The sequence below is a fragment of the Coptis chinensis genome, chromosome 2 (genome assembly GCF_015680905.1).
Source record: "Coptis chinensis isolate HL-2020 chromosome 2, ASM1568090v1, whole genome shotgun sequence".
NCBI classification, from domain to species: Eukaryota; Viridiplantae; Streptophyta; class Magnoliopsida; order Ranunculales; family Ranunculaceae; genus Coptis; species Coptis chinensis.
In genome coordinates this window covers 73252976-73396424 of record NC_141457.1, presented here as the reverse complement: position 1 = coordinate 73396424, position 143449 = coordinate 73252976, and the positions used below count along the sequence as shown (strand labels likewise).

The window sequence follows — 143449 nt, the reverse complement described above, 5'->3', positions numbered from 1 at the left end:
GTTATGGGTATGTTTTGAGAGATCACAAAGGGAAATTGGTTGCTGCAGGAACAAGCACAAGCTGGTCATCCAGTGCAGAAGAATCAGAATGTCGAGGATTTCTCAAAGCCCTTAGTTAGTGCTCCAACAACCACTCCATAAAGCTTCAAGTGGAGATGGATGTGAAAGATGCAGTCAAATTTCTGGAAAAAAAACAACCAATCTAACTTGGACAGCACAAATGATATTGTCGGATGTAGCAAGACTTTTTGAACTTTTCTATTCTATAGATATTAAGTATGTACATATAAGACTCTAAATGGTTTAGGTAAGAAGTCAGATAATGGGTGGAAACCCGAGACCTTAAAAGAGGTTGTTGAGGCTGTGAATCAACGATTGAATATGTCAATCGTGAGTGAGAATGTACGTTCTCAGCTGAAAACAATGAAGAAAGATTACCTCACTGCCAAGGCGGTTGTCAAGGCTAGTGGTTTTGGTTTTTCGTACAACCAACAAACCAAAGGTGTAGATGCTGATCATGTGGCATGGGAACAGTATTGCAAGGTAATATATTTTACTATCTTATAACTCTAAATTACTACGTATTATTATTATATCTTGTAAGCAATTGCTTATTTTTATAGGCCCATCCTACAACAAGACCCCTACGAAAGAAGATGTTTCCTCATTTTGAGGAAGCTTATGTCGTATTTGGGAGTGATGTGTCAACTGGGGAAGGGGGCAATGGTGGACACGACAATGAGGAAGTAGTGATTCTAGATGAAGAAGTTGGAGATGAAGGGGCTTATAATATGGAAGAAGAGCCAAGTCAGCCTCCAAGTCCACATCCTAATGCAAATGATGGTGATAGTTCACAAGGTGGTGAAAGTTTTGTAGTTGGTTGTACCTCACAAGCTGGGAGTCATCGCATTACTACCCCTCCTTTAGTGAAGCGCAAGAGGTCTCGTCTTGGCCTTGAGGCCATGCCTCCACCCCCAGATTTCAAGGAGTTGATGGAGGCAGTGCATCAACTAACTAGTGCTTTCAATCCCATTGAGCCTACCACCTTGTTACTTGATGCTTTAGAAGCACTTCCTAACATGGAACCAGATATCATGTTGAGGGCCTTTGATTTATTGGGAGAGAATGAACAGTTGTTGAAGGTCTTTTTGGGGATCAGTAATCCTCAATTTCAATATGCATGGCTTATGAGAAAGCTTCAGCAGTAAGGGAACTAGATCGAGCAGTAGAATGTAGGACTTGAACTTGTGTCTTTTGGATATTATAATGATATTTTGAATTAGAATTCGCTGTATGTATGAATGCATGCGTGTCTTTTATATAGTAGAACTTGGTATAGATTAACGTTGGTTATTTTCACTCGTTTCAAAATATGCTTAGCAGAAGGACTCTACTAATTTTCACGAGTTGAGGATAGGTTTCTACTAGCTCACTAGGAAAAATCTTCTGACACATGGATCGAGTGATAGTGCTTTTAGCACAAGAACTGGGAATCATGTTAGTTGAGTTAAAAGCAAAGATAGTAAACTTACGACTGAGTAGTTGGTTTTTTGAATTAGTATATTTTTTAGTAGTTGGGTTTACGACTGAGGTTTAAGGTTTTATATAAGCCTTGGATGTATATTTATTGGATTTTCAGGTTATGATAGGATGTGTGCATATGAAATGTTGAAAATACAAAGGAGACTCTGCCGATTTTTTTTTAGAATGTGATGTTTTATAGTTGGTTTTAGTAAATAGAATATAGTTGGTTAGTCCATATCACATCTCAAATTTTGAATATAGTGTGTAGTGTATGAGTGTTTGAATTAGAACTTGGTATATGTATGAATGTATTATGTATGTGGCTTTTGGATACTATAACTTGGTATTTTATCCGTTCATTTAGTAAAAAGTTATTTAATAGAATGTTGTTATACATGTGTTTTTGTTTTAATGTTTAAATTTAATTATTATATGATTTTGTGTGTGTGCAGGCTGTGTGAGTGTAGGTGAGTGCTCAGTGTGTGAGTGGTCTGTGTGTGTGTGTGCTACTGGTGTGTGTGTGTGTGTGTGCATGTGTTGGTGTGTTCAGGTGCTTAATGTGTGCATTCATTTGCTTAATTTGTTTAGTAGGCATGTTATGAAAAAGTATGTCAGAAGTTAGACCATAAGTTAACGTGCGATATCGACTATTCTGTTTGTTTTCGCAAGGACTAGAGTACTAAACTAAAGTAGAGAAAGGAAAATCAACCAAACAAACAGAGTGAATTGTTAGTAGAAGATTGAAACATTTCCCTTTGTTGGTTCACACTTCCAAGAGTTGTTTATATTTGACAGAGATAGGTCGAAATACATATTTGACAGTGGATAGATGATGCTAAGCAAATTTTTTACAAAACATGTTGTACGTGTGTGTGTGAGTCTTTTGTCTTGGGAAAGCTTTGGGTCTAGCTACTGTTAAACTCTATTATGAGTGGAGTGACATGTGGTGGGACTGGCTTGTGTTCAAGAATGAATCAAAGCTTTGGACATGCTTTTGTTAAATACATATATATGTTTAGTTTCAAATTTAACATTAGATTTGTGTTACAGATATGGGGAGGTATTTTTGCTATGTAGTCCTCGAAGGCAAAACTCGTGGAGTTTACATAGATTGGGAAGATTGTAAAACTCAAGTAAATGGCTACAAAGATGCAAAGTTCTATGGATGCCAGTCCATAGAAGAAGCTGAAGAAAATTTGGCCGCTCACCTTAGGCGTAGAATGTCTACCACTACATCTATTCTAAGTAGGTGCATTCTACCCGTCAGCGCTTGAACTTGTACGTCAATTGGGGATGTACATGTATATTCAAGGATTAAAACTATGAAGAGGGATTACATAGCTATCAAATAACTTATTGAGACTACTGAGTTTGGTTTTTCATACGACCAAGAAACCAAGTATATTGAAGCTGATCGTCAAGCATGGGATGCGTATTTCAGGGTAAGTTATTTGCCTATTGTAACACCCCATTTTTTTTAGTAACGCTGTAAATTTATTTGTTACATGTGATTAAGTTGGGAGTTCAATAGTTTACATTGGGAGATGGTTTATAGTGTAAAAGCTTATCAATTTTGTGTGGGTCATTTAATTGGAGCTTTTGATTGAATTGGACATTGTCATTTCCTGATTTCTTGTCTTTTTCTTGTTGTAAATATATAGTGGATTAAGATGAAAAGACTTCAAAACAGTTTCGTATTATAAATTTGGATGTCTTTGTTTGGGGTCTCATGTATGGATTTTAATATAAGAGGCTTCATCTTGGTAAATGTTCGGATTCACTTTATTGCTTGAGGAATTTTATGCTTGGATGTTGTGGAGACTGTTTTGTGCTCTAGAGTTCCGAGGTGAGCTCTAGATACGCTCTCTTACTAAAATGGGACAATTATATCATAACGAGGCATAAGAGTTACTTAGCTGTTCCGACATTCGTTGAGACGGTTAAGTAGTTAGGTTGAGCAATGAGATATATATTGTTATGATTTCCAGGTTATGACAGGATTTAAATTTATAAAATGTTGAAAATACAGAGGAGACTCTATCGAAATTTTTGTAGGATTTTTATGTCCTTGTATAGTTTGGCTTTTGCTTAGTTGGCCCATATCATGTCTTGAGTTTCGTAATGATTGTAGATGCCATGTGTCTTTGGTATTCAGGCATTAAGAAATTTGGGGCGTGACACCTATCTTGTTACAAATTATTACTAGAAGTTATATATCCATAGCGTGCTTATAAGAAATTGTTTATTGTTATATGCATATCCCGCAGCGAAGCACCTAAAAGGGAGGATGTTCCCTCATTTTGCCGAAGCTTGTGTAATTTTTGGGAACAACTTTTCACATCTTACTGTCAACATTGGTGAAAGCTTTGGGCAAGTTGTTGGTGACACTTCACAAGCTGAGAGTGTTCTTGGTGATACACAAGTTGAGAGTGGTGAAACACATTAAGCACCTGAACACACCAACACACGCACACACACACACACACACACACACACACACCAGTAGCACACACACACTGAGCACTCACCTACACTCACACAGCCTGCATACACACAAAATCATATAATAATTGAATTTAAACATTAAAACAAAAACACATGTATAACAACATTCTATTAAATAACTTTACTAAATGAACGGATAAAATACCAAGTTCTAGTATCCAAAAGCCACATACATAATACATTCATACATATACCAAGTTCTAATTCAAACATTCATACACTACACACTATATTCAAAATTTGAGATGTGATATGGACTAACCAACTATATTCTATTTACTAAAACCAACTATAAAACATCACATTCTAAACAAAAATTGGCAGAGTCTCTTTTGTATTTTCAACATTTCATATGCACACATCCTATCATAACCTGAAAATCTAATAAATATACATCCAAGGCTTATATAAAACCTTAAACCTCAGTCGTAAACCCAACTACTAAAAAATATACTAATTCAAAAAACCAACTACTCAGTCGTAAGTTTACTATCTTTGCTCCTAACTCAACTAACATGATTCCCAGTTCTTGTGCTAAAAGCACTGTCACTCGATCCATGTGTCAGAAGAGTTTTCCTAGTGAGCTAGTAGAAACCTATCCTCAACTCGTGAAAATTAGTAGAGTCTACCCTCCTGCTAAGCATATTTTGAAACGAGTGAAAATAACCAACGTTAATCTATACCAAGTTCTACTATATAAAACACATGCATGCATTCATACATATATATAGCGATTTCTAATTCAAAATATCATTCTAATATCCAAAAGACATAAGTTCAAGTCCTACATTCTACTGCTCGATCTAGTTCCCTTACTGCTGAAGCTTTCTCCTAAGCCATGCATACTGAAATTGAGGATTACTGATCCCCAAAAAGACCTTCAACAACTGCTCATTCTCTCCCAATAAATCAAAGGCCCTCAACATGATATCTGGTTCCATGTTAGGAAGTGCTTCTAAAGCATCAAGTAACAAGGTGGTAGGCTCAACGGGATTGAAGGCACTAGTTAGTTGATGCACTGCCTCCGTCAGCTCCTTGAAATATGGGGGTGGAGGCATGGCCTTAAGGCCAAGACGAGACCTCTTGCGCTTCACTAAAGGAGGGGTAGTAATGCGATGACTCCCAGCTTGTGAGGTACAACCAACTACAAAGCTTTCACCACCTTGTGAACTATCACCATCATTTGCATTAGGATGTGGACTTGGAGGCTGACTTGGCTCTTCTTCTATATTATAAGCACCTTCATCTCCAACTTCTTCATCTAGAATCACTACTTCCTCATTGTCGTGTCCAGCATTACCCCCTTCCCCAGTTGCCACATCACTCCTAAATACGACACAAGCTTTCTCCAAATGAGGAAACATCTTCTTTCGTAGGGACCTTGTTGTAGGATGGGCCTATAAAAATAAGCAATTGCTTACAAGATATAATAATAATACGTAGTAATTTAGAGTTACAAGATAGTAAAATATATTACCTTCCAATATTCTTCCCATGCCACATGATCAGCATCTACACCTTTGGTTTGTTAGTTGTACGAAAAACCAAAACCACTAGCCTCGACAACCGCCTTGGCAGCGAGGTAATCTTTCTTCATTGTTTTCAGCTGAGAACGTACATTCTCACTCACGATTGACATATTCAATCGTTGATTCATAGCCTCAGCAACCTCTTTTAAGGTCTCGGGTTTCCACCCATTATCCGACTTCTTACCTAAACCATTTAGAGTCTTTTCTAACAAGAGTACAAGACCTCAATTAAAATCTCATCCATTGAGGGATACCAACGGATTTGCTTCTGCCTCGGAACAGGTGGTTTGGTCACCTCATACTCAGTAACAACACGCTTACCCTTGGATGAGTGGCTCGCCTGCCTATTCATAACTGTTGGAAGAATCATTACAATACAAACAAAAAAATCCACTAAAAAGTAATATCAAATTCATTAATAACTAACAACCTCTAATAAATATTCATTAAACAAAATCATAGATAACCATTCAATTTTATCCAATACAAACCATAATTAATACAAGCACCAATTCACTAATAAAAATTCACATTAAAAAGACAACGTAAACCATTATAAAACATATTAAAACACCATCACATATTTAATGTGGTCCCATGGTATCTTGTCACATCATTAAAGTCAGAGCATCTTTCCAATTTGTCCAACCGTGGGCAGGTACCATATCAATTTGAACTTGTTGGTCTTCATTACCATTAGTGTCATCCTCATTAATGCCCGCATCCCCATTTTCCTCATCCGAGCTCAATTCTTCGTCGGTTAACGTACTATCTGGGTTTTCCTCCCTCAAGAAGTTATGGATAGCACAACATGCAAGGATTACTTTCGTGTGTACACTCGTATCATAATAAGGAGCATGCCTAAGATATGCAAAGCATTTCTTCAACAACCTGATTGTTCTCTCAGCAACCATACGCAATGACGAATGCCTAAAATTATACAACTCTTTGTAATTTTGAGCATCCTCTGTGCCTATGTCACGGAGATGATATCATGTGCCACGAAAAGGTGTGTGAGAAATCCCGGGACTAATGCGAAACCAGCATCCGCAAGATAGTACTTCGATCCTAGGACGGTGTCATGTTAAGTTTAGTATATGACATTTTCATGTGCTAAGATAGATTGCAATTATAAACCTTGACATACCAGTGGGTAGAGTAAGTTTGTGCCCAGAGCGAGATACGACACTCCTCAAGACTTGACCATCATGGGCAGAACCCTCCCATCCAGCAAGTATATAAGTAAACTTCATGTCAAACGTACAGGCAACCAACACATTTTGGTTGACGACACCCTTCCTATTACGATATCTACCCTGATCTTCCACATCTACTTTGGTAGCAATGTGAGTACCATCAATAGCACCCACAACATCCTAAAACCAAAAACGTTTGTTAACGACAATTTTATAAGTCAAAAGTTTAATACGATGGACATCAACATACATCTATATCTCTCTAACTTGAAAATACTGATGCCATTATTTTGTTTCCGAGCATTGTTTAGGAGAGTTTGCAGCGGTAGCATTATTGACCACTTCTATATATAACATCAAAACCACTTGCAATACCACATGGAAATAACGATGAACTGTTTCACATGAGTGGAAGAATTGCAACTCAATATTTCGTTATTGCATGTCATGCCCGATTGTGTACAAGAAATACGCGACTTGCTCCTCGACTGACAGATACCGACTGTCATTTAGACCAAGTCAACGCAAACGAAGGCAGAAGCGACAAAACATTTCTCTATTCATCCTCAACATGTTATGACAATAGCGGTCATTGTCCATATAAAACCTCCTCAACACAACACTCCGTTGCATATCCATATTCCTACACGGAGCCCTAGGTATGGGTATAGGTATAACTCTAACAACCCTACGCCTAGTCATATATATCTTATACCACCAATCATAGTATGCCATCATAGCTTGAGCAATAATAACAACCACCAAAGTCACGATTGCCCTACGCTCACGTGTAGTTCTCCTCATTCTACACAAACTCATAAAGTGTAATAATAAGTAATAACTAAAATATTCACAAAGTCAAGATACAAATATATATGTTCATAATCAATATAATCCACAAAGTATATATATATATATATATATATATATATATATATATATATATATATATATATATATATATATAGCCCCGCTCCTAGACGGACGTCCGTTTATGGACTTTACTTAAAAACTGAAATTTCAAAATATAATCTCGTGAAGGGTTTTCTCAAAACTCTCTCCCTCTCTCCTATTCTCTCTCCAAACATAGAGCACTAGGTGTTTTTGTTACAATCTGCCTTAATCTGATTTGGGTTTGTTTTGTTTGTTTGGTCTAGTGCCTAGGGGTTCTTGTTACAATCTGAGGTTCTCCAATGGAGATCTTGAACCAGCTAGATGTAGAAGAACAGATGGGAAGAAATGGCGGTGTTCAAGAGATGTTGCGTCTGAACAGAAATAATGTGAGCGACACATGCACCGACGCCGCCCTCGTTCAAGAAACCCTGTGGAACTACAAACTGAGATCAACAATAGCAATATCACTAGCTCTATTCCACCTACAAAACTCTCAGCAAAAACCACTTCTCATCAACTTAGATCTCCAAGACCCTATCCTCAGCCTTCACTGTTTCTTTCAAAACCTGATCTCAAGGGCATTCCTTTTGAAACAATGGCCACAGTTAGACCTTACAAAGATTCCAGGTTACATTAAAGTTTATATTTCTGCTTTCTTGTGTATTAATCTTGTGTAGTTTTGGTAATTTTTACATTTGGGTTTTCTTTTTTGTTATTGTTGTTGCAGGTGCATGGACTGGATGCTCAAAGGAAAAAATGTTTCTATTCCAAACAAGGATTTGTGAAAGATGATGCAAGCAAAAGGGAATTCGAGTACAAACACCACCTTTCCACAGCATTATCAAGAGAACAACAACTTGAGCTCATATACAGATTTTAGCTCCAGCTTTGGGGAATTGGAATCCCAGCCTCAAAGCGATCCGTGTTGCTTGTTTCTCAACCCTGAATTAGAATCTTATAGTCCTAATGAGAGACAAATGTCGAGACAGTTCATAGATGCTACAGGGACCAACAAATCCTCTTTTGATGATAGTGGCAAACTCTCACCATCAACTCTTTCGTTGTCAATGTCAGGTGATAATGGAGTTGGGGAGGACACTGATCAGATTCAAATGGGCCTTGGTATTACTGATTCTGAATTTGATAATAGTGGGGGAAGAAAATCTCAGCCATTATGTTGGATGACACCAGTTTCATGGATGACTTCGGCACCTGGTGGACCATTAGGCGAAGTCTTATAGTCAAGAACAACTGTTTCACAAGTGGGATCCAAATAAGCTCTTTGTAGTAACATCTGTATTAACGATAGCAAGAACTTCAGTAGCAGCAGGGCTCTTAATCTGATGACTGATGATTGGGAAGGGAGCAGGGATACTAGTCCCCAAGCAACAACACTTTCATCACCTTCTGGTGTCTTGCACAAGACAATTACTTCACCATCAGACATCAGCGGTGGCAACTGTCCCACATACAAGGCTGTAGCTAGAATAGAGATTGCCCTTCAATGGATGAACCATAACAAATGAGTATCTTGAGCATTCATAATTATGCTAGCAACATCTTGCCAGATCAAGTTATGCAAATTGTGGATCCAATGCTTCTGTCCGAAGAAGATCAAACAACAAATGAGACTAGCTAATAGCACCAAAAATCAGAGTGGGAAAAGAGCTAGACTTATGGAGTGCCTGACTAACATAATTATAGTCGGGTTTCATGTTCACTAGAAACACCATCAGAACGAATGGAAGATGTCAACAAGGAATTAGACTTGATAAGAGACACATATCTAGGTACTCGCATTCTTGAAGAAGAAAGGGGATGATTCAAAGGTGCAATCATGTCTTCTATAATAACAACTACGAAAGTGCAATAATAATAATAATAATTACTTCTTTTGTTCTGGTAACTGTTATTCGGATCTTTGACTCTTTTAGTACACATATTGATACTGCAATCTTGAATGAAGTCTCAAAGTTACAATTGCATTTGATCAAGTTACATTAGTTCATGCGTCCAATAACCAAATCTAGTTCGGAGCAATAAGTGTTCGCATTCAGGAATGATCAGATAACTCAACAATGTATTCTGTTGGTTTCTGGTATTTATTAATGTAGACAACGAGAGAACAAAGTAGATAATAATCCCACATTTACACCTGGACTCTCCAAGGATGATGACTAACAGAGATGATAGATCCACCTGATTTCGATGACAAGGTAAAGAGTTTAGTCGGCTAGAAGACATTGCAATTTTTAGGCACATGGGTGAGACATTCAAAACCCTTCTGTGGCATCATTAAACAATTGGAAAACAATTAAGGCACCGTATGAAACTACATTAATATAAATGTTGAAAAAGAGGGGAGTCTGGGGGTGGTGGTTGTTGTTTAAGCATACTACATCAGATAGTAATAGATCTTGCAAATTACATGGACATGCTAACAAAGATTCAAGCACATTCAAATTTGATAATGACTTCACAGGTCCATTGGTTATACTTTCTGCAAACAAACTGCAGAACAAGCACAAGACACACACCGTCCCAACTCAGCAGAAGAAAACATATGCCATTTAACAAATTAAGAATAAATAACAGTACGATTGTAAGAATACCAACGCCATGAAAGTTTCTGTTCAATTATTCATTTCTACCTAGGAAAGTATCACATTTCAACCATGATAGACCATGGATTTAGCATGAACTAACCAAGTTAATAACTATTCCAATCCAACTTCCATAACACTTCTCGTGCACCCCAGTCTACCAAACACAGGTGCAGACGCGTCTGGGTATTTCATTGAATCTCAAATTTGAGTCTTGTATCCCTTGGACACGGGTTTGAGAAGACGAAGATCTTCTCAAGATATTCATTGTTGAATCCACCTACATGCTGCAAGTAAGAGCATATAGCTCTCACGCCCTCGATGCAATCAATTCATCCTATCAAGTTACAACCCCGATGAACATCTCCACTTCTCAATCACATGATGTCATTAGCAAGATCACTATAGAGTAACTTTGCACCACTTGCAATTTTCACTCACGCAAAGCATTCCACAGAGCCCATGCTACACAAATTATGCCTCTGGCGGCCAGTAGATAAGAGTCCAAAATCTGACGGATTGCCTTACTGCTTCCATTTTCTTTTCTAAGACTAAAAAACACACATCCCAGTTACATGAGCTACTAGCAAAGACCAACCAGATAATACATATATAAGATATCTAACACCATCCAGTTTAATGCCAAACTCAATCAAGGACTTCTCTTTACACCCCAAAAAATAAATAAACCCTTCTACAAGTTTATACTATCAGAAACAATACAATTATGAGGCATTAGCTAGCTTGCATCTCCCCTATGAGGCATTAACTCCTCTCCAACTACAACAGAATCCTTCATTAATTGTAAATAGAAAAATATCAGGTCTTGCATAGTATTAAACAATAACGAAATTAATTACCATGAAATAACTGTACCTTCCAATCTTGGAAGTCAAACCTAAAGACAAAATGGTTGTAAGAAACAGTTTTTGAGGTTACTTCATTTGCAGAAGGAGCATTCTTTGGGGATAAATTATAGGAATCTGCAGTAATCGTCGAAAGCAACCAAAAACTAGGAGATAAATTCTGAAACAATCATTTGTTTTTCTCCTTCTCCACATGACTTTCTTTTTGTTTCTCTTCAATCTCTCCACCATTCTTCACACGTGAATTTGCAACCACGTTTTTAATCGGAATTTTAGGATGAGAAATAGAGAAAAGAAAAACCCCCATGAGAGGGAGAGTAGATAGAGGGAGACATGTCACTCTATGTTTATGTTTGGAGAGAGAATAGGAGAGAGAGAGTGAGTGAGAGAGTTTTGAGGATCCGACTTCAAAACCGTTCGTGAGATTATATTTTGAAATTTCGGTTTTTAAGTAAAGTCCGTAAACAGACGTCCGTCTAAGAGCAGGGCTATATATATATATAATGACTAACAATTCTACATAACATAAATATGTTCATAATCAATTATACTTCCATTAATAACTCTCGACAGTCCAAAAGAAGTCATAAGTTATCAAAATAACTCTCTACATAAAATAAACATGTTCAGATTAATGATACTAATATGTTAATTAGTTACCAAAACAGCTATTCATAACAAATTTATTCACAAAATGTACAAATTGATCATGCTTCACGATAGACAGACATGAGATATTTTTTTCATCCTTTTTCTTCTTGGAATTAACAAAAATATTTTTTGGGAAAAACTTACATATTTTTAGAGCATGTACATATAAAAGCTTAAAGTGAATATATGCACACCTAGCAGGTTCATTGCCTCATTGGCAACATGTAACTGATATCAGAACTTAACCACAATTGTTTATGATGTGATGTAAGGACACTGACTGCAATGGTAAGACAATATTAAAAAATATCTACAATATATAAATACATAGCAATTAGACAAGATCAGGCCACTGAAGCCAACATAGGATATAAAATGCAAGCTCAAAGAAGTAGAGTAACCACTAACTCCCATACAAGCAGCATCCACAGTTTTGCACACCCTAACATCAACCAAATCCCCATGTCATTAAAAACTGCACTGGCAATCTGCTCCCCCAACATCGAAAGTGGGTGAATACAAACAAAGTACACTAAACATTTGATAAAGCCCAAACACACCATTCACATCCTAACCCCTTCATCCAAAAAAAATCCAAAAAAATGTAACTTAAACAATAGAATAAGCATGGTTTCCTTTTCCAGTACCCTATGCGTTAACAAGCCTGACTTCCACAATCCTGATTGGCCCTCATTCCTTCTTTTACACACACAAAAATTGCAAGTTGGTCAATATTTTTTACATCTCAATTATTAATTTGCTAATCTTAAATAGTATATGCAAGGTTTATTACTAGACTGACTTATACATTGTGGGTTTGGTGGGTGGGTAAAGGTCTGCCTAACTACTAAAAGCCTTGAATTCACCTACAAAGGTGAGCTTCATGAATGACACTTTATTTGGAAAGACGACAACTATTTGAAATTATTTCAGATTACTAGGTCAATTAGAACAGTGTCTCAAAATATCCAACCCGGCCTCAATAACTCCAGTCTTGAATTTGGGTCTGAACCTTGTCATCTCGAATTTACCATTCAACTGCTAGTCCAAAGACCCAATATTTCTAGCTCTAAATTTCACCGAGTTAATGGCATCAATTTAGACTGAATGCTATTTCAATAAAGGACTTGACAGAGAATATTGCTTTCATCATTAGCGGAAAAAAAGAGAGAATATTGCTTCCATACATACACTTGTAGAGCATGTACAAGAAAAAGAGAGAATATACAAACATGTTTAATGAGATGAGCAGATTTCTCCTCCTCTTGCAGGAACTGTCTGCGCTTGAGAGAGAGAGAGTGTGTATTTGAGAAAGCGATTGTGATTTGCCAAAGTCAGGGTCAAAGCGAGAAAATTTTGGTCATTTTCCTCCGGCAAATAATATCCAACTCCCACATGGATATATTTATATTTTTCCCGCATGAAGCCAGAAAATATGGTCACGTGCTTGATTTGCAGGCAAATGTTTTTTCTTTTAGCCGGACCGTATTTAGCAACAAACAGCTGCAAATGGGCTATTAAACGAGAAAATATTGATTTGCCAGCAAGCAGGCCCTTAGGCTTCTAGAAATCCACAATCAAATAACTGGACACTCATCCCTCAAAACTTTGAGGTGGACTACCAGTTTTTATTTCCCAGTATTAGTTGTCAAATAGCTCCATTATGGCTGAAAGTCTGAAACATAGCCTGAAGCATGATGATATAACAGCTGTTTTATTAGAGCAGTCTCCCTTTCTCCCAGCACAACTCAATGGGTCATCGACCATTGCCGAAATGTGCAAGACCACTTTAGCAGAGTCCCCCATTGCTTGGCTAAAGTGAACAACTTACTACTAGACCAAGTCACTTTTCTAGGTAAAAGACTTGAGTACAGTAATTGGCAGATTTGGATTTGTTATGCAAATGCTGAGGAACTGAATTATTGATTGGAGAATTTGAAAAAGATTGCTCATAATTATAAATTAGAAACACCATCTAAAATTTGTTTAGCAAAGTGTAAGGAAACTCGATGATTTAACCATATTCAGGAAGTTATGCAGATTGTTAAGAGCCAACCTTCTGAGAAGTGAACGGCAAGTTCATGTGCTTGAAAAATAATGGATATATATTGAGGACTCCCAATGTCCTCAACTCCTCATCACCATATTTGCAAAGTTATTTTTGGTGAACTTGATTGATTAAATTCATAAACTCACTGGTGATGAAATCGTCATTCTTGGATTTCTAACGAATAAACAAGAACAAGTCCTTCCGTCCCATAAATCTCCAGAATCAAGGAATCAGCAAATAGGACAAATTAAATGTTAACGCCTTGTGCTCGATGCCTCGATCTGAGTAAGAGTGCTCATTTCACACAAATAAAAACAAGGATCTTTTAGTATTACTCCTCTACTAGATGAGCCAAATAGGATTTACCCTAACTAGATGAAGAAATTAGGGTCTACCCCCTGAATACACACAAAAAAAAAAGTCAACTTAGATTGACCGTATTTTTTTTGTGTGTACTTAGAGAGGAGACTCTAACTTCTCCATCTAGTTGGGAGAAATCCCAATTAGCTCATCTAGTAGGGGAGTAATACTAGTTAACCCTAAAAACAATGCACTGATGCACACGAGTGATAATCACTGTGGCACCTGGGTCAACTCCCACTTTTAACTTTTTGATACCTCTCCCTCTCCCTCAGTATTTAAGTATGAAATGCTTGTACTTTCTGATTAAAGCAGAAAGAAGCAATAATCAAATGTGAAATTTGTAATATATTTGCCATATTAGACAAAGACTAGTTAGTTTTTTGTCTAGTATTACTGTATTAGACTAGTATCGTCACCTGTCTTGGTCTCTATGTTTGGGAAAGCTCATTGTGGTGTACAGTGTACTACTCACAAGGTGGGTCTTAAACATCTCTCCAGGCCAGTTTCATAAACACTAAAACACACCACTACTTTCTTTGTTCGATGACAAAGGGAAAAATTGTATTCCAAATTTCCAATGACAGGAGATAAGTTATGTGCATAAAAAGATCTTCCAAACTGAATCTTACAACAGCAGATAAGTTAGAGGCAGAAGAGAATGACCACCACTTTCAGAATGCGCTATGAACAGAACCATAGTGACTTCGGTCGGTCATTATCCATGTGCTGGTAATCCACGATTACCGGTATTGAGGTGAATCAGTTGCCATTTCAATGTTCCTGGCTGAATCTGTAAGGGCTTATACGAATGAAATGAGAATGTTCACCAAAATGGATTGTTCCTTAGGCTGCCAAAAGGCCAAAATAATGGACAACCTTATTGACCATGTAGAAAGAGTACAGTATATGATTTGTATGAGCCTGATAAAGTGTAGTAATTGCAATATGCTTCTTGATTCCTTGAATTAGAAATCATTATAAATTTACTTATCCATGAAAATTGAGAAGGAACACATAGAAGAGGCAAGAAAACTCTTCATCCACAAACTATACAAAGAAAACTGATGTATACAGCTTGTCAAGGGACCTAGTCATGCTTCATGCGTACAGACAAGAAGACATCAGAACAAAAGAAAACCTTTAGCAGAAACTATATTTTTATTTTACTTCTTAATGTGTAAAGTTTAATTAGCTTTTGTTAAAGCAAGTTGATACATCAACCTTAGAAAAATTAGTATCTAAATTGATTTTAAAAAGGTCCCAGTGATGCATATAGTTCACAATTAATCATACAGAAACAAAAGTCTGAGAGCGACGTTCACAAAGAATCTTTATCATCAATTGGTGTTTAAAAATGATGATTTCATTGAAATTTGTCTTTAATAAGGTCTACTTTTGTATGGTTAACCAATCTAAAATGCGCGTAAGATACTTTAATCTGTACTTTTAACTGAATTATATCTTTTAACTGAATCTGTGCGTAAGACTTGAACATACTATGGTAGGGTAGGGTGTGAACAATTCTTCAAGACGACATACGGCAATTGACTTGTACAAACAGCGTGTGTACTAATTCTGCTGGATATATTTACTTCAAAAGCTAAACTTGTTTCATTCTCCCTTCAACTTTCACTGTACGTTACCTTGTTGTTTCGGTCTTTCAGAGTTTATATTATTTTGAATATACTGCAACTTTAAACATTAAACATAAAAGTCCATAGGTAGTCAGAAACAAGATAGAACTCCAAGTCTACCGGCCTACTTCCAGTTTTCATTTCGAGCACGATTTTCTGGAAGTTAAGGCAACAAATAATTATTTACCAATATTCTCCCATTTTCAAAGCAGTTCTCCTACAACCATACAGATACATGGGTGACGCATTCCTCTGAGACACAAATTTAAGAACTGAAGAATGTAGCTTGAATAACCTACCATAGGTATCGTTAATCTGAAGAACCGACCTAATTCTTTAGCAACAGGGATGAACTACTGATGAAGTATATGGATTATGGATGATGTTAACAGATTTCATGTCTCAAGACAAATGTCCATATATAGTATTATAGCCAACTGCACTTCCTAAAACTGAATCTCCCTATTTTCCTTTTTTCTTCAAATTATACTGGAAGCAGTTCTGGCAAGCTACTTGAAGACAATAATAACTTCAACTGCAAACTTTTATGGTCAAAGGGATACTATGTTCATACTAGACCTAAATTTTAAAAGTAGTGACAAGGTGAATTCTTCAACAAGTGCAATTCAAACAATTACGTAGAAGTCCTAGAACAATTGAAAGCATAGGTTGAACCAGTTGAAGTGTTTTGAAGTCAAGAAGACTTAATTTTAAGTCAAGAAGACTTAATTTTAACAGAAAGCAAAACTTGGTCTTCATCAACAATAACTGAAACCAACAATAAAATAGAAAAGTGGCCAAGAGTTTCAGAGAAACTTTCAAAGAGGAAAAGGGAAAGGAAATCTGTGACCAATATGAAAGCAAAAGACATAAATTAGTAAACTACAGAGTATTGAAGCAGGATGAATACCACTAAATACTAGCTGCAGTTTTTATGCACTTTTATAGTTTCTCTTTTATCTATTATCTGATAAATCAGCTAATTCTCAATTCATAAGAGAAGAGAGGTGAGAGTCTGAGAGACAATCCTGGCATAATGACGTGGGAAACATGGTACTGGAAACAACAATGCGCCCTTATAATAAGCAGGATTGAAGGCACTTTTATGGTCATAGCAAAATAGAAACCAGACGTTGCTCTTCAAGTACCTCATGATACTAATTGAATGTAGGAAATTCTATACAAAGAAAGAAAATGGAATGTGCAACTAGATTTTAAGGAAGTTCTTGTCGCTCAAAGGCAACAGAAATGCCAGCGGAACCCACAGATTCAACAAAACACATCTTTTATAAGCAGAATTCTTAAATAAAAATATCTTCTTTCTCCAAAAAATGGTGATCAGAGTGTGTTTAAGGAAAAGTCTTCCACGATATATTTCGTGAAATCAACCTCATTCCTAACCAATATAGGACTCCCACTGCAAAGGGGTATCTACTCCATCTTTACTGTACCAAGTAAATGAAATGAAAGTATAATAGAGTTACAAAGGTCAGTCTTTACATAGGAAGCAGTTATATATGTACTAGTAGCAAGAGTTGACAGCAAGAAAGGTAATTCCTTATTGTGACTTGTATCCGATGCAGCTGAGATAGCAGTGCCTTACAGTAGCAGCAAATGGTATGACAAGTAAAATGGCTTCAAGCAATATACATTTAGTTCACAGGAGTGATTTAGTCTACTGAAAGGATCTTGTAATCAGTTCGATCACCTTAGTAATTAAAACCGAAAAGTTTACAAATGGGTGATTACTAACGAAGTAAGAAACTAAAAATAACTAGAAAGTGTAACAATGAAGAACAGAATAGAGAGCTCAAAACTATTTCCTTGTTAAGCAAATGGGAGTGAACATAAAGTTTCATGGTGTACAGTCATGTTTGGAGTGGAACAAGATCAGTTCTCAACTCCCTTTCACAAAACAAACACCATCACATTACATGCAAATAGATACTTGTGAACTATATATGTACAGATTCCCGAGCAGTAAACAACACATACAAAAAACTAAAAAAAAGCATCGTTAACTCGTGTTACACTTGTTCTGTCTTTCCACATAATGGAGAAACAAAAGCAGGATGGTTCTTAAAAGGATCCAAGTTCAAAGTAGACAAACCTTGGATGCTCTTCAGATTCCCCTTTGCTCCATGAGCAATGAGATACAACGCCACCTTTGTGTGCCCAGCTTCTACTGCACAATGCAGTGGTGTATACCCCAAATTATCAACAAGATCAACTTGAGCTCCATGACTAAGCAAGGCCTTCACACTTTCAATCCGACCTTTGAATGCAGCTCGGTGAAGAGGAGTCCAACAATTTTGATCTCTCCCATTCACCTTCGCCCCTTGAGCTATACAACTCTTTATCGCATTCACATCATCCAGACTCGCCGCTCTATGTAAAACATCCCCCAAGTGAAGCAAATCAAGTAAATGTGATTCCTCCTTCCCATTCTCAACAGCAACCATATAAGGCGTCTTCCCATCTTTATTAATTGCATATTTAGAATACAAACAACACTCCAACAAAAACTCCACACACTCAACATGTCCTTCAGCCGCCGCATAATGAAGTGGAGTCGATCCATTATAATCAACACAATCAAGATCCCCATTCATCTCAGCACAAAACCTTAACGCCCCGACATTCCCATTAACCGCCGATACATGGATTGGCGTCCTACCAACCGAATCAACTGAATTAACTAACTTGACGGAATCTCCATTTTCACACAAAACCTCCAATAAATCAATTCTATTCATTTCCGCAGCATTATGCAAAAACAAGTCACCCCAATCATCCACACGACAACCCGAATCAATTAAAACCTTAACAACATCAATATTAGCTGAATTAACCGCAAACGATAACATTGACCGCCCATCGGAATCCCTCTCATTAACATCACCCCCTGCATCAATCAAAGCAGAAACAAAACTAGAACATCCACTAACAACAGCACTCCTCAATAAACTACTAATTTCCAGCTGGGTACATCCATAAATAGCTTTAGAAACAAGAAAACTAATTTCAAGAGTCTTAAATTGTCTAGAACAATTAGGAGAGAGAAGAAACTCAACAACATGGACACCAACAAACGTTATAGGAATAGTAGCATCTTTAAATATATGTGGTCCAGGTCTAGTAAACAAACGTTTGAGATCTTCTTGATGAGCTTTACCAGTTGGAAGCATGGAAGTACGGACAAGAAGTGAGGTAGAGGGGTGACAAAGAGGGGGATGCTCAGAAGGTTGAGATAACTGGACATAGAAAAGGGAAGAAGAAAGAGGTGGGAGTAGGGAGTATGGTTGAGTGAAAGTGAAGAGAGATGGGCTTGTTGTAGTTAGAGAAACTGCAACTGACATGGTGTGCATTAGATTTGTTAGTTTTATGCTTGCTGTGCAAGGTTTGTTTCTTTTGAAGTGGATTTGGAGTTCTTGGACATCTACCGTGACTAGTCTGTCCATTGATGGATACGATGAAAGGAATGAGATAGGGAGCAGTTGGTGAGGGAGGAAGAAGAGGGAAATGAGGATGGGGGGTAGTTGGTGTGTGTGGTTATGGACTTCTTCTTTGTGTTATTCAATATAGAAGGAGAGTGTGACTTTTTAAGGCGAGTCTAGGGAGAAAACGTGAAGGAAAGTTTAGGAGTCTACTCTTTTTTGGAAGGATATTCCGAACGACGTGACCAAGAAGCACTATTTAAAAATGTGGACGGTGACTCAAAAAGGTTAATCCGGAAAAATACGTGTGGTTAACGAGGCCTCTATTGTTAGTCTAAAATTCAGCATTCAACAATAAAAGCAACTTTTGGTTAACTGTCTTTGAAACCGAGTAGAGGCAAAATATGATGATTGGAATTAAGTAATGTGGTGTCAACGACGGGGTTTGACAAAATTCTTTACCTGATACGGAATATCTTAGATTATTACGAGGATGCATACCTACGTACGATTCGGAGAATATACCTAGGAATAGTAGAAGAACAAACCTAAGAAAGATTTAAAGTGAACGAACGATTAAGAGTGAACTCATATTACAGTTTAGCACTTTAACTTTTAATCTAAATACAAGGATCCAGTACCATACCAAGCTGTAAACTCCTCTAACCCTTTGGCAGGTCCGAACTTTTGTTTCTTGCAATACTTAATTGTTAACGAGTATGCGAACCGTACTATGCATTGGTGTTTTTTCAAAATTTTAAACTGTCGCTCTAACATCTCTATTATAGTATGATTTTTTGAATTCTAATTATAATCTAAAAAATAATATAAAAATATTAGGAGGGGTTGAATATAATTTGAGTGACGTGAATGAGATTTTCTAAATTATTTTAAATAATATAAAACTAATTCTAATTTCAATAAAGTGAGAGAGTTTTTGGTAAATTGTTTAAAAAGGGGGGAGCTGATTAGAATAATTAAGGGAGGTGGTTCTAAAATCATAAAATAGAGAGATTACAAATACACAGTTCAGTTGAGAAATTTTCCTCCTAAAGATCCGGCTATCATATAGTGTAGAGATATTGAACTAAAAAAGTAAAAAACAAAACAATGATTTAGGTGACTAGATGGACCTTAGTCACCAGATCGTTAAGCGGGAGGGGCGGGGCGCAAGTGAATCAAACTAAAAATTACAAGGATGAAAACAAAAATGAAGCATAAATCAATATGCCCATCCAAGTAACGCTGATGAATACCAACTTTCAGATCCACCCAATCTCTAAAAAAAACAACTACGTTCTGCACTTCCACCTGAATCCAAACCGGACTTCCATGCACTCCACCGCAACACGATACCGACACCCTTGTTTCGACCAAATATGATCAAAACACTAAGTGGTGACGAAAGAGACGAAGAACGTAGAAAAGTAGTTAGAAAAGTGATGGTGATTGGGAGAATGATGAGACCGCACCTTTCTTTCGGTTTCCCTCACGCACTCCAAATTATCAATGGGATCAAGTCTCAAGAACGTAGTTCTGAATGAAAAATAGTTTGACATTTATATAGGTAGAATAGAGTCCTTGTAGCTCGCTAATCTTGTAGCTTGAGTAATTGTGATATACTATAACTTTCAACCGATAATTATCTCTTTGATAAAAAACGAATCACGGACATAAATCAACGTTACATTAGTGGCAAAAGCCATGTGGCTAAGGTTCACCTTAGCCACATGAGTTAATGGGCATGTACATTGATCTATGATATTGCGAATCGGGCTTTAACCCCGCCGATTAAATGAATAAAGTGAAGACTCTACCAATGGACGTTTGCCCGCGTAGGTGGGGTCGAACATCACCCCCTTTTGGCATGCGAACAAAGTTCATATGGCAAAGAAGAAAAAGATAAATAAGCGGAATGTATAACGAAGTGTCGTCGCGAAAAAGAAATAATTGGAAAATTGATCAAAAAAAAAAATCGTTGAATTATCGGTAACAAAATAATGTCAAACTAACGTATACGGGACGCAATGTAGTTAAATAAAATATGGCCGAAAATGCACAGAAAAAAATAAAATATGCACAGAAATAAAATTGCAAAAAAAAAAAAAATTAGCTTAAAACTGCATCAACGATTACGTAATAATACGAAATTTGAATTCGACGATGCGTGCCAACGGAATAGCGATACTTGGATTATACCGTTGAAAATTAAACGTAGGGGCAGTTTAGTAATAATAATAATAAAAGGAAATTAAATACGAATTGGACTCAAAATGTTCGGATGAGATAAGAATTGAGAGTAGAGATGAAGTTGGAGTTGGAGAAGAATCCCACCAGCACTGGAAAACCCGCTCGTAATCCTATATAAGTGTTGGGGCCGCATATCCCAATCCAGAAAAAACACTGTACGCTCATCTAACAGAACAGACGTAGGCAAGAGAAGTTTTGAAGTCGCATAAAGCTCGTCTTCTTCCGTATTACTGCCGCTTTTGAACGTTGTGTGCTGTCTTCCATCGAACAGGCACTTGTTTAGCTCATCTTAGATTTTCGGTAAGTAAAACTTTACTCCTTATACTCCTTGTATTGATCCCATCAAACCGTACTTTTGTCCAGGTTGAAAACTCCACACCTTGATAGCACCAAGTATAACCATCCTCTTACCCTTATCATAAGGAGGATTCAACCTGTCTAGGTGGGGAAAACACCAAGCGGTGGTGCTGATTTTCGTGGTCGTTTTTTTTCTTGTCAAAAGCTGTCTTACCGTAACCACTACCAGAACTGGTACTGGTACTTACCTCCTATGGCATAAGGGCTTAAAAAATTAGCTTACCTTCCACCGTCATCTCATAGGAACAGTAAGTTTTTGGAAGAGGAAACTCTTTATCCGCAAAACCATGACTTTGTGGTTGCGAAACAGTGAAAAATGGAGGCGCTAGAACTCAAAACCAAATATTAATCAAACATGATACGGTGCAACACCTTCTAAGGAAGGGCATCGTACCTGTCCCATTGATTTGGTGTTTGTTTTTATTTTTTTGTATTGATCCTAAAGACCTGCTGGAGAAAACGGTGAGGAAGAGATACTGGCGCTCATGTTCAAATTGATACTAACCAATATGATACGATGCAGCGCTAGTTAATAAAGGGCACCGTACCTGCTCTTTTTAATATGGCCAAAGTGTATCTGGAACTGAAATAATAACAAAATATGATACGGTGCCGCGCCAGCAAAGGAAGGGCACCATACTTGTGTTGCCTTGAGCTGACCCGGTTCACCCTTGTAGAGCTAGTGCATCCGGTTTTTGAGCTATTTGACCATTTTTTTTTTCAAGGAGAAACGACCGTACTATACGGGTGAAAAATACTCGAGAAGAAAACGCGATGACGATCGCAAACTTGGCGAGGTGGAAAGAAGGTGACAGATACAGCGACTACCTGAAACCGCGTTGATGGTCGCTTAAGGAAATACAGAAAATACTAGGACTCGAGAAATTTGAGATGGAAGAAGTGTATGAATTTGAAACGAAAGTCGAAGAAGATGAAGTAGTAATGGCTTATACACAATTAAATTGCAGGAATACAATTCCGTTGAACAAAGAAATTGCGCAATTATTGGAGTGGTAACAAATTGCACCGGGACAACTACCAATATCATTCTTGTTAATCTTTACAAGAGCGCACCGTTTACAAAATAAATTTAACAGAAGGTTTGGGGCTCAAGAAATCTTCGCGTTGATACGACCGAAAGCCATACTGATGAAAGGGTACATAAAATTTGAAGTTGAATTCAAGGATTCAAACAGAACTTTTAAAGGGTTCCCAAAAGTATACACCGGATGGGATAGATTTCATCGTACGCCATGAGGGAAGTGGAAACCGCCGAGTTTAAAGTGCTTAACAAATTTCGAGGTAAGCCAAAACATAAGTATTGAAAATTGTACTACGAGTAAACTGTTGACTAACACGAGTTATTTTGTGTCTAACAGAAAACGCGAGTACACTACCAGACATTGAATTGGACAAGGAAGTGGAGAACAACCTTCGTTTCTTCTTTCATGAATGTTCTGACGAAAGATTGGTAGATCTGAGCTATTTCGATGATATTGTTGATTTCCAACACTATGGGGGTATTGAACAACAGCCCGATAGGTCCAAGGAGACACATAGTGAAATGGCGAAGAAGAATAAGATTCTCAAAAATGCAATATTTGGAAGCGATAGCGATAGTGAAAAAGAAGATGGAACATAATTAACACAGCGAGAACTAGTGTTGAGCTTGCCAAGCACAAAAAGCGAATTGCACAAAAGAAGATGTTCCACAAGAAAACGGGCGAACGGAGACCAAGAGAGACAACCAACATTACAATGTATGATGCCTCGAGGGACGAGACTACAATGCACAAAACTTCCCCGACGAAATATAATACACTCTCAACATAAAGAGGAACAGGTATGTACTGTAGAAAACATAGATATGTAAAAGTGTGGGGAGATGTAATATCTCACTCTGGTTTGGTATATACAGGAAAAGAATGGCAGGGAAAAGAACGAAATCGTGATACTTACAAAAGATAGTGCAGCGAAGAACACAAAGTCGGTGAAAGAAAACAAACGGCAAAACAAAATGCAGGAGCAAAGAATCCAACCACCACCGGCAAGTAATCGTCCGGGGGTAATACTACTCATGGAGGAAAACCACGAGAATCGTTAATGATAAAGTTGATCGTTGACTTTTACTATTGCGTTAAGACGGTAAAGAAATTTATGTCCAACACTAAATCGATGAAATTGGTAGATGAAGCAAAGATGTTCAAGTCTGGACGACGAAGCGAAGGTATCGCCAGGGACCACGCCAATGGAGAGGTTCGAAAAATATCAAAACTGTGACCAGAATACGGAGAACATCGGAGAATATGACAGAGCAGTGTCAATGATTTTCGATAATATGAACCAAGTATGATAGTATTTTTTATCAGTTATTGCAAACTTGTGTTTAAGTCTGAAAAATTGATGAAAACAGATTTTTTTCGCCGCAGGTTAAAACGGCGGTAGTACGGGCCAAAGAAATTCATGAAAAAGTTGCGAAGAAAAGTATCGTTCCAAATGAAGTCAATGCCGTAGAAGAAATAGAGAAAGTGAAAATACTCAACCGAAAATTGGAAGAGGCAAACAAAGCGTTAAGCGGAACCAGCAGAGAGTTAGAAGACGAAAACAAAAACTTAACCGAGCGGACGGAAGAAGCCGAGCAGAGATCGTACGAAGACTTTGGGAAAGCCTGTGAGATAATGGAAGAACACAAACACTTAAAAGCAGATGTGATAGAATTAAAGGCACTCGTGCCGACCAAAGATCAGGAACTTAAACGTGCGCAAAAAGAGGCAGAGAAAAATAACAAGCGAATGACAGATTTAAATGAGCGGCTCGGCCAAGATCACGTGCAAATGGCACATTGTGAATCGTCCGTAAGACAATTGACAGAGACTTTAATAGAAACGGGAGATGAACTAAAACGTGAGAAGATGAATTACAAAGATTTGTACGAGCTGTATATGCGAAAAGTTTGTAAGGAACCATTGGATTTGCCCAAACCAATGAGCATGTGATTGTGTGTTTGTAATACCATAGAGCTAAAAATTCTTTTTGAATAAAATAAAGTATGTGTTGGCAATTGAATATCATTGTGATGTCAGATAACATACCTGTGGAAAACTGACAATGTTGTTGAATTATATAGATGACACGAAATAGAATGAAACGCCCCCAATGCTAATATTTAAGCTTACAAAATTAGATTGAGCGAAAAAATGCTCCGATGCAGAACTGACGAAACGAAACGGGGTAACTTCATCAGATGTTGACATAGCGCGAGTAACCGACTAAGCGAGCGTAAAATCGTTCAATTTAGACTAACGAAATTAAATGTGGTAATTTCACGATTTTGTCGAGCGATAATAATGACTAAGCGAAATAGCGCTCAAAAGGATGCGTAATTAAGCGTTCAATTTAATAAATTTTGTCGAGCAATTAGACTGCCGAAATTAAAGCGTGGTAATTTTAAAATTAAACGTGGTAATTTCGTCAGATTTTGTCGGAGCGATAGTAATGACTAAGCGAGCGAAAAAGCGTTCAACTTAGACTGACGAAATTAAACGTGGTAATTTCGCCAGATTTTGTTGTAGTGATAGTAACGATTAAACGAGCGTAAAATTGTTCAACTTAGATTGACGAAATTAAACGTGGTAATTTCGCCATTTTTTGTCGAAGCGATATTAACGACTAAGCAAGCGTAAAAGCGTTCGACTTAGACTGACGAAATTAAACGTGGTAATTTCGCCAGATTTTGTTGTAACGATATTAACGACTAAGCGAGCATAAAAGCGTTCAACTTAGATTAACGAAATTAAACGTGGTAATTTTGCCATTTTTTGTCGAAACGATATTAACGAATAAAGCTAAAAAGCGAAACTTAAAAGCGTTCGAATTAGACGCTCGATAAATTAACGATGGTAAATTAAACGCGGTAATTTTGCCATTTTTGTTATAGCGATAGTAACTAAAAGCGGCGTAAAAGCGTTCGACTTAAACGTGGTAATTTCGCCCGAGTGAGCGAAATTAAACGTGGTAATTTCGCAAGATTTTGTTGTAGCGATAGTAACGACTAAGCGAGCGTAAAAACGTTCAACTTAGACTGACAAAATTAAACGTGGTAATTTCGCCAGATTTTGTTGTAGCAATTATAAGGTTCGCTAAAACCAAAATCATACCATTGGAACTGAAGTGAAAGAACTTATTCTTTATTGATTACCGAGTCTTAAAAAATGAAAAGATAACAACGGAAAATACATGCTTGAACTGGAAACAAACTAAATATTGTATTATTTTATTTCTCTAGGATAACGGAAAAACATAACTAAAATCTACTTATAGAACTTGCGCAGATGAAACGCATTCCACGGCTTAACGAGAACATTCCCATCTAAATCTCGGAGAAAATAAGATCCTTTGGTGGCAGGGCGATCTATGATGTATGAACCTGTCTAGTTTTCTCCAAATTTATCGGAATCTATCAACCTCGTCTTTCGAGAGAGTATCCAGTCATCTTTCTCAAACACTTTAAGTCGAACTTTCTTATCATATTTTCGTTTCATATCAGCTTGATAACGAATTAACTGTTGAAAACCAACATCTCTTGTCTCTTCTATCAAGGCTTTGGCTTGAGCAAGTGCTTGATCATTCGACTCTAATTCCACATTAGAAGTTCGTGTGGTTGGTGTCATCAACTCTGTAGGCAAGACCGCTTCCGTACCATAAGCAAGATTAAAACGAGAAAATCCAGTTGAATGCTTAGGTGTGGTTCGATAAGCCCACATAACCGCAGGAAGTTCCTTAACCCAATTTCTTTTGGCCTGTTGAAGTCGTCGCTTGAGCATTGCAATAATGGATTTGTTACTAGCTTCAGCTTGTCCATTAGCTTGAGGATGATATGGTGCCGAGAAATTGTGATTAATCTTCAAGTCAGAACAAAATTGTCGAATTTCTTCAGCATCAAATTGTTTGCCATTGTCGGAAGTCAATGATGTTGGAATACCGAAACGACAAACAATGTCTCTCCATAAGAATTTTTTAACATCTGAAGCATGGATCTGGGATAAGGGCATAGCTTCAGCCCACTTGGTAAAATAATCAGTTGCGACAAGTAAGAAACGAACACTGCCAGGAGCTTTCGGAAGAAGACCGACGATGTCAAGACCCCACTTTGCAAACGGCCAAGGGCTCAAGATTGGATGAAGTTCCATTGCTGGAAGATTTCCCATATTAGCATATTTCTGACAAGGAACACACTTCTCAGACAAACGCTTAGCATCCTTTTGCATGTACGACCACCAGTATCCTTGTGTCATTGCTCTATGAGCGAGACTTCGCCCCCGGGAGTGGTTCCCACATAGGCCTGAATGAATTTCCGCCAGGACGAGAAAACCTTCAGCTCTGCTAAGACAACGAAGCATAGGGTTAAGACTTGTGCCTTTACGATAAAGTTGCAACAGACCGTTCGAAGTCGATATGAGACAATATTTCCAAGCATCGCGTTTGACACGATCACCCACTTTATGATCGGGAGGCAAGATGTGATCATGTAAATATGTGATATAAGGAAGACGCCAATCATCTTCGTCACAAGGTGTAAGCGAAAAACTTAGCTCTATATCAGGAACCTCTGGAGCATTGTCAGCTTCATGATCGTCGTCGGTATGGACCGAGACAATATCATTGATGGATCATTGTGGTCATCGATAGCATAAGTTGTGGATCAAAGCGTTTTCTCTGCAATGATAGCTTGATTATCAAGATCACGCTTTGCTTTCGAAATCGACACATGAGATATCAAATTGGCATGACGTGATTCCTCGAAAAATGTCTTGATGAAAAAACAACTCGAAAGTGATGTACATATCGCGCACATCCTTGATGGACAGATCGATACTCGGTTCCTTTTGAAATTCAATGGTAATTTGGCGAGGCTTATCTGACTTAACTGCCGCGGATAAATATGCGAGAGAATCCGCATGTCGCACGTCATGACGCGGACGCTGCACAATACTGATAGAATCAAAATTTCGAGCAATCCGATGAATTAAGTCCACATAAGCCGTCATTCTATCGTCACGAGCTGCATATGATCCACCAAACTGGCTAGCGACTAACTTAGAATCTGTGAATAATTGTAGCTTAGTCACCCCCAAGTGAAGAACGAACATGAAGCCGCAAATGACAACCTTTACTTTCGACCTCATTATTTGAAGCGTCAAAACCCAAATGCACCGACTTCTCAATTTTTCTCCATTTGGTTGCAAGATTACACACCCAATACCGAGCCATACTTATTATGTGAACCATCGGTGTAAACAATCCAACAATCAGCGGATATACATCCGATAAGTTTGGCAAATCATCGTCCCCGAGGTAATGGCGTGTTGTCGATGACATTCTCTTCGCCTAGTAATCGTCGGACATAAGAATATCCTCAATTGGAAAATCAGCCATTAAGCTGAAGCCAAAGCTTGTCCTTTCTCAGCTGTGCGAGTTTCAAACATAATGCTATAAGCGCTAAGGTAACTTTCCCATTCTGCGAGGCGACTTGATTCCTGAGCATTGCGAAAAAGCTTTCGCAATGGATATTCGGTATAAACTTTGACAACTCGTCCCTAGAAATAAGGCTTAAGACGTCGGGCAGCATGAACCAAGGCCAATGCAATTTTCTCCACTCGAGAATATCTTGTTTCAGCAGTTGTAAGAGTCTTGCTAACAAAGAATATAGGACGACCATCGTCACCGTTGACAAATTAGACCGCACTTACGGCATGATCAGTGGCGGCTAAATACAGACCTATAGGCTGCCCGTTCTTTGGTCGGGCAAGAACCGAGGTTGGACTAAGTATGCTTTCAATTGATTTAAATGCAAGTTCCGCGATCCTCCGTCCAAATTGATGCGTCTTTCAATGTTTGGAAAAAAGGACGGCATCGATCAGAATACCGAGAGATAAAGCGATTTAGGGCAGCCAAGCGTCCTGTAAGTCGTTGAATTTCTTTCTTTGACGTCGGAGAAGGCATTTCAAGGATAGCTCGAATCTGATCCGGATTTGCTTCAATTCCGCGTCTAGTCATCATGTATCCTAAGAATTTACCAGATGATAAACCGAAAGAACACTTAGCCGGATTCAAACGCATGTTGAAATTGGAGAGTCTGTCGAAAACAGCTTGCAAATCAGTAAGATGATCAGGTGCTTCTGTAGATTTGACAACCATGTCGTCGATGTATGCTTCGACTATCTTTCCAAGTAGGTCAGAAAAAATAGTGTTGACTAGCTTTTGATATGTGGCTCCAGCGTTTTTCAGACCTAAAGGCATTACCTGGTAACTGTAAATGCCTTGGTCTGTAATGAATGCAATGAACTCTTGGTCCTCAATGAATAACGGAATCTGATGTTAACCAGAATAAGCATCCAAAAAAGACAAACGCTGAAACCCAGATGTTGCATCGACCATTTCAGATATACGAGACAATGGATATGGATGAACCGGACAAGCCTTATTGAGATTTGTGAAATCGATACAAACACGTAATTTGCCGTTCTTTTTTAGGCACTTGCGACAACATTTGACATCCATGTTGGATAAGTCCGCGGCCCTTATAAAGTTAACGGACAAGAGACGGTCGATTTCGCCTTTTCACTTTCATCTTTCTATCGGGGCCATCCTTCGAGGCTTTTGTCGAACTGGTTTTGCATTGGGATCAATGTCGAGTTTATGACAAGCCACCGAAGGATCTATACCAGGCATTTGCTCTATTCGCCAAGCAAAAACATGATTATTCTTCTGCAATAACAAAATAAGCTCTTGTCTCTCCGCTTCTGGAAGTTCGGCTGAAATAAAAGTAGTCTCTTCAGAGAGTTGGCCAATTTGAACTTCTAAAAGTGGATCGACTGTCGGGGGTCCTTCAATATTTCTATTGACAGAGTAAACTGAAGGTCCCGGATGCTGTAATTGCTATTTGACGGCGTTGGAACTCAGAATAGTTCGTCCAACAACTTCAGATTTCTTATAATCATCGAGAACATTGTCGTGGCAAATTAGATATGCCAGTTGATCGCTGTGCATCTTACAGACTTTTTTATTGAATGGGAACTTGATGGCTTGATGATATGTTGAGACGACAGCTTCCATATAATGAATCCAATCTCGACCAAGGATGACATTGTAAGGAGATTTACAATCCATCAATAAGAAATCAATATTGACTTCCTTCTGCATAAGAGTAACCGGGAGAGACACCTTTCTAACGCAATGAGTAGCGGTACCATCAAAACCAACGATAGACACATTTTCAGGGGTGACCAAGTTATCAATAAAAGAAATACTGCGATAACACCCGAGAAAACATGGCTTAATTGAACTACCGGTTGTCGATCATTATATCGTTGTACACGATACACCGGTGATATCTGCAGCGATTATCACGACGAGATCATAATGAGGAACATGCACGCCCATTAGATCTTGGTCAGTGAAACATAATAGTTCATCTTCAATAGTCTCCGTGCGAAAACCTTCCACGAAATTGATCCCGTTAACTTAGTACAAATTAGACAGATATTTGACTTTAGAACGATGAGCAGTTTTCCGCTGAGTATTGGACAATGAATTAATGATGGCATGTCCAACCTTAATGACATTGTGATCAGTGATAGTTAAAGCTTGAGTTGTTAGTTTCTTCTGCACATATTGATCAAGTTTCCCATTCTGCACAAGCTTTTCAATTCTTCCCCGCAAAGACCGACAATTCTCCGTCTCATGACCATAATCATTATGAAATTTGCACCATAACGATTTATCGCGAGTTGTTTTAGTGTCATCGCGCAAGGGAAACGACGGAGTGAGCAGACTCTTATTCTTGATTTTGTCGTAAACTACTGCATATTTGGTATTAAGCGGAGTTAATTCAAAATCAGTAAAAGGGCTTTCGGTCCCTTTCGTGGAGTCTTCTTTCTTATACGGAGGCTTCTGACTGGGTTGCTGTTGATCAAAAGTCGGATTCTTCTGTTTATTTCGCTGATCATTGAAATCCTTTCCTTTATTATCTTTGTCACGAGAAGTTCGAGCAGCCGTGTCGTCTTCAACATTGATAAATTGTTGAACTTCGCTGGGTATAACGCCGCGTCGCCGGAAGATGGAATATCCCGAACAAGAGAGTTGTATAACCCATCTTTATCAAACAAGATAGCTTCTTTAAAAGTGTAAACCACCATTAGATCGGATTGCTCAGAAATCTCAGCTGCAGCTTGGCGAAAATGAGCGATAAAACTACGGAGAGTTTCCTCACGTTGTTGCTTGATGTTGAAAAGAACTCGGACTCCATTTGGACGTTTTAGATTATGATGAAAACGTCTTGAAAACTTTTCGGTTAAGTCTTTGAACCGACGAATAGAGCGCGGAGGTAATTCACTAAACCATGCCAACGCTTCCCCTTTTAATGTAGAAGGGAAAAGTTTGCATTTTAAAGCATCATCACCTCCTGATAAAACCAGTTTGTTTGTGAAATTAATCACATGAAGCATAGGGCAACCCTCGACATCATCATATTGATCAAACTCTGGTTATTTGAAGTCTTTTTTATGAGTAACCCTTTGGACGGCGAGAGAAAATTTGTCCAAAATACCATCTTCAACTGCCAGATTTTCTAGTGTCGATTCAAAAGAATCGCTGTCCAGAAGAGCTTTTTTAATCATTTCTCTAACACGTTGAGGAGTCATCAGATCCGTATCTGTTGGATCGTGATCATAGTCACGATGACGCCTATGGGAGCGAACAGAACAAGAAGAAAATGACGAAGATTCATCGTTTCCGTGTCGAGATGATTGTGGATGGTACGTTGGGCTTTGATGCGATAATGTTGAATGATAAGAACCGCGTTCTTTGAAGTGTTTCACCATCTTGATGGTTCCGATCATGAGTCGCGATCATTATTATTCTGTATTTCGCCCCTCTCGAATTCCTTGGGACTTGCCGATAATTTGTAGGATCGTGGGATTGCGGTCGGACCTTATTAGCGATACCTTGCCTACCGAGAACGTGACCAAGTGGGTGGAGATTTCGGCGGAGGTCGGGAATTTGTGCCCATTACTCTTAACTTCGTTGATGGCTGTTTTAATATCACGAATCTCATCCTCACCACTTAAACGATCCTACACACTATTATGTCGTTGGCGTGTGTGGCGCGTGGTGTGACGGATACAACATCATCTGCGAGTGGAAGGAGCGTCGTTTAAGATGGCGCTGTAGTAATTAATTATTCTGTTTTGCGGACGATCTTTAACTTTTGAAGAAGTGCTTCGAGACATATGACTTACATTATCCGCATCGATATACTTGGAGAATCGTCGAGGCAATAACCTCCGCGGCCTGAATAATTTGGCGCATTGGTGGAACGACGATATTATAAGGTATTATGTTGTCGGTAAAGTTGTCCTTGACCATCATGTTTGTGATGATCGTCGATAATCACATCGGGACCTTGAGCTCTTCGGTATATCGTCATAACTTTTACGCGAACGTGACCGAGGGTGTAGTATAAGAACCGCAGACGGCGCCAATTATGTTTCGACCAAATATGATCAAAACACTAAGTGGTGACGAAAGAGACGAAGAACGTAGAAAAGTAGTTAGAAAAGTGATGGTGATTGGGAGAATGATGAGACTGTACCTTTCGGTTGCCTACGTACCCAAATTATCAATGGGATCAAGTCTCAATAACGTAGTTCTAAATGAAAAATAGTTTGGTATTTATATAGGTAGAGTAGAGAGTTCTTGTAGCTCAAGTAATCTTCTAGCTTGAGTAATTGTGATATACTATAATTTTCAACTGATAATTATCTCTTTGATAAGAAACGAATCTGGACATAAATCAACGTACATTAGTGGCAAGCCATGTGGCACATGAGTTAATGGGCCTGTACATTGATCCATGATATTGCGAATTGGGCTTTAACCCTGTCGATTAAATGAATAAAGTGGAGACTCCTACCAATGGACGTTTGCCACATAAGTGGGGGTCGAAACAATAGACATATTATAAGTCTATTTAATGTTATATATATAATGTTATATAGACTTATAAAATATTAACATTAAAAATAAAATATTAACATTGAAAATAAAAAATTACTTTTTTTTTTTTAAGTTAAAATTTTATTGATAATGATAATAAGTTTTACAAATAATTAGGACAAGCATGCAACAAGTTGCATCGTTGTGTCGTTGTGCCGCAAGTCCTTTATGAATTTGTGTTTTTTGTTTTTTGTTTTTTTTTTTTTTTGAGGTATGACTGTTTGTTTAAGAATTGAGAGTGAAAGAAAGGAATAAGAGCATACCAGTTTATTATGGATGATTAGAATTATACAAACTGACCGGTTGGGCTTTGGGTATTTAGCTATTTGCTTTAGTCTTATCAACCCATCAAATATTCAGAGACACATTTATCCCTCTTTAATGGTTTTGAACTCAAAATAAATTATAAATGATAATTTTGTAAGGGCAAAAAGAGAAGTAAAAAAAAAATTAGTTTATTGGAATGTTTTTTATAAGTTTTTTTCATACTAATTTTTTTGTTGATAATATTCTTAATATAGTTAATTATGAAAATTTTAGGGGTGCGGTAGTGGAAGCTTGTTAAAAAAAATTGGAGGTGCGAGTCCTTATAGTTTGAAGATTTTTCTAGGCAATTAGTTATGTGGTAGTGGAGCTTTTCTAATATTAGGGGGTGCGACTGACCCTACACGCACCCCCTATATCCATCTATGTCTAAGACATGCATTAATCAAACATAAATGCATAACCAAGTTTTCTTCAATTCTTATACAAACCGAACTAATTTTAAACACATACCACTAACTTTTTTAGAAATTGGAAACTTCGATATTCAACTCCGAAGAAGAGACAAAATACAGAATCAAATATTTGAAACAACTTACCAACAGTTCCATTTTCCAAACCAGTGGACGTGATGACTGTCTTGTCCGCGCCAACTCCAAGTAAAGCAACGTTTGGTTTGTTCTCTCCTATCACCAACTTTTCTCCATAAACACCAGCTTTGATCCAAATGCAAATTCTTCCCTGCTCATTTCTAGTGCCCAGTGAATTGCATTTGAGATGGAAGTGAAAATTTCCACTTCCATCTAGGGAAACAACAACCTGTTGCTCACAATGAAGGTTGACAATGTCATGCTTATGCTTGTCATTCTTCTTGATTGTGTATCTTGTCGCGCACACCAATCCGTATACTAGAGCTACTACGAGAAAGGCAATCACAATTGTCTTTATCCACCATTTGTTTCTTTTTAAAAAAGTTTGTCGATGAGGGCTTGGAGCTAACATATCGTGAGTTACGGCCGTAGGAGGTGAACTAGAACTCATTTCAAATTATTGGATATGATGGTGGAAGAAGAGAGGTGGAAGTGTTTTTATGAAAATGAATATGACAACTTGAACTCCAATAACTTCTACAGTGAATAGTATGAAATTATGAAGAGTAAAAAGAGCAGTTGAAGTGTTTGAACTATAAACCAATATCAGGATTACCACTTTAAGATTTTTTTCTTTCTTCTGGTATAAGCCTAGTAGGTAGAACTTATGTTTTTTCTTGGCTAAACATAATTTTCAAACTTAATTAGGCTCCAGTTGGGGAATATAATGTTTATTTGAGAATTGGTGTTTTATGAAATGTTTGTTAAAAAAAACATTATTTTTTTTTAAACATTTTTAAGTGCCTCATGAAATCGTGGGTAATATTTTGAAGTTCAGAGAGGTACAATACTGTTGATTGTTGAGCACTTGAGCAAGTCCAAACCCATTGTTTATCCGGTCAAATGTGATTTAAATGGTCCCTTAACTTCTCCCTAGTCTGTACTCTGTAGCAAGGCCCAAAATATCACCGATATATTGTCGATATATATCTTTTTTTGGTACACTGACATGAATATATTCAATATATCTCAACCGAATATTGAATCTTTTTTTTCGATATATATTGCAATTTCCGATATAACAATATATATCGACAAATATATCCGATATAAATTGTTGACTTTGACCAAATATTGTTGACTTTTATCGATATATTGACGATATTTTCGATATAATCGGCAATATTTCCGATATATCAACATACAAAACAAAATTTTGACTAGTCAACAAAAAATAGATATCTCCGATATTTCTGATATATCTAATATATATCGGTTTTTGGGTACATTGAAATATTCACCGAATTCGATATTTTAGGCCTTGGTATGTAGTTCTGTACTCTGTAACCAACTATAGTTTTAGTATCCAATTTTACCCTTGGTCTCTCTTAAAGCACTCCCCAGACGTCCCAAAGTCCACATCGGCCTGCACTCTTGTGGAGGGCAAAATTGAGAAAAAATGGGCAGATAAATATCAAAGCCTAATAATCCAATTTTTCTTGCACAAACACAAGAGACAGATTTTTTATATATGTATGTATTTTGTCATAAAAAATGTCTTTTATTACTGAAACATCACTTTAATACTATACTAATGAAATTTGGTCTCAAAGGTCATTATTGTAAACTTTAGGCAAAATTTTAATAACTCTTGCTAAAAATGTCACTTGTTACTGTTATGCAAGCAGATTCCAAAATATCTCTCTTACAAAAGAGTAAATGGCAAAAGAAAAGAGAGAGACAGAGAGAGTCTAATAGTTAGAAAAATATAATAACCACCACAACTATACACGTGTTAACTACATGGAAAATCAAAGCATGTGCATCGAGATGTTGATCAAACATCTGGTGGTGGTGGGGTGCTAGTCTTCTGAGGTTCATGGCCCATGGCACCATACTCAATTCCAGGGTTGCGGTATCCAGGCCCGCCATACTCCGTACCTGAGTTGCGATATCCAGGCCCGTATCTCCTACTGTACATTCCAGAATGCAGGAGAATCAGATACATTAGCTGCGTCAATGTTGAAATTATCACAAATGCCTCCAATGTTTGCTGCCCATTGAAAACGTTCATATGATATCATTAGTAGAGATTGAAGATGACCTAAGAAAAAATGCTTTATATTTGACATTTACATTTTCAGTTTATTAAAATTGATGAAACATTTTGATTTCATAAATACATAATGTTATATGTTTGATTGAATATTGCATGGCCTAATAGTTTCGGTAATTTTTTTTTTAATCCGAATACAAACACATCCTTAACTCTGTTGAGAGTTTGAGAGTTTGAACCTTTGAGACCCTAAGGAAAGTCACTTATTTGACTCAGAAGTCAGAACTCATTGGAAATTCATGAAGTTTTGGGTTCAAAAAATCCGAAGCATCTTGGGATGGAAAAAGTTAATACCAGACGTCTTCCTCTATGTCCACCCATGGTGATCTCCTTGCATGCAAGACTGTTATCACAAAACTAAAGAAATCAGAAGCTGCTATATTAAGAAAGAGAAATATGAAAATTAAAGTGATATATACCCGAATGCGAGGGCAGTGATAGCAAAAGCTACAATTGCAGACGAAGCTGCACTTGCCAAGCTATCATTCCGCCAAGAGCGAAAATGCATTAGACCGGCCAACACCGACAATGCCCCAATAACTCCACCAATTAATGTGAATATCAACATATAAATTGTTGCTGGATTTCCACCTAGATCTGCACATATTATTCACTTCTTGATAACAAATTATGTACAGCGTGCACTGGACCGTCTGGATTAAGAACCGAGTGGCTCGGGCGGCTCTCATTTAAGCTCGGCTCAAAGTCAGTCATTTAACAGCCAAGGTATTATAGCTCGTTTAAATAAGCCTAGCTATTACAGCTCATTTAACAAACTGTCTTTATGAAGCTCGGCTCGATAAGTTAAAATAGCATCTTTTGTAATAGTGTAACCGAGCTATTTGGGCTCGACTTGGGCTCGTTCATATAATATATGAGCTAAGTTTGAGCTTATTTCAAACCTCGCTAAATAAAATGAGTCAAACTTGAGCATAATAATCTTTAGGAGAGAAACCATAAAACCATCAAATTTTTGAACCAAACCAAACACCAACCAACTTCAGAAACAACATCAAATTTTCGACATCAAATGACGTGCTATATAACCCATGCGGTTTTCTCAACACCATGCACTGAAGCCTATCTTAAAAGCCCAAGCTCACGCGGTTTTCAACCGCGCGATGTGTCACACATTAACTTTCTTATTTATTTTCTTTCCAAATCTCTCACGCGGTTTTGGCAAAACCGTGTCACAGAAGCCCACTTAGAAGTCCAAGTCCATGTGGTGATAGAAAAACCGCGCGAGATATTTGATACAACACTAAAGCTATAACCAAATTTTGGCCAATTTGGTATTTTGTTTGGTATTTTTTTGGTGTTTTCATCAAGATGTGACTCTCCTGAAAATGAAAAAACACCAAATTGTTAGAAATTTAGTATTTGATGCTAGAAAAGTATCTCCCCTAAAAATACTCTTAGTCTAGGCGTACACTGGTTGTAAAATGATATGACCAATCCTAATTTAGTAATCTAATCCATGTCCATGAAAGAGTCTAAAATTTTACAAAAGAATGACAGATGATGGACATTAAACTTACGTGGATGGTGCTGTTGGCCATTGATATATTTGTCAAGAGACCAACCAGCAAGTCCAAGCACAATCAAATAAATCACAAAATTGATAGCCAACAACGGGCCCATTAAACTCCTCCCAGTTGTTCCAAAAGCCATGATTCTCTCTGTAAAAGAACCTGAAAAAGGTACTTAAATTTGATATGAGTAATTAATCTTGCAGATTACCCAAAAACAAAAGTAATGAATCTTCAAGACGAAGTTGTGTGTAGATTCTTATAATTGGCGATTTTGAATGTGTGTAGCTCTCGTGTCCTGCTGCATGGTTGACGTGGGTATGTCCATGGGCTTAATGGGTTAACAGGTGTTGAGGAGGCTTTTAAACGTGGAAGGCTTATAAACCGTTTTGAGCTCACGTGAAAACGAAAGCACTGCTGTTGTTGTATTTTGGATGTTTTAGCTCTGGCACCTCTATCGGAAAAAAACTGATATAACCATCGTAAGCAGCCTACTGTGTCTTTTGTTAGCACTTTTGCTTCTTCTCCTTTATAATTGTGTGTTGTGGCTTCTGACTTTCTGAGTTGTGAACAGTGAACTTGTGTCTTGTTTCTTTGACAGTTTGACGGTATGAAATGATTTCATCTGATCTATGGGCTTGGGTTTTCAGAGTAGCTAAATAGTGACATTTAATGTCGGCACGGTTTGCTGAAGGTAGAGCAGACTTGCAATAATCTTATGAAGTCATGAGGATTTATAGTCACACAAGCTAACGATTAATGAATGAATGAATACATAGAAAGGCGTTGGCCTGATGTGGAAGAACAATTAGCCTGAGTTTAAATATGTACTATTGATTAATGCTTTAAGTATCTAGTTCTACTGAAATCATTTAAAACGCTTTATTGTGCACACTTCATGGTGCGCTGTGAAGATACCAGGTGCCGAGTCTAAGCGAATGTGTAGCCAGAAAGTAGAAATAAACATCACAATCGAAATGCTCATGCTTTGTTTTTTTTGAAAAAGTTACGGGGCTGAGCAGATCTCTATCTGTTGATTAAATTTCAAAGAGTTACATACTTTCCTAAGAGTATGATCATTAGAGGAGGGAGAATCTTCACTACAATAATATTAGGCTCTAAGCCTAACAATCATGAGAAGCTCATGAACATAACCCACTCAGGTATACACACAAAGAGTTTACAACATAAAAATATTTAATATCTGTCACCAAACAAAGATTTACAACATAAAAATATTTAATATCTGTCACCAAACAAAGATTTATCTCTTAAGACTAGATGATCATTCATGCTTAGGCCTACTTTAATTAAAACTTTGCTTACAAGCAATACGACTACATTCTGGTTCCCTTGCCTGCAACGTCAAGTCACATAGAAAGAGCATACATGAGTGAAATCATTAATCATTGATGAACTACTTTATCAAAGTAGAGCTATCAGCAACTATACCTGATCAAGAGGACTGCTTGATCCAACAAAATCCTAATATTTAGTCCTATAATTTATATGCCTATATAGTGTTATATATATACACAATCAGTTAAAAGATTCCAATTAATGGCTACATAGACCAGAGCTGTTTTAGAAAGCATGATTCGGATTAACTTAAGTAGGTGATGATTTGTCAAGATTTAAAGCCATTATAGTGATTGATCCAGTAAGAAGGCTTTAACATTTCTTGGTGAAATTGGACTTATTTTATTTTCTCAATTCTATTTTGATTGTTGTACTTCATTTTTCTTGAATGGTTCTTTAATATCTAATTATGATCTGATTTTAGTGGCCTATCATTTCAACCAGAGGGTCAGAAGTCAAAACCTTCGTGAAAAATGTGTGCACCAAAGACCATCTTGTGTTGCCATACCTTTCTGCCATGTGTTTTGAATGTCTTATCCAAGTGCCAGTTATCGGTATGTGACAACATAGATCTCAATCTTCCATAGAATTGTAAACATCTCTGTCATAGATGGGCGCATCATAGTGTCGATCATAACTTTGTTTTTTGAGAAACTCAGTAAATGATTGGCACTTTGGCAGTGGTAGCTGTAAATTTGTTTATTTCCTCAGACACAAAACACGTGTCTATGCGTAGAGACACAAATTATGAGCAACTACTAGTTAGTATTACGGACTTACGGTAACCCCTTTTTTTTGGTCGAGTGATCACTCCAAAACTAAGTACATTTCTGACAATTTGGTATAAATAAATGAGTTCGTCTACCCGAAGATATCTTCATATGGACGCCAGCCGAGACCGTTGGATTTCAGATCTAACGGTCCGAAAATTAAAAACAAACCCATATTTTCTCTTTCCCTTTTTGTTTTTGATTTTCAGATCATTAGATTTCGGATCGAACGGTCTCGGAACACTCATCCCTATAGGGATATTCTCGTGGTAGCCCAGATCTAAATAAATATAGAATTTCTAAACCATAAAAGCATTTTTTAACGGTGAGACCTGAAAAACACTAACTTTTTTTGTTGAGGAAACCAACATCAACCAAATAAGCACAGTGGCGACTCTGATGGATTGTCTATCTAGGCAGCTACCTAGGGCTCCCACTGTATAACCCAGTAAAAGGGCCTCCATTAAGTACCTTTCAATTTTTTTGCATGCAACATTAGCATTGCAGGAGTCGAATTTGGGGTAATTTTAAGAAAACCAAGGTCATTATTGCTAGAATACACACATCCTGATGCTACAAAGGTCTACATAACACATTTTTATCCTTTAATTTTGCATATGAAATCTTTGATAAGTACTTTTGGGCTTTTACAAGGGCCCAATTTCATAGCTAGTCTAGGACCCCCACAATTTCAGGACGGGCCCTAAATAAATACCTAACAATTTCGGTGGTAACATCAAAGAATGAGCACCAAATGTACGTCGTGGTTTTTAAAACCGTGCCAAATAAAGTCTAAAACAGTCGCTGTTTTTGAAACACCACGAGAGAAAAGCCCACAGTAAATGTTTTTTTTTGTCCAGAAATGAAAAAGTGTTTTTTGCCTAAATACCAAATTTCAACTGATTAAAGTGTTTGGTTTTGTGTTTTTTTGGTTTGGTATTTAAAAGTTCTTACCATTAAACATGAAAAACACATTATTTTCAAGAATTTATTAGTGTTAGGTGGTTAAAAAGATGTTCTAATAAATAAAGTGAACAACGCGGTTAGCAAGTCAACATAAAAAATGTCAAACAAAATCTAGATTGATAACACGCTAACAATAAAAAAATTTCCAAAAGCCACAGAAGTACAGAACACGTCAATTAGAATCTGACACCATCCACGTGTCGAAATTGGTGTTTAAGTGACTCAACAAATTGGTGTTGTTGTTGTTGTTGTATATAAATAAAGAAGAAAATAAAACGCTACGTTCCCCCCGCTCGTTTCGGACACCATTTCTCTCTTATCCATTTCTAATCTAATCCTCAAAAAATCCATTCGATCGATCAACCCGTCTTTTTATCTGTTGCCAAAAGATAATATGCAGAGACTCGTTGACAATGTTCTTGCAGTTACCAAAGAGTAAGTTAATTAATTTTTTTTTTTTTACATATCAAACTGTTAATATATTCTACTGATAGATAGATTGAATTCGTGAGTAATCTGTTGTTCAATTTTAATAAATATTTGTAAAATGTATTAGTAAAGTGGTTTTTGTAAATGCAGGTCGGTTAAGACATTTACGTATGAGTCATTGAATAATTCTATTAGGTTGATAAATGGAGTTTCAGCTCTTGTATTGGCTGTATTACCGGGGAAGGCTACAATTCTTGAAAATATGCATGGATGGGAACTTAGGCCTACTTTTGCTGGACCTCGCCTTCCACGGTGGATGGAGAAGTAAGTTTCTTTAATGAATGTATGTTACTTCAAGGGGCCATTAGGCCCATAACATAGACTTCAGTTATACTTGATTGCAAGGCACTATTTTTTATTTATTTATTTTTAATTTAGTTTGTTAATGTTGATCACATTTCGTTTCCTGGTCACAGCGGGGTGTCTTCATTCAATGAGTTCATTCATGAGCTTTCTGTGGATTCTGATACTTCAAGCATAGATTACGCGTCTGATGAAGAATATTATGATGACAGCATGTCTTCTACTCCACAATCTCAAGATTCACGTGTATCCAGGGCTAGCAGTTTCTCTAAGTATGATAGACGTGATAGACGTCAGTCTCGATGGTTCAAATACATTTTCTCGTGGATAATGTGGCCTATAACATTGCTCTTGAGAATACCATTCCGTCTTCTTCATTCATCTGGGTACAGGAGTTCAACAGCCCCCAGTACCTCGGGAAACACTCAGCCTCCACATGTACACTCTTCCATGAAGTTCAACTTCATCAAGGATCACATTATTCACCGCACAACTGACAGAAGGCGTGGAGTTGTCGAGGTTTCTTTCTAATTCCCTTTCTGTCTTGGACTCTTATTTTGCTCTTTGATTTACAAACGTTAGAATCATGATCACCACAAATTCCTTCACCTACTATCTTGGACAAGTGCAGTAGTGATTTCGTCTGTTTCTTCTCATGCTTGTCATTATTGATTTAACCAGGACCTTCAGCTGGCAATTGAAATCTTCATTGAGGCAATATTTGATGTTGTTCACAAGGCAGCACATTTTATGCTTTCCCCATCAGAAGCTTTCAGAGCATTGTTTAGATTGTTTTCCTCTCATGACAGACAAAATAAAGACATTCCTAATGATAGTATGGATACATCTGTGCCCTCTGGCTACACTTGGAGACAATGATCCTACTCCCACTGAGAGGCAAACCACTTTTCACCAGTCTCTGAACACAGATGCACGGACATGCCAAGACGTAATCACTGAGCTTGGGTAAGAGATAAATTGTTATGTTGGAAAATTTATTTGAGGTACTTAACATACCTCGCTCTGATGTGGTATGCTCGTATCACATTGGTTATGGTATGAATTCTTTGAATTTCAGAAAACTGAAAATGAGGTTTTTATGTGTGTGAACCTACACCAAAGTAATGTTAGGCAAACAGGTTTTGTTGTAGGGGAGACGATTGATCAAATGATATTTCTTGTCACTGAAAAATAGAAATGATAACTATAGTATGTATATCTTGCTCTGGGAGAACAAGTTTGGAGTGGAGGTGATGATTTTCAGTACTGTCAGAAATTTGTTACTATCTGGGATGGTTTTTTGGATTGCTTGGAATCCCCATGCAACAGTTTAGAATGATTTAGTTGCATTATTAATGGTGTATTTTTTGTCATTTCCTTATGATTTTCTGTATCTCTTACGAGTTTCTAATATGAACCCTATCTCAGGTATCCATATGAAGCTATTAGTGTGGTTACTTCTGATGGATATGTTCTTCTTTTGGAAAGAATTCCACGGTATGAGAAGGGAAAAAAACTAATTCCTCTTTCCCCTCATTAGCCGTTAAACTCCAAAAGTATTTCTCTTTGAGTTTCATACTGAAATTTCGATAACAAAATTTCCTTGCATACATTATTGCCTGACACCCGTCACCGCATGTTGTAGGCGTGATGCAAGGAAGGCTGTCTACTTACAACACGGAATAATGGATTCATCGATGGGGTGAGTTTCCATTCTATTTTTATTTCCTGAGTGCATTTTCTTTGTATCATTTTCTTGTTATGTTTTTTTAGGTATGGTTTGGGGCAGAAAACCTTTACCATTTTATTAAATAAATGAAAAGGAAATTACAAGATAATAATTGGAAAAAGACTCGAGAGAATAAATTAATGATGTAATTGCAATATTACATAGTAAAGGCCTAAGCAGCTAGAGATTGAGCCGATCTGGAGAATGTATATTCTTTACTATATATATCAGTTAATAGCACAGGTATTATTTTGGGTCAACTGGCTTATACAGCTGCTTTCTACCAATTATTTTAAAACGATAAAACTTGTTTCAATGCACAATGCTAGGCTGTCATTGATCGTTCTGTTCCATAAAAATACTTCTTTCTGATGTTAAGTATTATGTATTATGAAACTTTTTTAATTTTTGTTTTTCTTTTCGCCAGCTGGGTATCTAATGGAGTTGTTGGCTCTCCAGCGTTTGCAGCGTTTGATCAAGGTACTATTACTTTGTTATACCTGGAGAATTAGTTTTCTGACTTGGCCAGTATTAAGATCAATGCACATTCACGGCTTAACCATACGAATGTTATAACTTTCAGAAGATGTTGGTCCCACAGATAGGTAACACAAATTCTCTAAGTTCCAATTCAGGATGTGGAGAGATACCATTTAAGGGGAGATTCATTGATAGTGAACAATGGCCTTTATTTTGTTTTTATCTTTTAAAACTCAAAAATATCAAGATAACAGCTCAACTGGTCATTGTTTAGCTAAAAGTGGCTTCGAGAAACTGTTTAATAGTTGTTATTTGTTGGGTATGAAATGGGTATATCTTTGTCGCCTCTGGCATTACTGTTGTTATAGTTCCTTTGTATTTTCCTATTTCTTTATTAGGATCCAGCTGTGATATTGTACTTGTATTAATTCAAGGTATGATGTTCGCATTTCTCAGGCTATGATGTTTTCCTTGGAAATTTTCGTGGTTTGGTTTCTAGGGAGCATATCAATAAAAATCTGTCTTCACGCCAGTAAGTTCTAAACTATTTCATCTCGGTTATTTGGAACATTTACTTGGTAATAATTAGAATAAACCAACTAAATCTTAACAATATTGCATCTTTCTTTTTCATGGTAATTGGTAGAGGTATCATTTCTTAAATATTATAAAAATATGCAAACAAAAGATTATGAGCGTGAATGTACTCGTCTAGGTACTGGAGATATTCCATTAATGAGCATGGGACCCAGGATATTCCTGCTTTGATTGAGATGATACACCAAGTAAAGACCTCTGAATTGAAAAACAGTCAGCCTGACCTCGAAGAAGAAATAAATGGTGATCAACCATACAAACTCTGTGCAATCTGCCACAGTTTGGGAGGAGCAGCCATACTGATGTATGTCATAACGCGTCGAATTGAAGAGAAGCCCCACAGGCTATCAAGACTGATTTTGTTGTCGCCTGCTGGTTTCCATGATGACTCTTCTTTTATGTTTACCCTAGTAGAATACATGTTTCTTTTGCTGGGTCCCATCCTAGCTCCCATTATGCCTGGATTATATATACCTACAAGATTTTTCCGAATGCTGCTGAATAAGTTGGCTAGGGATTTTCAAAACTACCCTGCGGTGGGAGGACTGGTTCAGACACTCATGAGTTACGTTGTGGGAGGTGATAGCTCCAACTGGGTGGGTGTAATGGGCCTGCCTCACTACAACATGAATGATATGCCTGGAGTGTCGTTTTATGTTGCTCTCCACCTGGCACAAATGAAGCGTCTTGGGGAAGTTCATAATGTATGACTACGGAAGTGCATCTGCCAACATGGAAGCGTATGGATCATCTCAGCCTTTCAACTTGGGTGAGTACTATGGGCTCATTGATATACCGGTAAATTTGGTTGCTGGGGGAAAGATAGGGTCATCCGCCAACCATGGTTAGAAAACATTATAATCTGATGAAAGACTCTGGCGTGGAGGTTTCATTTAACGAGTTTGAGTATGCCCACTTGGATTTCACATTCTCTCACCGTGAAGAACTCTTGGCCTATGTTATGTCCAGCCTGCTAATGGTTGTACCCCCACCAAGGAAGAAACGCAATCTGAAGCCTCTGAAGTTGAAGAAAATAGATGGGGACGTATTAACAAGTAAGAGCGTCTCTTCCCAATCGAAGGATGACTAATCTGCAGAAACGAAGGGATAAAAGATCACATGAATTTTTTTGGCATTGTTGTATTTTAGGCTCTGTTGTACATGAGTGAATAGATTTGTAGATTTTTAAGTTGGTGTGATTAGTTATAGGTGTGAAATGTTTCCTCATTCCTTGAAAATGTTTCCTCTCCATTTTGTCCGGAGGATTCTGAGTTTTCCTTTTGCTTTTGCTTTTTGTCTTTTGAAAATACAATACCATGGGATCTGTTCCCAACATATATTTCGAATAGAAAGTGGATAGATGACAGTTTATATTTTCTGGTACTTTATTCCTTGGTTCTGTTTCAGTTCTCATTGTTGATATTTGTATCCTCCGTCAGAGAGTTATTTGAGGAATTTTGCTTCCCTCCTTTTCTCAGGATTCCCTCTCCCTTGCCTTCAAGTCGAAGCACTCACCTGTAAGTAATATATCAGACAATTTGATATGGTGCATCACCCCATTCAGTGTCAAGAACGAGCTTCTATTAAAGACTTCCAGTGATTTTCTCTTTTGACACGACCATTCTTAATTTTTTGTTTCTGATGGCAATATATGCTCTAGAGTTTGAGGAGAAAGTATCAGCTCGGTTGAATCATCTCTCCATTTTTGCACTATATAACTCGTTATGTTGTCATATATCATAATTTCTAATGCATGTGAATGGTTCCATGGTCTTTCTGGTACTGATATGGGAATATAGGGAGATAACAGCAATAGTAAGTACTTATATGAGTTTAGGGATGAAAACAACTCTAGCAAAGTAGTCCTGACTCCTGACCAAGATACACATCAGGCCACACTGTGGACCATTGGATGCACATTGATTCTCGAGATGTGTGCACTTGCGGAACTATTATCACAATCAGAAACGTACATATTAGAATTTGTTCGTTCGCCGCTTTACTTGTCGTGGAAGTATCCCACTCTAATTGAACTTCTTAATGAAGTTGGCCCTTAATCTTTATTGGAAATTGTGAAGATCGCATTCACTATTCTCGTAGGTTTTGACGTTTTGTAGTTCAGTTGTGTTCTGATTGAAGTCGACTCGTTAAACATAAAGGAGGAAGAAGAGACTAGAGAATAGCTACGATGCAAGAGTTGAAGAAGTACTTCTTCTTATAAATTAGTTCTTTGAATTGAAGCTTCATAGCATTCGTTTGGGACAAACGTGATGTTGCGTTTTGCAGACCCAGTGAAACTGAAAACCAAGAAGGTAAATCATCTCGTTTGTGTTCGTTGGATATTCTTTTATATTCGTTTATGTTCTAATTCAGTTATATATGCAATTTTATGAAGTCTGGCGTCTTGTAATCAAATTTCCTATGTAGGGCTTTTGGCTAAAGTTGAACGTGTAAAATAAATTTGTAATGCTTCAATTGCACAAACAAATTTCACAGCATGCTAGAGTAATGCCTATAGGCTGTGGGATTACCCTGTGTCCCTGTTAAATATCTTTGTCAAAACTCATGTTAAATAAGTAGGACTAAGTGACTAACATAATCAAAAGCGTAAATGTAAAAGTGAAGGCTATATTTAGGTTCAGCAAATCTATTTCAGTAAAAGAAGAAAATGAAACCGTAGAAGACGAAGTTTCTCTTTCCATAAAAACTTATTTTGCTGTGGCCAAAAACTTTTCTTGCAACTGTGAAAGAGGGAAAAGTTGAGAAACTGAAACGGTAGTATTGCGTCTGCATTCAACCATGAGGTATGTATTGAGCTCGATTCTGATCCCAGCTTACCGGATGACAAAGAGAAATTAAGTATGTATGTTTTTCTAGATTGTCATTTTGGAACTTCTTTGTTTTTTATATTTTCCCAGACAACGAAAATTCAGCTACCTCTGCAGCCAACATGCGTCTTGCGTGTCCTGTGGATTATGGTAGATGATTTAACCGTTATTGGGTGAAGTAAAATTCTCAATGTTGACAGGTTGTATTTGAGGATATATACACGACGACTTATCCTGGCACATTCGAGTATCTGAAAGAGTTAAGTTCCAAGCGAAGAGTCATCGAGGAGTCACTTAATCATAGTAGCTCTCCGGCAACTACTATTGCAAGGCAAACGTCTGGAGCATTAACTTCTCGATGTCAGCAAGTAAGCTGTTTTGTTCCCTGCTATTTTTTAAGAAAAAAACTTGGAAACATATGAGACGTTCTCTTATGTTTGCGCAATGTAACAGGATTTGCAAAATTTGGAGCAGTATTTGCCTCTATTGGAGAACTTAATGTCCTGTGTTACCTCCATCAAGGATAATCACCTGATCTTGGTTTCTAAATATCCGAAGTTGAATATAAGATGGTCTAGTGCCCTTAGTTCATCAAATATATTCAAACTCACTGGTGCAAAGTTCTTTCACATCGATCATTTGCACTTCGAGCTTGCGATGACTCTTTTCCTTTATGGAGCAATTTTGAGAGAGAGGGCCTTAGAAGTCTTCTCAACAGGTAGTGTTGCATTATTCATGCATCTTGCATGTTATTGTTTGTTTCCTTTGATATAAGGATGATATTTTATGGTTTTTCCCAATTCCCATGCATTGTTGCAGATTTAGTGCAAGCCTCCACTCTTTACAGGACGGCTGCAGGTGTATATCAATATTTGTCTAGTCAATTACTGCCACTGCTAGGCTCCCCATTGAATAAGGAAAGACCACCAGAATATACATCCGAGTTGACTTCCATTATGAGGCTCATTTGCTTGTCTGAGGCTCAGGTTAGTATTTTCCTATGTTATGTTTGTCGATCATCACAGGGTGCTCAGGGCAAAAAAAAGGTCACTTTCCATAACAGTTGGGCTTAAAACTCTGGAAAAATTAACGTGCTCAAGATTCATTTATCTTTTTACGCTTTCCTGATTCCAAATTGAACTGGAATGCATCAGGCTGTAACTTTAAGAAAAGCTGAAGAGAAGGGAAGCTCAACTGGTGTTTTGTCAAAGCTACACTATGGCATCAAGCTGTTACTTGATGAGGCCACCACTACTTTACATTCGTTGAAAAAACGGTGCAAAAATATTTCAACACGGCTTGAGGTAAATTCATTGTCAATGAAGATCTAACCCATTCCTTAGTGGTATTTCTTTATACTCTTGTTGGTTCTGGAGGATACTGCTGGTGGTAATATATATGTATATATGAATATGAAAGTCTATTTGATGGTTGTCAAGGATCATCTTCTGTCCTGTAACTAGTTTACTTTAGTCCTAGTATCTTGTTTCCCTTCTCCTCTTTTATCCTTTTAGATGGTTGAACTGTTTTTCCTCCTTAACTTTTATTTAACTGTTTAGCGGGTAGCTAGATTGTGCACATCGATGAGTGCTGTGGTTTGTGCAGGATTTCATTGCCTTTTTTGGAGCCATCCATGAGTTAAGAAGCCAAAAATGTGCTGCAGAAGGTTATAAAAATGCTAACCAAGTAGGATTTTCTGTTGCAATTCTTCGTCGTTCATTAAAAAAGATGAAGAGACAAATGCCAGGGGACGAGTCATGGCGCCCGATTTTCAAAACGGAGATTAATGGTGTTGCTGAGATGCTCAGGAAACTAGAGCATGAGAATGACTTTGTATGGCACGACAAAGTCCCCAGCGACTCTCAACTGCCACCACTTGAAGGTAAACAACTAGTGAATGGGATACCCTATAATCCCCAAAGATCGGGAAGCCAACTTGTTTTCAGTTAGTCAAGGGGTATAAAGCTACTGCCCAGTATATCAGTATATGTGTGTCCATTATATCAGGGAGGAGCATAAGCAAATCAAGCTCTTTGGCCATCTTCCCGTGCCTTGGCTTGCTGGAAATTTTGTATTGTAGTACCATATAAAGTTTATTCAATTGGTTGAAGTTATACAAAGTAAAGAATGAGAATGACTATTTCATAAGATTAGCTACTAGTAGAGCATGAGATCGAGGAGTGCGTATCATCTAGTTATTTGCAAGTATTTTGAGCTATATGTACAATGCACATTGAACTAACAGATCGAACAACATACGACGATATTTTGCGAAACTTGTAGTATGTACTGGTTTTAAGGTAACGGGAAATCTATCCAATTTACAAGACAGTGCCAAGAAAAGCCTATGAGTGGTTACAGTTGTACCAAGTACCAACAAGTAGAGGATTAGCAAAACCAGCCACAAGTGTTTTTCGTGAAACATTACGAAAAAAAATTACTCTGGCCAAAGCTACAATCCGAACGTTCAGTGAACCGACTACCTGTAACTCCTAAACTTCTGCTCATGGACTTGCAAGCCAACTCTCTTCTCCATTCCTTTAAACTCATTAAAAAAAAACTCAATCTTCCATCCTCTTTTTTCTAGTCTCAATCCCACTTCATGCTCTTCAAATTACGTCGCTCCCAGCAAATTAAGTTTCTCAAGGAAAAATAGTCTCTCTTCTACTGTTGCTTCTGCATTGGTTTCTGAAGAGAATACAGTTAAACCAAGCCTTATTAGCAAAGATTCATTCAAACTCACTTATTTGGAGGTGGGCTTTTGCTCTTTTGGTATAAGTTTTACTTCTTTATATATATATATATATATATATATATATTTTTTTTTTTTTTTTTTATTTTTTTTTTTTTTTGCTGAATTATCATAAATAGGGAATAGCTGGTTATGGGATGTGGGTGGCTTGAAAATTTTGGTTGATCCAATATTAGTGGGTAATTTGGATTTTGGAATTCCATGGCTATATGATGCAGCCAAGAGGTTCTTGAAGACTTTCCAGGTAATCATCATTCATCACAAGCTCTACTGTTTGACATTTATCTTGTTTCCGTTTAGAAGTATTAATTGATTTTCAATTTTAGAACAGCTTAGTGATCTTCCAGAAATTGATTGCTTATTGATCACACAAAGCCTAGATGATCATTGTCATTTGAAGACATTGCAACCACTGTCCAAAATGTTTCCTGATCTTCCAGTCATAGCAACACCCAATGCAGAGACTCTGTTGAGTCCACTCTTCAAAAATGTAAGTGATTGATTCAGGTTTATTATGTAGCTAATGTCATCATGAATTAATTGATTTGATTAAGTTCTTATTATGCTACGAGCAACAGAAACAGTGCCGGGGTACTTTAGTGGTCATAGTGTATGGGCTTTCTATACGGCCCTTTTATGATTTTGGGCTCGGGTGGGCACGACTCCAGCCCAGGTCCAATACGAATTTTGGGTCAGGCTTAATTTATCTCATCAGACATCCCTTGGACTTCCCAATTTCAAAGTATATTTGACCGGCTTGGAAACAAATCTTACTTATCTATTTCAATTCCACAAAACCGATGTCTAGAATTCTCACAAATTTTTGGTCTCCACAATTTCCAATATTCCATTAACATTTCAAGTTTTCAACCTAGGCAGTTTAAGCGCCTTATTAATCGGCGTTTTATCCCCTCTCGACCGATCCAATCAAAAAAAATTTAGATGTCGGCGGGTGCCATAAAATGGGCAATTTCTTCTACTTAATTGGCGATTAATCGGAAAAAAAGCCATTGAATCTATATGGTATAAAAAATAATCAATACCATAAAAAGGTTTATAGGTTTTGTTTGTTTTTGACTTTTTAAATTTAAGTCTAAAAACCCAAAAAACTAAAAGCCATTCGAATCTATATATTGAAAATGTTTAACGCTTCACCGAGGAAAAATAATCAATACTATGAAAAGTGAAAAACCACCAAATAAAACTTTTAGGCCAACTAACACTCCACCACTTATGTTTGTAGTGTTTTGACTTTATTTTGTTTTAGGTTGTTATATCACTTATATGTGACATATGTATTATAGATTAATTAAAGTGATTAATTCGATTAATTTCTCCAATTAATCTTATTAGCGCTTAAACTGTACAGTTTTCAACTGAATGGTCGGCAGATTGCAATTCCTTTTGAAATTTTAACACTGAATATATAAGAATATTCAATACCATACTAAAAGTCCGATACATCATCATATATTTTGATATACACTAAATTTTTGTGCTTTCTAATTTACGTCAGCAAAACGAGTACCGACTTCCTCATTTCCTGCTTACCATTCCACTACAGTGTCAGTTTTCCTCCCATAAATAGTTAAATACCCTACACACTACACAGTGATTACTGATGACGGTTATAAACCTAAACTTATATACCGCGCTTCTCACACGAAAACCTGTCACATTACGAAACCGCTGACGCGCTAGTTCCAAGTTATTTCATTTTCATTATTAAACCCTGTATAGTGTATACTTATCCAGGTTTTGCAAGATTCCTTCTCACTCTCAACTCTCAAGTCTCAATTATTATTATAATAAAATATCGTCAGCCGCCAATCATCATTGCTTCTTCTTCCAACTTCCTCCTCCTCGTTTCACTCCATGAAGCTAGAATCACCAGCACACTGTCTCTCATGTTGCTTCAGAAGTCGTCATAACGATACTTTAGAGCCCGACGAGAATCCAAGATTGATTAGAGCTTCATCTTCTTGGCTTAGATCAAGAGCACATGAACTCCCAGAGTTGAAAGAAAAGTGTAAGAGTTTGTTTGTTAGGATTCGGAAAGGAAGAAGACACACCAGTCCTGGGTCTGGGGATTACAAGTATGATCCTTTGAGTTATGCTTTGAATTTTGATCAAGGCTCTGGTGAGTTTCCTGATGATGATGATGACTTCCCTGTGAGGAACTTCTCCTCTAGATTACCTGCTTCACCCCCGCAACCGCTTGATAAAGGAGTTACTCGTCCGGTACCAGTTGTAGTTTCTGGGGAGATTTCTGCCTATGGCTAGAGTTTTATGTAAAGATTGGCTTGATTGTACAAGATTATGATTTTTGTGATGAATTTTAATGGTTAATGTGATGTATTGGCTTGGTTTTGTACGTTTAATTGTCATTTCATATATCTTGAATTGTTCAAATTACGTCATGGTTTCCTCTCCTTGTGACTTTGTTTAACTATGTGATTTGTAAGATTGAAATTTTTGTTATGAATAATCCGCATTAGAGAAGTAGAGTACTTACAAACACAACGCTTGTATGAATTAGGACCATCGGAACTATGTAGTAATTCAAGATATACGCCCTCAATCTAGCGTGCCTCGAATCTAGGCAACCAGGGCTCACAGCCTCACAGTAGGTCTAGGCAGCCTATTTGTGCCTAGCTCCGAGACTCACCCCTCAGCGCCTAGCCAGTGCCTGCACCTGTAACTGCATAATATAGGAACTTGTGAGAACTCACAGTTCACAAAGAACTTACCAACATATCGATAGAGAACTGCATGGTATATAGAACTTTTAAGAATGTGTAGAAGTTCCTTCCCCCAACATAGCGCAGGTGCATTTGGATTTGTAAAATAGGGGGATGGATACAAGAGTGAGGCAACTACACTTCAACGTCTCTTTCAGTATGAGCTGTGACTATTTTTTTTGCATACAGAATCTATAGGTACCAAGTTAGTACCAACCATTGGCTGTTGAAGCTTATTCAATTCCGTTCCTTATTTTCCTTTTCTCTCCTACTGCACCCATCAGTGTGATTGTTCTCAAAACTGTGCATTACTTTGTTTCTTATACGTAAAGAGGATGACTTATCAAATGCATATCAATCTTTTATTGTTAAAACTTAAGTAATTTAGCTTGTTTTTTTTTTCAGGTTACATATTTAGAACCTGGTCAAAGTTCTGAAATTGAAGGCAAACTTGGTTCTAAAGTTACAGTGAAGGCTACTGCAGGACCTGTTCTGGGCCCTCCTTGGCAGCGTCCGGAGAATGGGTGAGTCTTTCCTCAATCTTGTCCAACTGCCCTTCTTAGGCTTTAGAATTTAGACATAATATCAACCAAAGACAATCAAAGGAACGCAAATACCTTATTCTTTCAGTTTATAATGTTTCTAACCACAAAAAATCCTGCGTTCTAGGTATATCATAACTTCGCAGCAGGGACAGTTGACTCTTTATTACGAACCTCACTGTGTATACAACAAGGAATTACTGCAGAAGGAGCAGTCAGACATTGTGATTACACCAGTTATAAAGCAATTGCTGCCTAAGTTCACTTTGGTTTCTGGACAAGAAGATGCAGTGCAGCTTGCAAAAGTGCTGCATGCCAAGTATGTATCCTCGACATAATTTTTGAATTGAACACATAATTTTTTATCTACTCAGTCTTTTCAATTTTTGCTCTTGTTTGACAGGTACATTGTGCCAATGAGAAATGGGGAGCTCGACAGCAAAGGCCTTCTCGCAAGTATTGTTCGATCTGAAGGAACAATGGAGTCATTCAAGGTCTTTTTCTTTTTCTTTTTTTATTTGAACCAAAACGGGGAAAAGTTCCTAAGTAGTTAAGTGCAAAATTCTTAAGTGCGTGTACACTGTACACACTACACACTACACACTACACACATACACAAAATCAAAATTTTAAGGAAATGAATAACGCGGATACTATGAGCTGCCTATTTGACTAGATATATATAACTTGAATGTGCAGGAACTTTTGTCAAAAGAGGTACCAGATGCAGAAGTATTAGAATCAGCCCCTGGTGTACCACTAGAAATTTTAGCACCTTGATGGCATTGTGTTCCTCGTTCAACTACAATTCCTTCTACATCTAGTTACTTCGTCATAGTATCAAGTAATTACAATGCTTTTGTAAATCCATAAAGTCAAAACTCAAAAGTAAGGTGTTTATGAATTGGACGTCCGGTTTCGGAACTGCTATTGTTTTTTAAGTGCCCATGGATTGGGCTATTTGGAGTCCCATGAGTCTCTGCATGGTATGTTCTTGCACAGCCTGAATAGTGTTCTCGAGAATAAACAGTGCATTTTGGTAGCCAAAAGCGCCATTTCGATGTTAACTAGGTTTAGAAATTTTCATTAGTTAGAAACCAACTACCTAATTTCTTAATGTAGCGGCCAGCGGGCGTCATTTTAAGCCAAAAAAATTAAAATATAATCTAGCGGCGTCATAATAAAGACGGCACGACAAATAAATAGACGGCGCGACCGCGTGACTAAATGGTTTGAGATTGCTGATGCTGGAATGTGGGGCTACGCAGCAAAGAAATCAAAGCCTGTCCTCGTTATTCTTTCATTCTTTCAACTCCTCCCCGTAGTTTCAACTTTCAAGACGATCTTGCTCAAGTTCAGCTGCGCCTTCATTTGGGAAAGCATTTTCGGCGTATGATTCCTTTGGCACCACAAGCCTGTTTTAGTGAATTATCTATTTACTAGTACTACACAACATTCTCAGGGTAGTTTTCCGTTGTTTCAATACAAAATCTGAATCTAATGGCATTGTCTTCAATTATTACCATGGTTATGTAAATCCACGTCCAGTCTGTGTTGTCTTACATAAATATCAAATTAACAGTAGTAGAAAGATCCTAATTACTGTAACTACTATATGCCCTATGCAATTCAGTCGGTCAAAAATGTACATCTCTTGTTACAGACGTCTCACTGAGTCAATGAACATATATATTAAGACATGGAAGTAGAAATAGTTGTGCTGTGAGTGGAGGAAGATGAGGCGGATGAGCCGAATTTGTGTCCTCATCTTCCTTGCAGTGTTCTGTATTGCTGCTCCTACCTTCCGAGTAATATGGACTTGTTATGGACTGCTGTTGTTTCTGTTGTGGAGAACATGCCACAGAAGGCAATTGAGGTCGTGCAGCTACTGGAGCATAGACTCGATTGGCAACAACTTGAGCTGCCTCACCAGTTGCTGGTCTCTCTTCAGTGCGCTCCTGGGCTGGCACCAATAGATCTTTTACTACAATGAATTGAGGGGTTTGCCTATTGTCGTTGGCGGGACTGTTGTACCGCTCTTTTTGTATGTAATCGGTATTTCTGAAATAAAAATCCATTAGGAAAATATCAGTAAATTAATCTGCAAGAAGAGGACTCGGTATCCGCTGCTGTAAAACAAGGTATAGTAAATTAAGTGAAATCTATGTGTATTATGTTGCAATTCATCCAACTAATCTTACCTGTAAATGACTTTTGACTTCATCATTAGTAAGTCCATCAACCCGCATCAGTTCTTTAATCTGTTTGGGTGTAGCAACTAAAACCAACACAAGAACAAATACGAACACCAATTAGCTTGAGAACTGAAAATATATCGAACACAAAATGCAACTTAGATCGATTAGCTAGAAAAAATGACTTATCAAACAAAAGTTCCTCCTTACATACCACGAGGACCACCAAGTTGTTGAAGCGCGTTTAAGAATTTCCTGTGTAGCTCATTCGACCACGATCGCCTGACCTTCTTATGTGATTCTCCTTGTCGTTGATCACCTTCACTACCAGTAACTGTCTCAGCAGTAGTGGTATTAGGTGTAGTTGCTACTGGTGCTTCTCTGGGACCTTTTTCTCTGTGGAAAGGGTGAAATGCACCTCCCCTTTCCTCTGATTCAGTCACTATTGTCCTTTGAGAGGGCTGGTCCTGTGAGCCAAAAACCAAATGAAATAGTTTCTTATAAACGATTCCAGCTGAGTCAGAACCGAAAGACATATGTAATGGCAATCAATTGTAATGGCAATCAATTTCATAACATCCTAGCTGAGCAATACAGACATGAGACACCAATTAGTGAAAGGACCAGTTGGGCATAAACCTTGATTTCATCCATCAATAGCTTCTAAGAGCATGTTCAATAGGTCAAGCATTTTATTCAAACCACAATCACCATTTCGAATTGAAATTGGTTAAACTCATTATAGCATATTCACACCAGGTGTTAGTACGCTCTCAACCAATCAATGCATACCACGTGTCCAATATAAGTTCCTAAACATAAGTCTAATATACAACCTACTAACTAGACAACTCCATAGATGAATAGGTCAAGCACAAGTCCTAACATATTGAGACGATAAACAATCTCTAAGTATCAAAGCTAGTTCAACCAAAAGTAACCGTTTATTAATAGCACAAAGAAGTCCGACAGGTTTCAACTGACAAACAACTCAAAGGCCAAGTTTAACGGACGACAATCATTGAAGGAAAAGAGAACAAGAGCTCAACAGGTCATGACGTAGCGGAAACGATATTAAAAGTTCATTAGAACATTAAAGAGATAAATTGAAACATAAATTTATTGATACTATTGAAGAATTTATTACAACTTTCGTCCATGAAACTCTTTTTATAGAGAACTCCATCAAATCATCTTAGAAACCTACTAAAACACTAAAAAAGACTCTCCTAATCTATCTATATCATAATAGTAACTTTCTAAGACTATTAGAACTCATACTAAAACACTAAGAAAGACTTTCCTAATCTATCTATATCATAATAGTAACTTTCTAAGACTATTAGAACTCATAAACTAGATTTCTATATACTTTTAAATTAGGCTTAAAGAATAAAAACGAATATAGTTTGTTTTTAGTAAATTTGAATTTACTAAAAACAATTAGACAATAAACATAGGCTCTATGTTCTACATGACAACATCATTCTCCCCTTCTTTAGAATAACTCTCCCTCAAGTTATGAATAGGAATGACAATTCTTCGATTGGAACAAGGCGAAGTATACACAATAGCTTGATTCTTCCATATTTTTGTTTGACAATCCGACTCAAAATTCCACAGACAAACACGAACATTAATCAATTTTTCACAAAACTTCAAATATGGGTCTTCACTCTTCACAAATAAATTTATTTGGAAAAATCCATATTCTCCTCCTCTTTGACAATTAACTCGTCCTCGAAATTGCTCAAGATTAAAACATTGACAACTTCTTTAGCAACAATTGACATTATCTTGTTCAATATCATCTCCTAAAACTTTAACAACATTAAGCTTTTCTTTAATATTTTTCTCCTCACAATAAATATCTACAATTTGGTCATTCAGATCTCCACAATTTGATTTAATACTGAAACAATTGTAAGCATTTAAAAGTCATCTTTTACATGTTAGTAGAGATGGAAATGAGTTTTAGGAACATAAGCTCTACTCTCAAAAATCACTCTTTTACTCATGTCGAAAGTCATTATCTCTGTTCTTTTGTTGCAATCTATGATGATTCTTTTTTTTTTATCATTGCAAATGAACTAATTCTCTTCAACAATCAGTTGAGCATACATCTGTTCTTTAGCAACTCAAGGTTCATACATCTGTTCTTCAACAACAACTCTTTATGCATAACGTTGTTGTCTAATATTTTCTTGACGACGAAATTCATAATCTTGAAGTGTTTTAGAATATTTTCTATAAGCAATTTATAATCGAGACAACTTGTAAAAATAATCAAAATAATCTTGTTCATACCATAAACGATTATATATAATAATCATGGTGAAGAGATTTATAATACTCAAAATCAATATCTCAAAGATCGTTTTGTAGCTCACATATTTTTGTTTTGATAGCACAAATTCAAATATAAAGTTGTTATGGATTTAAGTGAGAAATTTTCATACTTTTTTTTTTGTTCAAAATTCGGAATTTTGTTAAAATCTGACAGCCTGGACGAAAATTGAAGTATCTCTCTCTGAAAATGTAGAGGTTGCACTATAGTTAGTGAGTTGGAATTGATTGAAAATTCCTATCTTTGCCTTTTTATTGTGATCTTGAATAAGGAAAGATTGTAACAACACTATAGGTAGTGAGACACAAATTCTTCAATAAAAATCTTCAATCCAAAGATACTTTGAACATAAGAAAACTAGTATTTACGTCCTTGTAACGTTAAAATCAACTTCAAACCGGATATCAACCCTATAACACCATCAAGCTATGATACCAATTGACGAGCATAAACAATATTAAAAGTTAATTAAAACATTAAAGAGATAAATTGAAACATAAGTGTATTGATAATATTGAAGAATTAATTACAATTATTGTCCACGAAGCTATTTACATAAAGAACTCCATCAAACCATCTTAGAAACCTACTAAAACACTAGGAAACACTTTCCTAATCTATCTATATCATAATAGTAACCTTCTAAGACTATTAAAACTCATAAACTAGACTTCTAGACACTTGTAAATTAGGCTTAAAGAATAAAAACGAATATAGTTTGTTTTTACTAAACTCGAATTTACGAAAAACAATTAAACAATAAACATAGGCTCCATGTTCTACATTAGGTCATTATTTTGTAATGGTTTCGTGCAGAAAATAAAAGGACAATCCTACAACTATAAACAAAAAGTAGAAACTACGATTGATGGCCAAAAAAACTCAATACGTAGACAACTCTTCTCCAAAGGAAGAGTGCAACCACTTTCTCATTATTACGACCTTAGTTTATAAGTAAAGTTTTACTCCTTTACACCAGCCGAACTACTATAAAGCATAAACAATGGTCTAGTTCTAATTTACGCGTAGTGCAAATTTACCTTTTGATTAGTAAACTCTTGGTTCCATAATTGCGCAGATTTTGACCAATCTATCTTCTTTTCTCTCATCTCATTTGATAGTTCTGATTCCACAGAGGGGACCAATGACTGATTTACTGGGAAAAATTCCTCAAGAACTGGTGTTTCTCTAAATTCGCTATCTTCACCTTCATTCTTCATTCCTACTTGGCTTTTGCAAATATTAATAGCTACCCAACAAAAAGGCAAGTCAAGTTAGAAACAAGATACGAATTAATAACAAATATATAACTAGAAATATATATTGGGGTACCTTGGTTTACAAGCTGTAGACAAAGAGGTAACTCCCTATTAAAGACTTGAATTTTCTGACGTTCAACCTCTAATTTTTCCATGTATTCTTCACATCTGGTGGTGTTCTTCATTTTCTCTATAAAATCTATCATTGTTTCTGATCAACTTTTTTTTACGATAGTTGAAATAGGTTGTGAAGAAAATGGTGGTATGCTATGAAGGGAAAGTTGGAGAGAGAGGAATCTACAAAGAAAGATAATAAACTTGATGAAGAAGCAAGCAGAGACAACAAGAAAATGATCATTCATAATAAGGATGTGGACTTTCAGGGAAAGGACACTATTAGATTTGGATAGAGTGGAAAAGGTCATGGTCGGGGCGTCGCGTATCAAAGAGAATCTTCATCAGATTACTTTTCTATGTAAGAAAATGTCATCAACATTTTATATTATGGTTTTTTACCGTCTTAGAATGTCCCTACCCACTTTTTTTGTGGGTAGCCCTCAGAATGGAAGTTTACAATATTTTGCATATGAGCAAAATGTTTGTTGAAATTCAACACTTCTACGTCTTCTGAATGCGTCTTTAATTATGGATTCGACTTTCTAGTAACCGGTTACTGGGATCAAATCCCAATCAAATCCCATTAACTGTTACAAGTCACCGTTGATTTAGATCTTAAATCCGTGTGTGTGCCGAGATCCGTAACCGAAACAATCCAACAACTTTTAACGGTTGATGGGATTTGATTCCAATAACCGGTTACTGCATAGCCAGACTCTTTAATTATGTTGTTCTTGTTTTTAAAAGTGATCACACTGAATTTGTCATGATCTGATGATTTTAACATAATAGATTGATGTTAAATTTGGTGAATTCCTGTTGTTGTTTCAGAGAAATTCCTAATACGTGACGCCTTACAGAAAAATTTGTAGGCAAATCTTGGTAGGTGATTTTGTATGGAAATTGTTGCACACTTGCGCTGCAGACGCATTTGAATATTGTGGATGGGCCTCTTTATGCACTTACTGGCGTCTCAGAAGCTTAGAGGTCACTGGTCAGTGGATAAGATCAAAAATCTCTTCTGGGCTGCTATGAGCCTATGACAACATCTGTGAAAATTCATAGATAAAAATAAGGTGAATATTCCCTTCGGAAGGATATGGATCTCTATACATTAAAATATAACAACGAGTGGCCACTCTGAAATATAAAATGGTTACAGGACCCTTGAATAAGTTATTGGCCTTGGGGTCGTCGAGACGTCGACTCGTGGGGTCATATGATATGGCCATCATAAAAAACATTTATACAAAGTTCTGTCTAAAATATAGATGGTCTTCCTTACGGAAAAATTTGAGCATATATTCTAGCACGTTTTCGAAAATGCTAGAAAATTGATGGTCTCGGATCTGTTAACCCATGTTAACAAATAAAAAAAGTTGATTTGCCTAAACAGGATATGGGTTCCTGAGATCAATAGTATGGGATAATTGGTATTGGGTGAGTCAGGACGGAGCCAGGAACCTGAGGATCGATTTTGTAGGGGGGAGCGTTAGCTCAAACTTACCGAAATTTTTTGTGAGATGGGGGCAGGGACGACCATGGTTTTTCCCAAGGGTATTCAAATCAACAAGTGATAAAAATGAAGTTATATTGTTAATACCGTTTTTTTATCCAATTGTTTTATTTAAACTAGCCACTGTGCACGTGGTATTTATGTGGGCTCTACTGAGTTTTTAAAAAAATTATAAACATTAAATTACTATTTTACCCTTCAAAAGAAAAAAAAATCTATAAATTACCAAATTGCCCCTGAGACATACACCAAAACACCTTTACTCAACCCCCACATTTTTCTATATATTAAAGATTCAATATACATGTATTTTTTTAAGAAGGATCCGTAGAATATTACAAAAGCAGAACTTGCAAGAAAAAATTTCAATAACCCACGAAGTAAATCTATAAATTGGGCTCTAGACACTTTCTTTAATGTGTATTTTGTCTAAAGAAAGACCAATATTATCTTTTGATTCTATTCCAATTTTAGCAACACGTAATTTTTTGGGTGTATTAACTGTTTTTAAATCTTCTTATTTCTCCTTTTTACCCTTTCATTTGTAACTGACAATTTCTTCCACAAATAAATAATACAAAAATCTAATGTGCTAGGTGTGTGTGTTAATCGAGGTCACTCATCAGGCAAGGGTGCGTGTGTATTGCTCCAAGATGTACTGCAATCAAATAATACAATTGTCTTATAAAAAAAAAATCATTTGTCTTTTCACAATTTCACAATTTGAATTACATCAAGCTTAAACATGTTATTCAAAATTATCATAAATGCATTTTAAATTGTTAAAGATGTATTAAAATTAGTTGTAATCAACATATATTTTTTCTGTTTTTTAAGTTGATGTTTTCCATATCGTTTTGGTCTCTCCAGAAATTCATCTCACTTTTAATTGGAATTTTGTAGATTTCGAATGAATTTTAGTTATTTTGATTAACCCACTACTCTTTTGGTAACTAATTTAGTTCGTAGTTTTTTTTTTGTTGGTAGTTGGCTTCTTTAGTTGAGACTAATAAAAAAGGTCAAAATTGTAAAAGTCAGTCTAAAATTTGAGACAGATGTCAAATTTCAGTTTTATATAGGAAAAAAAAAAAAAAAAGTTTGCTATTTTCTTTTAACTTAAGAAATTTGCGTCTGTGTACCTATACCCAATTTCCTGCGAAGTAAATTGAGAGAAAATGAGGACAAACCTAGGGTTTTTCTCAAGGGTATTCAAGTCAACAACTAAGTGCTAAAAATGAAGTTACATTGTTAATATCGTGTTTTTTTTAATCCAATTGTTTTCTTTAAATTCAATATACATGCATTCTTCAAAACCATTGAGTTTACAAATTTAAGAAGGATCCATAGAATATTACAAAAGCATAACTTGCAAGAAAAATTTTCAATAACCTACAAAATTAATTGAGATAAAAGGATGTGAGAGGTGAACATGAAAAGAGAATATAAATTAAAAATATAATGATTAGGGAAAGTGGAAAAGAAGAGTGTGTATATATATATATATATATATATATATATATATATATATATATATATATATATATATATATATATATATATATATATATATAGGAGATTGATTTTTTTATACCATGGTTTATATCACGCTCATTTACAATACGAATTAATAACTAATATTTTGTGAATATGATCTACTAACTATGGATAATTATTCCACCAAAATTCGACTCATTTGGAAACCTCTGACATGGTTAAAAAAATGTTGCCAACTTTGAATTTTTTTTTAACAGCCCAAATTATTCAATTTTGCAATCATCTTTTGACATTGTTAAACACCATCAAACGAGATGAAATTTTGTTGAGGTGATCTCCATGGTTTGTTGGACATATCCACATAAAATTAGGTTTTAATTTGTCTTATGGTTGAAGTTGTGAGGCATGGTATAAACTATGATATGAAAATCATGGTATATCAGTTGAGTATATATATATATATACTCTCTGTATTTGTGTTAGTAATATCAGTTGAGTCAAAGTGTCATGTGGTTCAAATCAATACATACTAAAAAAAAACAAGAGAATTTTGACTTAACCCCCAAAGTTTGGTAGCGTTTTGATTAAATCTTCTATTTTTAAAATCATTTTAGTTCCCCCATTCCCATTACATCAATTTTGTCGGTAATGATGTTTGTATTTTATCTTTTGACAATTTTGCCCTTATGATAAAATAGAGTCGTTGGGAGCGCGTTTGAGCCCCCCAAAATTTAGCATCGAATTTGAGTTTATCCCATTAGCAAAAAATTATCAAATTATAAAATTATTTCCCACTATGAATGGGGGAAAAATGTTTCTCCCGTATAGTAGAAGCTGAGATAGCAGAAGCTGAGCTCCATTTCCCACTCTTGCACTTTGGAGTGCTTCTGAGATAGCAGAAGCTGTGAACGACGAACTGATCAAATGGGGTTCTCTTGGAACTATCTCAGACAGACACTAGATCTCTCCTCAAACCCAAAGAACAATAATTCCTCCCTCCGGTAACCAATCAATGGTTTTTCGCAATGTGTCGGCGAGAACTTTGACGGTCACGCCTTCATCACTCCTTAATTGTATGCGAAAGGGTGTGGGAGTGATTGGGAATAGGGTCTGTGACAATTGGGATAGGGGTTTGTGAAATTGGAAGAGGAAGATGCCGACACTACGTTGATTGCCCTTGAGAAAATGGCTATTTACGCCCGGAATAGCTTTCATGGCACTGCTGTAGTTGGAGTGACTGGTAGTGTCGGAAAGACGATGATGGCTATGTACGTTGATTGCACTTGTAGTGCATTTGTTTGCCAGGAATCGGACTTGAGAAGCGAATTAAATAGAATTCTTAGTGGACCACCCACTTTTGGCCTGTTTGGGAGGCCTGGAATCCAATAGAATTGAATTCTAAACAGACTCCAACTCCTTTCATCAAGTCTTAGAGAGACCCCTGTTAATCCGATAGAATGATGGACTATGGAATCGGACTCTTCTTTCTAATCCACTCGCAAATCTCGCACTCAAAATTAGATCTCTCAAGCGCCAAAAATATTTCACTCGCCCGCCAAAAATCTACCACTCCCCTAAAGATCTCGGGGGCCCTACACTATATATATTCTCCAACTCTCGCTCAAACTCACATATTCTTGTTCATTCTCAGAAGCCATATATTTTTTCTGGTATGTATCCATCTTTCTTCTTTTACTATTTTGTTTATTTGGGTTTCAATTGTCTCATTCTCATTCTAATGTATGTGTACAGTGAGATTTTTATAATTAAATTTTGAATTGGCTTAATAGTTATGTATATTTGAGATATTTGATGGTCATTTTTTGGCCAAATATTATTGCTTCGTTTACATATGCACGCATTTTTTCATCTTGTAAGCATTGTTGGTAAAAAAAGATTTGATTTTCACTTCATACAAATTATGCTAAGTTATGCTTGTATGCCCTTACTGTTGTTTGTGTGGTTTTTTCAACAACACCACTTCCAAACACATAGTTTCTACGTACTAGTGTTGTTTTAGACATTGTTACATGTCCATTGTTAATGTTGTTTTCTACTTTGTTTAGGCTTCAAATTTAAAAATTTTATTTTCAATTCGTTTAAACTAGTTAATAGTGTAGGAATATGGATGATGAGTTCGAGGTTGCAGCTTACGTGTGCATAATTGTTGTGTACTTTATTTGCGAGAGGGCACTCACATATTTAGATGTAGATAGAGCACCATCTATAAATTGCGATGTGGAGAGAAATCGATATCTTGAGAGGTTATACACGAATAGTGATCGTCAGTGTCACAACATGTTGCGAATGAATACAATTGTTTTTCATAGATTGTGTGAACGACTAGTCTTGAAGGGGTTGAGTCCTAGTAGGTGGGTTGGAGTTAAAGAACAAGTGGCAATGTTCCTTTTCGTTCTTGGCCATGACACCAAAATAAGGCAGGGCGCTTTTGATGTTATAAGATCATCGGAAACGTATCATCGACATTTTCATAATGTCTTGTGAGCTGTTTTAAAACTTGGAAAAGAAGTAGTGAGGCCTGCTCATGCAAATTATTCTCCGAATATGGGTAGTAGAACACAACCTTGGGCCATGAGATACTTTCAGGTAGATTTGTAGAAACAAATATAATGTCTTCTTCTATATGGTCCAATTTATTTTGGATATTTAATCTAGAACTCTTCTTTGTAGAATTGTGTTGGTGCTATTGATGCCACACACATACCAGCTTTAGTACCAATAGAAGAGCAAGATGCTTATCGCAACAGAAAGAGTGACATTAGCCATAATGTTCTTATGGCTTGCTTGTTCGATATGATGATCACGTATGTGTTAGCTGGGTGGGAAGGATCCGCTCATGACAGTAGGTTGTTGAGAGCAGCTGTCACGCACTCAAGTGACAAGTTAACAGTTCCAGAGGGTAAAATGAGTTCAAATCAGTTTTTATTTATAATTATTAGTTTGATTTAAAAAAAATAAAAAACGCATCTAACGTGTTAATACATTCGTGTTTGTAGGCAAATATTACGTAGGTGATGCCGGTTTTCCACATGTTAAAGGCTTCTTGATTCCTTATCGTGGAACAAGATATCATTTGTCCGAACACACACGTATACCAGCAACATATAAAGAACTATATAACTACCGACACTCATCTTTGCGTAATGTGATCGGAAGGACGTTTGGACTTTTAAAAAAGTGTTTTGCTTACTTGAGGCATGCCCCTTTTTATAGCGTGGATACACAAATCAAATTGATAATAGCTTGTTCTATTCTTCATAATATCATTCGAGATAAAAATCCAGGTGATATTGGGCAAGAATGGTCGGATCTTCCTGAAGACGGTAATAATGTTGGCACTCAAGGACAGGACATTACAGCAATGAGATCTAGTGATGAGTGGACTGGGTTTAGAGAAAATCTTGCTCAAACTATGTGGAAAGACTATGATTATCGTCATCCTTGAGCAAATGCTTTAGTTTTGGACTGTCTTTTTTCTTTGTTGCATGTTTCAATTATGTAGAACATTATGATTTGATTTATCTTGGGAGGACATGAAAACTTAGTTGTGACTTTGGAATAACGATTATTTATTTTGTGGTTTCCTATGTTTCTTCTAGTTGATATATTTTTATTACATAAATTTCAATTATATATCTTGGGAAAATTTTCTTAACATAATGGAGTCACAGACGGAGACATAATATGGGGTGCAATGCGACATGCAGGGGTCTAGGAAAATATTTTGGTCCAATTCTATGGATGCATGTATGTTAAGTGTTTTACAGGAACATTTGCACCCGGGCCTCAAAGCAGGGAACGGGTGGAAGGATTACACAATCAATGGTGTCATCTCAGAGGTGAACAAGATAGCTCATAAGGAAATTACCAAGGTGCATGTGCAAAATAGGCTGAAGACAATGTCAAAATTTAAAGATGCATATTACAAGTTGATGAGTTTCAGCGGTTTTGGCTATAACCCGGAATCTCAAACTATGGATGCAAATCCCATTGTTTGGGAAGAGGCTCTGAAGGTAACTTCAACTGTGAAATTCTTTGTAGAATTGTTACATTGTTCTATTTTGTACATTATATATGTTTACCCTCAAAAAGATATTGTACGTTTTTTTATTGGAAGAACATAAAAGACTGCTTTTATGCAGTTGCTAGCTGTCCTTTAGTGTCCACTATGTGCATGCTGTTTTTTGTCATGAAGTTCTGCATAGCTAGTACTTTTGTCCTCTAGTGTCCACTTTGTGTATGCTGCTTTTTGTCACGAAGTTCTGCATAGCTAGTAGCCTTGTTCATTATGGTTTTCGACTGTTAGAAATATAAATAGGGGAGCTATTTTGTTTTTATATTGGATATGACTTGAAGTTTTCATTACCCACAAAGACATTGTAGGTTGCTAGTTGCTTCATAAACCCTCGAGAGATTCATTAATATTTAATATTTTATTCATTATATTTCTTTATCAATTAAGTTGGGAAAAACATAGTTGAACAATATGTGTTTGTTTCCGAAGGTCCACTCACAGTTGAAGAGCTACATGGGGAAACCTATGCCAAAATTACTAGAGTGGGTTGAGGTGCTTGGAAACAAAACAGCCACAAGTAGGAGGATGGCAATTGTAACTAGTGCTACTGATGATGCGAATGCAAGTAACGGTGTACCACTTCAGCAAGAGCAACAAGATCCTTTGTTAGGAGAAAATGGACAGTTGCATGATTTTCCTTCCCTTGACGAGTCTGCAGTACCAGCTACTTCTGAAACATCTCCAACGTCACATTCTAGTGCAGAAAAACTTCCTCAGACTAAGAAGCGTAATCGCTCAATGGTTGGAGGTTTAACAACTAAAATGACTGGATTGAAAGGATCGGTTGACAGATTTGCAGTGGCAATGGAATCAAGGAACAAGATTGAAGAAGCGAGGAGCCGAATGGAAGACCCACTATGGGATCAATGTTCTAGTGCAATTGATGCCATAGTTGATATGGATGATGATACTAAATTGGATGCACTAGAGTGGTTCATGGGAGACTCTGAGAAGAAAAAGATGTTCTTAAGAATCAAAGAACATCAACGCCGATCTTGGATTATACGAAAAATTAGGCACAACGACTATTATTAGACCTTTTTCTTCTTGTTGAATAAAGTAGGACATATGTTTGTCATTTCTGTTTTAGATATTACTAGGCAAGCAGTCACCGAACTACAGATGTACTTCCTACAAATTTTTATTGAAGTTTTAGAGACATGAGCTGATTGTAGGTGGACAATATCAACCATTAAGGTTCCCCCGCAAAACTTTGTCAAGTTATGGGAAAAGTTCTGACATCGAGGTGTTTTCCAAGCCCCAACTGTAAAAGTAGTTCATAGATTTATGATGTGATTATGTGAGCTAAGGAATCTAGCATCTTGTTTATAATTTAGAAGTTACATGTCTAGGTATGAGAAACTAAGAACAAGGTTCCAATCGTAGGAATTAGGGACTTTTTTGCAACTTAGGGAGACCAATTAAATCAAATCACACAAATATGATGTGCATATTCGATAGTATGGGAGATTTGATGGACCACTTAAGTTCCTTTGGTGTAAACTTTTGACATTGAGTTTAAAAGAAGATCTCTGCTATCACTTTACTGCAAATCTGAGTTATGGTTATTGCCATGTGAAATTTTGTTCTCCTTAGGGTCATGATATTTTGATGGCTACAATGCTCAACGGAGCAGCAATCATGGATGGAGCGTTGCTTCTAATAGCTGCCAACGAGAGCTGCCCCCAACCTCAAACTTCCGAGCATTTGGCTGCTTTTGACATTATGCAACTGAACCATATTATTATCCTTCAAAATAAGGTCGATCTTGTCCAAGAAGATGTAGCGATCAACCAGCATGAAGCAATTCAAACACTTATCAAGGTTAGTTAACTTTGGCAACCAAGTACTATCTGGTCTAGTCTATACTTATTTAATCAACTCAAGGTTGGATTTATGAACTGAAACTTTTGCAGCACTCTGTTGCTGATGGTGCGCCAATAATACCGATTTCTGGACAACTAAAGTATAATATTGATGTTGTTTGTGAGTACATTGTGAGAAAGATTCCCGTCCCAGTTAGGGACCTTGGTATGTTTGTTGTTAGTTCTTGTTGTTCACTGCGAAGCATAGTCTAATTTGCAGTGATTGTATTATTATTGCAAGTGCATGGATACTTCTTCGTTACAATTTAGCTTACTATTTCCGTCTACACAGTTATTTTGCTTTAATATAATAGGTGAGTTGTTTCATACTTGAAAAAAATGGGATAAATTGAATTGAAATAAACCAAAAGTTGGAGTCTGTTATAAGATTCCATATGACAACCAAACACAAAAATCTAAATAGGAATTGAATTCCGATGATTTATGAAAATTTGTCAAACACACATTTTATAAGTTGGAATCAAATTCTATTATAGTGAATTCTATTCCAATGGTTTCATATCCCATTCTATTCCTAATTAGTTTACAGTCTCAGTTGCCAAACACATTATTGGTCTACAAAGCCTTGGTGTGGTTCACCAGACTTGTGGGAATCAGAATAATCAAATTGGAGTTGCCTTGACCTTGATTGGGATTCCTCGTATTGCCCAAGTGTCTATTGTGGAAATGGGAATGAGAAGGAAATGGGCGATATTGAAGCTGGCGCGAATATGTCAATCGTTAGTTGTACTGATTTTGAATGTATAACCATCTCATTTGGAATTTTGAATGTATAGAGGAGATTGGCAGTGCTAAAGGGGAAATTCTCAGAGAACTAAATTTGAGTTTATATGAGAAATATTTTTGGCAACTTTTGGGGGGTTTTCACAAAGCTGGGTTTAACATGTTAATGTGGGGGACAATCCAACCCCTATTTCATAAAGGTAAAATGGTTAATATATAAAATACCAATGTCTGTTACACACAAAATTGACAGAGTGGGGGCAAACTCAAATGATTTTTAAAATAGAGGGTTTAATCAAAACGCTACCAAACTTTGGAGGGTTAAGTCAAAATTCCCAAAAAAAAAAATCCCTCTACAAGTGATGGTATTCAATTGAATACCCTAGCTAGTACATAGGTCCGTCCCAAAGGAGGGGGGCAACAATTGTTATAGAAATTATCGTTGCGGGAGATTTCGATACCAACTAGGCAATTAACAAAATTTAATCTAGGTAGCTACTTAATTTGTCTATAAATTTTACCAATAAGAGTGGGTACACACTTTTTATAGAATTTATTGATGTGGAAGATTTTGATACCAACAGTGATTGTTAGAGAATTAGTCTAGCTACTTAATTTGCTGATCAGTGAGTTTTAGCAATGAGATCTTGGTGGTACAAAATTAGCCACGATAACAATTGTTATAGAAATTATCGCCGTGGGAGATATTGATACCAACTAGGGCAATTAAAAAATTAAATCTAGCTACTTAATTTGTCTATGAATTTTACCAATAAGAGTGGTATACACTTTTTATAGAATTTATCAACGTGGAAAATTTTGATACCAACAATGATGGTTAGAGAATTAATCTAGCTACTTAATTTGCCGATCAACGAGTTTTAGCAATGAGGTATGTGTGGTACAAAATTAGCCACGACAACAATTGTTATAGAAATTATCATAGTGGGAGATTTAGATACCAAACGAGAGTGGTTGGTGACTTATACAACAATTGTTATGGAAATTATTGTCGTGGGAGATATTGATACCAACTAGGGCAATTAAAAAATTAAATCTAGCTACTTAATTTGTCTATGAATTTTACCAATAAGAGCGGTATACACTTTTTATAGAATTTATCGACGTGGAAAATTTTGATACCAACAATGATGGTTAGAGAATTAATCTAGCTACTTAATTTGCCGATCAATGAGTTTTAGCAATGAAGTGTGTGTGGTACAAAATTAGCCACAACAACAATTGTTATAGAAATTATCATAGTGGGAGATTTCGATACCAAACTAGAGTGGTTGGTGACTTATACAACAATTGTTATGGAAATTATTGTCGTGGGAGATATTGATACCAACTAGGGCAATTAAAAAATTAAATATAGCTACTTAATTTGTCTATGAATTTTACCAATAAGAGTGGTATACACTTTTTATAGAATTTATCGACGTGGAAAATTTTGATACCAACAATGATGGTTAGAGAATTAATCTAGCTACTTAATTTGCCGATCAATGAGTTTTAGCAATGAGGTATGTGTGGTACAAAATTAGCCACGACAACAATTGTTATAGAAATTATCATAGTAGGAGATTTCGATACCAAACGAGAGTGGTTGGTGACTTATATATTAATCTAGCTACTTAATTTGCTAATTTATGAGGTGTCAATACAAAAAAAGAATGGTGAAAGAAACTGTATAAATTGAGCCTTTCATCGAATACTATGAGACGTCCAACACAGAGACGAGGCGATTAGAAAGCTTGTTAGTCTTATTTAGGTTTTCCTCGTTATAACCAAGTTTTCCAAGTTCAATTGTCTATAAATTTTACTAGGATTTTGTTAGTAGCATATTATGAAATTGTATGGGAATTATTTTGTTAGAAAAATTATTGTTGATTTCCCATTGTGGTCTGTTGGGATCTGGGAATGGGTGGTATCGGAAAAGTGTTTTCCACGCAAATCATGTGGTAAGTCAAATATTTGTCACATTTCAAATTTTGTCTGCAATTTTAAGTTTTATAATTTTTTTAAAATGTAGTTTGAAATAAAAAAAGTTTTTACCCAAGATATATATTTTTTCAATAATACACATAATGTAAGAAAAGCTCAATTTGTTGTTGTTTTTTTTTTTAGTGCCTTCATATTGAAACAAAATTTTTTTTTTGAAGGCAAAAAGGCACTTTACATTCTTAAACTTGTCACGTTTTACCACTTATTTCCCAAACTTCACTTTAGTCAATTTTAACCCTGAACTTGTAAAATGTATCAAACTCTATTTTTCTAGTTCATTTCTGGGACCTAAAGAGTGGTGTGGAATTATGTTTTCTTACGTGTCAAAATTAGAATTTGACATATGACAGAAATGAACTGGAAAAATGGAGATGAATACGTTTTACAAGTTCATGATTAAAATTACCTAAAGTGAAGTTTGGGGGATAAGTAGTAAAATGCGACAAATTTGAGAGTGTAAAGTGCCTTTTTGCCTTTTTTGAATAATCAAATACTCAATCAAAAATATATATGTGTAATAACCAATAAACATCAAATTCTATTTTGCAATTCAACTAATGTTTAAACAAACATTTCTCTTCAATATTATTTCCAGAAGAAAAGAATAATAATTTCATTTTTTTTTCTGATATGAATAAAACAGGTACACGACAGGGTCTCTCGCTCGTGCAATTTGAATCGCTTTATAGGGCGATTTAGCTTTCGGTCGTTGGACATCTTGAGAGTCATCATCCCTCGTACACGTAAGCTTCCAACTAAATATGTGGCGGGAACGCGAAAAAAACGCATTTAAATTCCCGCCTCTTTAATCAAATTTGTTTTTTTCAGCGCCAAACTCGAAAAAAACACATCTTCAACTCCATAATAATTCCCCATCCTCATATTTATCTATTCTCGCATTCGATTCATTTTCTTGCATTTTGACAGAAATGAGGCTGAGGCAATCTCCAAATGGCTCTTCTAAACGAGTTCTATCTCCTCCGACTGTGGATGAGATGGAAGAAAAGACCAAAAAGGCCAAAAATATGAGTCATGTTCGACTTAAACATAACGCTCAAATGCAAGAATATTCGACTTCAGCTTCGCTCCTACCGCGTAAACGAACTAAATCTCCTGGTGTTCGCGTTATTGGTGGGAGAATCTATGATTCTCAGAATGGCAAAACTTGTCACCAGGTATAACCTCTTATTGGTACTTTTTTTTTTCCCAATTATGATTTGGGATTAAGTTTTTGTTAATTTGATTGAATTTTTGTAGTGCCGGCAAAAGACTATGGATTTTGTTGCTGCATGTAAGGGTGAAAGAGGTAACAAGGCCTGTACAATCAAGTTTTGCCACAAATGTCTGATTAATAGATACGGGGAGAAAGCGGAAGAAGTAGATCAGTTGGATGATTGGAAATGCCCAAAATGTAGAGGAATTTGCAATTGTAGCTTCTGCATGTAAGCTTTTGTTTCTGGAAGTGGTTAAATAAGTGAACTTTATTAGTTTAGATTTGTAATGAGATTTTGTGCATTATTTGGTTGATCTTGGAAATTTTGTTAATGTATTGGTTTAAAAAAATGTACTCTTTTTTAGGAAGAGAAGAGGGCATCAACCTACTGGTATGCTTATTCATACTGCCAAAGCCACTGGGTTCGGATCAGTTTCGGAAATGCTGATTGTTAATGTCCCACCTGAGAAGGTTTAACGATACTCCTTTTTTCTTTGTTGTTTCCCTTTAACTGGTTGATGGATTTATTGGGGGCTTGTCCTTTTTTCTTTGCTTGAGTTGCCAATATTGCCTTTCTTTTAGCAGGAAAACAGTTCTGATGGGAAAGATGATTTGATTCCACAATTGAAATCTTTAACATCGGCAAGGGAAGGTAGGAAGCTAAAAGAAAACAAACGAAAAAAGTTGAAACATAGCAATGTGGATGACGATGTGGTTGATGGAAGCAAAGGTGATGACAAAAAATTAAAGAGAGGGAGTAAGAAAGCTTATTTTAGTAGTGGAATCGATTTGAACACCATACCACACAAAGAAGAAGAGATAGATGAAAGGGTTGATGACAATACACATAAGAAACGGCAAAACAAGTTGAAGAAGTCGGCACAGACCAAAGGCCGTGGTGCCAAGTCAGAGAAGAATACAGAGGAACCTCCCAATTCCAGTGTGACCTCTTTGAAATCCACCGAGAATGAAAAAGATAATATTGAAGACATGCCAAAGGCCACAACTGATTGCAAACACACAACTGAGCCAGATGCTGATATCCCCTTGCCTCAGGGCATCAATTTAGCAACTGTAGCTGAGATTCAGTTACCTGCTGAGGATGTTGGACCTGCCTTGCAGTTTTTAGAATTTTGCAGTGCTTTTGAGGAGGTAAACTTACCTTTGTTGTTAGTTATATCTGCCCCACTAAATAATGAGATGGGTGCTTCGAATGCTTTTTCTCTTTTTACTATTATTTTGCATGTCATATTGACAAGCACCCCAGCAGTCAATGAATGGAATGATAGACAAATTGAACTACTTTTGTGTCTGTTATACCGTTATAATATAATTATCCTGAGATTGCATTTCTGTTAGTCTTTTCGGTCGGCATATGGGTGAAAAAAAAAAAAACAATACTCAAGGTGCTAATGTATGTTCCATTCATCTGCAGACAGGGAAAGTACAGTTGTAATATTTTTGTAAGATTACTTTAAGAGTTCTATTAAACAGGAAGTGTGAACGGAGAGAGCAGAAAATAAGTATAATGTTAAGTAGGTCTGGCTTAGTATTTGTGGATTATTGAATCAGAATACACACCACTTTGTTCTTTCAAGTTGCAACCTACTAAGCTTGATCTTGAATCGACTGATAATGTAAGAATTCAATGGATGGAAAACAATATACAGATTTAGTGGCCCTCATTATGTGGTTTGTTCTGTGGGTTGATCGTTTTGATTGTCACACTTTTCCAGAATTTGTGACCAGGGAGTAGATATTGGAGGAAAGTAAGAAACTTCTTATACACCTAGTGCATTAAAAGGTGGAGAGATTGTATTTCATTACTACATATCTTTCGTGAATATATTTGATTAAGGGAACAATTGCGTACTAATTATGAGCACTCTACGAATTTTGTAGAAAACCAAATGAATGGTTGTGTTTGTTTGTTTGTTAATGCTGCCTAACGAAAGTTTTAAGATCATTTATAACCATCTTACGTGAGCATTTCTTTTCTACCATGGAATTAAGAACCCTGCTAATATGGTGGAGGTTGGAGGTTTGGCTCTTATAGAGAAGGACAAACATTCAGGTAGTTGGTCATGTGAAAGACTATGCATCTGAGAGGTGATAGTCAATTAGGATCGATGTTTGTAGGATTAGGATTAGAGGATGAGTTTTCTAGAGTGTTTATAATAGGTTTTGAAGGATTAACATAAATGGATGTAGTATTTAAGAAGTTTTTAATGTTGATAATATACTTAGTTACGAGGGTGCTGAACAATTGAGAAATATATAAATCTCATTAATGTAATCTATAATGGCTTACTTGATCTTTCCACCTTGTCGAATGTAATTTTAAAAGATTATAATTAGAAAGCATCCGAACAAAATTAGAAAATAAAAATAAAAATCAGAGGTGCATCTTCTTCCCTTCAAAGATATGCCATTGATTATGATGTTCTATCTCACCATCTCTTCAGATTTCCAAGTTTCTGTTCTTATGGATTATCGTAGATTTTTTGTTGCATGTGTATGAAGGAGTGCTTGGTATTTCAAAGACATTCCAATAATTTCAGTTCATTTGGAGGAATTTTGGTCTCAAATGCATGTATATTCCTTCTACTTTCTGTTCTTTCACTTGGTCTGTCATCTGCTGGCTGTGTTTTTCGCTTTTGTGTAAAAGCATCTTTGATGATCACGCAAACTTCTACTATTTCAATATATTCTGAGATGCATTGTCTCTAATATATCTTCTTTTACTGCTTAGATTCTCAAACTGAAGGAAGGCGAACCCGAATCTGTTCTTCGAGAATTGACAGCAGGCTGCAGTCGGCGTCGAAGTCAATATTCCTCAGTTGCCCAGTTTAATATCCATCTGATATCTTTAATACAAAAGGACATGGGAGAAGAGTAAGTTCCTTTTCATGTGCGTTTAAAATGAAATGTTACCATTTCGGCAATTGATTGTTTAAACTGTTACCCTTTTACTTGTAGATATCCCTTGAGTCAAACGAGCAGTGGAAGTTCCTGGTTCCAAGCACTTGGGAAATGCATTTCCGAGTCTCAGTGTGCTTTTAAAGAATTTTCTTTGGATTGTTTTAATCATGGTAGTGATGGATATGATAAATTAGATTCCTCAAAAAGGCTGAGACTATTGAATTTTCTGTGTGACGAAGTTATTTGCACTGCGTAGGTGAAAGAGATGTTTAATTGCATATGCGAATCCCCCACCCCCCACCCCCCCTCTCTCATGTACTCAAAGTATGTTTTGCGAACTTATCAGTGATGTCACTCTCTTTCAGAGACTTCAGAGGTTGGATTCACAAACAAAAAGAAAGATTGGTAAAGAGAGGGAAGGAGGCAAAACTAAAAGTTCTTGCCGCAAGAGATAAGGTAAACACTACTTTGTGGAAAATTCAGCACTCTAAGATATACTTCTAAAGTTAAGTTGTGTACAGGAACGGCGTTTGAAGCAACAGATGCAGGATGACGTTGCAAAAGCAATCATTTCGAGAAATGGTGCTCCTCTTTCTATATCAGAACATGAAAGTCTTATTTCAAGGATAAAAGATGAAGCAGCAAAAGCGCATGCAGAGAAACTAGAAGCGATAGAGTTGGTGCCAAAGAGTATGTTCACCATTTGTTTCCTTTATCTTTCAGCAATCACCTACTGTGATTTTGCATGCTTGACCAGATATTGTCTGGTAGTTGTTACATTGACACTGTTCACATAGGCGGAACTTTATGACCAATTTCTGCATTTTTTTTGTTTCTTGGGGTTCATCTTTGCAATTTCAAGTTTGATAAGATAAAAGGTGCTCATAATCATACTCCAATAGCAAACACTTGCTTTGAAGTTAACTTTCTACAAATTTATCATTTTCAGCCATAGTTCAGAGTCTTGGTCTTCAGCTCTTTCTCATTATGGACACAAAAGAAAAACAAATTTAAAAAAAAAGTGAAAAGAAAAATATTCCTTTCTTGGGAATTGATGAGTTTACTACTTCAGTGTGACTCGTAAGTAGATGGACATTTTTATGGTCAGTATTTAATAGGGAATATATTTGGATCTGTAATGTAATGTCTGAGTAGGATAGGACTTATTGAGACTATCTTATCGTCATGCATTTGAAGCTGACACAGCACAGGCTTGGATGGATAATCCATTAGGGACTTTCTTTGCTGCAAATGTACCCTGCTATATATATTTATCTGCTTAGAATAGCTATTTGCTTAACCCATTTTCTTTGCTGCATTGTCCATAGAGATTCAAATGTCAAATGCTGTTAGAACAGATCCTATTCTTTTGAATGAAAATGGTCTCATATTTTGGAGACTTCGAGGTTGTTCAGCTGAACCAAATATATTGCTTCAAGGTTGGTATCTGATGCATTTCCTTAATGTATGCAATATCCTATTTTGAGATTCTCGAATCTGTGGTTGACACCTTTTCCAACTGTAGATGTTGGAAGACGGGATTCTGATAGAGCTGAAGATAAGTGGTTTGTGTATAATCCTGAACAGAAGAAAGCAGTGGAAACTTACATTTCTCATCAAAGGTGAGATAATATATTCCTTTACTTCCAGGTTAAAATTTAAGTTTGAAGCATTGTATTGATTCTTGGAGCTTTTTTGACGTTTAGATGATTGTTTACACGGTTCCTCAGTTACATCCTTTTGATGGAGGTACTGTCATGCGCATGCAATCAATTCATTCTATCACCCTTAATATATTGTTTAGCATAAAGAGATTACAATAACCAAGCAAAATTGAGGCGACTAAAGTTGCTTCCTATTGTCCTTGTGGAACTCAACATAAGCTGTTATTGTCTGATGAAGGGGCATAAGAATTGCTTAGTGCGCAAAACTTGAAATTTTTGTAAACCCTTTCAAAGAGTTCACAAGGTAGGTTAGCATTACAAGCTTTCTGTTGTGTCTGTAGAAGGTATGCTATGAAATAAATGTTTATATTGTGGCCTTCTCCTTTTAATTGACTCCAGCATGAGTTATTACATCAAACCTAAAACCTCTCGTATCTCTACTCTCTATTGAATACACTATTCTACATTTGAACCTACACCTCTAGGCGTGAGGAGCAAATGGTGAGCCTAGAGCCTAGGCAAGCCTTTGACTGCATAGATGTGTAGGGAAAAACTCGATTTTCAACTTCCTTACTTAATGATATGTACTTGATGATGAATGACTTTGATACTTCTCTTTGTTGATATTTTAATCTCTTGGGTGTTGACTCTTCATGGATCCAGAAGGAAAATTCTCAAGTCAGAGGCAGTCCTTGACACTTGCAGGGAAAAAGAAAGCCATGTACAATAAAAGTTCAGATCATCCATCATCAAACCATTGTGAGGAAAAGGTACTACAAGCGTTCCTATCTCAGATCATCTTAAGTGATATATTATTCATGAACCACTTGGTTTTATGCATAAATATGGATCTCCTTTGTCAATAATTCTCTTGAGTATGCTACTTTAAACGTCTTGCATTGTGAGTATCATTTGGAGCTAATTTTTGGGGTTACTTCAAATATTGTAAGCACAAATTACTTCACATCCGACCATCTCATTGGTGTGTAGTGTGTACAATTGGATGATATACTTGTCGGAGGAGGAACATGCATAGTTATTTTCATGTTTTGTGCATTAGGGTGTGTTGGGATGGGGGGTGTGAATAATAACCATTATCGCAGATGTGTCGGCACTCATCAGTTGGTTGTTACAGTGTAAGGGCAAAATAACATTGATTCTTTTGTCCTGGGAACCCAGTTGGTGATTCTAATCCCACAAACGAGAAACCAAAAGAAAAGGAAGAAGTCTTATTCATTTTCATTGAAAAAGTTGCCAGCTTGAAATCAGCGTCAACTGCTAAGACAGTTATTGTTGATTAACCCTCCAGATGTAATTGCCTTTCTGCGATCCTAATTACATAACCATGAAATTCCATTCAAAATGTGTTGTGATACATTTGCAAATCTTCAAGTCTTTTGCTTCCTTGTTTTTGAACTTATATATATCATAATGTAAGAAACACTTTCTGCTCAAATATTTTATCAGAACTTGCATGCTCTATTTGTAGATACGAGTTAACTCCATCTTCTCCTATTTTTTTCTGCTATAAAACAGGTATATATAAAGTAAACGATCAATGTTCTACAGTTTGCCCAATCTCGATGGACTTGTGAGGAAGACTTGCACTCCCCTCAGTCCCTCACTACTCTGGCGCACAATGTTTGTCCATGACTTTTTGACATCACTTCTGGGAGATGACCATAGGTCATGTTTGCGTGGCACTCTACAATGTCAAGGAGACTCATGTTTGCGTGGCACTCTACAATGTTAAAATAAACAAATGTTGTTTATTTTGTATCTTTGTTGTCTGTTGAGTTTTTTTCATATTGCGACTAAGGTTGCTATATCATTGTATCAGGACTCGGGAGCTTACCTCCATTCAGTCCCTTGCTGAGAGAGCAAGTGCTTTTGTCATTGTATTTGATCAAATTTTACTTTGTTTCTTGTGAACGGTGGTTAAACAGAGTTCAACATTAAGAACCTTTCTCATTCTTGCATTTGATATGTTCAATGTTTAGCCTTCAATGTAATTCAGATACCTGACTGGTCTATACTAAATTAGTAGTCCGTATCCAAATGTCTTATGTTAAGCTCTCTAAATTCCACAAAAAGAAAAAACAGTTTTACTTTTACCAAGTATTACATAAAATCTGTTCTCTTCGAAATACAAGATTAAATAAATATATGGTCATGTGATATATGAATAGCAATAAACAATTTGCTGATTAAATAAATATTTTGTCAAAAGTTCAATTTTTTGAAGTGAACGCGCATCTCTCTATAGGCTTTGAGCATTATACAGGCTCTTGCAGAGGAGCAAAGTATCATCTTAATTTATATTTAAAAAAAAAAAAAACTTGTATTTAAAAGCAAGCAAAGAGAAGAGCGAAAGAACTGTATAACCTTTATTATACACTTTATACATGACCTACAATGTTGTGTCGGATGTAAGACGGACTTCGAATAGACCGTTGTCATCTATCCCTGCAGCCATATATTCATAAAATGCATTTAGAACACAATTCTCATATAACTCACATTGTTATTGGTGATACAAATATTCAAAACTAACCTATTTCTGCTGTGATCCCTGGACCAAAAAATGAAGCAAACTTTGCCTGGAAAAACATAAGATATTATGATAACCAGAGCAGTTCCTCTTTTCTGGTGAATTAAAAAGTTCAGTAGCATCTTGAGTGCCAGTCTTGATATAGGCAACGTATGAGACCAATGAAAAATTTACATGATACCTTCCTAGAGAAAAAGATGATAAAAAATCCAGGCTTGTAACTTGAGTACAGGATTTTGCTAGTTTAATAGAAGTAAAGCCTGGATGAAGCGAACTTGATTTTGTAAGATATGAAAGTAATACAGTGGAGATAAGTGAATACCTGTCTCTTTTCAAAATCTGACAGCTGTAAATCTTTTGCCTTAAACACCAGCACTAAAGAGTACCTTCCATCTTCAGTGACCTGGGAGAAGTTGCTAATCACATAAGAATGCAAAAGCTACCTATTGATCACTGTACTATTCAAACAGTTATGTGCTAAAGAAACTGTTTGTGGTTACTTTTATGAAATTTTAGTTTTATAAGAAATTGTTTGAGCAATCTTCCGTAGACACAAGCTTTTCTAATCTTCTGTATAACTTATGCACCCCTGTATCTATCTATGGCATTTATTATCACAAAAATTATCTGATCTGTTCCATACTATAAATTTAACAAAATATTGGAATGGGAGAAGCATACTTCTTCTCGAATCAATTCTAACATAGGTGCACTTCGTCGTGGAATTCCACCTCCCTAAAGATCAAGAAGCATAAGAATGCAAAATGAAATTAATTATTGTGTATCAGAAAGCTCGCAATGGGAAACTTTTACTAGATAAAGAATATCAACTGGCAAGTAATGTAAAATATGATCCGAATGCATACCAGACCATACTGAAAGATTCGTTTCAATGCCTCCTCTAAATGTTGTTCATCCCCGTAACGAAATCTTATAACATCATTTCTGACCTAATGAGTGCAGCAAAAGACATTCATTGTCATTTGGACCTAAGCACAAACTCAAAGGAGGAAACACACACACACAAACACATGTTTCACTTAGTACTAGTTGATATGATATACGACATGATCCCATGCTTTCACAAAACTTCGACACTTAAGTATAAACTGTACATATGTATCACAATAAATTTTACGTCATCCTTCATTTATTCCTATTTGAACCAACATCTTTATGGAAAAATGGAACTACTCTGACATAGCTATTTCCACGACTCAACTAGATATTTTCACAGGGTCCAAATGCATAAATTACTTTTCGGTGATTACCTGTTTGAGAATAGGAGTAGCACACTTTTCCCTCAACATTGCAGCATCTGAATAGGTTATGCATGGTACTGGTTTGAGCTCCGCATACTACACAAAAAACATTAAATACAAAAGGAAGTTAAAAGCAACCATAAAAACATGGGTTGCCAAGTGCAATCTGTGGATCTTGGAGATAACAATTTGTGTGATGAATATGATACACATGATGTCTTCGAATAAAGAATATTGGTTCTGTGTTACAATATGATACATATTGATGTCTTAGAAAAGAGAATATGATACACATGAGCAGTACAAGTGTTACACATCCCAACATATGAGTCGTTTGCTCTGTAAGCATGACAGTCTCCAACAAGACTACAGAGCATAAACTCAGTAAACCCATATAAACCTGACAGACAAGCCAATTGAATAGTAGGATACGAACCCCTTAAAGTGTTCTGAAACGTGTGAGTAATAATGTACAACAGTAATGTGACACAGCATCTACTAGGAAAAGGAAGCACCCTCGTCGCACAGATGAAATTGAACATAGATAGCCATAGACACGAGAGAAATAGACCAACCTTAAGAGCCATACCGATGACTGCAAGCGGGAATCCATATGTTAACATTATAGCTGACCATTCAGACCCAGGAAGTATATTGAAATATGCCCCAAACCCATATCTGCAAGATTACCCAAAACTATCAAACACTAGTACCAATTTAGTACAAACTAAAATCAAAGCTGCATAAAAATGCTTACGACAGGAGTGAAACACCAAGACCCAATCCAATAACACCAAATGAAACCTGCAAGGATAAACACCCGAATGAGATTCAAACTAAACCATTTCCCACGTGGTAATTATAAAGTGAGAGCAAAGAGGAGAAACCTTTGCAAGTGTGAACTCGGTATCTTCAACAACTGCCTTGCCAGTAGTGGAAGAAGAAGAAGAAGAAGAAGAAGGAGCTTGAGTTGAATCTGCAGCTTTAGCTATAACTATGAGTTTAAGTTGAACGGGTTTTGAGGAGAAAGCAGAAGCAGCACAAGGTTGAGTAGTGATGAAGCTGTTTTTTAATCTTAACCGGGTAAGTGAGTTGTGTATAGTTGGTACAAGTGTTCTTCCTACTAATGTCGTTCTTGTTACTGCTGCTTCCATTTTTGGCTTTTCTTCTGATTATTATCTTGTTTTGAAGAAGATGAAGAGAATAAGAGGTTCTAGTTTGAAGCTTGTAGACCAAACAACAGTTTAAAGATGACTTGGGCATGTGTCTCTTTTCTCTCCACTACTATTTATACACGGGCCTCCGGCCCAAATTATTCATATGGGCTTATAGATACTAGAATAACTGTGATGCAGTGGGGGCGTGAGCCGAGGGTGGAGAAGAAAGAGAGTTGGGTTTGGTTGAGGGAGGTATAGGCGAAGGAGAGTCATGAGAGAGAAAGCAAGTGAAGAGGGGTGTACGGGGGAGTAGTGGCGGGGAAGAGGTCGGCTGGGGAGAGAGATTTGCATAACTTTCCAAACCCAACTCAAAAACGTTTGCTACGCTCACTTGATTAGTGGACTTAAGACTTTAATCACTCGGCAAAGATGTTCCCTGTTGTTCTAGCCTAGACTCTAGGACGTTTTTGTTGGGGATTATACCAATACCAATTGATTCCTCCACTACACAGATAACTCGTATATGGAAACAATTTAACTCCGGACAAAATCTAAATATCAACTACAGCCTATACTAACATGCCCAACTCGCTAAACAACTATCAACAACAAATAATAATGCAAAGCAGTAAAGGCAAACCACAACACAAAGATTTACCGTGGTTCGGTCAATGATGACTACTTCCACAAGAGCTAGTTCTTTATAAAGTGGGAAGGAAGATTACAATCTCTCATTTCAGTCTCTCACCTTACTAAATCACTCTTATCTCTTTACAGGGTTGTATTTCTGTAAAGATTATCTCTCAATCTTGATAGCTTTCAAGATTGGTTTCTCTCTCTTTGTTTTTGTCTGGTTCTTAGTCTTCTGACTTGGTTAGGTTTTCCAAAACCTTGATTTTGTTTTTATACCAAAAAACAAATTTCGCGGTTATTGTAGTGAAGCCCACGAAAATTAGACACGAAGCGCGCTTATTCTCGAGCCTTGAGTGCGCCAAAACACCGGAGTCACAAGGCGCGCGGTCGCCTCTATGGCGGGTAGTGCCTAAAACACCGGAGTCACGAAAAGTCGCCCCTCGGTGGCGGCGCGCGGCCTCGACATATCTTCGTCGAATCGGCTCGTTTCTCTCCTCATGAGGGATAACTCCAACAATCTCCCCTCCCGAGCGGTGAGGGGGATACCTCCATGCAATTTCCAAATTAACGGGAGAAGTCCGCTACTATTCGTGTAGAACAAAAATATCAAACTTACCTTTCGGTAAGACTTTGGTTATCATATCCGACCCGTTCTTGTCGGTATGGATCTTCTCGATACACAAATGCTTGTCTTCGAAAGTACTTCTCTAATCCAATGATAACGCACGTGTATGTGCTTGGATCTAGAATGAAAACTCGGATTCTTGCTCAAGTGGATGGCGCTCTGACTGTCACATAGAACTACAAATTGTTTCTTCTTTAGCCCTAGTTCGTCGAAGAACCTCTTCATCCATAGCATCTCTTTGCAACACTCAGTGGCTGCAATATACTCGGCTTCTGTAGTGGAGAGGGCAACACACTTTTGCAACTTAGATTGCCAAGAAATTGCTCCCCCTGCAAAAGTAACCAGATAACCGGAGGTGGACTTCATCGAGTCAACATCACCTACCATGTCTGCATCAGTGTAGCCTTCAAGTAAGGGCTTACTTCCACCAAAGCACAAACACGATTTAGAAGTGCCCTTGAGATATCTCAATATCCACTTAACACCTTCCCAATGTTCTTTACCCGGATTTGATGAAATCGCTTACAACCCAAACGGGCGAAAAGTAATATCCGGTCTAGTACACACCATGGCATACATCAAACCGCCCATCGGGATGCATAAGGAATCTTTTCCATCCGACTCTGCTCATGCTCACCCTTAGGACACATCTCTTTGGTCATGCAGAACCGCCACCAAGCGGATTAACCGACCGGCTTCGCTTTTGATCCATGTTGAATCTTAACAACACTTCTCAATGTAGCTTTTTTTTGAGAAAGCCAACTTCCCACTCTTTACGTCACGAGTGATCCGCATCCCAAGTATCTGCTTTGCTTGACCCAAATCCTTCATCTCAAAGGACTTACTCAAGTCTTTCTTCAAATTTGGATATCTTGTTGATGTTTGGGCCAACTATCAACATATCATCCACATACAAAAATATAGACTATGAAATCCCCATCCGAAATCTCGAACAAACGCGACAATGATCGGGCGGACTTCTTGTATCCTTGCTTCACCATAAAGGAGTCAAACTTTATGTACCAATCTCGGTGCTTGCTTTCAACCCATACAAGCTCTTTATCGGCTTGTATACTAGGTGCTCTCCTTGCTTTTGACCTCAAACCCTCTCGGGGTCCATGTAGACATCTTCTTCAAGGTCTCCATGAAGAAAAGTTGTCTTAACATCTAGTCAGCTTTCAACCTCTAGGTTCATACTTGCGGCCATACCCAATACCACCCTGGATAGAAGTCATCTTCACTACGGAGAGAAAATCTCATCAAAGTCAATCCCTTTCCTTTGGACCAGAATCCCTTCACAACAAGGCGAGCTTTTTGCCTTGGGTGAGGATTGTTCTCCCTCATGCTTGACTTTGTATATCCACTTATTCTTGAAAACTTTTCTCCCTGTGGGTTTCTCAACTAACTCATAAGTGTGATTCTTATGCAAAGAATCCATCTCGTCATGCATGGCCTTCAACCACTTTTCTTTGTCTGTACCTTCAAGTGCCTCTTGATAGTACATAGGTTCTCCCCCATCCGATAGTAGCACGTATGTATGTGGTAGATACCTAGTTGAAGCTAGTCTCCCTCTGTCAGACCTCCTTGCCCCATCTGCTGGTGCCTCAGGAGGATGCATTTCTGCTTGCTCTGGTGGTGGTTCATGCATCTCATCTGCATCTTCTATACCAATAGGTTCTATCCCATCATGAGCAATAGGATTCTCATCATGAGCTTCAAACTCATGGTTCTCTACATTCTCAATGCATTCTCGCGACGCTCCACGGTAGGAACTTCGGTTCGAATCAACAAGATCATTGGTGAAAGCCTCAGTAACTTCTCACCCTCCTCAAAGTCTGCTATGGTTTAGTCTTCTAAGAACACAACATCTCGACTTCGATTACCTTCTTGTTAATCGGATCATAGAGTTTGTAACCAAACTTTTCATCTCTATAACCCGGAAAAATGCACCGCTTGGCTTTGTCATCAAGCTTGGATCTCTCATCCTTCCGGAATATACACAAATGCCCTACACCCAAATACCCCAAGTATCCATAATCAACATCTCTCACCGATCATACTCTCTTTGGATAATCACTATTCGAGGCTTTGCGGCGACAAGTTGATCACATGCACGACTGTACGCATTGCTTCTACCCAGTAGCTTCTAGGTAGCTTAGAGTGAGATAGCATACATATCATCCTCTCTACAATGGTGCGGTTCATTCTCTCTCGCTATTCCATTACGTTGCGGTGTCTTGGGAACGGTCTGCTCATGACGAATCCCATGACTCTGGCAATACTCTTCAAATGGACCAATGTACTCACCCTCATTATCTGAGCGAATACACTTCAACAACTTCCCAGTCTCTCTTTCCACCATGCTGTGGAATTTCTCAAACACGCCAAGTACTTCATCCTTGGTCTTCAGACTATAGGCCCATATCTTTCTTGACACATCATCAATGAATGTCAAGAAGTACAAAACTCCCTGGTGGGACTTTACTCTCATAGGACCACATAAGTCTGTGTGCACTAGTTTAAGGACAATGTCCTTTCTGTGAGACAGGAATCTTTGGAAAGACATCCTGTGTTGCTTTCCTACCAAACAGTGAGTACATGTATTTAAATGTGTACCTTTAATGTCTGACACGACTTTTTGCTTAGCAAGAACTTCCATCCCTTTTGTGCCCATGTGACATAGTCTCTTGTGCCCGCGGTTCGAGATGAAGCTTCTTCTTTCTCGCGATAAACCTTCGCTTTACACAAACTAGCCCTGTGTTTTGTAAAGAGAGCAAGTTTTCTTTCCTCCGGGCTCTTCAATGGAATCTCTCTCGGTTTCCATACCCCGCTACCAAACGAGTTTACAAAGCCATCGTCATCTAATTTCCGGCCGAAATTAGGCTTAGCCGTATGTCGGGGACATGTCTTACATCCTTGAGTGTCAAAGTGTAGCCGACATTGGTTTCTACATGAACATCTCCAATGCCTATAATCTTGAGATGCCACCATTACCCATCCTTACTTCACCATATTCACCACGGTTGTAGGTAGTGAAGAATCCCCGTGCGGTTGTGACATGATAGGATGCTTATGTATCTATCACCCACTCAGATATCTCGACATGAGGTACTAAGACAAAGACACACCACCAACCGACATCGACCCCACTCAGGTCGCCGACTAGTGCTAGTGCGCGTGATATCTCCTGCGTGTTTCCGTTCCTCTCACCATGTCTTCATGTACATAGTTATTCTTCTCATCCCTCTTCGTCCCGCTGACTCATATCCGAAGTGGCCCTTGGTGGCAATAATAGTAACATTGCCTCTCCGCCTTGGGAGTTCTAGCTTCACCCCTAGATTTACTTTTGTCATCACTCTAGAACGAGATGGTTTTACGTTTCTACCTCTCCCCGTTTCTCGTGAAAAGGATCTCGAGTGAGAGGAGCCGCTTCTTGTACTCCTTCTAGTCTCCTCATTCAACAAAGGCGTGGTAGCCATCTCCATGGTAACAATTCCATCTTTGGGTCGCTCCGTGTAGAAACCGCTAATGTCTCCCAACTTTCGGGTAGAGAGCCTAATAGAAACAAAGCCTCAACTTCGTCTCCCAAATTGATCTTCATCAAATGCATCGATTGATGATATTCGTACTTCATTAAGATGCTCGGACATTGAAGAACCTTCTTGGTACTTCATGTAATGCGCAAACTTCTTAACAACTAGCACTTTGTTTCCACCCGACTTCCTCTCATAAAGGTCTTCGAGTTTCTTCCACAGACTGAAGGTTGTAGTCTCTTGGGACACATGGTGAAAGACACTGTCGTCAATCCATCAGTCGAATGTATCCAATCGGCTTTTACGTCAAGCTTTTTCCACTCCTCATCGGGCTTTTTGGTTTTACTCCCTCATTCTTAATGGGAAGTGCCAAGTCCTTGCGATATAGCAAGTCTTCCATCTTGGCTTTCGGATGGTGTAGTTCTTCATATTCAGACTCATCATGCGAGTGTTCACGGAATGGTCCATCTCTACAAGTTATTTAACCTCAAATCTTCTCTCAGGAATTTCTTCAAACACCTTTTGACCAAGATTCGGATAACACCCTAGGCTATTCTAACCAAGGCTCGATACCACTTGTTGGGGATTTTACTAATACCAATCGATTCCCCCACTACTACGGATAACTTCGATATGGAAACAATTCAACTCCCGACAAAATCTAAATATCAACTACACTATACTAACATACCCAACTCATTAAACAACTATCAACAACAAATAATAATGCAAAGCGGTAAAAGGCAAACCACAACACAAAGATTTACCGTGGTTCGCCAATGATGCCTACTTCCACAAGAGCCGGTTTTTATAAAAGTGGGAAGGAAGATTACAATCTCTCATTTCAGTCTCTCACCTTACTAGATCACTCTTATCTCTTTACAGGGTTGTATCTCTGTAAAGGTTATCTCTCAATCTTGATAGCTTTCAAGATTGGTTTCTCTCTCTTTGTTTTTGTCTGGTTCTTAGTCTTCTGACTTGGTTAGGTTTTCCAAAATCTTGATTTTGTTTTTATACCAAAAAACAAATTTCGCAGTTACTGTAGCGAAGCCCACGAAAATTAGACACGGTAGCGCGTGCTTATTCTCGCCTTGCCAAGCGCCAAAAAAAACACTAGAGTCACGAGCGCAGGTGGCCTAAAACACTGAGAGTCACGAAGCGCCAGTCGCCCTCGAGAGCGGTAGCTCGACATATCCCAACATCAAATCAGCTCCGTTTCTCTCCTCATGTGAGGGATAATTCCAACAGTTTTCAGTGTGGTTTTGAACTCATAGGCGTGCTAGGTGCTTTTAACACACCAAATCTCCTGCCAACGGAGATGAAAATAAAGTCAAGACTTTGCTACCATTTCAATTAAGCTGATAAAGATTTATCAGAATTTGAATTGCATTCTTGATGAATGGAATTTAATGGTGTAAGTGTAACCTCAAATTTTCTTCATGATCACTTCAATCTTTTTCCTAAAATGTCAAGCATGAAAAGTATAGAAATTTGCGGGGTCACTGTGTCATACTGTATGACTCGTACATGCAGCTAAAGATACTTAAAGAACGAAATAACAATACAGTGTTCTGAGATATAATAAGCAACTCAAAAAAACTTTACGCTTTTAAGAGAAAACAGCTTTAGTTTGAGCCATAAATTCAGATTTATTTATTTTTTATTTCGATCAGCCATGAATTCAGATTGGAACCTTGATAAAGTGTAGCAGAAAATAGAGAGAGACAAATACTACAACCTTCTGTCCGTCCAAAGTTACAAATGACATGCATGTGAACACTAGCTAGCTGTCAATTCTTGCACCCAAACAAGAAAACTACACACCATTTAATTTAGGAAAAAAAGAGCCAACAGATGCAACGATACCACCTCTCCCTTTCTTCTTTACCTTTAATTATTACTCCCTTCACTCTATGTCTCTATCACTCTCGATCATGTTCTGATTTGCACATAGAAGTTGAAGAATCTTTCCAATCTTTCTCTGATCCTCCCCATCTTTCACACTATGGCTCAATCTTCGTAATCCTATTGTCAAACCAAATGTTGCATCTTGGTTTGTGTTTTCCTCTCTGCCTCTTTCTCATCCACACAATCCATGATAAGCAACCACCCCCTCCTTGTTTGCATTTGCACATTTCTTTGTCCTTTTTTCTCCTATCTTTCTTCAGTGTAGTTGTTACTGTCTCTCTCACTTGTGTTTCTTGATTCTGCACCACACAAACCCAGTTTAGTATTCTTTTCTTGCTCAATGTTGCTTAGTTCTTAGCATCAGATTGTCTAGTTTCTAGCTATTTCTACAGGTTAAAAATTTCCAAACCTGGGATATATGTATAAAAATGAGTAAAAGTTGGGATCTATTATCAAAGATTCAAAGTCACCAGAACATGTACTATATTAGGCAGGGAGGATTGGTTTGTGAAGTTGAATAACCACTTCAAAGTATCACTAGATTGTTAGGGACTTAGGATGCTAAATCCCTATGTTCGTTGTTTGTCCAGTACGGATCATTCCAATGACATTATATATGCTATAATCTATACATGGAAACTCCCTATTGACCCTCTTCTCCTCGTGACCTCATCAGTAAGGTTGCAGGCTTAACAGCATAGTATTTTCAAATGATATGTAATGATAAGTTGATAACACTAACCTTGATTTTATGTAGTGGATTGATTACTCTTACATTAACTATCAATAATAAGTTTACGCCCATTACTAAAATCATAACTTTCTTTCTTTGGAAATAATGCAGGTAGGGAGCTTTGTTCCCTGAAAAAAAAATCACAAGTAAAATGAAAATTCAAACCTCTTCATCATGAGTGCCTGAGGCACGGTTGGATGATTCTCCATCTTCTACTGCACAATGCTTAAATGATATTTCACTAACGGAAGGCGTGGATGCAGAGTTTGGACTACTTGGTGGTGTACTTTGTGTCCCTACATCTCTAGTTGTTCTCTCAATTTTCTCTGCATTAAAAGTAAACAATCCATCATATTAAGCAACTCAAAATATAACTAGAACACATAAGAAAATAACCCAAAGAAAGTGTACGTAACGGACCTTGAATTAGAAACTCATGAATTTCATCCTCATGTGTATTAGAAGCCTTTGTTGGTACTATTGATCTTGCATGGGAAGAGTGAAGAAGAGGTCCAGACATAGTAACTGTTCTTGATAAAGTAGTAGGAAGGGACATAAACCGACCACTTAAAGTTTTTGCAGATAAACACTCTAATGGAACTTCTCCTGATAGTGGATTACATATATACTTCTCTGCTTCATTCCATTTTGAATTCAGAGCAAACCTATCTGGTGATAAGCATTCCCACCCATATCCTGATCTTACTTGCAAAGCTACACAAAACCATCAAATTCATCAAGAAACCGTAATTAGTCGAAAATACAAGATCCCGCTACTTCTTACCTCTTAGAGCCTTAGTGAAAGAGTATGTTGATGGATCAATCTCGTCTGTAAACAAGTTAACAATGTGTTCAGAGAAATTCTTGATAGTAGCTAGTACTAGTAGCAATAGGTAAGAGTGAATGTACCTCCAAAGGTCATGTAGCCAGGAGAAGATGCAGTACTAGAGAAGGATACATTTGATCTGAAGGACCTTGTTTCTTCTCTAAAACTTGTTAAATGTGAAGCTGAGAACCTTCTTGACTTGGTATTTTCTCTGCTAATCCGAGCCTTCAGACCCCATTCTCTTACGTTGAATTCTGGTTCCTCAAATCGTCTAGAGCCCAATGAAATCTTCTCCATCATGCATGTATATCGTCTACACTTCAAACTAAAGTCTCAAGGTTTATATGGCAAGGAAGCAATTTGGTACATTTAGGGAACCTAAGAACATTTATTCTGAATCCCATGTAGGACTAACAACCTATATATACATGGCCTACCAACTTATAGGTGAGGGCCACTCAATTGAATAGGGCAGTGAATCATATTGTTCGTTAGTTTATACTCGTAGAACGAAACTTTATTTAACCAGTAGAGCTACAATGCAACTCCTCCTTTGTTTTCCATTTACGTACTATGTATCTCATCTACACTCTATTAGCACTGCTGTTAGATTATCTCAATGGAGTTTAGTTTGCTTGTTATCCTATATTTCTATAAAGATTTGTGAATTCAATTTTTTGACGCTATGTGGCTGCTGAAATATATTATGTTCCTCTCCGCATTACGTTTTTACATCACAAATCAATATATAGTTATATATACACAGAATTTTTTTTGTAGATGTAAGGTAATCATGTGCTGGTGGAATTCCCATGTTGAGCAAGTCAATGTCATTGTTGGTGTGTTTTCTGTCTGGGTTGGATGAGAGACAAAGTTGGATAACAAGAGAATGTGAGGACAAAGATTATTATGTGATGAATCATGTGCAATGTCATGTGGTTCTTCATCATATTCATCATATCAAGAGGGCCTCCACGCATTATGGATGCTGTAGGACCCATTTAATTTCACCGTAACCGTCAGACTTGTCTGATGCAACATGCTAATGTAGGTTTCATGAGAGTGAGATGTTAAGGTCTGTTCAGATTTTTGTGGTACCTGCTCAGATTTTTGTGAACAATGCCAGCTTCCCACCAAATCTAAAGTGCAAGTTAGGGGGCGGGGGACCGTTATATACTTATATTAATACAATCTACTAACATGCTTACGTTGTTACAATCTCCATCCAACAATAAAAGCATGAAAATTGTGTAAAATTGCTCGACAGACAAATTCTTTCGGTATATTAATAATAGATAGCTTCAGTTATTAGTCGAGATCTCTTTCTTTTTAGAAAAGTCTAACTCCTTTCCCCTCTGCAATTGTCATTTCACTTTCTGCCATAAAGTACCAACGCGAACCGTTTTAATGTAGTTCGTATATACACCACATTATGCAATCTCAATTGTTAAGCTTGTCAAATCTTTAAATTGCTAACGTTCATTGGGTTTGTCAACCACTTAACTCTTCTTTATCTGTTTCAGAGTAAAACTGAACGAAGTGAGTTTTTGTGGGACGCTTAAAACGACTTTTCCTTCTGTCCCTGTCGTTTAGTGTTCCAAAAGGAAAAACACACTCAAAAGTCATGACACCGCCTCCATCATTCTTCTTCCTCAAACCCTCTACCTACTTCTTCCTCATAACACCCCTCACCTCATCTTTTTCCTTTCTACTTTGTTTGGCCCACCGGTTACTGGTATGCCAGTATAATATATCATGACATTAATCTACAAGTTCCGAGAACCATTCAACAAAAACCAACTTAAAGCATGACACACAGCAGCAAGACTGGAATGCTGGATAAAACAAACAACAGTTAATGTTTTAACATGAATAGCCGAGTTGTAATTGGAACTACACTACATTACCTAAAGACTAAAGTCAACTCAAACCAGAACTAGATTCATTTCCATCTTTATTACAGGACAAACTTCCACACTAACTGCCTGCTTAGAAGGAAATTTCCCACTATGCTGTCATAATCCTTCTACGAATAATTTGCATATGCATCCTGTACTCCCGGTGGATGGAGAAAAGCAGAATAGTATCCTAGTGCAATCATAAATGTTGAAAGTATATCTCAACACATTGCACCTAAATACTGCATTCAACCTTTCAGGTCTTTGGCTTCATATGATATTTGAGCTTCTGATGGGTAATTCCAGAGATGCAACAAAAGCTTCTTAAGGTCCCAAACGACCAGTATCAAGGAGTCGAGCACACTTGGAAGCACATCACAGCAATCACATGTACATTCTGCAAGAGACAACAATAGAAGGATTTTGAGAAACTACTAACAGGCCTGCAACTGGCACCACATAGGTTGCCAACATATTCCGTTGGTCAAAATAGTATAAAGAAAGAACCAGATAAAACAATATATATAAAGCAGCCAGACATGTAACAATTCTGCCAACACATAATATGGCTTTGTCCCTTGTAAAATATTTGGAGGCTCTTGAAGTAGTTACCAAGACAGAAGATAGATCAGATCTACATTTTAAATTGCAGCTAAGTTGAAGGGTTTTATCTTTTCTTTTCTTTTTTTTTGACAAACATGTATGGTATACAAACACAAAATACAAAATATTTTTTTACCCATGAGAATCCAAGGACCTCACAGGGAAAATAGGGAATCCCTTACAAGTTCTTAGGAAGACTCATAAAGGAGACCCCCAGATCAAGTGTCCTCACTCCTGCTAAGATGAGGAAACCTCTGAGCAATGATGTCAGAAAAGCGATCAAAAGCAGGTGGGACCTGTGAACTATCGTAAGTTACCCAAGGAGGAGGAAATGGGGTTATAAACACGTCAAATATGGCATGGCAGAAAACAAAAATGCTATTTCAAGAGAATCGGAGCAAAGAGAAAGTAATTATATAGATGACCGTGTAGAATCTTTTCTGGTACAAGGACTTTACCTTTACCCAGCTTCTAGAGCAAGGATTTTAAAAATTTTAAAGATCCCACATATAAAGTTACGTAGTTACCTTTTTGTGTATGGTTTAATATAAACCCAAAGCATACACTTTACATCATCATATACCTTACCTAAAGACTAAAGTCAGCTCAAACCAGAACTAGATAAAAGTGAAGTGACATATTTGTGTAGCGAATGCCAAATAGCTTTATGACTATTGAGATTGGTTTCTAATTTCTAGAGGCATGTCAAATATGTCTACAAAATCACCCACCTAACCCCATTAGATTACTATCTCAATATCTCATGCTATCAATGCGCTAATGTAACAAACTTTTCTTTTCTTTTCTTTTTTTTAATCAGAAATGTAACAAACTTGTCAAAACAGAACATGGCAATACCTTTCAGAGCTCAGTGTTCTTCGAGTGACCAGTGCTACTGGAAATGAAAGATAACTGCTCATGACTTACTGAAAAACACTTCCATAGTGATCAATGCACAATAGCAAACTGCGTAAGAAGAAAATTAATATATTATCATACATGCTTACAGACTGAAAAGCTGATTAAGTCAAAAGCCACATCATGCACTCAAAGAAGGTTACCGTCTAAAAACACTGATTTGAGAAGCGAACTCCGATGGCATAAACCAACTGAATCACTGGCTAAGAAGGAAACTTTCCTACCAAATATGCAAAATTTATGTTGTAAGTCTAAACAAATCTGGAGGCAATCTCAAGTCTCAAGTATTAGGACAACGAAAGCTACATAATTAAGCAACAATTCAGATCAAAAGGAACACATGTAAATTTCCTTATTGAACAAGGCTCACTGATCTTACCACAAGATTAAACTTATCAACTTTATGATATTGCATAAGCGAATATGTTTCCTGAGAACAAGCAAAAAGTAGTTAATCATCTGGGATTATTTAGCAACACGTGGCTCAAATATGAAAAGACTTCCATGTTATCAAAAAGGAAAAATCTAAGAAGAGTCGAAAATGGAAAAGGCTAAACTCTGCAGTGTTACATAGAAGATATAATCTTTTATGGAGACACAGAAAAGGAAGAAACAAACAAAAAATATACACAATTTGTAAGAAAAAAAATACTATTCTCGTAGAAAATATTACTTGGCAAGGACAGGGGAAAAAAACAGATAGCTGGTCTAAAATAGTTAACAAAGGTTTAGACAATTAACATCCATAACATACTTTAAGCCAAGTGAAGTTCAAATTCTGAGGCAATATAAATAACTCTGCTAACAAAATGCCATTCATTCAGAAGTTACTGAAATGCACAATTCTGACCTTGTCCAAGAATTAGAACTGCATTTGCTGAAAGAGGTATCAGATTCTGAATCTTTTCACTTGCAAATACTGCTTCAATAGCTAAAGAACAAAAAGGAGTAAAGGGGATAGATTACAACTTAAAACAGGAAAACACCAAAAGAAAATATGAAATAATTAAGCCATCAGGTATGAAAGAGCTCAACTAACAGATCATAAATTTCAAAAACCTGAGATTTGCACTCGCTTTTCCTCCATTTCACTCGCATCATTCTCGTTTAAAGACGCTTCCATGTCAGATAATGATATTGCATGCAAAGAGTAGAATCCATCTGATATCCAAAATGTTTGAGTACCTGCACAATGATGGCGACTGATCTTGAATTTGAAACAGTGGAGAAACTCCAGCACAAGAAATAAAAGTACCATACTTGTAGAAACATCAGGAAGAACAGCCAGCATTTGCACTTTGATCAAATGATTTAAACTCCTCAGGTGACCAGTAACTTCTGAGCCAGACAGCATACTGAACAGGCACAGAAGGTGTAAATCTCCAACTGAGTCCAAAATGATAAACTTCTTTTGGGACAGACTGTGTATTGAAACTGCTTTGATTGTACTGAACTTTTCGGTTGGGGCTTCCAGGTTATCAAATGCCACAAAAACTGCTGAATCCTGCTTCAAAGTCCTAGCCCTAAGCTTTGCTGCAAGTCAAGCCACAGGAAAATATGAATAAGTTTAGAAACTTCATTTTACATTGAGAAAAGATTCGTCAATTTTGAAGTCAAAGTAAATAGAAAATTCTCATATTAAGGGTGGAATCACGGACTTGAACAAAAGCAGTGATAGAAATGAAGATTACTTTTCAGACATCTAATTGGACATTAAGAAAATTCCTAAACGCTTGGTCTACTGTGATGATTGTGTGTTCTAAAGTCAACTAGTGTGGCCAAATTTTGTAATCATTGTAATGAGGGCTTAAATGACAAGGAAAAGGGAAAATGCTCCACTAAAGTTAGAAATTTAGTGCGTCCAAAGTTTATGGCCATGTAATGTAAGTAAGAGTTTCCTAGGCTATATGCTTGGGCATAGGTGCTTAGTTTTATTGGGACAAGCTGGATTAGAATATATATGTCATCAGCATCCTACTTGATTATGATGGCAAGGGCTCGAGCAGGACTCTTTAAAGCTCAAGGGCTACCTACTATGCCTTTCTCGTTCCTGGTGGTGGTGCAGGACTTGGGAAGAATTATTAGGAGAACCAGAGCTATTCAGGGTTGCAAAATGAGAACTCAATATCCCCTACCTAAAGTTTGTGAATGTCACATTCACCAATCAGCATTGCAGGTCACACTAGCTGATTTATATCAAGTTCTTCTTAGCACACTTTTAAGTATTGTCATAGGTGAGAACGCCAATTGCAAGACATTTAGAGTGGGAAGTGAGTGGTGTTGTGTTTCGTCGAGAGTGCCGGAGTTAGGAAGGTTACATTCGCATATATAAACTGGTTTCCTAAACCCTAAATAATTATAAAGATTGGGTGAAAAATCTTCAAACAGCCAAATGCAAATAGACCAACAGTATTAGAGTCGAACAGCTACCTTCCTAAATTCACATAATAAAAGTTTTGCATTATCAAGGTTTCTAAACAAATGCATTGATCATCATAGTTCAGAAATCAATAGTACATATATTAACACATCACCAGCACTATACTTGACACACACACACACACTTACCAGATGCATTGTTCATCTCAGTTTTTCCAGTGCAACCATCAGATGACATCTCAGCAGGCTCATTACCACGACAGTTACCATTTCCCAAACACGCGTAAGAACTACCACCACTCCCAATTCTCTTCTCCTTCCTTTTCACCCTACCTTTAACAAGTTGTCTAACTGAAAAAACCCTAACACCATTCACTTCCCCCAAAACCAAAAACCCGAACGAAACACTAATCTCACTAATCCCAACATTACAATCAATAACACCACACTTGATCAACTTCACACAGACACAACTCTCCTCTTCCTCCTCCACCTTAGCCGAAAAAACCCAAATCTTCCTCTCCGAAACCGAATGCAAAACAAAAACATTAACACTCCCAACAACTTTAACACAAACACCATGACACAAATCAATCAAAACCCCATACTTTTTATCATCAATAAAAAAGCCCCTTTGATTACACTCAAGTCTAGCTTTCAAGAACAAGTTTTTACTCTTTTCAAGAATCCAAAACCTAAGATAGATTCTAGAATCAGCTTTTTTAGGACCAGCAACAAGGAAGAGAGTATGGGAGGGAGAATTAGGTGATGATTGGAGATGAAAGAAAGTGGAAGAAGTACAGAATGGAGGAATTGAGGTTTGGGATTGTGGTGGTGCAGTGGAAAAAGGGGAAAGGGATGGGAGAAGATGGATTGAAGAGTCAGTGTGCATTGTAGCCAAGGTGTTTGAGATTGGTTCAAAGAGAAGAGATGTTATTTGTGATGATGAAGATGGGTTACAAGGAAGGCTCAGTTTCGTCGCCTGCATTATTACTTCACCATCTCTTCAATTTTCCTTGTCCAATTTTCGGTTCATGATATGACTTATGAGGAAAGGTAAGTCTTTCTTTCTCATTAACCAAGTTGACTTTTCTTAATTAGTTAATTAATAATAATAATTAAGTTTTAAGAGTTTTAATTAATAATATCACGAGATTGCGAAATATCGACACAATTAAATAGCAAAATTTTGTCCTACAAGGTAAATATCATCTATGGAGTCAGTAAGTTGTAGCACGTTTTGAATGCAAATAATACATTGCTACAGAAATGAATGAATTTCTAGGCATGAATAAAAATGGCCATAAACGTTTGTTTGATATCAGTATGTGGTTAGAATTTCCACCCCTGATTTAGTAACTAATAGTGTATGCTCAAATTGTGCAGCTGGGCTTCCATCTGCTGTAAGAGTTGTCCAGTTGTCTGACCAAGTTATGCAATCTGTGCTTCCCATGGTTAGAATAGGTTCTGCAGTGGAATAGAGAACAATGGATTACAAAAATTAATTCAAATGAGGAACTGAAGATATCCAAATTCTGCATTTTGTTTGAATGCCACAATTATGTTGGGCCAAAATGCTAGCATAAGACTCAAGAAACATTCCAGAATTTCTCCAAGTATGGTATACTCACCGATGGTAAATGTTTGCCCTTCAACCATGAAACCAGGTTTGTCATTGCCTAACAAAAAATAACAGTTGTATCAGAAAAACAGACTGATAGTACAAAGGATACAATATAGACTAATATTTTTCCTCTTGCTCAGTAGGAAAAAAAAATGTATATTTAAACCATACTGTGAAAGAGGAAACTGCTACATACTCACAATACTACCTGTATAGCACTGTGAGTCTATGACAAGATCACAAGACTGCATTCCTAACAGTTGGGGATTAAGATGATCTAACTATACAATAACTTGGTCACCTTAGAGAGAAAACTGGCCAGCCTTTAGACAACAAAAAAATTGATGGGAATACTACAGCAAAAGCCATATCTAAACTCATGGTCTAGGTGGCAAAGCTTTTGCACTGGTTTGCAAGTTGCAACAACCTGACAAGCATATCCTAAGTCCTCCCTCACCCAGGATTTGGACCTTGAGCTATCTCTACCCTTTCTTTCACGCTCAAAAATAAGAGTTCAACCGCAACGTTATTTGGCGACATCCTACAAGAACCTAGCTTGTATAATTTTTACAACTTCTGGAAGTTTTGAGATGCCTTCGGAATTTTGTATTAACTATTCTACTATAGAGTATAGACAGAATCAAGGAAATGACCTTTCAATAACTACACATTATTTACGTCCGAAAGTTACTTACGATAGTGGTAGATTACTGGTTCAGAGTGAAAGATCGTCCCCACACCATGCCCAACGAAACGATCCACCACACCAAAGCCAAATCTTTCAGCATGCTCACTGAAATAGTTGTCCAACAATAACGTTCAGACATGTACAAGAGAGTCATTAAAGTCTTCAAACAAAATTACACACTAAAATACAATTAACAAAAGTGTGCCGATCAAAGAAGCCAATTAGAAGTTCAATTGATATACTAGTACCACTAAAAATGAGATATTTTACTTTTGAAAATCCAAAACTGTAAATTCCTTTAAATGCCCAGGAGACATACAAAAACTCTTTCCAGCAATACAGAAAAAAAATTGATGTCATATTGTTATGCACGAAAAACTAAATATTAACATAGAATCTGCCAAAGTTTAAGATTGGAAAAGTACTCCGGATAGGACCGGCAATGCATCATTAAGAAGCTGAAGGAAACACGCAAGTTACACTTTATTTAGACACAGGGGACATCTTACTGAACAGCTAGGGCATCCAATTATAGTTCTCTATATGCCATGGCTAAATTGATGATTTGTTTTACAAACTCACAAGGCCACACCATCAGTCATCGTGTATTGGGTATGATGTATCGTTCTGTTCAATCCAGCAACAGATACAAATAAGAATCATACCTTATCCTCTTGCCAATTTTCTTAAAGCTGGCACCATCTTTGCAGAATGATATAGACCTCTCTAAGCACTCTTCTGTTACCTTACATAGAAAAAACACGCAGTATAAGTCATTAAGTATACTGTACCTAATTATTAGCAACGGAGTAGAAAAGGCGCTGTGATTCACAAGGTGTTTTCTTCTCAGACTATCAATTATGATTTACAGACCACAGTTTGGTATTACTTTTAAAAGAAATGAAGCAATGAATGGGATAGATTGTGTAATGCAATTGTACCCAAACCAAAAGTCATGCCTGTTGTACCATCCATAAAGTTTGTTAACAATTTAACAAATAATTAAAATTGAGCCAAAACCAGAACAAATAAGATAAAGACAAATGCATTCAATGCCCAAGAGTTGGAACCATTACTTTATTGATAAATAAATCAATAGGAATATAGGATGCAGATCTAGAAGACGATACTAATTAACTATTGAGAAAGGAAATAAAGTAATACCCTCACGAGACGTTTTACTTCGTCATCAACATTTCCACACAGAAATGTCTTTGATGTATCACCATGGTAACCCTGAAAAGCGAAACAAAAAAGAAGACGAAATAAATAAATACGACAGCCCCAGGATTGAGGCTTCAGAATCAAATAATAGGCAAACAAACAGTGGATTTGGTTAATAGTTAGCACCTTTCGGGTTCAAACTCTAGAGAAAAATGTTCTCTGGTCTTTTAATCAGGTATGTATATACTAGTTCAGAGTGAGAAGATTTGAAACATCGTTACGCAGAAGCAGTAGAGCTCTGTTACTGCAATGTGAGCAACAATTGTGGATAGACAACAAAGTTGGAGAGAGAGAGAGAGAGAGAGAGGGGCTGGATAAAAGAGTCGGGAAGACTGGGAAGACTCCAAAACTGAAGAGAGTAAGCATGACCTCGAAGATTGTTAGTTGAACAAGGGCAGGATAAAAGAATCAGGAAGACTGGGAAGACTCAAGATTCAAGAACTGAAAGGAGAAAGCACGACCTTGACAAGTATAATAAGAAGACGGTCGGATTTGGTAGGCCATCAAGCCAAGTTTTTTTTAATCAACAGGTAGGGGTCGTTGCACCACCCTATGATAAAGTTAGTATAATAAGAAGATGGTCGGATTTGGTAGGCCATCAGTAGAGCTCGTTGCACCACCCTATGATAAAGTTAAATCCAAAGGTTCAAAGATGGGAATTACAGCACATATATTGATCTAATTCTCAAGTGCGGTCAATCTGAAGATGAGAAAATAAGATGGACAATTAGGATTAGACTGTCTGAGTGCTGAGTTAGACCATTATCTCTTTGTGATCCAGTCTTTTCTACTCCAAAAGGTACTGATACGAAAGACCACAATCTCCCAAGGGTACCAGTGGCCTACTAGTTAAGACTTGGGAAGTTGTGCCCAAAGTCATAGGTTCAATTCCAAAGGGCATTTAAGAGGTTTAGGGAATAAATGTTCTAACCATCAAAAAAAAAAACCTACGAATAACAAATATACTGATACGAAAGACCACAATCTCCAAAGGGTAATTGAGATTACACATTCTAAAATTATCTAAGCACTAAATGTTTTCCCTGAAATTTCCAGTCAACACAAATGTGGTAGACCATTGACAACAGAATCAAATTAGAATATAGAGAAACCAAAATCACATACAAAAACAGAAGTGATTATAGAACATATTTGCAGAAATTAGTATGTATTCAAATATTCTATAAATAAAGCAAGCAACGAATAGAGAGAAAGTAACTTCATGACTCATAAGAACTTACATTCAAGTAAACAGTCACATCAATGTTTATAATGTCACCGTCCTGCACGAGTTGCCAACATTAGAAGAAAAAGATATATTGGAATGCCATGATTACCATGGAAAGTTTAAAATAAACATGAAAAGGAACTATTAGCCAAGAAGACCTGTAGAGGACGAGAATCTGGTATTCCGTGACACATGCATTCATTTACAGAAGTGCATACACTTTTTGGAAATCCCCCATAACCTAGAGGCGAGGGATATGCACCAGCATCAATGATCATTTTGTGGACTGCTTTATCGATTTCATCCGTTGTCACGGATGGCTGATACAAAGAAGAAACAGAGCAAACACAATGGGTGTTACTATAATACTTTCACTGTTTCACCATTAGAAATTGACTAAGGGGGTGAGATGAAAATCTAAGTTCAACAAACATATACAGGATGGAGATTTCTGGAAATTGCAGATTTACATATGATATTGATATTGATAAATAAAGTAATAAAAGTAGTATTTATAATGAATTCTGTATGGTAATAGATAAAGATGAAACATCTCTGGGTGATCAAATTAATGGACAAATTTAAACATATGACTGAACTTATTCCACTTGGAGTGTAATTTAAACCAGCTTTACGTGGACTTCTGTTAAATGACTACGTGTAGAAACCACCTTGGGAATTATCCTACCTGATTGCATTAGGAACAACTAATTAGGACCAATATCAATGTGTATCAGAAATACATCGAAAAAAGAGATGAACCTGCTTGTCAGAGATTCCATTGCCGCTCCCCTCCTCAGTTTGTGCCTGAAACAGCTCGTGCAACTCCTTTATGTGGTTCCCTAGATGCTAGCTTGCCTACTTTCTATGGCGGTTCTGTTTTAAAGAAGTTTAAGCAATTACTCTTCGCACTAAGAAATTCCTAGTTTTCTAGTTAATTTAGTGGGAACTTTGGGATAGACAGAACTCAACCTTCAATATGGATAGGACTTCTGAGTGAAAGGCTTATAACAGTTTTCTTATAACCTACATCCTACTATCTGAGAAGAGCATTACATGAACTTCCCTTTAAATCTGTAACAGTTAGTGCTAGTAATTTTATAATTGTATACTCAAAAGGAAAAATGACTACCTATTTCTTCTCCAACAATAAGATACTTGAAATAATCGAGCAGTTCACTTTCGTGAATGCGTAATAGTTATAGCTGAATTGAAAGAGTAATATATACATAGTTATTTATAAAGCATCAGCCCTTATGAAGACAGCTTAATAACTAAAAGAAAAGATTATTCAATTAACTAAATCAAAGGATTCAAGTTACAAAATTGAAACAAGCATTTCTTCTGATCAGACCCATGGGAAGTATATAATGAAGAAGTACAAAAACAGTATAATTTATTCTCACCTTCACTAAAGTTCCTGCATAGTCCAAGACACGAGCAGCAAGCTCACAAGCAGCCTTCATGCGGATGATGCCCTCAGAATCATGAAATTGATGTTCTCTAGCAAGTTCTGGCAACAAACTTGAGCCAACATAAGGAGGCCTTGGTATGTCCTCTGGTACAGAAAGGTATTCCGATACTTTCCCACGCTTCAAACGTGACATTTTCTTCACTGGCGTTTTTTTTTGAAGTTCACGTAGTCTATAAGCAAGCAACAACATCTATATAAGTTATGAAATAATCCAAGGACTCCTACTACTACTACTACTAACCATTGATCAAAATATCCAATACTCATTGATGTCTCGATAATATATATTTCTTGGTGCACCAACTCTTATTACCTATGGAAAATAATCACATAAAACTAAACAGTTTATGCATATATGATAAATGTTCATTAATGTGGCAGTAAGGGGCAGTACCTCTGGATACGCATTGCTTCCTCCAACCCTGACCTCTTTTTTGCAAAGACTGCAAGTTCCTTTCTTGTAAGTGAACCATTCCCTGAAATATTAACAAACACCAACAACAAAAGATTGAGTTTCAAAGTTTTGGAGAAACAGCAAAATGAAATATTTAACATACCTGAGAGAGTAGAAGGAGAGAAGTTAAGTTGGGTATCCATGAAAAGAGAAGTTGAAGAAGAAGAAGAAGAAGAGAAATGCTCTGAATGAATTGAAGAAAGAGGAGAGAGCTGTAGACATGGTGAGTGAGAGAGTGAAGCAGCAAAAGCCATGACTACTTTTTTTTTTCGTTTCTGCTCAAGATGGATAGATAGTAATACAACCATGGGCCGGGCCGGTCTGGGTCACTTGAGTGGGTCAAAGTCCATATTGCGTCGTGTTTATGGGCTTGTCGTGTGGGTTAGAGTCCATATCATATCATTCTTTTCACTTTTGATGCAGTAATGAATTACCGACGATAGGGGCTGGACTTGGACATGATCAGATTCGGGCCTAGCCTAGGTCCAATAAAGTTATATGGAAATAGTGTATTTTTTTATTATTTTTCTAAAAAAAATTGAAATAGAGTGTAGTAAAACTCGAATCCAAGCCTTATATGTGGCACTACAACACTAATCCATCAAGCCTCTTAACATTTTATGCATACTAGTAGTTACAAATTTAATCATACTTATTTGAAAAACTAAAAAAATAACATTAGTTTTCAGGCCGGGCTGTTATCAGGTTGGACGGGGTATGTCCATAACTAGTCTAATAATCTTATTGGTTCGGATTCAATTGGATTTTGGGCCTGGCCCGGCCCATTGATAGCCCTAACCTTGTCACATTTTTTACATAAAGAAATAAGGTTACAAACCATAAGGATAAAAATTGGAATGATATGATAACGACTTAAGCCAAGACGAAGGGAAAGATACAAAAATTGACGTATAGATAACGATATGCATTTTCATTCTCATTTATTTATTTTGTTTTTTCTTTTTATTTCAACTAGTAAATTCTCCTCAGCTTCTAGACATTTCAGAGTCCAGACTCAAATCCCACCCACATTTGGGCATTTGGCCTTCAAGGATCTGAATATCTGAATCGTTGCTGGACCATAATAGATATTGGTATTTCATTATTTCTACGATTCGGTCAGTTCCTTTTTCCAGGTGTATCCATGGATTTATCTTTCACACTTGTTACATACTTTTGGTACCAACCAGAAGGATAATATTAAAAGTTGCTACAATTTTTGTACCAACCAACACTATAATTGTAATTGTTTGTTATAATGTCTATGAAAACTTTGGACTACATTCTTTATACCACCAGCGTTCCTAATTTGAGATGGTCAACATTGTCTGGATCACGAAGATGAACACGATAACAATTTATAATCGACAAGGAAGCTACCACAGTACCTTAGCATAAACCTTTACTCAGTTATACACTTATACCAACGGATGAATGCTCAGATGAGCAGAAAAGCTTTGGTATATATTAACTATGTTTATTTGTGTACAGTGTACACCAACCAAGTAAGAAAGATATGTGAACAAGATAATTTTGCTTTCCATTTCTTGTACCTAATTTTAACTTTTCGGTCATATAATATACAGATCTCTGCAACTTGACACACCGCCTCTTGGTCCTCTTCTGGACTTTGTCCCCTCCCTTTCAACATGTACACTTAAAAAGCAAAGTAACTAAAACTAAAAAGAAGGTGAAACAAAAAAATGTTACAAAGCTTCTACTATGCTTGGTTTCTTACAAGACACAATAGAGAACGGTTCCACATCTCTCAATCTTTTACCGTTGCAGTTACTGGTACCACTGCTCATTGGGATATCAAATATGTTAACCCCAAATAGTCTAATCACCTGAACCGGACTCACTGGTTGGATTGGATGAACCAACAACATGGAACTTGGCTCATTTCTTGGTTTCCAATCTATGTATAGTTGCTTATCTTGCCCAGTTGATCTTTGAAAACTAATCACATCTCCAGCTTTCAAGTTCTTTTCCTTGACAAATCTACTCCACCCCTTTGTAAGGACATAACTTTGACTACTATTCCAATAAGAATATCTAAATCTCCAAACCTTACCTGAAATGTCTTCAAAATTCAACAACATACCCTTTGAAATGCTACCAATTTGTAATGGAAAATTTTTCTCAGCATGTTGCTTTGGTATAACTAATCGATTTAGCTTACCGACATCGCTTGGTGTAACAGTTTTTTCAAACAAGTTATCGCGTGCATTCGATGTTCGATTGGCTCTATTGTACCCCATGAACTCTCGCCCTTTGTCCGTGTCGATACCATAGTTGCGTTTGCTTTGCTCAAGCTCATCACTGTATGTGTGTTTGCGAAGCATATCGACAATTTCAGCCTTGGAATGAGAACTCAAGAAGGCAGCTTCGATATTGTCTTCGTCCGTTGAGGACAAGGGCTTAAAATTTGTGACTGCATCACGACCACGAAACCTTTGGGCCGCTATGTCATAGGACTTTGCAGCTTCTTCTTCTTCATTGAAGGTTCCTAACCACACCCTTTGGTGCTTCTCATATATTTGTGCCCCCCAACGACCATTTGGCTGGGGGACTACTCCCTTGTATTGAGATGAAGGGAGTTTTCGAGATTCAGCTTCTATGCCACCATCCGAGTCTAGTACTACACTAGCTCCGCTGCCCATGCGGCATAGCTTCGCTGGAGATTCTTTTTCTGGCGAAGCTATTGCCATTGTTGGTGTAGAATCACTTGTGTTGTCATCTATGCAACTAGTACTTTCCATGTCTCTGTAAAGGAAATACTATACAACTAAAAAGTATAGTACTGTTTGGGTGTGTTGTTATGAAGAAAGTAGGAAGGAAAAGGAATGAAACCAACACAACTTGTTTTGGGTGTTTTTGGCTTGAAGAAAGAAAGAAAGGAAAATGAGAGGAAAACAACTCAACTGGGGTTTGATACTTGAAGTCACTTGGATGAGCAAAGGTGGAAAGATGGTGAGACTTATATAGGAAGAGAAAAGAAAGGGTAATACAAAATGTGGTGATTGAGGGTTGAATATATAGAGGATCCTTAAATAAAAACTTAAAGTAAATGGCCGGGATTGGGAGGTGAGTGTGGGTCAACTCATGGAGATGGTGGGAAGATTCATGGGGAGGTAGAAAGAGGGGTGGGTCATAATCTGTAATAATGTAGAGTTTGTGTTGTGGGCTGTGTATGTGATGTGGGGTCTAATTTACAAGTTGATACAATTCACATGAGTATGGACCTTATTTTTATAAATACATCCCCCCTGAGCTATGCTGCTAGTGCTGACTATGAGCATGGCCTCACTCTTATATATCTCTATGCTGTTTTTATCTCTTGAAAGTTTTCTGTAGAGTTTTTTTTTTTTGTATTTTTTTTTTGAAATATAATTCATGAGAATCTCCTCTCCATCACTTCTTGTTTTTTAATGCAGCCCAACTGTTGTTTAGATATTAAACAAGAAGCAGAAAGAAGCGGATTGGATCGTGGATGTTGGTATTGTACTAGGATGGCTGGTGGGCTCCCTTTATGCAAACAAGAGAGAGATTAGATATGGATATACTCTAAAGGAAGACAAGTCATGCAACAAGATAATGGAAGATCCCATGTAGTAGATTGTAAGATTGTGATTACAATTGGTTTGCATCCCCCATATTTCTGTCTTGCTGTCTAGGTTCACAGTACTATACATCCAGTAACTGAGTGTAGATCTGCAACTAACATTTACCTGACCAGTGAAATTATTAAATTTGGTACGGAGGATTGCTAGAGAATACTAAATTGCCATATATCCATCCCACATTCAACAGAAACGGAGGAAAATACTAATTTTGCCTTTGAATAATGGTCGATGGTGCTGGAACTGTACAAAGTTATTTTTTTATTAGGATCATAGCATAGTTTAGCAAATTGCGGAAGCTGAGGTCATAGATTTTTATGTCCTGAGGTCAGTGTTTATTAGGCTTATCTGCTTATTGTGAGTTTGTGACAAGTCTTACTTCTCATTTTGTTTCAACGTTGCTGAAATCTACTTTTTCTTTCTCCACAAGAATACCATTTGGAATAGTTATGTACTAGAATGGTGATATCTTCAAATCATGCACCCCACCCCGTATTTGTGCATATGTATGAGATAAGCTTTGGTACTAATCTGGATGTCAAGTGTCAGTGCTCCATTGCTCATATATGAAATCTTCACCATTCACTAACAGGCCGACTTTATTCCCTTGTGATTCTTACCGTTCAAGAAACAGAAAAATGGTTGGTTGTTTAGACTAATTGAGTGGCTGAGGTTTCATCGAACAAATCTTTAATATGGGCCACAAATTAGATATAATTGGATTGATCCGAATAAGCCCACGAGTTTTAGGTACTACGGAGTGTACCACAGGTAACGTACTCCATGTTCATGTTCAAAGTCGATCTACTGTTATCTGCAAACCCCAACAAAGATAAATTTATAATTAAAACTTTCTTGTCTGTGTTCCTAATTGCCTCTATATAATAATAACAAGAGAAGAGAAGGACAACAATTTTTCTTTTCTTTATTCAATTATATTCGAAGGGTTACAATTTGGAGATAACCCACCTCTCAATGGAACAGACAGACTGCCATTATAGAGATCGAAAAAAAATCACCATGATTTGTACGTTTTCCCTCATGACGTACAGTTCGGATTATAATTATATATCATAGCTGTAAATGTTTTTTTTTTATCTTAGGAGTTAATAAGATATTACACCAAATATTTATGATTTAATTATAATCTAAATAAAAAAAAATGAAATATATTTGTAGATAGAAATGATTGCATTTTATGAGTAAGAAAATATTTACGTATCTAATATTTTTGGATGAAATTGTGAACAAGTAATAGGTAGGACATGTATAATAGTATGGACAGATGCACTATCAAGATGAACGACACGTCCTCACAAGCTGTATGTGTGGTATGATGTTTGAGCTGATACAGAAAGAGTATGGTTAAAGAGGCGATGATAGCAATAATTTGAATGTTGCAGTGGATAAAAACATGATGCTAATGATAGTAATGATGAAGGTGACAGATGACGTCGAATGATTTAATACGAAACCGATCTTGGCAAATATGCAAAATACTATTGTGTCTGGAGTCGAATCGAGTTGGCAGAGTTATTATATGTGGACTGTATGCGTGTCACGTGCATGAGAGATAAGATGTCCCTTATAATAAGCATAAATTTTAGATATGTTATTATTGTAAACATTATTTTTATTCTAAGAATACTATTCATACTTACACACTCATAAACTTCGAAAAACGACTAAAAAAGATATCGAACTTTACAAATTTTGACTATATAGAGACTAAAAAAAATTTTTGGTCAAATTGGAGACCAAAATTTTTAATTTTTGTAATGTGAGGACATGTGTAACATAATATCTAAATTTCTCACACGGTGTTTGACAATTCGAATTAATTTCTATGGTAATGAGGTTGCAACATAGATATACTTTGATAAGAAAGTGTATAACAATGTATATAACTTGTGAATTATAAAACATTGTGTGAAAAATTTAGACTACATGTGTAACTACTAACTAGTCCTCACATTGCAAAAATTTAAAAGTTTGGTCTCTAATTTGACCGGAAAAAAAAAAAAATTAGTCTCTATATTGTCAAAACTTGTAAAGTTTGATATCATTTTTAATCGTTTTTTCATATAAACTTTTATTAGGGTAGGAGAATGGAAAATTTAAAACTCGCTTATCAGCACTTGGCACAATAATTTCAATCTTTCGCTTGTGAAGCGGAGTCAAATATCTGACATAAATAAAGTCGTAAAACATATTGTTCATGTGGATGTGCTATACGCAGAATAAATTAAACTATTAACTAACAAAAATAATATATATATATATATATATATATATATTATTATTTTTTGTTAAGTGGGAGTGCTGACCTTGGATTGGAGAAATTTTGAGATTTCTGAGTCATGGATCTTGGATTTCCAAGATCTTCATTTGAGAGATGGAAACAAAGATGGGGAAAAATAAAAAATACAATTTTATGTATCTTGATGTACATAATATTATGTATTGATTATCCAAAAAAATATATATACAGAATTATTACTAAATTCGGAGTAAATCTAGAAATAACAAGATAAGAAATTAAGAACTATGTAAATATGGTTTATGAAAAAAAAACAAAACTATGTAAATATGTAAATTATGAAGGTCAAACAAAAATAATCATAAATATTTCAATTATTCAATGGTCGAAATAAAGTTATAAAGGTCTTTAAGACCACGTGTGTTATAAGAGGGGTGTATAAGATGATCTTATAAAGTGGTTTGTTTTTCATTTTAAGATAAAGTGCTATAAAACAATAACATCTTATAGATGGTTATTTGAAACTATTAACTAACAAAATAGATTAATTTGAAACAAAAATATATTGATTTTTAGATTTCAAATATTTTGATAATTTTATTATTTTATTATTTTTGTGGTGGTGGTGGAAGTGTTATTGACTTAGAACACCCGATTGGTGGTTTAGTAGTAGTAGAAGTGATATCTTAAATAGTTTAATAATTTGGTGGTGATGGTCTAGTGGATTTGATGATATTGGTTTTGGTAGTGATAGTGGTGGTGGTGGTGATAAAATCTTCAAATAGATGATGATTGGTTGGAGGTGATGATGGGTGGTGGTAAATACAATTTTGGTTGTAGTGGCTTGTACATTTGGTGGTGGGTGGTGAATGGTTATGATGATATTGATTATCATGGTAAAAGTAGAGGTGATGATATATATAGTCTTAATAGATGCATGAAAATTACTAAATTCGGTGGTTTTAATAAAAATCTTAATAGAAATAACAAGGTGGTATAAGAATTAAGTTTGGTGGTGGTGGTGGTGGTGGTGGTGGTGGTATATGATGGTGGTGGTGGTTAAATATTTGGTTTATGAAAAAAAAATAAAAAAGGAAAGAATGTAAATAGGTTAGGGAAAAAATGGGCCGGGGGTATTTGAAGGTTAAAAGGTCAAAAAAGTAATCATAAATATTTCAATTATTCAATGGTCGAAATCAGACGCTCCTTTTTATAAAGCAGATTCAGAGCTAGTTTCCATCCTGATTCCGTACAATATCCTAATCTATCAACGACCCACATGCTAATTTGTGCTTCACGTACTGCTTAGTTGTACTCAAGTCGGTGATTTCATCATTTATGATTTTTGGGGTACACCGTGTGACTGTGTCTGGTCAACTGGTGTTATGTTGGTTCTATAATTTCTCGTTCATTTTTAGATTTTTCATTTTGACAAAAATTTCCAAAGTGTTTCTAGTTTATCTCTGCTCATTGCTCAAGATATATGATTATTTCCTCTAGGAAAATAAAATGTTCATGCCAGTATATACAATGTACAGTACACCATCCAAATTTAGATCAATATAGAATGTGTGTATACGTGTTGTTTCTCCACGCGTATTACGTAATGAACAAATGACGAATTATATTTAAATTATTGAAGCAAAATAAAGTGAATGACAAAATAATTCACCCATCTCGTTTTGTCAAAAGCTATTTTTGATCAAATCCCTCGTGAATTCGTGAGTATCTGTAGATCTATAAATCTATTTGCGATTAGTTTTGTTATTGTTTTGTTCGCTTTCTCTGTGGCAGCTAGGCAAATGGATTCGATTGTGTGAGAATTCTTTGACCAAACGCTGCTTTGAAATTAAAGAAATCGTTTTTAACATTTAATTAAATAATTATTTATGTCTAGGTTCTTGCCAGTGTATTCAATTATTTATTGCATGTACGACATTAGTATATTATGTTGGCTGATTAGGATCATCAAGTGGTGTTAGTTAAAAAAACTCCAAATAGGCCCACCATGTTTATATCCTTTCGAGATGACCTTGAAGTTAGCTTTTGGACAGCAACGTACTATTTTCCTTTTCAACATATAAGCACGTTTCATTTAGACATTTATATTTTTTTTATACCCATTGGAGGCATTTTTTGGTAGTATTCTCAATAATAATCAAATTGTTTAACCTATTTATGCACGATTTTGAAAATGCAATTTCTGCAAAAGAAAATGACAGTGGTACGAGTCTCTCGATTAGATGTTTTCAATGACTGCGTGATGTAAATTGTCAATAAATCTACTGTTACTTCCTCATTTGTTAACTACAAAAATATTCTATTACACGACTAGTCATTAGGGCGTTTTTATAGATTTACGTCACATGGATCTTGAAAACATCTAATGATGAGATTTACATTACCCTCAGTGTCCTCATCACAAGATCCATCGTTTTGACGCGGAGAATCTTATCCCTTCATATACGTCGGCATCTTTTTTAATTACATTTCTAGGTGCTTTTGTGAACATGTAATATAATGATATAATCATCCATCGTAATCTCAATTAGCAAAGTGCTTAGGTCATATTCCATATTTTATTCTAGGCGATATATCTGTTGCAGTTCCATCTATCCTTTCATATACGTCGGCATCTTTTTTAATTACATTTCTAGGTGCTTTTGTATTTTTATTCACATGTAATATAATGATATAATCATCCATCGTAATCTCAATTAGCAAAGATAATATAATTATTTATCTATTTTGAAAGATAGCGAGGTTTTGAACTTATACGGGCCTAAAAGTAGAAGTGGGCGTTTATCCTTTTCCATATTTTATTCTAGGCGATATATCTGTTGCAGTTCCATCTAGCTAATAGTTGTGTAATTTAATGTGTTTATCGAAAAAATAATAATAATAATAATAATTTAATATTAATAAATATATGTGAGTTTAGAGGATTAGATATCTTTATCATGATTAGAGAAGTCAATTCCTATTGTCCCAACTTCCCATTTTCAAAGATTTTGTTACTTGGAGATGACTGCACCACGTCAAATATTCCATCAACCTTGAACCTCAGCCACGTCACTGTTATTAAAATTTTATATTTAAAAAAAATTGCATGACGTATTGACGTTTATAGTGCACATGTTCTGAAGTACATGATCTAAGTAACAATGTTAAATATACTTACTTTTTAATCAACTTCCATCAACTCGATCGTGGACTCGTGGATCAGATCCAAGAGTAGTTATTGTACGTAAATGAATATATGGTTATATAGTTTTGTTTTTGGAATAATTGCAACCTCCTGCCTCCTAGTGAGTTTCCCTTTATTATTTTAGATATATTCAAGGGAGACAGTAATAGTCAAGGAATTCTTAATTAACTGTTTGATACCCTTATTTATTTAACAAATTATTTAGTAGAAGTACAAAATAATATTTAGTTAGTTGAACGAATAAGCAAGGTTGTGTTTGATTGTTCAGGTTGTTTATTGTGGTAAGGACCTAAGGTTAGAAACTTAGAATATATTATTTTCTTTTTGCCCTTGGACTTGGTCACTTTGAGGAATTGAGGGTCGAACACACTGATCTTTTGCATATTGTAGTAAACATTGTCACCACATTTTGTGTTTCTTTATAATAGTTTATGCGTGGTATGAGTTTATGACAGTGAATTTTCTTACAAAAAAACAAGGAAATTTGAACAAAAGAGACACTTCAGAACGTCAACAACGGTGCCGACATCAATACTCCTTTTCACCGTTACATAGTTCGTTACCACTAAAGATCTGAAGACAGCTATCAAAACTCAAGTGGGTTCCATTAATCAGGCAGTGCTTGATGTTTGACTCATTTCCCTCAACTTAATTTTCACTCCCAAGTCCCAACTTCCACGTCTAAACAAGAAAAAACGAGTGAATAATTTTGTTGCCTTTGTACTTATCTTGAAGAGACGTGGAATATGTCTGCATTTTAAGTCTATCCACCAGATAATCTGAAGGCAATTGGCTTGATGCAGTATTGATTAAACTATTATTTGATTGTTACTTGTGAGAATGTTTTTTGTTCCTAAAATCTCCAAAATATCTATGAAATTCAGATATATTGAAAAATATCAGCCAGAATATTGTTCAGAAAATTTGAAATAAAAAGAGGGAACTAATCGAAGTTGGACATTTCAGACTATTATTTGAGAATGTTTATATGTCAAGCCATGTCAACAACAATTTTATTGTTCGCGTGGGTTGTATGAACCGCACCTAGATAGGAGCATAGTACAAAATATCACGATATATATATCAAAATTTCAGTAAAAAAATAAGTAAATATCACGATATGTTTATAGATATTTACAACTGCAAATATTGGTGATATATTGATAATATTATCAATATTATCAATATTTTAAGATATATGGTGATATTTGTGGATATTTGGCGATATTTTGTGTATGTAACAATTTAATTTAATATTTACCATTATATTTCAAATAAATATAAATTATATATCATGATATATCAAAAAATATCTACGATATTTGTCAATATTTTGGATATATCAACGATATTTGTATATAAAACAATGTCAAATATCTCCAAATAGAGGATATATCCACAATACATATCCATAAATCAGGGATTAATATTTTGCTATATCTTGATATTTTGTATTATGGATAGGAGCACCAAAATGAGAATGAAAGCAAGATCGATCGATGTGTAATTAATAGGAGCTAATACCGAAATTAAAACAAGGTGTATTGTTTTTGGTATACTAGGAGAGTTATACTATCATACAAAAAACGCATATAGAGAACCATAAAAGTAAAAAGTAGATAAACAAGAAAAGTGGTGAAAAATGTGTAAAGTAAATGGAGGAGGAATAAGGGCTTGAGAGATCTTGTATTTATAATGAGCATGTCTTCAGTGCGTAGATCGTATGGTGCGCAGGTAATATTGGGCCTTTGGATCAGTACTTTGCCATTAAATACACATGCACCCCTTGGTATGAGTGGCCGAGATGTAATGGCGCACCATACATCTCGCGCACCATAGATTTAGCCATTTATAATACTGAAATCTTGGGCATCAAGAAACCCAAATAGGAAATACAAATATACTACTCAACACTTATAAAATGTGTGAGATCAATGGATATGCCCAATATCTATATCTTTTGACAAAATGTGTCAAACCTGATGTGTCGACACCCCACAACAAAATGGGATAGCTGAAAGAAATAACATACTAATTATTGAAGTTGCTCGTGCATTAATGTTTCAAAACAGTATTCCAAAGTTGTATTGGGCAGAAGTAGTGTTTACTGGAAATTTTCTCATGAACATGATGCCTTCTTCAATATTAGGAGGTAAAACACCACAGTCTGTTCTTTTCCCTGATCAAAATCATTTTCCTCTCTCTCTTCGTATTTGATATACATAAAAACAGTAGATTTATCTAACTTATTATTATACCATCAATTATTATTTCCTACTCTCAACATATATATTCATGCAATAAATAAAGTACGGAATCATTCCACTCTTAATTCTCTAGACCTAAACGAATTCAACTAATGGTGGTTAGAGTAGAATTTATAGATGTGAATTTATACTACAAAACGAAACTTATGAATTTAACTTATACTAATTTATCTAAGCAATAAAATATGTGATTCAATGAATGAGAAAATATAAAGTGAATGATAATCCACCTAATAAGTTATCTAGATATAAAAATCAAGTTATATCATTGTAAAACTATAATCTTTTGTCTTTCTTTAATGTTCCAACAAAAAATTCCAACTTCCCTAACAATAACTTACATCTCTATAGGCATTACTGCTAACATGAAGAATAATCATGATTAAACATCTCTGTCTAACCCTAATAATCTTTGGTTTAATACAATACACGCTTTTATTTCTAAACATGCATAAGAACTAAACCTGTTAAGCATTCACAATGAAACATCTATCCTTAAACATCAAAACTCCTCATTATGCTTCATAATCATCCCCTATAATGGGAAGATTAGCCTAACTTCATAGGAATAACAACTATACTATAATTAAAAAAATAAATAATTAAAGAGAGAGATTGAATTAGATAAAAACTCGGTGTTTAATGGAATTGGAGGCTAAAAACATAAAACCTAAATTATATTAAACTAATGGGGAAGAGAGCTAATGCTTAACCCTAAACCTCTTTATAAGGTAAATATTTAGATTACAATTTTATGCATGGACTTGGGAGCTGTGTTTTGGGCTACTCAATCAGGCTCCAAAAAAAAATACTTAAGTCCAAAAGGAATCTCACTGCTAGAATTTACTATAACACCTTTTTTGTCCACTTTTATTACTCTAATTGGGTTGAGGACTAGACCATTAAAAATATTTTTCCGAGCTGGTCGTTTTGACATATAATAGACCAAATTATGAGGTATGAGTCCAAATATACGACATGTTGACTTTTCTATTCTTTTTCTACCCGAGTTGACTTTAACTTTACAACTTTGACTAGGCTTTAAAAGATTTTTTTCTCTTTGAAACTTGGGCTTTAACCATAAAACTTCTCTAGCAATCAATTTGACTCATTTTTCTTGCAAAAGTGATGTATTTATTTATATATTTGACTCCAAAACCTGAAATACATAAAAATACGTAAACAATACTAAACTCTTATTATTATAAACATAATTGGCCCAAATGGGATACTATTAAGAGGTTTAAACTATAATATTGGGCACTTATCAAACCACCCACAAATAACATTTTGTTTGTCGTCAAGAAATATGAGAAATTAAAATAAGTGGCCAAGAATGTAGTCATAACTAGCATCATTTCGCGGAATGCGATTGCATTGACCATATACAATAAAGTCTTAAACCACTATGAATTCCCTAATAGACGAGTTATAGCCTCGTGAAAGTTTTCTAGAGAAGATGCTCACAAACTCCATCTATACTATAACGACTAAGAAATAAAAGTAATGTTCTCTTAATTAATCTCAGATATATATATACATCTCACTATAAACGAATAAAGAATAATTCTTTTAAAACCTGAGTTAATATGTGCATAATAATCAAATCATCTAAAAATAAACATACATACAATGAACTATGCTATGAAATGCAATGGCAGATTCGTTTTCGAAACTTTTGGAATAATATCTTTAAGTAGGTTCTCACAAGGAATGTGTCAAGACACGAATCACTCTAATTTTTCTACTGAAGTTCGGTCACTCCAGTGTGCAGTGAGCACACTCTTCCTCACAATCTTAATGACAATCCATAGGAGCCGAGGTCAATCAAACACGTCTGTCACTTTCTATCACACCAACTTATTCCTAATTGAGATAGATGTATTTATTAGGTGTTGTGGGGTTTAGGAAATAGTTTAAGAAAGAAGAAAATAGATATTCAAATAAACAAGAATAGGGTCTTCAAAACATGTAACTAGAGAAAGCCTTGTTCTTATTTGGTTTCCATCCTTTGCCATTTTGTTTTGGTTTTTTATTCATTTTGATTCTGTTTTTGGAGTTATAATTTTTTATTTTATTTTATGGAAACTTTATTTTCTTTTTCTCATTTTCTTTTGAAGCAACTAACAAATTTTGGTTTTCCACAAGTCTTTCCTTTCTATTTTCTTCACTTCATCTTATTTCTCAGACATATCAAGATGAGTAGGTTATTTTTATTTTTATTTTGTTTAGTAATAGGTAAATGATTTGTGGTTTATAAAAAAGCTAAAGAAAGACTCAGCTCAGAGAGGCGACTAGCGGAAAATATTATTTATGTTCGAATTTCTGGCTATATCGATTCAAAAAGAGCCTAAATTCTCGTTTAGGATATGGTGTGATGATTAAGTAAGTGGACGTGTGATCTCTCTACTTGTATTTAACTTATCTCTTGTGTCATCACTTAGATATTTCATTCATATGAGGCTTATGGATAGATTCTCACATGATTTGTATAATAAGTAATCTAACTTAGGTTTCAAAAAATTACTACTAAATACAATCATAGATGCTCATGCAAGATATTTACGAAAAGATGCAATGACTATTACATACATATTAACCTAAGTTTTTCAAAACTACTCTTAATTAAATGCTAAAGTAAGACTTCTAGACTAATATCATTACTAAAAAGATAAATATACCATTTTTACTAAGTGCATACTATAATTAATTTTTATGATTTTTTTAAAACTTTTTATAAAGAAAAGTGCGTAATTTACATCCTAAAAGTGCCTAATTTTTTGCAAATATTTCTGTCCTACCCCCAAACAGTCAAATGTTTTTTTTCTCAAAGTGTAAAAAGATAATTAAAGAATTTACCATAAAAATGTGGCAAAAATTGGCAGTACTTGTAACATAAATATTATAAAGATGATATGATAATATAAAACACAATCAAACTATAACGTACTAACTAATACAAACTCTACTAGAGTAAACATGATATGCAAAGGGTGGTAAAAAGTTGTGAAATAAAATACCAAAATACTCCACCCCCAAACAAAATTTGAAAACTCTTTTTAAGTTTGAAAAAATTTATAGTTTATACTTCAGAAATGTGGTATTGTACAAAAACTTGGGTCTTTTAAAGTCAGATTCCCTAGACTTACTAATATATGTTTATGTTTTAATTTTTTTTAATTTTTATATGCTTGATTTTTGAAAAAATAAAATTAAGAGGAAGAAATAAAAATGAAACTCACTCCATAGAGAAACACTACTCAAACAACGAGAAAAAGTGCAAGAAATGAATGTGTGAGTCAGATGAAACGTGGACTAAGTATCCGACACTTACAACCACACACTCCAAAAGGAGGGTACGATTATTTTAATAGTGTACTCCCATAAAATAAGATTGGAATGGATAGTACATCGAAGAATACAATGAGTCTTTTATAGTCAGTACTCGAGACTTTATCTAATATATAAGTACATGCCGCTTACCATATATCAACAACTGAAATAGTTGTGGGTCTTTCCAACTAACACAATATGCACCCCCAAACTTAATCAAGCACCAAGACTTTCTACGACACAACTTAGTAAAATGAGAGCAATATCTGACTGACCTAGAACCTAATCAAGCGTGTACTCTCTTCTTTTTCCTCCAACGAAAGGGTCTCCAAGTGAATGATCGTGAGAAAAAAAAAATGGTTGCGGAATATACTTGGAATATGAATAAGTGTTAGAAGGAAGAGGTGGAAAGAATGAGAACGTGGGTTTAGCACAAAACTCATTTGTGGTGTGGGTTGGTATTATCACACATCTAGAAATGAAGGTGTTAAGTGGCTCTTCTTTGGGTATTATTTCCATATCAGGAAAGTTTAAAAAATCATGAAGCACAGGAGAAACAAGAAGGTTAAGAGCAAACTCAAGATTCCTTTGAAATGGTGGAGGGCGGGGATCATGCGTGATGAACTGTGAATGAGTGGTTGGATGATGTGAGGTGGGTAAATAGTGCTCAGCTAGTGTTCTCAGTTATATATCATCAGAGGCCTTGAGATATGTATGGCATTCCTCAATAGGTGGGTCAGAAGAATCAATGGGATAAAGTTTGAAAAATTATTCTTCCATCACGGCGTCAAGGGATGAATGGATGCCAATAGGAAGGGACTCACGAGGTGGCAAAGAAGGGTTGCAAAAGAGTCGAAGAAAATCTTCCTCGATTTCATCTATGTCTATGGAGTCAAAATGAGAGTCCACCTCTATAAAAGAACAAAACACATAGAGGTGGACTCTCATTTTGTTAGAGAGAGTTGAATCGAAGGAAATTTGTACTCCACATGTACATGGGCTACATCTGTTAAGTGTTTTTCTTTGCCTTTGCCAGTAAGATATACTTTGATAGCTTCAGCCTATTAGAGGTAATTAGTAACACCTTCCGATTTAATATAATTCATACCAACAGAAAAACTAGATGGATTTCCAAACTCATCAACTTTAGGAACATCAGTAGTATTTTTCTTGAGTCATCTTGTAATTGTTATACTGTGTTAAAAAAGATGAGGAATAATCCCGGAAATAACAGAGTTTGCGGAAGCGATAATACTTTGAAGAAAACAATAATCAGTAACAACAACAAACTTTGAATACTAGCTGGAAACTTCTAAAATGATTGTCTCCGAACATACTAATACATACTACGAAATATATGGACTAGTGGTGTCTCCTATTGCTCCGATACCATATTTTTGATATACTAGAAGAGTTATAATAATAAACAAAGAGCACATAAAGAGAACCAGAAAAGTAGAAAGTAGAAAAATTGTTAGGAATATACAACTTAATTGTACTTATTCTTTACCAATTATCAAACTATACAAATCTTCTGTCTTGTACATGTCTTGTACTTCTTAGTTAAATCCGAGCCTAGTGTAGATACACTATGTTTTTAAGACATATTTTCCCCCTCACGGTGCTTGAAGGTTGATAGGAAATTGTCTCCCAAGATAGAACGGATTTCTTTCTATTGAAAGCTAGCACTTTAATTCTATAGAATCAGCGAACACAACATAGTATTTGACTAAAAAAACTAAAAACAAAGGGAGAAGAGAAAGATCATAACTCTGTGTGATCTGGTGTGTCTTTCTTTCCAAATTCATCCACTATTTATAGGTGACTGTCTCTTCGAAACAACACAGTGACTCTTGGGAAAAAGTAAGCAACTCTTTGAAAAGTCACATGTTTCGAAAAGACACACCATTTCGGTATAAAGCACTATTTCGAACCAGTGCCTATTTCGAAAGGTCACACATTTTCGGCATGATGCACTGTTTTGAACCAGTGCACATTTCAAAAGGTCGCACCTTTTCGGCATAATGCACTATTTCGAATAAGTGCATTATTTTGAAAAGGTTTTTCTCACTTTATGTACTGTTTCAAGAAAAACTCATTTCATCTCAAATGGAGTAACTTGGAAGACAAACTACTCATTCATATTTTAATGAATTTGTGCAAATTCATTTTTCTAACAAAAACAATAAAAGTAGTGAAGAAAATGTAAAGTGTAAATGGAGGTGGAATAAGGGTTTAAGAGAGCTTGTCTCTACTCAACCCAAACTTTGTTATTTATAATTCTGAAATCTTGGGCATCAAGAAACCAAATTAGAAAATACAAATATACTACTCAACACTTCTAGAATGTGTAAAATTAATGGAATATACATATAATATCCCCAATATCTTTTGACATGTATCATAGTTATACTAGTTCGTAAACAAATCAAAATCAAACCCAGCATTCTAGTCATAAATCCTCAAAAAGTTTGCGATAATTCCCCCCCCCACAACAACTCAAGAAAGCCGGCTAGTGGTTAGCATAAGTAGACAAAACGCCTCTAGAGCCAACGAAATACCTTTTCGTACCCTTTCTGAAATCTGAATGATTGAACTAAGGGCATGGTTTGAAACGGTCGACCACTTGGTTGAGATACAACAGAGATCTTAGTGATGGCAGGGGACCGCATTCTACATCAATGGGTTGTTGGGAAGATATTTAAGCACATCCTTGCTAATTAAGAACACACGCGTGTACTGGGTTGTCTTCTTGCATGAAATTAATTCAATTCCAAAGAAACTAAAAAAGTTATAAACACGCTAATTTTAAGTCTCCTTAATTAGTACAATTTAATTTTGTAAGATGCATGATAAAATATGTTCGTAGTCCTCGATCATAATTGTATAAATAAAAAATTTCGAAAAAAGTTATTCAAAACAGAATTTTCTAATCCCATCCAATTAATGAAGTTAAAAGAGCTGAAGAATTGTAAACCGTTAATTAGTCTATTTTCATAGTTAATTGCGGACTACATGTTTCGCATGGCAAACACATTGCCTAACTAGAAATAGTTTAACTAATTCACACGCTATTTCTCAAATTTCATCAGGATCACCAAATGAAAGATGTGACACAAATCAGTTGAAAGCCATAAATATTTCATGGATATATCTCCGGACTTTGACACAAACAAATCAACCAAATTCATTCTTCTTATTTATTGAGAAGTTATTTGCATGCAGCATGACTGCGTGAGAAGAAATACTCTTATGTGGGCGACTAGCGACTTTGAAATTTCTATTCTTTCATATTATGTGGTTGAGATTTTAATCCAAATAATCTAATGGGCCTAGTGTTGGTAACAGCCTAACAGGTACGAATTATGAACATGTCACCCACTGACAAAACGAGTAATTGGATTTGTTCTTTTGCAAGTTGAGACTGTGATCGTGGATTCCTGGTGGGACTCAAGATCTCTACAATCGGGTACAGAGATCATTTCTGTAACCGTGTTATCTCGCAACTAGGTCTTTTCCTGGTGTGGATAAGCAATGAAGCAGCGCTTCTCTTTACTTCGTCATCATTCACCAACCCCGCAACACGGTTCTTCACCCCCTAATAGCTTCATCAACGCAGCGCAAAAAAAAAACGTAACACATCAGCTTTTCAAATAGATAGTTCGAGATTAATCTAGTAAATGTTGTGTTAATATCTAATCAACTATACGAGAGTGAAGAAGACATTCCCAATAATTTCAGTCAGTCATTTGTTACTTGTTTCAAAGAGGGGAAGGAGTGAGAAGGACTAACCTATTGCTTATGTTTTTTGCTTAGCACTCTATATTCCTTTCACTAATTAGTTGGTTCAATTATTTTTTTTTGTTCAGTAATTATAGGGAGGCATGGTTTTGAGCCCGTTCTAGCGATTGGCTAACGTGGATGGCATATTTGTTAGAAAAATGGGTGTGTAATTAAAAGTTCAAAGTATAATAAACACAGAGATATTGAATTTGTACAAATCTATTAAGAAATGAATGAGTAATTTGTCTCAAAATTACCCTACTTGAGATAAAATGGTTGAAAAATGAGTGCGAAAAACACTTAGTCCTACATGGAAATAACACCAAAGAGTTGTTGAGTTTATAAGGCATAATTGTGGCTACTTGGGTTGGGCCCAAGGGGTACTACTAATTTTTCGTAGAGACGGAACATAGTTAAGCTCAACAAAAAACACGCGCACGCGCGCCGTCATCTGACCGGCCAGCTCGGTTGAGCTGAATTTGGGCATGGCTATGTGGTGATGTGTAATATATATTCTTTTGAGTCCGGATTCAGTGAGGGTAACCGCACAAGTCAACTTGTGTGGGCGCAGCTAATCCCATTAGATTAACTTTGAGATTAAAATTAGATAACGAGACTTTTAATAGTTTAACACCGTTTTCTATTACATAGCTGTCAAAATCTTTTATTTTGGTAACAAGATCTAAACTAATCGACACAAATCCAAAATCCAAAAGAGAGCCCGCAAAAAACTCATCTTCTTCCCTCCTATTTTTTTATCTCTATTCTCCAATTTTTCTTTCAATCTTTAGTTTTTTGAGGAACTAAATCTAACCAAATCCTAAAGACAAAGAGAACGTGGTAATTCACCCCGCCGAAAACTCAATTTCCTAACAAAAATATAAAATATAAAAGCAACCACTTCTGTTGAACCTTCTAGTTGTCCCTTGATTGCAAAATTCACTGTTAGTATGACCACCACCATCATCTCGACCCAGAACACTCACATCAACAGCTCTGTCCCTCCCATCGATTCTGTTCCAATTTGAAATTCCACATCTTCATCTGGACTTTTGAATACCTTGGATTTGATTGATGAATAATGGATAAACACATCTTAGCCATGCTGGAAGGAGTGATGAACCCGTAACCCACGGGTTGTTGAACCACTTCACGAGTTCAATCAACCTCTCTCCGGGCACCCTTGGTCTATCGGAACCATAGACCTTAAACTCAACCATAGACTATTCGGGGGTGGGTTACGAATGAGTCGACGTTGGATGTGTGGTTGGTGCCACTGAGGGAGTAGTCTCATGATGTTTTGATCTTTGGTATTTGTGCCATTTTCCCTTGTTTGAAACATTCTCTCTGTTCCCTCCATGTTTTCTCCTTGTCGGTCGAATGGCAATGGTCACCACTGAACCGCCCGGTGCCCGAGACACAAAGGAGCCGCGAGTGTCCTGAAGACATAACAATGGCACTTTGCATTCTCGGATGTAATTATCCAATCACAGGCAGAGAATTACGTTCAAGGAAGCATTACTAGCAAAAATACGAAAGTCAAGATAAGTTCCACACATCGGTGATTTATCATACCGGATCACGCGTGCTTCTCTCCTTCAGATTCTTGATAAGCTCTTCCAAGGTTCATAGCATCCAACAATAGATAATTAATACATGTTGTGCTAGTTATTTATGGGTTGACTCTCTTCTAGTTAGGGGACAATTCACGGTTGCAACACCTTAGAATCGGGCGTGAGAGTTTCGCGATATTTGGCGGCATTTAATAACTTATACGGGCAAGGAGATATGATCAGTTTTGTACGATTGTTCGGTTACACCTACGTGTACATGCCTGCTAGCTAACTTGTTACACAAGTGCACCTTCTCATCACATGAGAGACAAAGAGCAGCCTCATCAGCAACACGGAAAAGAGAAGCAACAACACTCTCACAAACGTCACAAAGTGTACGGCTGTACGCATAATTTTCTCTTCTCACCACAATCTCTTTAAACAATATAAACACTAATAAAGGAAATTTGCTCTTTCAGCAGTAGCACTCTCACAAACACTAACAACATGTACTAAATTATTGAATCGCTGCGTAGAAGAAAAAGTCTAAGAAAATCTAATACGACATTGAAACAAATTATCTAAGAGTGTGGGATGACTTCTTCAGATTGTGGTGGGCAATTCATTGTTCATAATGATTGCTCCTACATGAAAGGAAGAACTGATGTTAGCATATTTAAGTTTGTAAAGAAGAACATCACGTAAAACATGATACATAGATTGCAAAAAAAAGGCACATACCGGTTTGGGTCATTCAAATCTAGAAAAAAATTTCCATGACCTTGATGCGAAATTTCGTTATGCTTAAAAGTTGTTCCCTGTGAAATACAAGCAGTCTACTGTAACCATTTCACCAAAAGTAGTTTATAGAATTAAAGGTTCAAAGCATACCAGTTCATAATGGGGGCTTTGAGAAAGAATAGTAGTTCTTTGGTGATATGCATCACTATTATAAAGCGTAATCTTGGTTATCAACGGACCTTCCAAGTTGTCCAAGCATTAGAGACCCTGTTCATTCGAACATTACTAATTATATTTTGTGAAAACATATTGCAAATATTTGATAATGAAAGAAACAAAAAATAAAAACCTGATTGAATTGGTGGAGTTGATTGCTAGGTGCAACAACTGAGAATGGGCATTGCAAATCATTGTCACCCAAAGTTGTAAAACTATGCCCATCCATAGTTGAATATGTTTGCTTGTCTCTCAGGTGGGAACTCTGAGAAGTTCATCAAAGTAGCAAAGTTAAACGCAACACAACTATTGTTAACATCATATAATGTCAGCCTAATAATATTACCTCACTCAAAGAACCAAACTCAAAATTTGTTAAGTTGGATGGACAATATTGATGGCTGCCACAACAAACAAATAATATTGATTAGAAAGAACTAATAGTGTAACCAATTAAAGATACGATAGATCAATACCTCCTCCCTAGTTCATCAAGTTTCTGACATTTAATTGGTTGCTCCAAAGTCTCTAGTTGATCATCAATTCTTATAGGAGAGTCTTGCAGACCTTGTCCTACACAAACTACACACCCAAAGATTTCATAATATGTATTATCTTACAACATGAACCAAGTAATAGGACTGCAAGTATTTATTCAGTAAAAAATATAGTTACTTACCACCAATCTCTTGCTCTATTGGTCCATTATGAGGTAGAGCCCTTTTACTGCTACTTGTTGCAACCAAGGTTTTTTATATATATTAGCCAGTATAAAATGTTTAATGGTTCCATCAACGTGAAAAAAGTAGTGACTAGCAAATACCTGGAAAACACCTTAGATCTTTTTGATATCTTCAAGTTAGGACTTGGCCTTTTTGATGTCTTTGAGTTAGGACTTCTCTTCTTCTTGGGAGGCTTGTCCATACATGACATGATTAAGCTTTTCTACTACCTTATGCTTAGCAACAAGTGGATCGAGCAAAGGCTTCTGGTTGTGCGAACGAATCTCTGTATATTCTTGGATTTTAGTAGCTTTTACTTCTTCGACAAAATCCTTATTTGATCCAATTGACATTTGTTTATATGCAGCTTCCACTTCTTTTCTTGCGTTCTGCAAAATCTGAATTGCTACCAAATACATTTCTTTTGATGTTGAATCTTTTGCTGCAATATTAATTGCCTCTTGACAAAGTTTGCTATACCTAACAGTGACGGTTTCATGACAATCAGCTTGCATCTCTTCACCATGAGCATCAATTACAGACCCCAACTTAGCGTCTCTTGTCCACCTTTTAATAATGTAATGTGTTGGAAGTTTACGAACATCTTCAACTAAGAAAATCTTCAACACGTGCCTACACAAATAGCCTGCAAACTCAAACAACTGACAGCTACACTTTACAGTTATGTTAGAAGAATCAAATGTGACTGTACAAACTAACCATTCATAGTCTTCTCTCCATACATTGTAAACAACCTTTGAGCCATTCTCTTCAATTTTTTTGTGACGGTAGGAAATACTTTGAACAAACTAATCTTGAAACATTTTAAAGACTGACCTTGTGTAAAACTCAGCTGTGTCCTTTTCAATACCAACTGAAAACTTTAAAATTGGTTTCGTATAGTTTGTTGTGTAGTCTTCATCATTTTCTTTCTCCCTTCTGTCTACTACAGCTTGTTCATATTGTTTCACAAACTTGTATAAAGACATTGTTCCTTCAACATAGTCTTTGAAATATGCATTTATGCTTTCACTTCTTTGCGTTGTGTACATAGATCCACAAAAAATATCACGCGCATAAACTGATGCCCACTTTTCTCGTTTTCCATACAAATTATCTAGCCATTTGTTCTCCCTTAATTCGTAACTCTCAAGCAGTAACTTCCAGTTAGATTCAAACTCTTCCACAGTCTCATTTCCATACAAACAATTATTAAAATCACGAGTAAAAGTAGTATTTCCCGTAACCGAAGGAGGCAAATGCTTAGGAGCATTTCGTGTTATGTGCCACAAGCAGTACCTATGGCGAGTACCCGGCAGAACATATTCTATAGCTCCTCCAATAGCTGACTCTTGATCCGTGAGAATTACTTTTGGTTGCTTACCACCCATTGCCCTCATCCATGTTTTCATTACCCAGATAAAAGACTCTTCTGTTTCTGAATAAAGAAGTGTGCCACCAAATAATACAGTCTGAAAATGATGATTGATACCGACAATGGGGACAAATGGCATACTGTATTTATTTGTCCCATACGTAGGATCAAAGCAAACCACGTCACCAAAATGGTGGTAGTCAATCCTAGATCTAGCATTAGCCCAGAAAAAGTTAGTCATACGGCCCTCTGAATCAGCCTGCATTGTATAGAAAAAGGAGGGATTCTCTGATTGTTGACGCTCAAAGTAATCAAGTAGAGTAGCGGCATCTCCATTTTCAAGCTCTTTTTGACGTTTTGAGCTTAAAAAATTCAACGCATCTCTCCTATTGAAACCGACATTACGACTCCCACCAGCTTCCTGAGACATGAACTTCATCAAGAGTTTTGCTTTGACACCAGCGGCACTCATATTCTGAACTACTTGTTGCTGCCCACCAGTCATTTTCTTATGAGATCGAAGATTGTGTTTTTTGCTTGGAGTCACTAGATTATGATTGTGCTCTTGAACTACTTGTGTGACAACCCATTTCTTATGTCTTTTCCTTATTGACATCATCGCTTTGCATCCTGTTCTTGTATCCGCGCGAACCTTGGTTCTTTCTCCCAAATCTCCTTGAGTATTACGTAATCCTTCAAGAGAACAGCAAAAAGTTCGTCCAATTAACTCATTCGAACGAGACCTAGATTTACATGTTGATGATCTCCGGATGCTAAATCCCTCCTTTTTCGCATATTGATTGTAAAAATCATATTCTTCTTCTTCAGACTCAAACTCCATAGTAACGTAAGGACAATACTCATTCACCATCTCGTCGTCTTCGGCATACCTACTCGTGATGTCTAGTACATCTACATCTTCTTCTTTCATTCCTTCATCTAGAATGTCCATCTCATCAATTTCTATATAATTCGTGGGTTTTTCTTCCTTAAAAAGAAAAGAAACAAATGGTTCGGTTAGATTTCTTCGTCCATATGAACGAAAAATTGGAGAATAGAGGTAAAAAAATAGGAGGGAAGAAGATGAGTTTTTCGCGGGCTCTATTTTGGATTTTGGATTTGTGTCGATTAGTTTAGATCTTGTTACCAAAATAAAAGATTTTGACAGCTATGTAATAGAAAACGGTGTTAAACTGTTAAAAGTCTCGTTATCTAATTTTAATCTCAAAGTTAATCTAATGGGATTAGCTGCGCCCACACAAGTTGACTTGTACGGTTACCCTCACTGAATCCGGACTCTATTCTTTTTAGACAACCGATTTCTTAACAAGGCCCAATCCGTTTGGACCCATAACACTTAACATTTTCACTTGAAACAGTAAAGATCGAGAGAAAATATTTCCAAAATGGTGCAACGTATGCCGAAAAGGTGCGACGTTTTGAAAGATGCAACAGTTTGAAATGTTGCATTATGCCGAAAATGTGTGTCCTTTCGAAAAGTGTGACTGTCCGAACAGTCACTGTCTTGTTTCGTAAAGGCATCACGCTCCTATAAATATCGGACGTTTTTACATGAAGAGAGATCCTTTTTTTTGCTAGTTATGAAAAGAGATCCATTTCAACCTCTCTTCTCTGTTCATAGTCAAAGCACAATGTTGAGTTCGCTTGATTCTATAGAATTGAAGTGTTGCTTTTCATAAAAGGAAAAATTCGTTTTATCTTGAGAGATAGTTTCCCATCCAACATTGAAGCACTGTGAAGGGGAAAATTTGTCTTAAGAACATAGTGAATCTTCACTAGGCTCGGATTGAAATTTTCGTACGTAGTATATTTGAGAGAGATTTTTGCTGGTAATTAATTGGTAAAGAGTTAGTATATTTGAGTTGTGGTTCCTAATAATATTTTGCTCCTCTATCACGTGCATCACAAAATAAAAGAAGAACAAATATTCGCCAAATCTTATTTTTTTTCTATTTTTTTATCGGACAAATCTTCTTTTTCACCATGGGCAATGGCTTCTCTTTCTTTCACCTCTGCAAGTCTGCAACTAGTCGACTACCATCATCCATCGTCATCATAAAAACACATACTGACTATTACTGTCACATCCCGAATTTGAACAAAATCGGATAACAATATTTGTTATTGACTTTTCGATTTTCGAGATGTGAAAAACACAACCAATTTCTAAAAACACCATCGTTTAATTATACGAAACATTTTGAAACCAATTAAATTTTTGGAAGATTACCTATGAGCTGAACTTTCGAATTTCTATGACGAAAAACAAGGTGGTCTAACTTTTAGGACTAGTCAAATGGTAATCAACAATTTTTGTTACCAAGAACTAGATTAACCAATTAAGGCGTCCAATTATACTAACACAATGCAGTGTTTTATTACCTTTTTTTTTTTTTTTCTCAAAAATACTCTTTTTTCAAATTTTAAAATGGTGCATAATTCTCTCCCTTCTCTTCTCTGTTTTTGCTGTCATTAAGCTTCTTCATTTATTAATAAGAAGTTAGAATACCCCATTCACTTTATCTTCATTTTTATATCAATAATTGATATAAGTAAACAACATGCATGTTTAACAACTTCAAAATCAAAAAAGAAAATTTGGAGTTTGGGTAGAAATTTTAAAATAACATTTTAATTGGAGGAAATACCTTTAATTAAAGTGCTTATTGGTTTGATAAGATAAAGAGGAGAAAATGTGAATGGTGAAGTGAATAAGAGGATTGACTAAGAGTCTAAGAGAGATAGAAGATAATGGATGTAGATGTGAAAATATTTGAGTGAATTACTTTATGGATTCTTAGATTTACAAAATGATAAGGTTGTTAGTTGTTACCGAAAAATAAATAAAAGAATATTGAAAAAAGGATTTGGAGAAGAGTATTTCTGGAAAAACGAATTAATTTATGCTCCTTGAGTTAGTTTTACCTGGGTCGCCCTAGTTAGTTTGGTTTTTGGTAACAAAAATTATAGATTACTATTTGACTGGTCCTAAAAGTTAGACCACCTAGTTTTTTGTCATAGAAATTAGAAAGTTCCACGCACCCATAGGTAATTTTTCGTTAAATTTTTACATTTAAAACAAGCTCCTCTTCATTACAAAATTTACAAATAGGATTAATATATAAACTGTCTCAAACAACTCCTCAACTATAATTATTTACAATAATTACAATAAAAATATAATTTTTGCCTCAACTGAAAATCTATTTCACCTCAAAGAGAAAACAAACATATATTATTTAATGAAACGCTAACGCAAATCACGTGCAATAATCAACAATATTCAATATCAATCATGCCAAGACTTATCGACTACATTCATATAAGAAAGTACCCGCTAAGCAAACATGCAAATCAAGTTAGCATTATAAAATAATAATGGTATGAGTATCCCTAAAACCAACTTAGGCTTATACATACATATACTTAATCATTAAAGTAGTTAGTTCCTCTACCGAGGCGCCTTAACCTCCAACCAATACAACAACATCCACACGTATAATAATTAAGGTAGATAGTTCCTCCACTGAGACGCCTTAGTTTCCAATTCAATAATAGTAAAACATTTAGTTTCCTTCCAGAGGGGAATAATAAACACTAATAAGTTGTGTTAGTTCTAATCTAATCAAACTAAGTAAACACTTTTCATTTGTAATCATTTTGACCTTATCTACTTAACAAAATTTCAAGTCACTACCAATAATACAATATTTCAAACAAATCTCAACATATAATAATCAAGCTTAAGAGCATGCATTCTAAGCAAATCTCATTATTTCATGAATGTGAATTTATGCCACAATTTAAAATAATTATCCAACAGGCAATATAATACTCATCAATCGGTTAAACATATATGATCAAAGAATAAATCACGGCTAACCACACTATACTGAAACAGTCCTAACTTTCTCTTTATAAGTTGGATTGACACAAATCCATATGGGTTAGAAACTACACTTCAAGCTCTACAAAGTTTGTTCACACCCAAAAATCTGACTCCAACTTAGGAATGCACTAAACCAAATTGTAACCCATAGGTTGTCAGGAAAAATCATGATTGACCTTCATGCACTAAAACTGCTGTAACTTCCTTTGTATAACTTCGATTAGTACAAGGTATATTGGATTTGAAATATCATGAAATTTTCTACAACTAACATTTAGACCGTGAAAGCAGTTTGTTAATAGAAAATTCACATAACGCCACCAAACATAGAACTTGGTCAGAAAAATCCTGACGAACCTCTTTGTACTAAACCAGACTTAACGTATTGTGCAAATATCAAAACGAGGTGAATTCAATTGTATTGGAAAGCAGACTCGTAGATCTAAACAATTTATTCAGACCCCGAAACCTAATTCTCAAGCATGATGTTATATGACTCTTTTGAACCGACCCATAAACAAAACTAAGAAAAACTGCTCACGTACCATATTATCGATTCATCTTTCTAGACATTTATGATGAGTATGAAAGCATAATAGTTAAAAATAAATCTAACACATTGTTAACATAAAACAAAATAAATAAGTACTCATTAATACAATTGCGATCATTTTTATTTTATGTCATTTATGTTATTCAACGTTAATAAGTACTAATTGTACTATGCAATATTAAATATATATAGATTCATGCGAAATCATATTAAAATCAACTATTTCATCAGTATTATACATACACTAGTAATATTTAGCATTCCAAGCTCCAATATAAAAACATATATATATATATATATATATATATATATATATATATATATATATATATATATATATATATATATAATTAATTAATTTAACATAATTGGAATCAAGAACCAAATAATTGAAAATAATGTATTAGTGAGGTCTATGTACTCACCTTTTGTTTATGGGAAAGAAAATAATAGGAAAGAACAGAGCACCCTGTAGAATTCAAGAAAAAACCCAAGCGAAAACCTCCAAAAAATTAACACTAAACATTAAAAACCATGTTCTTATTTTTTCTTCCCTCCGGTGACCTTCTTCCTATTTTTCTTTAATAATTTTCACTATTACATTTTGTTAGTTGTTTTCTCATTCTCCATTTTTTTTTCTCACTCCCATTCTAAGATCCAAAAAATAAAATAAAATAATTAACTATAGAAAAAAAAAAACTTTTAATTAATCAAGCAACCTTTTATCCACTTTCCCTTGAATGGTGCAACTTTCCATCTTTACAAATTCTCTACCATTACATTCCCTTTATAAAAATGAAACCAATGAAATATTCCTTATGTATTAAAATCTATTTTCCCCCAACAAAGAAGTTTCCAATTAATTTAGTAAAATCTCCCATATTTCTTTCCTATGACAGAAATAATTTAAATATCCCCTACAATCATTTCCCCCAACTCAAAAACTTTCCATTTTAATTAAATTTTTACACCAATCTATTAAGCACATAAAATCATTCATTTTACATCCTTTTCAAAATAATCCAACTTTTTCCTTTCTTTTGTTTTTGAATAAAAAGTCATACATACAAAATTTCACTCCAAAATAATAATTAATTTAAGACAATCAATAATCTATTAAATTTTGCAAAATAAATCATTTTTAACATTATTAAAAGTAAAGGTGTTACAATTACCCACTAGAATGTTAAACAAACCCCAAGACTTTCTCAACCTTCTCTACAATGTTAAACAAATAGATTGCAAGAAATCCCTAAAATATCACCAAATCTTAATCCAAAATCAAAAACACTTCATCATTCAATCTACAATGGGTATTGAGGGTATCTCATAATACCTCAGAGTTCTCAATTAAAAAAAAAAAAAAAAAAAACTTGGATGCTTTCGGGGACCATGCAACACATTGTCGACACTTTTCAGGTTTCAAATATCAACATGATCATGTCAGAATCATTTTATGTGATGCATTTTGGAGGGCTGGGTACAAGTGAAGAAGGAGGCTCCCGTCAATTTTCTCACTGATCCGAATGAGGGAAGATTAACACTTCGGCCTGCAGATGTATTAATCTACAGTTGGTCTGAGAGGAGGCATGCGTGTGTTGATGTAATTGGAGCCTCTCCGTTGGTAGGGATTGGGAATGGAGTCTTTGAGGTGAGTGACGCAGCTAATAAAGCAGCGGCAGGAAAGCTTGAGAAACACGAGGAGACTTGTAGGGCTAACCAGCATTGTTTCATTCCGTTCAGTTTTGACATTTTTAGTTTCTTGGCACAACAGTCTGTTGAGCTCCTTAAGATATTGCAGAAAGTTATGGACTGCAACGTAATGACAGCTGTATCTAACGAGTTTGTATTTAGGAGGATAGGATTTGCCATTTAGAAAGGACTTGCGACGTAACTTAATGCACACTTGTCCTAATTATTTGTAAAACTCGTTATCATTATCAATAAAATTTCCACTTCTTAAAAAAAATCCACTTAAAAAAAATAGCAGCAACAGGGAAGATGGAGAAGCATGAGGAAGTTTGTAGGGCTAACCAGCATTGTTTCATTCCGTTTAGTTTCGACACTTTCAGTTTTTTCACTTTTTGGAACAACAGTCTGTCGAGCTTTTCAAGAGAATTCAGAAAGTTATGAACAGTAACGTTATGACAGCTGTAACTAACGAGCTTGTTTTTAGAATGATAGGATATGCTATTCAGAAAGAACTTGCGGTGCAGCTTGTTGCACGCTTGTTCTAATTATTTGTAAACTTTATTATCAATATCAATAAAATTTCCACTAAAAAAAAAACTACTTAAAAAAAAACTAGTTCTTACGAATTGGTTCTTAATGTGGCTAAAACTAAGATATTTTGACAATTAGTAGATCCACGTCGCTATATTCCCAATCTCTTTCCTTAAGATTTATCTTATCCTCTGCAGGGGGTCAGGTTGCTTGGAGAGGCAATCAACATTGATTCATCTTTTGTCATGGGCCTTGCTCGCAAGGGTGCTGAAAAGGTTATGACTATAATGGACCGTTTAGTTGTATTAAATGATCCACAGTGTGAGTTAGCATTCTTACGAGCTTGTGTTGGGATCTCTAAGTTGGTTTTTGTAGTTTGGTACTTGTCCACCATCTTTTTTTTAGGGAGGCAGCTAAGACTTTTGACTGATACATTCATCGTGTTTTTCAGGGCATATAGTTTCTAATGGTCTTGGCTTCGGTGATTTGCAGTTGCATTTAGTGACGCTCCCATTACGTCTCGGTAGGTTAGGTATTTATTGTGCCTCTGATGTCTCTACATTTGCTTTTGCGGTTTCCCGTTTTCAGACTTTTGAGCTTCAGAATCACATTTTTAGGGGTTGTGGTCCAGTGCCTATAGGTGAGATCCTTGCTGATGCTACTAGTGCATTGGTCCCTGTCTTCCTGATTTTGACATTGATTCTCTAGCTGTGAATGCTACCATCCCCTTAAAACCACAAAAAGTTTTGGCAGAAGCTTTCTACAGTAAGATTGTTGTCGGTCTTGAGAGGGAGTTTGAGTTATTTGCTCATCAAAAAATAATCATTGGATGCTTGCAGTTGGAACATACAAAAGATTTTTACTTGTTATTTCGATGGAGGGACTTTGATAGTATATGTCGCCGATAGAGTATTGTACTATTCTCCGGTACCATCTCATGATCCCTTTATACTCTGAGGGTGGTATTTGCCTTGTATGCAAAAAAAGTGAACTGGATGCTTTCGGGCACCATGTCGCAGCACATTGCATACCTTTTTTAGATTTCAAATACCGACATAATCATATTAGAAATATTTTATGTGATGCATTTTGGAGGGCTAGGGTACAAGTGAAGAAGGAGGCTCCCGTCAATTTTCTCACTGATCCGATGAGGGCAGATCGACACTTCCGCCTACAGATGTCTTGATCTACAGTTGGTCTGAGGGGAAGCATGCATGTGTTGATGTAACTTGAGCCTCTCTATTGGTAGGGTTTGGGAATGGGGAATTTGAGGTGGAAGAAACAACTAATAAAGCAGCGGCAAAGAAGATTGAGAAACATGAGGATGTTTGTAGGGCTAATTAGCATTGTTTTATTCCATTCAGTTTCGACACATTCGGTTTCTTAGCATAACAATCGGTTAAGCTCCTTAAAAGAATGCAGAAAATTATGGACAGTAATGTAATGACAGTTGGTTTGAACGAGTTTGTATTTAGGATGATAGGATTTGTCATTCATAAAAGACTTGTGGCGCAGCTTGTTGCATGTTTGTCGTAATTATTTGTAAAACTCGTTATTAATAAAAATTTCACTTGTTAAAAAAAATAAACATCAACTTAATAAAAATTTGAGGTGTTTTAATTTTAGTTGTGTTAAAATTAAATTCATGGTTGATGTTTTATTTTATTTATGAAATTGTGGGGGGTTCAAATGGGAATGGGTGCCTTGATTGTTTTTCCGATATATCGAACATGTTCTATTTACCATACTTTTTATACCATAGTTTATAGTAGGGGTGATAATTTGGCCCTCAAGCCCTCAAGCCGCCCCGACCCCGCCCTCGAAATTGCATGTTCAAACCCTCAAAAATTGGCCCTCACAGCCCGACCCTCAGCTCATGCTTATAAGGGGCGGGTTAGGGCCTAGGTTCTAAAGCATGAGCCCGGCCCTCATTAAGCCCTCACCGGCCCTCACTTGGCCCTCATACATTTTCTTGTTATTTTACATTGTATTTATGTATTATACTCTAACTATCTAAGTTGTATAAAAAAAAATCACTAAATTAGTTTTCAATAGGAGATAAATTAGAACATAACATAATATAATATATGTGTTTTTTGTAATGGATTGAATGATATGTATATAAGTCATACATAAAAACAAATCTAACCTAACAATATAGTTAAGTATGAAAAAATGAAAAATATAGATGTTTTAAGAGTATCATCTCTTCCACCATCTCCATCTCTCTTTTTTCTTCTTCTAAAGGCATAAGAATTACTTTTATATACTTAGTTCAAATTAATATACATAATCAAAGTATGATAAAAATAAATAAAATATCACAAAAAATTAAATTAAATTAGTGAAGTATAATTAGACCAGCCCCGACCCGGCCCTCATTTGACCCTAAAAAATGAGGGTCGAGGGGCGTGTTAAGAGCTTGAGTTTTCATGCTTGACCCTATTCGACCCGGCCCTCATTTAATGGTTTGAGGCCCTTTTATCACCCTAGTTTATATCATGCCCCACAACTTCACCTACAACGCGAATTATAATCTAGTTTTTTGTGGATGTGTTCAACTAACCATGAAGATCAATTTTATAAAATTTCAACTTATTTGATAATGTTTAACTATATCAAAAGATGATTGCAAAATCGAATAATCTTAGCCGTTAAAAATAAATCAAAGTTGACAATGATTTTTAACTAGGTTAGAGATTTCCAAATTATATGATTTTTTGTGTAGATGTTATCTATGATTAGTAACACCTTATCTTGACATCCAAAACCTAAAAGTGAACTTGCACATTAAACTAATAGCTGATTTAGAGAGAGAAGAAGAAGAAGAAGTTTAATTTTTCTTTCTATGTAATTTAAAATGGCACGTGAGTGTGAGAGAGGGGAGAAAAAGCTGATTTACACGTCACCCGGTCAATAGAAAGGACTCAAACCCCTGTCTCCCTAGAATTATTGTTTTTTGTTAAATCCTTACAGATTGATTAATGCATTTTAGCAAGGTTGTTTATAGTTATTTTTTATCACTTGAAAACCTTTAGTGGAACTTCCAAATGGATATATACTATGACTTAGCACCTTAATTCAATAATCAAAATCAAGCCACATAATTAGCTTAGTGCATGGTCGTCTATTTATAATCGGTTATAAAGGTTTTCGTTTCATTTTAAAACTGATGTACTCATATTCTGTGTAAAATTAAACTACTCGAATTATGCACATCTGTTATATTTGAACTTTCGTTTCTTTTGTATGAATGTATAGCATATTAGAGCATTCCCAATGCAGGGGATTTCAAAGGGTTTGTGACTATAGTTACCAATTTTGGGGAAAAACTGCGCTGTAATGCAGAGGTGATTATTTGGTGAATATTTTTGCCAAATTGATTTCAAGATGAAACTCATCACCGAGATAGTGGCTGACTTGTTAACTTCGGACGGGATGTTGGATTCCATCTCGCATGATTTTTCAACTTTTTCGGGTTTTTTTTTAATTTCAGACGGGATGTTTCATTCTGTCTGGAGCGTTTTTTCGATTTTTACGTCAAGACGGAATCCAACATCCCGTCCGAGATATTTTTTCACCTTTACATTGCATAGCTTCACCTTGTTTTTCACCAAAACGGTGAAAAAAGGAGAAATAACTGCATATGTGGAGGTGATAAGGGGGAAATTATTTTAACTTGCATTGGAAATGCTCTTAATACGTGTGCTACAAGCCGACACTTGAAGATTTTAGAAGTACTTGTAAGTCCTAACCAAGCCAAACTTCCTATAACCTCATTTTTCATTTGAATACAACTTACTAACTTTAAAAAAAAAAAAAAATATATATATATATATATATATATATATATATATATAGCGTAAAAATAAAATAAAATAAATAAAATAAAATAAATAAAACTGTAGATTTCAGAATGAGCGTATAAAGGTAATACAAACAGTTTACGATGTTTCAGAATGATGTGTCGATACTGAATTCTATTGATGATTTCCATTTTTAACGGATCGAATTAACAGGCCTACTATTTCCCACAATTCCACGACCAACTAGCTAGCTAGGGAACAAAAATTGTTGAAAAGTATTTCCGAAACAACAAAAATAGAATAATTTTCCCACAACTTGGAACTGCGGCAGAACCTTCTGCTACGTCAACCACAACCGGTAAACCACAGCCCACGTCTACACATCAAACACACATACTGACATACATGGCGATGTAAGGTATCCTAACACTTTTTGTTTCTCGTCTCCAAGTTGCTGTTCTTTTTGCCTCCTTTCTTGTGTTCACACTCCACCAATACCTCGTTTGTACCAAAGAGTCAGAGACTGATAGGACGAATTACAGCTCACTATATTCTCTGTTCTAGAAACTTTGACCATTGTGACTGTCTTCAACTTAATTAGACAAAGACCCATAATCTCAGGTTAATTCAAGTGGTATGGATATTCTACAAGCTTAGAGCCTAGAGAGCACTAGACCTACAGGCCACAACCAAAATATCGATATTTACCAATTTTACCGGTTTTCCAATATACACAAATACACACTACACTGCCACCGCTATATGGCTATATATTATAACATATACTAGCTATCTATATAATAAAAATCAATCAAAAAGTTGTAAATGGTTAAACTTGAAATTAGTGAAATAGAACAAGCCTCTATCCAATGAGAGAAGTGTTTTCTTTAATTAAATAAAGTAAGTTAAACGTGTAGATCCAAAATGTGTTTTTTCGAGTTTTTATTCTTCCAGTTTGATTAAATGAGCACACTCTACAAAAACTGAAATTACAATTTTGTTAAGTGTAATGTCAATTGTGCTTGGACTGGAATGTATACGTCAAATAAACAACTAAAGTCATACAATTGAAATATAAATTTTTTTCTTTATTTAAACAAATATGTATAAATTAATTAAAAATTGATTTGGGCTTGTAATAATGGGTAATTTTACCAATTTTATGGCCTTTCACTTATAAATTGAGTTGTTTACCGGTGAATTAATATTTTTTTGGTAGTTTGCATTTAAGATCGTGTATGCAACAATTTGGCTTATAAATTTCGACAAAAACGCGATGAGTTGTCGGGTAGGTAGTTATAAATCGAGTTGTTTGGTCATCGAGGTCTCATGTTTTGTTAAGTGTAATAAATTAGTGTTAACATAATGCGCGGGAATATCCTAGTATATTATAACATATACTAGTGTATACCCGTGTCATATGACACTGTTTCAAAACCCAGCCCATCCAACCCAATTTAAATTCAAGCCCTAACAGAAACCCAATCCATACAACAGTTTTTGTTGACTTTTGTTGCTTCTTGATCCACTACTCTTGTTGCTTCTTAATAATCTGTCCACTCCCCACCATCTTTTGGATTTGCTAAATCATATTTTAGATCTAAAGGTAAATAGGTGGGTGTGGGGCCTACACCATTATGTTTTATTAGATAGATATTAGGCAAATAATTTCTGCCCATAAGATGTCTAGTACATATACGAAAATTTACCAATCTTTAGAAGAAAAAAAAAATATATATACAAAAATTTAGACAAGACAAAAAGTGCTTAAATACATTTTAAAATAAAATTTTATTGTAGGCCTATGCACTATCTCTTTTGAAAACTTACTCCAAAATATATATAAATTTTACGTTTTAATTGGGAAAAAGATCCGTTTTAGTTGAAAACTCGTTTGAATTTCATTAATTTTGTTTTAATTGAGTTGTGGAAGCCTGTTTTAATTTCTTAACAAATTGTTTTAATTGTGCTTTAAAAAATATGTTTTTTAATTAGGAGCTAGATCCCATTTTAATTGGTCTAAACCATGGACCAAAATATCGCCGATATATATGATATATATCGATATTTTGGTATACCGACATCGATATTTTTTATATATATCCACCGAATATAGAACTTTTTTTCCCGATATATATCGGAATTTGCGATATAAAACCCGAGATATTTACAATATATATCATTTGACTTTTTGACCATTTTTTAATATAAATTCAATTTCTGATATTTCTAATATTATATTTATGATATTTATAATATTTTAAATAGTTTGGACTGGTCACAAAAAAAATAGATATGTTCGATATATATCGGTTTTTGGGTACACCAATATATTAACCGATATCGATATTTTAGTCCTTGGTCTAAACCAAGCGCGATTCCCGTTTTAAATATAAGTGCTAAAAATTTCTTTTTCAATAGGAGATATATATATATATATATATATATATATTTAATATTAATATATATATATATATATATATATATATTAATTATATAAATTTTAATATTAATATATAGATATAGATATAGATTTTCTCAATCTTGAGTTAATCAAGAAGACAATATAGATCGAAATCAACCAGAATGTAGTATAGTATAACTCAAGGCCCAATTTTTCCATATCGAGCGATATATCGGACCCCCAAAAACCGATATACTATATTAATATATCAAGATATGTCGGAGATATAATTTTTTTATGAAATAGTCAAAATATTGATATGTATCATTATATTCTTTGCCGATGTATAATTATATATGTCAAAAATATCGGTCAACAGTCAAACAAATCGGTCAAACAATAAAAAAAAAAAAGTCAAGCAAACTCAATTGATATATATCACACATATCGTATATATATATATATATCAGAAAATCAGATATATATTGGCTTAAAAAAGTTTAATATTCGGCTTTGAAATATTGAATATATATCTATATCTATCTATATTGGGTACCTCAAAAACCGATATATATTGGTGATATTTTTACCGATATTTATGGCCTTGATATAACTGTAGCAATCCTTTAAATGTTTTAACTAATTTCTTTACAATTTAGCGCAATCAAACGCGTAAAGTTGCATTAAATTGTAGAATAAGAGAGACCTAATTAATGTAGAAGAGGAGAGACCTAAAAGGAATACTTTTTAAATTTTTTTTGATAAAGATAGCTATTAGTACTTTTTAAGTCGACACTCTGACCAGCTATTAGTTAGGGAAATTGATGGTTGAGACTTGAGAGACTGAGTAGCTCTATACATCAAACGTTTTCTTTTGAGTCCATGATCCACTTGGTAAGTGAAAGGACCACCAGTCCAAAGTCCAAACCTATAACAGTTGAATTTTGTTTTATTTTCTTCGTTAAGCGCAGTTGAATTTGTTGACACATTCACTACTACGTTTCAGCAATTGGGCCCATTATATCTGTCACAACATTTCAACAATTTTGAGCAGAGAAAGCTTTGTCTCATCAGAAGACTCTTAAAGTTATTTGAAAAGTCACGACGCGCTTATCATTAAGCATTTGTGGGAGGATGGGACACATTTTCAAGAAATTCTTGGACCATATCAACTTAGTGCAATTATTTATTCACTTTTCATATTTATACAGGGGGTTGTGCAGGTGGCCGACGTTCAGATGCAATCTGATTATTTGTCAGACTGTAAACATTTTGTATTACTTGACGGGTAGGGAGTAAGACTGTAAGATACTTCGAGTTTAATTCCAATGATAGTAAATGTTTTAGTAAATTGAGAAACGGACCCCGACGAAAAAATACCGTTAATTTTCAATCCGAGTTTATCATTTTTGGATTAACCGTGTTCGCTTTTGAAATATAATTTGTGGGATATATTCTTAGAGCATTTATAGGAGGTGAGTATCATTGCAGATTTGCATTTGAAATTTGACAAAAAATTTCGTCAAAATCTAACCAACTCTAGCTAGTCGGAAATTTTACCCTACGCGCCATTGGTACTGTCACGCGACACTCCTAATGTAGTCTCAAGTTGAAAAAAGTAAAAAAAAAAAACAAACCCACTCGACATTCCCACTGTCGCGCGAATGTCGTGCTAAATTAAAAAAGTAAAAAAAAAAACACATAACATTTGCAATGGCACGCGACAAATTTGCATTCACAAATATGGCTAGACATGTGATACCATCGGATTTGTTTCCACCTAGAATTGATTTTTGGTGAAATTCCGAATTGTGAAAGCAAATTTGGAGGTGATACTACCACCTAATGGCGGAGCCAAGGGTCCCAGGGTACACCCTGACATACCCTCAACATTCTATACAAAAAAATATAAATAGTTATTATCACTACTTAAGACTTAAGACTTAATCACTGAATTTAAAGCATCTTTAGGAGAGCTACCAAAAAAACACCAAAATTTTGAACAAAAAAAAACACTAAACCAAAAAAACACCAAGCAACTTTAGGAGCAACATCAAATTTTTGACATCAAACTACGGTCCAAAACCGCGCCATATAGCCCACACGATTTTTCTAAAATCGCACCATAGAAGCCCATCTGACATGCCCAAGCTCACGCGGTTTTGAGAAAACCGCACCATGTATCGCACATAAACTTTTTTTTTCTTTCCCAATCTTTGGCGTGAAAACCGCGCCATATAAGCCCAATTAGAAGCCCAAGCCCACGCGGTTTTGCCAAAACCGTATGGTTTTGCCAACACCGCATGAGTGATTTGATACAACACCAAACCTGAAACCAAATATTGGCCGATTTGGTGTTTGATTTGGTGTTTTCATCAACATGTGACTCTCCTAAAGTTGAAACAACACTAAATTATTGGAAATTTGGTGTTTGATGCTAAGTTGATATCACTCCTAAGGATGCTCTTATCACTTAAGACTTAATCATTGTACCAACAATCTCCTTTGTTATATTTTGCTGCTCCCCCCTCCCTAAAAACACACAACAATTTGTAATTGATCACTTAAGATTTTCCATCTAAGCCACTAGTCTACTCGGGTGTTTTTTTTTTAAACAATTAACATTCTTACACGGTTTTATTTTCAATTTTCTTTCATCTCAGTTAAGATTTTCTTGACGTGAATTATATTCTTACTAAATAGGTCATTACAACACGTAGTAACTAATAGGGCCACAATCTATTAGCATATATACTATATTTGTGAAAACAGTTTCAGGTTTTGAAGTCTGTTTTAATGAGAATCAATCTTATTTGGATGTGTTGGCCATTTCATATGTAATTTTTTTAATCCATATGCATTATTGTTATTCTCAGGTGATCTCAAATTTGGTGTATATAACCTTAGTTTGTATTAATCCAAGCTTACTTGCTGTCAGTTTATTCTTTCCAGTTGGATACTTAGATTCCTCAAAAGTATTTACTATACAACTTAAACACTTAAGTTGTTTTCATTTAAAGGGGAACATAATTGAATTTCATTATTGTTGCTTGTGTAGGCAGGTGAAACATGTTAGATATTACATGCAATAAGCTGTATCAGAAACTTAACTTTTGAAATTAGTATTTCGTGCATTCGTGTATAGCAAATTAAGCTTATTTGGTCTTGAGAAGTAATACTATCATTTTTTTTAAAGGGTTGATAATATTGATCATATTAGAATTCTCATTTTTTTTCTTAGTCATATATATGGTTCTCTAGGTGTGATTGTGTTGGACAAGAGATGTAAATGGGGCGCGTCGAAGTTGGCTCACCCTCACTCAATTTTCTGGCTCCGCCACTGCTACCACCTAGAGATGCTCTTAGAAACCCAAAAGTTGTATGTGAAGTTCAAGTGTTTTGAAGGTTGATATTTACATAAAAGACTATAAAAGTAACAAAACCAGTTTAAAGTTACATTAATATATGTATTTCATTTTTATTTATTTGTTTGTGAAAAGAGAGGTGCAAAACTTCCAAAAAGGTCGCCTATCATAGCATTATTTCCCCCCAAATATGCTTAACTACCTAATGTACAGGTTTCTGATGAGATCCGGTCAACTAATACTGGCATGATCGCACCCAATATATACTTTGATAAGGTAGTGTAAGTTGTGCAATACCCAATGGGTGTCAAAGGTCTTCTGATTTATAGTGATCACCTTTACCCAACTGAATTTGAACCGATAGTTAAAGACATAGGTTTTGGATTTTTGTGACCGTGAAAGATCCATCGTGATACATATCAGGCCCAAATATTTTCGTGGATCTGTTTTAGGGTTGTTTGGTTAAGGGCCCAGCTGAAAGAAAAAGGCGTTGGTTTGAGTGGTTTAAAGTTTACTGTTCAATTGTGTTCTTGATGCTTAAGTGCTTAATACAAGAAGAGAATAACAACAGGTGCAAGAACTTGTCAAATTTCCCAATTCACAAGTTTTTTTTTTCTCACCACTCACCAGTAAACAAATAAGAAAACACGAAATTGGAGTTGGTGCCTTGGGCCTTGGGCCTTGGGCCTTGGCGGTAATGGTTTAAATACTTTCATGGTTGGAGTTAGAGTGTTGGACAGTACCAAAGCTTGACTTGCTTTGGTTTTATGGGATTGGGCAGGACAAGCAGAATTTTCTGTTGCACTGGGCTTGTTGGACTTAGGTAAGGCTTTGGCACATAAAACGATAATCGTACCCATATGGCACAAAGAAAGTTCATTTTAGTGACCGAAAATGATTAACAACACTAAATTTTGAAAAATTAAATAAAAATAGTCAAAGATGAAGTTGTGAATAGTGGCAAGAATTATGGTGGAGATGGAGTTTGGGTTATACTTGTTTCATTTTCTCATAGAGGCGGACCCATCATTTCAACTCTCCGCGATAAACAACGATAACCAGAGTCTTAAAAAATAAAATAAAATAATAGACAAAATCTAATAAAACACAATGGTGTGGGGCCCAGGCCCTCCATCCAATTAATTTACCATTGTTTTTCTAAGTTGTGATATGGTGTTTCAAGATATCCTAAGTGGTGTGCTATTCTCTAACTTTTGCAGCGGTTTCACAATATCATTTTCTTCTATAATATAAAAAACGCTTTAGGTTCAATTCTCTTTCTTCTCTTCTCGATCGCAACCCCACCACTCCTGGACCCATGTCGTTTATGCTACTCTATCCTCTTCTTATCTTCCTTTTCCTTTATTTCTCTTTTAAGGTCCCAGGGATCTTGATTTTCATGTTTTTTTATGTTTGAGAAGGTGGAACTATTCTTTTTTTTTTTGTTGTTGTTTTTTAGTTCAAATGTTTTACATGGAGAAATCACTCGAGTTGGTTTAAAGTTTGGTGTTATAAGGGATAGAGGAGTGGTGAGTTTTAAGGAGATTAATGGATTGGATTTTGGAGATGGTATTCGATTCGAAAACTCAAATTGTTGGAAAAGTTTGAAAAGGCTACTACTTAGTTGAACTTGAAGACCTCTTGTGAGGTCGAGTTAGGAAACCTCACCGGTGGCTTTGGTTAGTAATGCTTTTTCCGGTTCATCTTATTTTGCATTCTTGAATATGTAATCTTTAGTTTAGTTTAGTTTAGTTTGGTTAGTAATATGTAATCAAATGAATCGTGATTTTTGTACTTGATGTTCACAAAGATTGAGAATTCTAATGACAATATGTAGGTAACAATCTCAAAAGATGAAACAGTTGTTCTTGATGGGCGGTGACAAGAAAGCCATCGAGAAAAAAAAAAGTTGGTATGTTGCATTTCATCACTCAATGTCAACGGAGACCTATAGTAGCCTTTATAATTGATTTTGTTGTCT

General features: G+C 36.0%; 12 protein-coding genes and 4 pseudogenes across 20 annotated transcripts; 7 read left to right on the top strand and 9 right to left on the bottom strand.

Moving 5' to 3' along the window:
• Positions 1-17619: 17619 nt before the first annotated feature.
• Positions 17620-19499, bottom strand: LOC147517716 (protein VAPYRIN-LIKE-like). The gene has a single exon (XM_086589839.1). The coding sequence runs from the start codon at positions 19274-19276 to the stop codon at positions 17843-17845; it is 1434 nt and encodes a 477-aa protein (XP_086445965.1). The 5' UTR covers positions 19277-19499; the 3' UTR covers positions 17620-17842.
• Positions 19500-35511: 16012 nt separating this feature from the next.
• LOC147517715 (membrane protein PM19L-like) lies at positions 35512-37712 on the bottom strand. The gene is made up of 4 exons (XM_086594696.1): positions 37423-37712; positions 36304-36481; positions 36179-36227; positions 35512-35821 (listed from the first exon to the last, which is right to left on the bottom strand). The coding sequence occupies exons 1-4, from the start codon at positions 37553-37555 to the stop codon at positions 35606-35608; spliced, it is 576 nt and encodes a 191-aa protein (XP_086450822.1). The 5' UTR covers positions 37556-37712; the 3' UTR covers positions 35512-35605.
• A 3054-nt stretch (positions 37713-40766) lies between these two features.
• Positions 40767-45452, top strand: LOC147517714 (uncharacterized; annotated as a pseudogene). Its single transcript, XR_015211537.1, has 9 exons — positions 40767-40943; positions 41088-41261; positions 41414-41819; positions 41982-42266; positions 42729-42797; positions 42946-43002; positions 43457-43509; positions 43966-44041; positions 44225-45452. The product of XR_015211537.1 is annotated as an uncharacterized LOC147517714 (transcript).
• A 787-nt stretch (positions 45453-46239) lies between these two features.
• Positions 46240-49136, top strand: LOC147517713 (Endosomal targeting BRO1-like domain-containing protein). The gene is made up of 6 exons (XM_086589837.1): positions 46240-46418; positions 47135-47302; positions 47388-47652; positions 47754-47920; positions 48089-48238; positions 48540-49136. Exons 1-6 carry the CDS (start codon positions 46377-46379, stop codon positions 48882-48884), a joined length of 1137 nt encoding a protein of 378 aa, XP_086445963.1. The 5' UTR covers positions 46240-46376; the 3' UTR covers positions 48885-49136.
• A 293-nt stretch (positions 49137-49429) lies between these two features.
• LOC147517712 (Metallo-hydrolase/oxidoreductase superfamily protein) lies at positions 49430-54018 on the top strand (the record flags this gene model as incomplete). The annotated part of the gene is made up of 7 exons (XM_086589838.1): positions 49430-49688; positions 49806-49930; positions 50018-50176; positions 52833-52951; positions 53097-53288; positions 53373-53463; positions 53669-54018. Coding segments are annotated over 7 exons (1026 nt in total), but the record flags the coding sequence as incomplete, so codon positions are not given.
• Positions 54019-54461: 443 nt separating this feature from the next.
• On the bottom strand, positions 54462-59141 carry LOC147517711 (transcription factor HHO3-like; annotated as a pseudogene). Its single transcript, XR_015211538.1, has 5 exons — positions 58844-59141; positions 58552-58760; positions 55379-55631; positions 55171-55247; positions 54462-55030 (listed from the first exon to the last, which is right to left on the bottom strand). The product of XR_015211538.1 is annotated as a transcription factor HHO3-like (transcript).
• A 5321-nt stretch (positions 59142-64462) lies between these two features.
• LOC147517710 (uncharacterized) lies at positions 64463-65363 on the top strand. The gene is made up of 3 exons (XM_086593681.1): positions 64463-64504; positions 64589-64817; positions 65203-65363. The coding sequence occupies exons 1-3, from the start codon at positions 64463-64465 to the stop codon at positions 65361-65363; spliced, it is 432 nt and encodes a 143-aa protein (XP_086449807.1).
• Positions 65364-65606: 243 nt separating this feature from the next.
• Positions 65607-67041, top strand: LOC147517709 (uncharacterized). The gene is made up of 2 exons (XM_086594695.1): positions 65607-65931; positions 66423-67041. The coding sequence occupies exons 1-2, from the start codon at positions 65620-65622 to the stop codon at positions 67026-67028; spliced, it is 918 nt and encodes a 305-aa protein (XP_086450821.1). The 5' UTR covers positions 65607-65619; the 3' UTR covers positions 67029-67041.
• Positions 67042-67604: 563 nt separating this feature from the next.
• Positions 67605-68071, top strand: LOC147517708 (uncharacterized; annotated as a pseudogene).
• Positions 68072-70332: 2261 nt separating this feature from the next.
• LOC147517707 (uncharacterized) lies at positions 70333-78387 on the top strand. 2 transcript variants are annotated; one of them, XM_086589834.1, is made up of 14 exons: positions 70333-70566; positions 71253-71352; positions 71537-71784; positions 71867-72051; positions 72188-72293; positions 72408-72974; positions 74575-74717; positions 74802-74996; positions 75110-75200; positions 75266-75434; positions 76073-76183; positions 76270-76366; positions 77072-77178; positions 77945-78387. In XM_086589834.1, the coding sequence occupies exons 1-13, from the start codon at positions 70462-70464 to the stop codon at positions 77136-77138; spliced, it is 2184 nt and encodes a 727-aa protein (XP_086445960.1). In that variant the 5' UTR covers positions 70333-70461; the 3' UTR covers positions 77139-77178; positions 77945-78387. The 2 variants fall into 2 exon arrangements, with proteins under 2 accessions (XP_086445960.1, XP_086445959.1); XM_086589833.1 differs by having other exon boundaries at positions 70344-70566; positions 72405-72974.
• Positions 78388-78588: 201 nt separating this feature from the next.
• On the bottom strand, positions 78589-81479 carry APE1 (acclimation of photosynthesis to environment). Of its 2 annotated transcripts, none has more exons than XR_015211536.1 (9): positions 81109-81477; positions 80979-81025; positions 80797-80899; positions 80231-80317; positions 79826-79909; positions 79641-79694; positions 79282-79362; positions 78963-79144; positions 78589-78874 (listed from the first exon to the last, which is right to left on the bottom strand). XR_015211536.1 is itself a non-coding variant. In XM_086589836.1 (9 exons), exons 1-9 carry the CDS (start codon positions 81373-81375, stop codon positions 78819-78821), a joined length of 825 nt encoding a protein of 274 aa, XP_086445962.1. In that variant the 5' UTR covers positions 81376-81479; the 3' UTR covers positions 78589-78818. The 2 variants fall into 2 exon arrangements, 1 of the variants encoding a protein (XP_086445962.1); XM_086589836.1 differs by having other exon boundaries at positions 78963-79008; positions 81109-81479.
• Positions 81480-87798: 6319 nt separating this feature from the next.
• LOC147517705 (uncharacterized) lies at positions 87799-90071 on the bottom strand. Its single transcript, XM_086589832.1, has 5 exons — positions 89720-90071; positions 89595-89639; positions 89231-89524; positions 88976-89136; positions 87799-88376 (listed from the first exon to the last, which is right to left on the bottom strand). The coding sequence occupies exons 1-5, from the start codon at positions 89934-89936 to the stop codon at positions 88173-88175; spliced, it is 921 nt and encodes a 306-aa protein (XP_086445958.1). The 5' UTR covers positions 89937-90071; the 3' UTR covers positions 87799-88172.
• A 1379-nt stretch (positions 90072-91450) lies between these two features.
• On the bottom strand, positions 91451-96502 carry LOC147517704 (uncharacterized). 5 transcript variants are annotated; one of them, XM_086589825.1, is made up of 8 exons: positions 95624-96502; positions 94316-94588; positions 94115-94240; positions 93906-93986; positions 93435-93485; positions 93199-93275; positions 92996-93103; positions 91451-91931 (listed from the first exon to the last, which is right to left on the bottom strand). In XM_086589825.1, exons 1-5 carry the CDS (start codon positions 96420-96422, stop codon positions 93457-93459), a joined length of 1308 nt encoding a protein of 435 aa, XP_086445951.1. In that variant the 5' UTR covers positions 96423-96502; the 3' UTR covers positions 91451-91931; positions 92996-93103; positions 93199-93275; positions 93435-93456. The 5 variants fall into 5 exon arrangements, with proteins under 5 accessions (XP_086445951.1, XP_086445954.1, XP_086445955.1 ...); XM_086589828.1 differs by having other exon boundaries at positions 94115-94257; positions 95624-96492; XM_086589829.1 differs by having other exon boundaries at positions 93199-93270; positions 94115-94257; positions 95624-96492.
• An 87-nt stretch (positions 96503-96589) lies between these two features.
• MAP1C (methionine aminopeptidase 1B) lies at positions 96590-102402 on the bottom strand. The gene is made up of 10 exons (XM_086589830.1): positions 102230-102402; positions 102067-102148; positions 101605-101842; positions 100357-100518; positions 100212-100253; positions 98911-98982; positions 98412-98491; positions 97754-97851; positions 97066-97113; positions 96590-96901 (listed from the first exon to the last, which is right to left on the bottom strand). Exons 1-10 carry the CDS (start codon positions 102378-102380, stop codon positions 96756-96758), a joined length of 1119 nt encoding a protein of 372 aa, XP_086445956.1. The 5' UTR covers positions 102381-102402; the 3' UTR covers positions 96590-96755.
• A 1243-nt stretch (positions 102403-103645) lies between these two features.
• Positions 103646-105145, bottom strand: LOC147517702 (AP2/ERF and B3 domain-containing transcription factor RAV1). Its single transcript, XM_086589831.1, has one exon. It carries the CDS (start codon positions 104886-104888, stop codon positions 103833-103835), a length of 1056 nt encoding a protein of 351 aa, XP_086445957.1. The 5' UTR covers positions 104889-105145; the 3' UTR covers positions 103646-103832.
• An 18854-nt stretch (positions 105146-123999) lies between these two features.
• Positions 124000-126159, bottom strand: LOC147517701 (protein FAR1-RELATED SEQUENCE 5 pseudogene; annotated as a pseudogene).
• Between the last annotated feature and the right edge of the window lie 17290 nt (positions 126160-143449).

What these genes read in the sequence shown, in the direction of transcription:
- LOC147517716 (XM_086589839.1), bottom strand. Translation starts at nt 19,276, where the DNA reads ATGGACAGACTAGTCACGGTAGATGTCCAAGAACTCCAAATCCACTTC.
- LOC147517715 (XM_086594696.1), bottom strand. Translation starts at nt 37,555, where the DNA reads ATGGCTTTTGGAACAACTGGGAGGAGTTTAATGGGCCCGTTGTTGGCT. An exon ending in TGGCCAACAGCACCATCCAC is followed by an intron (nt 36,482 to 37,422) that starts GTAAGTTTAATG and finishes TAATATGTGCAG; the next exon opens with ATCTAGGTGGAAATCCAGCA. An exon ending in ATCACTGCCCTCGCATTCGG is followed by an intron (nt 36,228 to 36,303) that starts GTATATATCACT and finishes TTGTGATAACAG; the next exon opens with TCTTGCATGCAAGGAGATCA.
- LOC147517713 (XM_086589837.1), top strand. Translation starts at nt 46,377, where the DNA reads ATGTTGCGTTTTGCAGACCCAGTGAAACTGAAAACCAAGAAG. An exon ending in TGAAACTGAAAACCAAGAAG is followed by an intron (nt 46,419 to 47,134) that starts GTAAATCATCTC and finishes CAATGTTGACAG; the next exon opens with GTTGTATTTGAGGATATATA. An exon ending in CTTAGAAGTCTTCTCAACAG is followed by an intron (nt 47,653 to 47,753) that starts GTAGTGTTGCAT and finishes GCATTGTTGCAG; the next exon opens with ATTTAGTGCAAGCCTCCACT.
- LOC147517710 (XM_086593681.1), top strand. Translation starts at nt 64,463, where the DNA reads ATGGGTAGTAGAACACAACCTTGGGCCATGAGATACTTTCAG. An exon ending in GGGCCATGAGATACTTTCAG is followed by an intron (nt 64,505 to 64,588) that starts GTAGATTTGTAG and finishes TCTTCTTTGTAG; the next exon opens with AATTGTGTTGGTGCTATTGA. An exon ending in CAAGTTAACAGTTCCAGAGG is followed by an intron (nt 64,818 to 65,202) that starts GTAAAATGAGTT and finishes ATAAAAATCCAG; the next exon opens with GTGATATTGGGCAAGAATGG.
- LOC147517709 (XM_086594695.1), top strand. Translation starts at nt 65,620, where the DNA reads ATGCAGGGGTCTAGGAAAATATTTTGGTCCAATTCTATGGATGCATGT. An exon ending in TTTGGGAAGAGGCTCTGAAG is followed by an intron (nt 65,932 to 66,422) that starts GTAACTTCAACT and finishes TTGTTTCCGAAG; the next exon opens with GTCCACTCACAGTTGAAGAG.
- LOC147517707 (XM_086589833.1), top strand. Translation starts at nt 70,462, where the DNA reads ATGGGAATTATTTTGTTAGAAAAATTATTGTTGATTTCCCATTGTGGT. An exon ending in TTTTCCACGCAAATCATGTG is followed by an intron (nt 70,567 to 71,252) that starts GTAAGTCAAATA and finishes TGAATAAAACAG; the next exon opens with GTACACGACAGGGTCTCTCG. An exon ending in GATAGAGTTGGTGCCAAAGA is followed by an intron (nt 75,435 to 76,072) that starts GTATGTTCACCA and finishes CATTGTCCATAG; the next exon opens with AGATTCAAATGTCAAATGCT.
- APE1 (XM_086589836.1), bottom strand. Translation starts at nt 81,375, where the DNA reads ATGGAAGCAGCAGTAACAAGAACGACATTAGTAGGAAGAACACTTGTA. An exon ending in CCGAGTTCACACTTGCAAAG is followed by an intron (nt 81,026 to 81,108) that starts GTTTCTCCTCTT and finishes TTATCCTTGCAG; the next exon opens with GTTTCATTTGGTGTTATTGG. An exon ending in GAATCTTTCAGTATGGTCTG is followed by an intron (nt 79,695 to 79,825) that starts GTATGCATTCGG and finishes CTTGATCTTTAG; the next exon opens with GGAGGTGGAATTCCACGACG.
- LOC147517705 (XM_086589832.1), bottom strand. Translation starts at nt 89,936, where the DNA reads ATGATGGAGAAGATTTCATTGGGCTCTAGACGATTTGAGGAACCAGAA. An exon ending in TGGCTACATGACCTTTGGAG is followed by an intron (nt 89,640 to 89,719) that starts GTACATTCACTC and finishes ACTTGTTTACAG; the next exon opens with ACGAGATTGATCCATCAACA. An exon ending in TTTCACTAAGGCTCTAAGAG is followed by an intron (nt 89,525 to 89,594) that starts GTAAGAAGTAGC and finishes GGTTTTGTGTAG; the next exon opens with CTTTGCAAGTAAGATCAGGA.
- LOC147517704 (XM_086589825.1), bottom strand. Translation starts at nt 96,422, where the DNA reads ATGCAGGCGACGAAACTGAGCCTTCCTTGTAACCCATCTTCATCATCA. An exon ending in TGAGATGAACAATGCATCTG is followed by an intron (nt 94,589 to 95,623) that starts GTAAGTGTGTGT and finishes CTTGACTTGCAG; the next exon opens with CAAAGCTTAGGGCTAGGACT. An exon ending in TCTTCCTGATGTTTCTACAA is followed by an intron (nt 94,241 to 94,315) that starts GTATGGTACTTT and finishes ATCATTGTGCAG; the next exon opens with GTACTCAAACATTTTGGATA.
- MAP1C (XM_086589830.1), bottom strand. Translation starts at nt 102,380, where the DNA reads ATGGCTTTTGCTGCTTCACTCTCTCACTCACCATGTCTACAGCTCTCT. An exon ending in GAAGCAATGCGTATCCAGAG is followed by an intron (nt 101,843 to 102,066) that starts GTACTGCCCCTT and finishes GCTTGCTTATAG; the next exon opens with ACTACGTGAACTTCAAAAAA. An exon ending in AAAATTGGCAAGAGGATAAG is followed by an intron (nt 97,852 to 98,411) that starts GTATGATTCTTA and finishes CAACTATTTCAG; the next exon opens with TGAGCATGCTGAAAGATTTG.
- LOC147517702 (XM_086589831.1), bottom strand. Translation starts at nt 104,888, where the DNA reads ATGGAAAGTACTAGTTGCATAGATGACAACACAAGTGATTCTACACCA.